This window comes from Panicum hallii, chromosome 5 (genome assembly GCF_002211085.1).
Source record: "Panicum hallii strain FIL2 chromosome 5, PHallii_v3.1, whole genome shotgun sequence".
In the NCBI taxonomy this organism is placed as follows: domain Eukaryota; kingdom Viridiplantae; phylum Streptophyta; class Magnoliopsida; order Poales; family Poaceae; genus Panicum; species Panicum hallii.
The window spans coordinates 6,023,786-6,145,523 of record NC_038046.1 but is presented as its reverse complement, the minus strand read 5'-3'; the positions used below and the strand labels follow the sequence as shown (position 1 = coordinate 6,145,523).

At 46.9% G+C, this 121,738-nt stretch overlaps 19 protein-coding genes and 1 pseudogene across 22 annotated transcripts; 14 read left to right on the top strand and 6 right to left on the bottom strand.

Annotated features, from left to right (window-relative positions):
• Positions 1-1,907: 1,907 nt before the first annotated feature.
• Positions 1,908-6,416, top strand: LOC112893414 (putative respiratory burst oxidase homolog protein H). The gene is made up of 14 exons (XM_025960725.1): positions 1,908-2,441; positions 2,992-3,154; positions 3,230-3,278; positions 3,377-3,490; positions 3,577-4,383; positions 4,483-4,578; positions 4,659-4,774; positions 4,860-4,962; positions 5,072-5,160; positions 5,263-5,413; positions 5,499-5,645; positions 5,740-5,868; positions 5,950-6,028; positions 6,111-6,416. Exons 1-14 carry the CDS (start codon positions 2,048-2,050, stop codon positions 6,218-6,220), a joined length of 2,547 nt encoding a protein of 848 aa, XP_025816510.1. The 5' UTR covers positions 1,908-2,047; the 3' UTR covers positions 6,221-6,416.
• On the bottom strand, positions 6,230-9,176 carry LOC112893415. Of its 2 annotated transcripts, none has more exons than XM_025960726.1 (2): positions 8,869-9,176; positions 6,230-7,354 (listed from the first exon to the last, which is right to left on the bottom strand). In XM_025960726.1, the coding sequence occupies exons 1-2, from the start codon at positions 9,160-9,162 to the stop codon at positions 6,428-6,430; spliced, it is 1,221 nt and encodes a 406-aa protein (XP_025816511.1). In that variant the 5' UTR covers positions 9,163-9,176; the 3' UTR covers positions 6,230-6,427. The 2 variants fall into 2 exon arrangements, with proteins under 2 accessions (XP_025816511.1, XP_025816512.1); XM_025960727.1 differs by having other exon boundaries at positions 6,230-7,351.
• An 8,146-nt stretch (positions 9,177-17,322) lies between these two features.
• LOC112894861 lies at positions 17,323-18,912 on the bottom strand. Its single transcript, XM_025962688.1, has 3 exons — positions 18,403-18,912; positions 18,130-18,303; positions 17,323-18,026 (listed from the first exon to the last, which is right to left on the bottom strand). Exons 1-3 carry the CDS (start codon positions 18,856-18,858, stop codon positions 17,604-17,606), a joined length of 1,053 nt encoding a protein of 350 aa, XP_025818473.1. The 5' UTR covers positions 18,859-18,912; the 3' UTR covers positions 17,323-17,603.
• A 4,140-nt stretch (positions 18,913-23,052) lies between these two features.
• Positions 23,053-25,958, bottom strand: LOC112891743 (protein NETWORKED 2A-like). Its single transcript, XM_025958686.1, has 2 exons — positions 25,826-25,958; positions 23,053-25,565 (listed from the first exon to the last, which is right to left on the bottom strand). Exons 1-2 carry the CDS (start codon positions 25,917-25,919, stop codon positions 23,053-23,055), a joined length of 2,607 nt encoding a protein of 868 aa, XP_025814471.1. The 5' UTR covers positions 25,920-25,958.
• Positions 25,959-27,761: 1,803 nt separating this feature from the next.
• On the top strand, positions 27,762-28,297 carry LOC112891554 (histone H4). The gene has a single exon (XM_025958445.1). It carries the CDS (start codon positions 27,850-27,852, stop codon positions 28,159-28,161), a length of 312 nt encoding a protein of 103 aa, XP_025814230.1. The 5' UTR covers positions 27,762-27,849; the 3' UTR covers positions 28,162-28,297.
• A 1,437-nt stretch (positions 28,298-29,734) lies between these two features.
• Positions 29,735-37,757, top strand: LOC112894298 (SAC3 family protein A-like). Of its 3 annotated transcripts, none has more exons than XM_025961955.1 (12): positions 29,735-29,940; positions 30,883-31,647; positions 32,600-33,082; positions 33,409-33,507; positions 34,016-34,119; positions 34,483-34,657; positions 34,791-35,141; positions 35,343-35,402; positions 36,393-36,523; positions 36,692-36,822; positions 36,942-37,168; positions 37,254-37,757. In XM_025961955.1, exons 3-12 carry the CDS (start codon positions 32,894-32,896, stop codon positions 37,350-37,352), a joined length of 1,566 nt encoding a protein of 521 aa, XP_025817740.1. In that variant the 5' UTR covers positions 29,735-29,940; positions 30,883-31,647; positions 32,600-32,893; the 3' UTR covers positions 37,353-37,757. The 3 variants fall into 3 exon arrangements, with proteins under 3 accessions (XP_025817740.1, XP_025817741.1, XP_025817743.1); XM_025961956.1 differs by lacking the exon at positions 29,735-29,940 and having other exon boundaries at positions 31,050-31,191; positions 31,285-31,647; XM_025961958.1 differs by lacking the exon at positions 29,735-29,940 and having other exon boundaries at positions 31,055-31,191; positions 31,275-31,647.
• Positions 37,758-39,520: 1,763 nt separating this feature from the next.
• On the top strand, positions 39,521-43,904 carry LOC112891735 (ABC transporter G family member 16-like). The gene is made up of 2 exons (XM_025958674.1): positions 39,521-39,574; positions 41,229-43,904. Exons 1-2 carry the CDS (start codon positions 39,521-39,523, stop codon positions 43,593-43,595), a joined length of 2,421 nt encoding a protein of 806 aa, XP_025814459.1. The 3' UTR covers positions 43,596-43,904.
• Positions 43,905-44,501: 597 nt separating this feature from the next.
• On the top strand, positions 44,502-54,492 carry LOC112891732 (annotated as a pseudogene).
• Positions 54,493-55,611: 1,119 nt separating this feature from the next.
• On the bottom strand, positions 55,612-57,342 carry LOC112891813 (protein GPR107-like). Its single transcript, XM_025958779.1, has one exon. It carries the CDS (start codon positions 57,198-57,200, stop codon positions 55,851-55,853), a length of 1,350 nt encoding a protein of 449 aa, XP_025814564.1. The 5' UTR covers positions 57,201-57,342; the 3' UTR covers positions 55,612-55,850.
• A 4,680-nt stretch (positions 57,343-62,022) lies between these two features.
• LOC112891814 (probable membrane-associated kinase regulator 4) lies at positions 62,023-64,516 on the top strand. The gene has a single exon (XM_025958781.1). The coding sequence runs from the start codon at positions 62,387-62,389 to the stop codon at positions 63,500-63,502; it is 1,116 nt and encodes a 371-aa protein (XP_025814566.1). The 5' UTR covers positions 62,023-62,386; the 3' UTR covers positions 63,503-64,516.
• A 1,604-nt stretch (positions 64,517-66,120) lies between these two features.
• LOC112891812 (ankyrin repeat-containing protein NPR4) lies at positions 66,121-69,966 on the bottom strand. The gene is made up of 4 exons (XM_025958778.1): positions 69,767-69,966; positions 69,268-69,666; positions 67,819-68,231; positions 66,121-67,155 (listed from the first exon to the last, which is right to left on the bottom strand). Exons 1-4 carry the CDS (start codon positions 69,786-69,788, stop codon positions 66,322-66,324), a joined length of 1,668 nt encoding a protein of 555 aa, XP_025814563.1. The 5' UTR covers positions 69,789-69,966; the 3' UTR covers positions 66,121-66,321.
• Positions 69,967-70,867: 901 nt separating this feature from the next.
• Positions 70,868-72,238, top strand: LOC112891731 (putative pectate lyase 21). Its single transcript, XM_025958671.1, has 4 exons — positions 70,868-71,016; positions 71,104-71,666; positions 71,796-71,864; positions 71,969-72,238. The coding sequence occupies exons 1-4, from the start codon at positions 70,878-70,880 to the stop codon at positions 72,236-72,238; spliced, it is 1,041 nt and encodes a 346-aa protein (XP_025814456.1). The 5' UTR covers positions 70,868-70,877.
• A 681-nt stretch (positions 72,239-72,919) lies between these two features.
• LOC112891729 (caffeoylshikimate esterase-like) lies at positions 72,920-74,982 on the top strand. Its single transcript, XM_025958670.1, has 9 exons — positions 72,920-72,943; positions 73,066-73,098; positions 73,183-73,276; positions 73,355-73,387; positions 73,492-73,638; positions 73,708-73,838; positions 73,979-74,116; positions 74,242-74,340; positions 74,420-74,982. The coding sequence occupies exons 1-9, from the start codon at positions 72,920-72,922 to the stop codon at positions 74,669-74,671; spliced, it is 951 nt and encodes a 316-aa protein (XP_025814455.1). The 3' UTR covers positions 74,672-74,982.
• A 1,255-nt stretch (positions 74,983-76,237) lies between these two features.
• LOC112891726 lies at positions 76,238-77,176 on the top strand. The gene is made up of 3 exons (XM_025958667.1): positions 76,238-76,345; positions 76,450-76,779; positions 76,850-77,176. Exons 1-3 carry the CDS (start codon positions 76,238-76,240, stop codon positions 77,174-77,176), a joined length of 765 nt encoding a protein of 254 aa, XP_025814452.1.
• Positions 77,177-80,081: 2,905 nt separating this feature from the next.
• Positions 80,082-82,281, top strand: LOC112895038 (caffeoylshikimate esterase-like). The gene is made up of 9 exons (XM_025962903.1): positions 80,082-80,120; positions 80,207-80,239; positions 80,345-80,438; positions 80,538-80,570; positions 80,656-80,802; positions 80,909-81,039; positions 81,368-81,505; positions 81,656-81,754; positions 81,893-82,281. Exons 1-9 carry the CDS (start codon positions 80,118-80,120, stop codon positions 82,142-82,144), a joined length of 930 nt encoding a protein of 309 aa, XP_025818688.1. The 5' UTR covers positions 80,082-80,117; the 3' UTR covers positions 82,145-82,281.
• Positions 82,282-83,341: 1,060 nt separating this feature from the next.
• On the top strand, positions 83,342-86,891 carry LOC112894441 (UDP-glucuronic acid decarboxylase 1-like). The gene is made up of 7 exons (XM_025962160.1): positions 83,342-83,971; positions 84,579-84,726; positions 84,830-84,909; positions 85,450-85,533; positions 85,618-85,692; positions 86,130-86,222; positions 86,298-86,891. The coding sequence occupies exons 1-7, from the start codon at positions 83,423-83,425 to the stop codon at positions 86,484-86,486; spliced, it is 1,218 nt and encodes a 405-aa protein (XP_025817945.1). The 5' UTR covers positions 83,342-83,422; the 3' UTR covers positions 86,487-86,891.
• A 1,230-nt stretch (positions 86,892-88,121) lies between these two features.
• LOC112895932 (ruvB-like protein 1) lies at positions 88,122-96,220 on the top strand. Its single transcript, XM_025963945.1, has 12 exons — positions 88,122-88,296; positions 88,428-88,616; positions 89,281-89,412; positions 89,538-89,687; positions 90,031-90,186; positions 94,464-94,598; positions 94,682-94,747; positions 94,924-95,030; positions 95,153-95,252; positions 95,335-95,426; positions 95,686-95,755; positions 95,850-96,220. Exons 1-12 carry the CDS (start codon positions 88,216-88,218, stop codon positions 95,937-95,939), a joined length of 1,368 nt encoding a protein of 455 aa, XP_025819730.1. The 5' UTR covers positions 88,122-88,215; the 3' UTR covers positions 95,940-96,220.
• A 2,727-nt stretch (positions 96,221-98,947) lies between these two features.
• On the top strand, positions 98,948-99,902 carry LOC112894683. Its single transcript, XM_025962466.1, has 3 exons — positions 98,948-99,189; positions 99,297-99,402; positions 99,560-99,902. Exons 1-3 carry the CDS (start codon positions 99,148-99,150, stop codon positions 99,700-99,702), a joined length of 291 nt encoding a protein of 96 aa, XP_025818251.1. The 5' UTR covers positions 98,948-99,147; the 3' UTR covers positions 99,703-99,902.
• Positions 99,903-102,980: 3,078 nt separating this feature from the next.
• Positions 102,981-107,701, bottom strand: LOC112891540 (metal tolerance protein 5). The gene is made up of 6 exons (XM_025958429.1): positions 107,217-107,701; positions 106,080-106,195; positions 105,685-105,930; positions 104,557-104,637; positions 104,206-104,439; positions 102,981-103,704 (listed from the first exon to the last, which is right to left on the bottom strand). Exons 1-6 carry the CDS (start codon positions 107,428-107,430, stop codon positions 103,354-103,356), a joined length of 1,242 nt encoding a protein of 413 aa, XP_025814214.1. The 5' UTR covers positions 107,431-107,701; the 3' UTR covers positions 102,981-103,353.
• A 3,249-nt stretch (positions 107,702-110,950) lies between these two features.
• On the top strand, positions 110,951-111,988 carry LOC112891707. The gene has a single exon (XM_025958639.1). It carries the CDS (start codon positions 110,951-110,953, stop codon positions 111,986-111,988), a length of 1,038 nt encoding a protein of 345 aa, XP_025814424.1.
• The last annotated feature ends 9,750 nt before the right edge of the window (positions 111,989-121,738 follow it).

The window sequence follows — 121,738 nt, the reverse complement described above, 5'->3', positions numbered from 1 at the left end:
ATCCATGTACTCTCTTGCAAGGCTTCTCTACATTTTTTTTCGCGAGTAGGCTTCTCTACAGTTAAGTATGTGAGATCTGAGGCTGCAGCTAAAGCAATGTGATCTCCATGCATTTGTGACGAAGATGTGTATATAATATTTTTTCCCCAGCATGCCCGGCGACAGATGCACGGGCCTTGCCACAATGGCCCAGCAGGATAAGCTCGTCTGGTCTCAAAGCTTAGCCATCGTGTGGCTCCAGCATCTGCTACGATGCATTGCACGCTTTCTTTTGTAGCTCCGAAAAGAGGAAGACAAGGAACAATTAAAGGTCCTACTCGAGGAGAAAAACCATTTTTGCAAGGTCTGCTCTTCATCGTCCGCGACAAGCATAAATTGGTATCAGTGTCTCCGTACGTGCGCGGTGGGTCTTGGCGCACGAGTTTTGTAGGGGCCTTGATGCTGCCAGCAGTGCTCTTTTGTCCTAATTAGTCAAGTACGTACAGATTATGATTACTACGCCACGCAGCATGTATACTCTCAGGATGGCAATCTGGCATTGTACGGGCACGGTGTTACTGCAACGTGGCCCCCACCATAAAACCATGCATCTCGTACTATTTCCATCGTGATTTGTAAAACATACAGCTGAGGGTTGAGGGTTCATCTTCACTATCAATATTCAATAACACCTAGTCTTAACAAAAAAAATTAAATAAATTTGACATCGATATGCCTAGCGTCTCTTCACCTCCCGATTGCCTGCGAGTAGGGACGACAACGCGCTCGGTTTTGCCATTCCAAATTCATGCCGCGAAAATTATTTAGATTTATTAAAAAATTCATACCATGACGGGTATAAAATTTTATCCAAATCTAAACCCATCGGGTTAACGGGTACCCACGGGTCACTCGAGGTCGTCCATGACCGAGAACATTTCTTTACGCATTTGTTGCACCTTGTCATAATTGAAACTTGTCAATGGTCAATACATGCATATTCTTCTCATTGTCAACTATGCTTCAATTTAAACAACTATAAGAGATAATACATTTATCTAAGCAACAAATCATAGTTTTCTTAAATATAGGATGAGCAATAAGTTTATAATTTATTGCATAAAAATACTAGAGGGAATAAAATTACATGTAACAAGTTTAGCACCTCAAGTGGCAATGGTATTAACAAATTTGTTACAAGTTCGCAGTAAAATGATGGTATTAAAATCAAGTATGTTATAAATTTATAATAAAATGATGGTATTAACATCAAATTTGTTACTAGTTCACACTAAAGTTTACACTAAAATGGTAGTATGCACTATGCTGCATCGGGTTTAAAAAAATTCATGGATTTACAGATTTGGGTACTATAGGAATAAACTCGTGCCCATAAATCCAACGGGTAAAATTTCTTACCCATTAATGAATTCACGTTCTAAAAAATGACCCAAACTTGTATCCAAAAACAAACTCATACCGGCAAAGCCTGAGACCACCACCAGGCACCAGGCCAGCCAGCACACACGACACGCACCAGCAGAGACACCTTTCCGCCCGGGCCCACGCCGTCAGCCACCGAGCAACGTGCACCGCCGTCCCCACCCCAAGAGAGCAGGCGCCACGTTTCTCTCCCCGCCTACCTAACGCGTCCCCTCCCATCTCTCTCCCCACGTTGCCCATCCGACGGCGCACGGACGCCCACGCGCGCACGAGCACGGCCTTTGCCCGTGCGAGAAGCAAAGAGAAACTCGCGCGAGACGGTGGCGCGGCACGCACGGCTCGCCGACCCGATATCTCGCGGGCGGTGGGGGCAGACACGCGGGCCGCCGATCCCGCATCCGACGGTCCGCGCGCCGTCGCCAGGTAGATCCCTGTGGCTGCGCGGCGCCTCAACGGCTATAACTGGGAGACGACGCGCATGTTACCCGCCATCTCTGTCCCCTTCCTCCTCTTCCTCCTCCACCCCACACCCTCACCCGCAGGTGGGCCCAGCTGCCGGCCTCCACCGTTAGGAGCGAGCCGGCCGGCGGCGGGCGGCATTGCGGTCGTCTGGTCGGGGCGCGTCATGGCGGGGTACGGGGATCGGCGGTCGCCGCCGTTTGAGGGCATCGCCGCCGACGGGGGCGGCAGGGCGCAGTCGCCGGGCGCGGGGGCGGGGAGGCTCCCGCCGCCGCCGGGCGGGTTCGCGCGCGGGCTCATGAAGCAGCCGTCGCGGCTGGCGTCCGGGGTGCGGCAGTTCGCGTCGCGGGTGTCGATGAAGGTGCCCGAGGGGGTGGCCGGGATGCGGCCGGGCCGGATGACGCGGATGCAGTCCAGCGCCCAGGTGGGGCTCCGCAGCCTCCGGTTCCTCGACAAGACCTCCGGCGGCAAGGAGGGGTGGAAGGCCGTCGAGCGCCGCTTCGACGAGATGACCAAGGGCAGCGGCCGACTCCAGAAGGAGAACTTCGGCAAGTGCATCGGTGAGTACCGTACTACCGATCGATCGAGTTGGCCGCTTTTTGTCGGTTGGGTTGGGCATGCGCTGGCTGAGTGGGTGGTCTGATCCAGAGTGGAAAAAAAAACTCCAAACGTTCAATCCCTGATAGAAACTACAAGCCAATGATATAACAGCGATGGATATGCATCGGAATCTTGTGTTTTACGAATTTGTTTTGTCTATTTACCGTTTTTGTGCTTGAAACAATTCTTTGATGATACCATGAACTGTATCTGTCTACCCCAAAGAGCTGGCAGAACAAGCCTACCTAACTGAGATCCATTTTCTCCCCAATAGTCTTCTTAAATTGACAAATTTTCTCCAAAATGGCCCTTGAACAGTAATCAACTTGAGCAAACGAGATCGTAGCACAGACACCACCATAATTCTACCCCATGCTTTGGTCATTGAGCATGTTGAAGTAGGTGATGCAATAGTACCAGTAAAATCGTTTCTGAGTATCAGTGTTCATCTCCACTGGTGCCCGTGACCGATGGATGATCCGTGGCTGACTGACTCTTCTCTTTCACAAGGCATGGGTGACTCCAAGGAGTTTGCCGGCGAGCTGTTCGTCGCGCTGGCGCGGCGGCGGAACCTGGAGCCAGAGGACGGCATCACCAAGGAGCAGCTCAAGGAGTTCTGGGAGGAGATGACCGATCAGAACTTCGACTCGCGGCTGCGCATTTTCTTTGACATGTAAAGGGCCACCGCCTCTCGTTCCCGTGACAATGAGGAATTTTCATATGCTGACGGAGCGAATCCCTGATACAGGTGCGACAAGAACGGCGATGGGATGCTCACGGAAGACGAAGTTAAAGAGGTGAACAAGAGGGATTTCAGTGAGCTGGATGATCAGACATTTGAAGATGAAATTTCAACGAAGTAATTTCGTTTTTTACATTTTTTTTCCTTCGGCAGGTTATTATACTCAGTGCGTCAGCGAACAAGCTGGCCAAGTTGAAGGGGCACGCGGCGACCTACGCGTCACTGATCATGGAGGAGCTCGACCCCGATGACCTTGGCTACATCGAGGTCGTGCCCGTACAGAAACATTGTTTGCTTTGCCACCAAGACGGATAAATGATCTGGTATGCTCATGGCGTCCTTCCGCAATGCAGATTTGGCAGCTGGAGACGCTGCTCCGTGGCATGGTGAGCGCGCAGGCGCCGGAGAAGCTGAAGCGAACAACGTCGAGCCTGGCGCGGACGATGATCCCATCACGGTACCGGAGCCCGCTGAAGCGGCACCTGTCCAAGACGGTGGACTTCATCCACGAGAACTGGAAGCGGATATGGCTCGTCACGCTGTGGCTGGTCGTCAACCTCGCCCTGTTCGTGTACAAGTTCGAGCAGTACAAGCGCCGCTCTGCGTTCCAGGTGATGGGCTACTGCGTCTGTGTAGCCAAGGGTGCTGCCGAGACCCTCAAGCTCAACATGGCGCTCATCCTGCTACCCGTCTGCCGGAACACATTGACGACGCTCAGGTCCACCGCGCTCAACCATGTCATACCCTTTGACGACAACATCAACTTCCACAAGATCATGGCGCTGTCGATTGCTATTGCCACGGCGATCCACACGCTCGCGCACGTCACCTGCGACTTCCCGAGGCTGATCAGCTGCCCGACGGATAAGTTCATGGCCACCTTGGGGTCGAACTTTCACTACAAGCAGCCAACGTACCCGGACCTGCTGCAGAGCATACCCGGGGTCACCGGCATCCTCATGATCATCATAATGTCCTTCTCCTTCACGCTGGCAACGCACTCCTTCAGGCGGAGCGTGGTGAAACTGCCGTCACCCCTGCACCACCTTGCCGGTTTCAATGCCTTCTGGTACGCCCACCACCTGCTGGTTCTCGCGTATATCCTGCTGGTGGTGCACTCCTACTTCATATTCCTCACCAGGGAGTGGTACAAGAAGACGGTAATCCTCACACACCTTCCTTCGACTCGTAACTCTTTTCTCCAGTGAATTCAATGTTGGGAGCAGTGAAATGACATTTCTTCTGAATTGATCATTCAGACATGGATGTACCTGATTGTTCCTGTCCTCTTCTATGCCTGTGAAAGAACTATCAGAAAAGTCCGTGAGAACAACTATCGCGTGAGCATTTTGAAGGTAAGCTACTGAATTAACATGATTTGGTTCATTCTGATTTCTGAATGAATTGGTTATTGAATCCTGTGATGTATATGCAGGCAGCAATTTATCCTGGAAATGTGCTCTCTATTCACATGAAGAAGCCACCTGGGTTCAAGTACAAGAGTGGGATGTACCTGTTTGTAAAATGCCCAGATGTCTCGCCTTTCGAATGGTATCATTTCATTAATTGTCACATACATGTCCAAGAAGTATTTATCTGAGGTTCTTGCTTACAGTTCTCTGTTTTTTCCTTGCAGGCACCCCTTCTCTATTACTTCTGCGCCAGGTGATGACTACTTGAGCGTACATATCCGTACGCTGGGTGACTGGACATCTGAACTTCGTAACCTTTTTGGAAAGGTCAGTTTGAGGAAACACAATTACAAGAGTAGAAAGACCATTATTTAAGAACTATAAAAGAATAACATGAACTATTGAAAATGAACAACTGAACTTGGTGTTCATACAGGCTTGCGAGGCACAAGTAACTTCCAAGAAGGCTACCCTAACAAGACTTGAAACTACAGTTGTGGCAGACGCCCAGATAGAGGACACCAGGTGCTTAGCTTCATATTTTTCAAATTCTAATTTCCATTGGTTTTGAGATGACATTGACATTTTTTTAACCTAACCTGCTCGGGATTTTTGTGTTTCCTTTAGGTTTCCGAGGGTCTATATAGATGGCCCTTATGGTGCACCAGCACAAAATTACAAAAAATATGATATTCTTTTGCTTATCGGTCTCGGAATTGGAGCAACTCCTTTCATCAGCATACTGAAGGATATGTTGAACAACTTAAAATCCAATGAAGTAATTTTCTCTTTTAATACAAGTTATTCCTTCTCATGCTAAAGTTCAAGGATAGATAATAACTGTATTGAGTCGATCGCCACAGGAGGTGGAGAGCATCCACGGCTCTGAGATAGGCAGCTTCAAGAACAATGGTCCAGGAAGAGCTTATTTCTACTGGGTTACTAGGGAGCAAGGATCATTCGAATGGTTCAAAGGAGTCATGAATGATGTTGCCGAAAGCGATCACAGCGTACTGTCTCACTCTCATTTCTCTGAAATGCAGCTTCCCGTACCATCCTTCTATCTGCAGAAACAGAAACTAAGAGAAAATCTGGCTACTGCAGAATGTTATAGAGATGCACAATTACCTAACCAGTGTCTATGAAGAAGGTGACGCAAGGTCAGCTCTGATTGCCATGGTGCAGTCACTTCAGCATGCAAAAAATGGCGTGGACATCGTTTCCGGCAGCAGGGTATTTTCGCCATCTTCTTGCTTTGTTCTATCAGCAAATGATTTTGCATATTGTTTTCTTTATCTGGTTCCTCTATTGCAGATTCGGACACATTTTGCAAGGCCAAACTGGAGAAAAGTATTCTCTGATTTGGCCAATGCCCACAAGAACTCTCGCATAGGTGAGCTACTTTAACGGTACATCTTGTGACAATATACTTCAACTTCTAAGTACAACAGCTAATGTATTTTTAAACCTTTCAGGTGTTTTCTACTGTGGATCTCCAACACTCACAAAACAACTCAAGGAACTTTCAAAAGAATTCAGCCAGACAACCACGACTAGGTTCCATTTCCACAAGGAAAACTTCTAAGACCATATATACCAGAAGAATTTCAAACAGATTGCAAACATTGTATAGGAAAGATTACAATAGCATTGGTATAGCAGATTTAGCTTTACAAGTTTTGTTGTACGCCGGGTTGTACAAAATATGGGTTGAAAGCTAGATGTAAGCATCATATATAGATTCTGAAATGCTCACAGATTTCTATATTCGAGAAGCGAAACTACTTGTTTCCTAGAATTTCTGGGTTCCTGATGGTGTGCCTTGAAAACGCAAATTTTCTCTTTTAAGTTTTTCCGCCCGAACTGTCATTGTATTGCGCTGAAGGGCGCTGTTCTGTCTCCTGGAAGATTCATGCGCATTGTCTTGCACTGGCACAAGAGCCAGAGAATCCGGAGTATTTTCTGCGCTCTGAGAATTTCCAGAAGCATTCCTGTTTTTCGGAGGCCTGCCTCTTTTTTTAGGTTGACTATTAGCAGATAAAGATCCATCTTTTCGAGGCCTACCCCTCTTTCTAGATTGATTACTAGCCTGCAAGCATGCTTGAGCATTTCCTCCTGCTGTAACAGTCACTAACTGACCACTCTTTGCATCATTACTTGATTGCTGGCCTTGGCCTTCTACTCCATCTATAACCATCTGATTGTTCATAACATCATTTCCATGGGATACTGTAATCATACTTGACGTTTTCTTCGTATTACCATCCATTGTAGCATAAACTTTCTTTGGTCTACCCACCTTAGGTCTGCTGTAGTCAGGAATTGATCCCTGAAGTTTGCATTTGTCAATAACAAGTGTTTTGAGTGGAACAGTTATGTCCAACGGCAGCAGGACCTCCTCAAGTTCACACCACTCAAGATCTTCCTGGTCTCCATCATCGTAGATGATATTGTACCAGTTACTTTCGCTGTCATACTTGACTACTTTCCCGACATAATATGTGTCTCCGAAAAGCTTCCTCACTTTCCTCCCTTCTAGCCATTCACCAAAACGAGGATCAACTTGAGATTTTGTATCATTTTTTACCTCAGGTTGAGAACCAGCAGTGTGATCAGGGGGCAAGTCTGGAACACCATTGATAATGATAGCAGGCTCTCTAGCAACTTTGATGACAGATTCAGCTTGTGACTCTTTGAAATCAGGCCCTTCCATGGTCTTCTATAAATAAAATATGAAAAAAAAAGTCAGAAAACAAGTTGATATATTGTGGCATTAAGCAAGAGTTCAATCAAGAGGTCACAGGGCAAGCAGCAATGAACCAAGGAGCTCACAGCTCACAGCTATTTATGCAGGATTAGCTGACTCGGGGATGTGGACACATAAAAGTATGCAAACACCCAACTAGTACTGTACTTCACACAGAGGACATATTATACCAACTGAGGGTTTCAACATGGCACTGGACACCTGTGACCCTCAAAACTAACAATAGTACCTTTTTTCTGTCAAGCCAACCATATAAGCATCATAGTAGGGATTGCAATCAGTAGGTCATGCTTGATGCTTGAACTGGTGATTTGCCAGTTGGGACTTCTGGTTTAGGAATCAACTTCGAATGGATCAAATGCCAATTTGAAAGATAACAATGATAATTACATCAGCTTTAATTTTGCTATTACAGTTTAAAAACGAAATTAAATTGAGATTATTCTTTACTCATTAGGCATCCGGCATTACAGACAAAAAGGTTACCAGGAGTGACATCACTATGGTTTTGTTTGGGGGAAGGGTGAAAGGGTGAAAACTAATGGGCACAGACTAACTGTTAGTACCTCTACCAACTTCTAAACCTACCCCTGCTACTCAGATAATCATTAGAATTCAGCTTTCTAAGTCTGCGCAAGACATGACTATCTTATATTTCAAATTGGATCAGACACAAACTAGGTTAGAAATTTCAGTGAAACTACTGAATGATCCCCACATTGAACGCACAGGTAGATGCTGGGTTGAATCTGCATCTCTCTGCATTTTCCAATGAAACAAAAAAAAATCATGGAAAGAATACAAAACAATGGACTAAATTGGACACAATATCTCCATTTCTTCACTGAATTTTGTCAATTATACACCTAAATATGACATGAATCTCAAGATGAAAATATTATTTATTAAGCTGCTAAAGGACAAGTACTACCAATAGGGCTCAGGAGTTGGAATACCGAAAAATGATACAAGTCCAACGGTTTCCCATGGTCCGAAGACAAGTACCACTGCAACCACCACCATTTGTCAATGGTGATACTCCAAAAGAAAAATAAGTTCAGAGGAAACTGGTTTAACAAATTGTTTCACTAGTAAGAGAACAGGTAGATGACAGGTTAGAGTTACAGGTCTTTTAATCGAAAAGAGTTTGAGCTTAGAGTGGCCACTGTGAATAGAACACTTCATCAGGGACTAAGTTCAGTTCAGATCTTCAGTTTAAAACAACTGTCCATTCAATTTCATATTGGAAACAGGGCGCCCTGCATTCTATGTTACACACCAGGGGCTGACCCAGCATAGGACATGGGTGTACACATGCAGTCATGTACACCCGATAATTCTTGCAAACGAAATCGAAGTTAGTAGGTAATATGCTGTAACTGGATTCAGATCCGAATACAAAGGTTTTGTTAGGGTTGGGGTGCTCCATCTCGCACAGCAGAAGGAAAGAGAAGTGGCGGGCATACCTGGAGGATGCGCTTGTCGCCGGCAAAGGGCTGGGCGAAGACAGGACAAATGGCGCCGCCGCTCGCCCAGTCGTCGCCGCCAGGGAAGGAAGAGCAAGGGAGGAGAGAGTACGAGAGAAGAGAAAGGATTAAGAAACAGAGGGAGGAGAAGAACCTGAGGCCCTGAGCGGGAGGGCTGTCAATGAGCCGAGCTCGAGCGAGCCTGCCGAACAGTGCGTTCTGAGGTGTGAAGTGGGGAGGATGCCGACCCGAGGTGGATCTGAGTCCGAGATGTTTAACTCTTGTGCAGATCATGATGCAAAAGATTTCTAATAGAAGTACTAATAATAGATAAGGAAACGTGCGTACAAGAATAATTTCAGTAGAAATTTTACAGATATTAAATATTATGCTACATCAACAAATTTGTTGATATGACAGAGTCATTACAAGGAGAGAATTTTACAGAATATGAGAGAAATTTCATCATATAATATTTATATGATTCGGTTACCAAGTTTATAAATTTTTAAATAGTGCAATGAAATTATACACTCAGATTGGTCTAAAAGATATTTTTAATTCGGTAAATAAATGAAAAGAGAAGCATATCTGTATATTTAGCTTTATTCCTTCTATTTTCTTTTGATAGTCCGATTTTCAAATTAAATTATTCTGTTTTGATAGATCCATTTGAGTTGACATCTTGAGAACGTGGATGGCCGTTCGATTTCCGTGTAGAGTAATTTTTCTTGATAAAAGACTGATGTATATATATGATAACATCGAAAATGAGGAGTCGTGATTAATAAGATGATAAACAAGATTTTTCTTCTTGATTATTGTACCAAGATACAGTAGAACTATAAAAAATAGATTGAGTATTATTTTGTACCTATTATAGCTTGTGCAATACAGTAGCTCACTAGCTAATGCATATCCGTGCGGATTTTACCCATCGCCATCTTTAGGGTGAACCGTGAATGCTCAGCAGGTCAGCAGGTGTAAATCAGTAGGTCATCAAACCACAATATTAGGATGAGCAGGCATGTTTGCTAGAATTATAACAAATTATTCCAGCTAAAAAATCTTATTCTACCTAAGTATTAGAAAACATACCCTGCAACACTTCAAATCATATAGTGGAGCAAAATATCATATTAATAGATATTTTATTTGCTACCTATGTAGCAACTAACATAAGCTATAAACAAAGTGTGGTCACGTTTATTTGATCTTGAGAAGCTATTGCCTAAAGAGTAATCAATGTATGTTTAAGTAATGATTTTTAGCTTATAAAATAATACCTGTTTCAAACTAGTCATAATGATTTTTACTTAAAATATGGATAAGTAAAAAAAATATTTCTAGAGACCATGTACACCCAATTTTTAAAGTCTAGATTCGCCACTGTTACGTACACATGAACGCCTTACGCCCAGACATTGCTCCCAAATCGCCTGCATTCTATGGTACATACATACGAAATTATGAATGCCTTACACCCGGACATTGTTCCCAAATCGTCGGGATTTTGTACTGCCGTTCGTGCCCCCAAACTAATAGAAAAAGTGAAAGATGGATTGGCTTATCGATCGCATCAACGGGAATCCACAAATAGTAGCTCACAGCAAACAAAAATTCACTCTTATTGATCCATCCAAGCAAGCTAGGGTTTTCTTACCGGCAAACGAAGAAATCAACCAAAGTCCAGCTCGGGTAGATCTCGACCCCACGTGGGTGCTGCAAACGGTAGGAGCCAAGGAGAAGGATGCCAGCAGGGGAAACAGTTGTGGTGATTGAAGGAGGTCCCTGAGGCAATCTATCCTCACTAGTCACTCCCCTTCTCCCTCCCCCTGAGGCCCCTGACCCTCTCTCTTGACGGCACCGAGCGAACACAGACACTCGTGGGTAAAGGGGAAGACGAAACAGGCAGCAGGTGTCAAGGCCTAAAGCGGAGCATTGTGGTGGGCTTGGCAACTGGGAAAGCACATGAAATAAACACTCGGCAACTGGGAAAGCCCATGTTCGAGGGAAAGAGAGAGAAGAACTAAGAACCTGAAAGGCCCAGCCTAAAATCTTGTTCAAGCTTTGCCGATGAAGAAGAGAAGAGCCCCAGCCCCTAAACATTATATTGGACTTGGTGCGGGCAACACTTTTTTTGAAAGACCGTGCAGGCAACATCTTCGAACTCAACTCTGATTGCCGCCGTGAAGGCCGTAAAAACACACAGGAGACGAAGCCTAAGCCAGCGACGTCGTTACCCGACCGGTGAGAAGTTCTAGAGCTGCAACCTACAGGTACGCGTGCATGGTGGTGATCGATCGACCACCCTGCTGGACTCGCATCAACCGCTCGCTAGTTTTTCTCATCCATCTACAGGCTCGTTAATTAACTTTAATTAGCAAGGAGCCAGGGAGAGAAAGCTGGATCTACTATTTAATCTGATCAATGCGTGCATCCATGCATGGTGATTGACTGATTGTGTTTATTTGCCAAGCTACAAGAGTGGATATAGGTGTCTCGCTCATGGTCCTGATTTCCTTGTTATTGAATGGCAGTTAGCTTGCATATTTTTAAATTTGCGCGCGTGATGCATGTAGAAAATCATTGTTTGCTTCCACACTAGCTTACTCTTTTGAATTCGCTTGTGCATGCTCACTTGGTCGCTTGTATGCAAGAGGAATGTCTATATTGTATAAGCTTCGTTATCATGCACTTGCTTCTTATTATATAGTATACTCCCATCCCCATAAAATTTAAGAAAAGTTCGACAAGGTTTATACATAAGAGTATAAACATTACATCAAAAAAACACTAAACTGTGAGAATATGTTTTCATAATTGATCTAATTGCGGCCATTCAATATCTTATTATTGTTCTTTTCCATAAATTTTAACAAATTTAGAATGGTTTGACTTTGGATAAATTTAACGTCTCTACATTTTAGGATAGAGGGAGTAAGCAGCTAGAGTAGGCATTTCAAATAACTTTTATGGTTTGCAATGGCCTGATCTATGGCCAATTCTGTTATGCAAGGTCTCGAGGGAAACATCGGCATGGGAAAAATGGCAAGAGGATTCCAGATTTGGAGGAAAAGGTTCAAACTTGGCCGCCGTGATAAGTTTGCCATAGACCACATGCAAGACATCTTGACATGATCAAGCCATCCCCACTGGCTTATGCGTTGGTCCTCCGTACGGATGCAGATCATCAAGGCGGAATACTACACCATTGACGGGATACGTGAGTGGGATGTCTACAAGCAACACCTACCCAGCATCACTCTTCTCTGCCATGAACACTGCACTCTGTAGATACAAAGGCGTGTCGTATCGAACACGGCTTGTACTACTTCAGACCTATGGCGGACTCGGTCTCATTCTGCATTTGTAGTCCTTTGAATGCTCCCCCTGGTCCTTCTCGAAGAAAAGCCCTCGAGAAGCGAAGGCTTCTGCTTGAGAAGAGGAAGGCCAATGCGGCTAATGTTGTGCTCAACAGGGCAACATATGTAGGTTGTGCGGTACTGATGACAACGAAGTCGATGATCCTGATGAGACTTTGCACAATGTGGTACTTTGCGTACCTCGTGTTTGTGTTGGTCTTATGTTGTCGGGTATTCTTGTGATGCCAATAAATGTTATGAGCAACAAAATGATGTGTTAACTTTTAACCGAGCATTTTGTTAACTTTTAACGGAGCATTGGATATTGATATTAAGGAAATTTATGTATGTATGGAGTAGAACAAGCCATTGTAATCAATTAGGGCCCTTTTGGATCTATGAAAATAGTCTGAATTGGAATCACTTTCTTGGGGAGGTAATATGGATATTTTTCCCTTGTTACAATGGTTGGAAGGTGGTACATTCCGGTACTATTTTGTTGATTATTGCTAGCCATTGATCTGATATGTGAATTAGAAAGATTCAATTTTCGAAGGGAATGTATTTTTGTAATATGAACAAATTAGAAAAAATCAATTATATACCGACTCCACCTATTGTGGTACTGATCCCACATATTTAGTACTTTTTTCTAGGTACTATCTTGGTGCCTCTTATATCTCAATCGTTGATTTTACCACGATGAACGATCCCTATTTGTTCCAGTCATAGTAAAATTTCTCTCATACCATATTCGAAGGCATTTGAAAGCTGGCTTGTGGAAGGCATTTGGAAGCTGGCTCGTGGTTTAAATGGATAAAGTTGTGGGTCTACAACCAGTCTAGTAAGGTTACCATGGTTTGAGTTATCAACTCGACAATAACGTCCATTAACTTTAGGAGTACACACATGCAAGTGCGTCTAGTGGGAAAGCACGAGCCTATTACATGAGACCTTGTGCGTCTCAAATTAATTTAATACCTCCATCCCAAAATATAATAACTTTTAGGCTTGATCAAATTCAACCATTTCCATCTTTGATCAATAATATCTTTAAAATTAATTACTTTTAAATAAAAAATGTTACATATTATGATAGCTGGTCCCATTATGAATAAATTAATGTTATTTTTATATTGTCAATCTTCATGATATTTTTACCATCTATAGTCAAAGTTTTAAAAGGTTTGACTTGGAAAAAAATCTAAAAATAGCTATATTCTAGAACAGAGGGATTATATCATACGTAGGAAATGTGTAGTTATGTATGAATGTGGTGTGTGATAAGTGTGGCCGTGAGGGTCTTCAATGTGCTCTATCAGTCTCTCTAAAAGACGTCTCAAAAAAAAATTTAGCACTAGATTGTATTGCACTTCAAAGCTTTGGTACTCTACCTGTGGTCCTGTGTTGGTACAAATATATGGTATTTTTTAATGCGTTACAACCACTATTCTTTGGTAACAATATCGAAAGGTTTATTGCATACAATTATTGCGATAAACCTTTTCACATGAAAGCATATATAGTAGCAACCGCAAACATTACTTGAAAATCACAACAAAATTCTTACTATTTCCACCTCTAAAATTGCTGTCAGGCATCCATTGTTCAAGGATGCTTAAGCTATTAGCTTGCAACTACTTACATCTCGTAAAGTACGGTAAGCGGCAAGGAACCACTGACTTAGTTTAAGCATCTTTGAACAATTTGCAGCATTTGGGGATTATTATAAGGACACTCTATAACATTTTTGAAGAGGATATTACGTAGCAGTTGGTCACGCAGCATCAGTAAATAATGTTCCGACATTGCTCTGATCCCATCCTTTTTACAATGACCTTCCCTCTTTCCATGGAATTCTGTAAAACTTTTTGACCTTATGCTTGTGTTCCGTGTCTTTAATCTCGATTCCGTCATTAGACTAATGTTACTTTCCCATTCAGGATCCCTTTGAGTGCGCAAAAAGATCACATCTTTTTGGTTTTGTTCTAACTCCCAAGTAAGAGGTTGCTAATTGGGTGAAGGGTTGTGGTGGGCTATTCCCCTATGTTTCTTACTAGGGTCAACAATAGCATCCAAGTGTGCACTTTCTGATGTTCATACCATGTGTTTCGCTTATGATTGATTTATCCACAAAAGCAAGGCCATCATTTGATTCTTGGGCCTTCACTTCTTGCATAAGTAATTTGTATAATATATATAGAGAGAGAGGGAATGCAACACCTCACATGATTCCCTTTTGCTTCTTCCTCCACTTGAGAAAGTGGTAGGATTGGTGCTCCTAATTCTAAATGTTTTATTGGTTAATTGTAAATTATTTTTTTGAATGCTACTCACCACTATAAAATTAGTACGCATTGCACTAACACAATTGCATGTCACATTCTGTCCCCAGTTCTCATCATCATGGAGCTATATACAGCTACTAGTCTACCTGAAAGATTAGCGCGTTATTAGGCAACATCAACTGTCGCGCGGCGTTGCCTGAAAAAGGCTCAGGTTAGCAGCTGCAGAAGGCGGCGTTTTACCTATATTCTTCAGTAGTAGATCAGTATATAGCATTTTCAGCAGCAGCATTTGCATGTCCATGAACTTTAGCATCAAAACAAGAATTCATGAACAAAGGCAGTACTGATTACAACGAAATCATAGCTGGTTAACAAAGATTATCTGCGCAAAGTACTCCGGTTACCGGCCGACAAAGAATCGGCAGCCACACTCCCCGCCTCTAGGGAGACGGAGGAAAGGAAGAGAGAGCTGAGATAGCCTCGGCCAAAGCTAGAAATTCCAAAGAGACAGCAGCGAGAAAGATGCAGTCCGCTGCTTGCTCTAAAATACTGACCAGAGTGGCCGAGTGGGGGGAATTAGTGCGCCCTTAATTATAGGGCTCTCTTCGTCCTAGCTAACGCTAATCCCTTTTCCCAATTCCTACCCTACGAAATGGAGCACTTGAAAAACATCTCCCCTTGGAAACTTACTCGTCGGCCAAAAGAAACTGCGTTTGAAGTGGCCTTCATGTGATTCAGAGTTTCAGAATGTCTCGTGCTAGAAAAAAGACCAGTAGGTTAATTATTATAGCAGTGGGGAGACAGTCGATCGACAGAGACCTCCTGCAAGTGCAAACTAAAGACGCATTAGTCACTGTCATGATGTAATTACCCAAGCAACTGATCACATGAACCCCAATGTCACACTTGCAAAAGTATGTTAAGCAATGACATGTGGTAGTTAAAGTTTGAATTGAGTTCCTGCAGGTTAATGCTATATCCCGTCATCACATGCGGTATATATGCGGATGCAGGTGAGTTTGCCTTGGACTTGTTTTACCTTTTTGACTGGCAGTAATTAACAAACAAATCGCCTGTCAAACTAACCTCTTACCTTTTACAGTCAGAAATTGACGGTTTTGTCATCATTGGAATGCAACAACTGGGAGAGGCAGGCAGCTAGCCTTCTGCTAGTTAAGAGCAGCAGCCGTTAACATAATCGGCCTCTTTAATCTGTCCGCTGCATCTTGCATAGTTGGATTAGCACCTCTCCCCTGGAAAGCGTGGAGAGGCTTCTCCATTGCTCTTCTGAATTCTAATCATGGAGACGCAGAAACAAACATAAACACTTGCTCCTTGGGGTTCTTATTCTCTCTTGACTCATCTTTACGGTATCCTGTCCTCGATCACTGTCCTGGATGGATGATCTTGATCGTGCCCGTTGCGATCGCCTAAAAGTTTATTTCCCCCCAATTCTTCTAACTCTAGCTTGGATAGTTGGATGGATGATTCCCAAGATCACGCCTGCGAAAATATACTCGAGATATCAGCAGGGATTGGAACTGAATTCTTTCTCTCCCGATGGGTTTGGGTGCCCGCCATTGTGGCCTTGTCCTCCCTGCCCGGATGTCCCTTTACATTTCCTTGTCGTGCTACATCTGGAGGCGCCATTGATCAAGGCTGCTTTATTCCCTGACGATAAATTTTTGCGATGCCTTTGGGTGGTCAAAAGTATTACTACTAGTAGAGATTAGTTGCATCTCTCATGCTCCCGCGGGGAATCGAATTTTGCCCTGCGGAGTAATATGGTTGTGATGCATAACTTTCAGCTTATCTTGACTGAAAAATGTGATGTACAATTTCCTTCTCGATCTTTTTCCACATATGATTCCCATTGCCTTCTAGGGACATAAGAAAGGACTAAAACGCAAGAATCAGGGGGTGTCATCCTCAAGCAAGCACAGGGCGTATTTCCGTACTGCCGACTGACTATCTATCTGTATTTCAACTGGCACGGCACATCGGATTGGATCGCTGGGAAGGTGAGTTCGCGAGTTTTTTTCAGATGGCAAGCACATCGTTGATAACCCAAATTATTGGCCCCACCCAACACATATTCAGAGTCGCCGATCGACACGACCCTTACCGAACAGCCCTCCCATCCCATCCCATCTCGCGGCGACTCCCGCTGAAGCCGAGCTGCCGATCACGTGTTCGCCGGCAGGCCAATGGGATCGGTCGAACATCCTCGAGACGGCCATTGATGAAGTGATCGATCGAACCCGACCCTCCGGAAAGCCGGACGAGATGGTTGCGCGTCACGGACGCCTCGCCCGGCGCTCGCGCTCACGCCGCCGCAACAGCGATCTCCACCCCCGCCCTCCCCCTTTGACCATCCGCCTCCGTCGACGCCACCTGCCATGCCATCGATCTCCCGCAACAGCGGGAGAAGTCGCAGCCCACACGGGTTTGGTTTTTGGGAGGGAGGTAGGCCGGCGAGCAATCACGCTGCCATGAGGACATGACTTGTCACGTCGTGTCACTGACGGTTCAGATGATGTGCTCCATAAACCACAGAGTGCTCGAAGTCTTAAACAAGTGTGGTGCAGATTGGGTGCGTGCGTGCGAGAAAGACAAGCAAGAACGAGCTGGTCACGGAAGCTACCTGCCTGCTTAGATCTTTGCACCTGCAGGGTGCAGGGAGCACTGAGAAGTAAGAACGAATTCAGGCTAAACCGAGCTGCTTTGTGGAAGCAACTCGAAAATCACGGAGCACGATCGAGCTGCTGTCAGTCTCACATGAGACGGGAAGTCTGTTTTGAACTTTTTTTTTTGGTTGCTTCATGATGTTTCCGGCTAAAAGTTACAAGGCAAATCAATCATGATTCATGCATACACTAGGGAAGGTCAACGACGCCACCCCGGCCGGCCCGACCTCTCACCCGCACCGCACTGCCGCTGCGCCCCTGATCGAGCCTCAGTGCTCGCGCGCGCGCCGGACCCCACCGGCCACCAGCGCCGCGCTCGTCCCGTCGCCCTGCCTGGCTGCCTGGCTAGTAGTGACAGGTGACCCTGGCCTGCTAGGTGCAGGCGCGCGGCCGGCCTAGGACGCCAGCTGGTGCACCGACAGCATGTCGCCGAGGGTCGCCCAGAGCTCGTCCTCCTCGTCGAAGCCGACCTGCCGCTGCAGCCGCTGCGCATCGTCGGCCGCGGCGGCGGCGGCGGCACCAGGCGCCCGCCACCACCACTCGCCATTGTCGCCGGCGCCGCTGAATGCCGAGACGGCGCCGTTGCTGCCGACGCCGTCCAGCAGCCTGTAGTGACTGCTGTCGTAGCAGCCGGCGCCGGCGCCGGCGCCGCCGCTGTAGGTGTTGTTGCCGTTGCTGAGTTCGTTGTGGCCGCAGCAGTACTCGTAGCTGATGTCCGACGCCTCGCGCTCGTCGGCCTCCGCCTCGGGCTCGCCGTTCCTCGCGAACCGGCCCTTCACCCGCGGCCGGCTGTCGGCCAGCGTCTTCCTGCACGCGTACTGATCAAGAAACCAGCGAGTGACCGGACGTTAGCTAACAGAAACGAGAAAAAAGAGTGCGAGAGAGCAAAGCATTTGCAGAGGAGATGCGATCGATTCTTACAGTGATCTTCTTGTTGAAGTTCCTCTGATGCCGTTTCACGCGGTAGCGCTCGATCCGCTCTTTCCTTTCCTCGGCGCTGTACCGCCCGACCTTCTGCGAGAACGGCCCGCCTCCCTCTTGGCCGCAGCCGTCGCCCGACGGCACCGGCCGTGGCGGCGACGACCCGTTCATCCCCTGTTTCATTGTCAGCGCAGCAGAGTTCATTTTCCGATTCCCATGCATGCAGCTCTGAATTGTTGCGTGCCATGGTTGTTTATATGCATGAGGCAGTACCTGGAGGTCGCCGGTGCTGAAGACGCGGCGGACGGGGCACGACGAGGTGAACTCGAAGAGGTCGCCGGAGGAAGAGGACGGGGAGGACGAGAGCGGCGGTAGCGGCAGCTGGTGCGGGGACGGGGAGGACGGCGACAAGAAGCCATTGCTGCCGCCGCCGAAGGACACGTCGGCGAGCTGGATGTGCATCGGGAGCGAGTGGGAGCTGATGCTCCTCTGGATGCTGTTGTAGTAGGACGAAGCAGGCAGCGACGAGGAGTAGCAGGACGACGGCGGCGACGAGAACGCGCCAACATTGCCGTCGAGGTACCCCGCCGCGGCGCCGCGGGGGATCTGGGCCGGGACGGTGACGGACAGCGCGGCGGGGAAGCTCGCCGCCGCGTGGTGGTGCATGAGGGCGTCGCTGTAGGAGGGCGCCGACGAGGAGGAGGCGGCGGCGGAGGAGTGACGGTACATGGCTTCGCTTTTGGACGTGAGAAAAAAAGGCTTGGGACTTTGCGCGGACTGTGGTTTGGGGGAGCTCTGACCTCTGAGAGGAGGGGGGGCGCTATAAGAAGTGGGAGGCTTGCCGTGTGCCCTGCTGGTAGTGCAGGGCGCTGTGCGCTGAAAGGTGGCGGCGGGGTCACCTCTAAATCTAAAAATCTTATCAGATTCTGTGGCAGCAGTATGATTGTACTGCTCCTGGGGATGTGTCTGAGCAGTCAGATCGATCTTCAACAGTAGTACATTGTATTGTACCATTTCAAGGTAGGAACTATGAAACATGATGGGTGTGCACCTACTAGCCAAACCAAACTTTGGCATGGCCAAATTTTGGTCAAAATGTAGGCGGCCGTGACTAACTTTGTCTACTAAAATAACTAGGGTGCTCAAAGAGAGTGGCAACCAAGCTAAATTTGGTTCAAATTTTGACACACAACCTAGTGGCTAAAAATTGATCAAATGTGCTAAAGTTTAGCTTGGCTAGCTAGCTTGGGCATACATACCTGGTCACAATTCACAAACCAAACACAACCCGTAGATGCATCCACTCTCTTGCGTATTCGATAAAAAAAACCCATAGATGCACGCAATATATATATATATATAGGGTGTAACTATGTGTGAGGCATCATCGAGTGATTTGAACCATCCGATCTCTTGTCATGAAACATTGCGCATATAGTAAAGCAGCCGAAAGATGCAGTACAACATATATCCATTTGTAGTAAGCCATGGCGAAGATGCCGAGCCGTCCACGTAGAATCCAAGGGCTAAGAACGAGGGGGCCGGGGATGGTTGGGCATTATATATATCACAACATTGTTCCAAAAGTGCGGCGAGCGACAGTTTTACCGGTGGTCAGACTTTGTAACTTTATTCTCATGTTTACTAAGAACTTCACATATCCATTGCATTTCGACCATTGTAAGCTTGTCTAGTAGAGTCTACTACACTGAAGAGCATCAAACGCACTCTTGTACTGCTGCATCATGAGGCATAGGGCAGCAGTTCCTAGACAAGTTGTTTTGTCCTTCTATATATGAATTGAAGGTGCTATTGGAAGCCGGATGCTTTGCCTTCAAAACAAAAGAGACATATTCTAGCCCTTTGATAAAAAAGAAGGTCATTCTCACATTAACAATTAGAATCACAGCTAGCGAATATGCTCCAACTAAGTATACGCCGATTAACAAAAGCAAGCAGCTTGATGCAGTGTCCCTTTCCATATAAAATGGGATCAATAGGGTACTGAGCCTCGGCTTACGGAAAGATATTTTTCATCTGCCGACCGTCGTCTGAAGTTAAGTTGACAGTAATTTTGTGTTTCCACTGCAGTTAATAATATGATTAAGATGGTCTTTGACAATAAGATTAGAGAACGCGACCTTAACAAGTCAACAACCTTCCGATGAGCTTACGGAGAAAAAGGAGGTCGTGTTGCCCAATCATATAGCGCCACTTGAGAAACTTTTGACAGCAGATGTCAAACAGAGAACTGTTATAGCCGTTGACTCGCACAGACCCTGTGTTGACTTCATTGTCGATATGCCAATCAGATACACTCACTGTGAATACAGGAGTGCGAACCCGAAATGCAGCATGCGACGAAAGGTGTAGAATGCTTACTGTAGTCGGACAAAGATATGCAGCTTGGACTCCATCCAACCTTCAATTTCGATTCGGCTAAGCTTAACACTGAAGCAGCTTGATCTTTGCCAGGCAGCCCTTATCATCATTCAGTACAGTAAGGTCCCGGTGGTACTGCAGAACAAAGGTTCATGTAGCCCCATAAGACATAGTGCCAGTGTTAGACGAACAAGAGATGCTTTCCTGAATTATTCCAGTACAGTTTGATATGAAAGATATGCGTCGTTGTCAAAGATCTTGTAGGTCTCAATGTTACACAGTTTGCATTGGACCAGCAAAAAAGGAGATACCTCACCACTTATCTCTTGAAGTAGAAGAAACACTGAGCATGCCTGTTAAGACAGAGAGGAAATAACTAGATTGTTTCCTCACGATGAGGCAAAACGTGCATGGGGCAGCAGTACGTATAGTGGGCTACCTTATACATTTTTTTTCCCATTCTCATAGTAAGCTCTCACTCTATGTGGCTGCTCGCGTAGAATACTTTTTTACTGGTTTAGATTAACTGCTGCATTTCCACCTGATTCAATGCTAATTATCTCTCTATAACATGCCCTCTCGTAAGCTCCAAGTTTTTCTACCGTTCATTGGATTTACTAATACATGAACTGTTACATGTTCAGATATGATTTAAAATGCATGCTCTAACCAAATACATCCTGCTATTAAAAAGGCTTAAGTTGGTAAGCACATTACTATCCATCAAGATTGGACATTTGAGATGCTTTCTCCAACAGCTCAACTTATTAGTTTGATAACTTTTATCCTTTTGGAATGGCATATTCAATTATTAATGCAAATGGAAATTCGCCAATGCAAATTCTGATGCAGAGTAGGCCTTACTTTGATATTTTCTTTCTTTCTTTCCCATTTTATTGGAAGGGTTACTGGAATATACATTTAAGGTGGCGAATGAGTACAATCGATGCACACACTTAAAACTTCTGGGTTATTTTATTAGTGAGACACTAGATGAACTATTATTTTCTGAAGATTACACAGAAGTCCGATGGCACTTAATCTTGTATCAAAAGTTTCTTCAAATGCATCACAAATGAATTGAACTTACCTTTCTTAAAAAAAAGAACTTACCAAACTCATCTGAGCCATGTTAATATTCCTTAAATGATAGAATCAGTCATCTCTTTGTTCCTTAATGGAACAGAAAAGCCTGCAAAATTGTTAAATAAGAAATAAAGTAATACAAGAAACACATAGTAGTGCTGTTATGTGGGGCCGCACATATGGGCGATATTTTTTTGGATTAAGGAAAAAGAGTTCCAGCCTCAGCTTTCAAAAGGATGAAAGCCTACAGCCACGAAGAGCGTATGAAGCGCAGAGATTGGCCGGCTGCCAAGTTATCTAGTTGTTTTGATTTGCTTCAAGATTAGTTGCTTCGGTTGTTAGAATGGGGATTTAGTGAGCATTTTGGACTCTAGATTGGTTTGCTAGTTTTTTTGGCTTGAAAACAGGGCACGTGAATCATCTGGCAGTATATAAGCCAGGGTTGTAATCAGGAACATCAAGTAATCTGTTTTCCCCAAAAGCTATCGTGCTCATGTTCCTCCTCAGCTCCGGGGCGGCGAGGCTCGACCTCCGTCGAGCGCCTACGCTATTCCTACTCCCTCATCCACCATAACAAGTGCCATTTCAGTTGCAGAAGAAACACAACTTATTTTACTGATGTTAACAGAAACAATCAGGGCACAAATCTAAGTTTGGACTAGAGGTCAACGAAACACGATGAAGCTTTCGCACACTTATGTCTAACACTGCTACTTCATGGATGCCCCTGCATGCAAAATGGCACTGTCACCTGAAAGCAAAATCAATGAGAACATGAAGCTTCTCCAAATCCTGCCTGGAAAGGTCATCAGATAAATGGATAATGATGATGTCACCATCAGGAATGAGGAATGACAGGAATATTATGTGTAGCTTCACTCTAACAGCCGTGAGTGTTGTTCTGAAAGAGTAACTAGATATTTGATTTGACTACATGCAGAGCCTGTGTATTCCATCCATGATAACTAATTACCTAAAAGAACCTGAAAATGGAGAAGGAAGCCACTGAGAGCAATATTTGATGGACAAGCCAGTACAATGCAGTAACAAGAGTACAAGACCAAACTTCCTCAAAGATGATGGTCAACTTGCAAATAGTTGCACCACTACTTTTTTCTAGTTGGTAGCAAATAACAAATCCATGTTAGATCTTAAAATATAAGTTTTCAACTGAACACATTTCAACACCATCTCACCCAAAAGTCACAATAATGGCATAAGTGAGTGTTGGCACTGATACATTCGCATGTCAGATTCCTCTAGTACTCTAGCAGTAAGGATGTACAGATTACACATAAATGACAGGTCAAAGTAAGGACAAAAAAAGTTGATTACATGATCCTCTACGGTCTTAAATCCTACAAAGACACGACATTCAATCGCAACTAGCATGTTTCCTGAAAAGAACACTCATATCAAACAAAAGGAAAAAAATAGCTGACAATCTAACCAGTCTTATCTAAAAAGCCCTGGCTTTGGCTTCATGTCATAAACCGGCTTCGGCATTGCAGGCATACATGAAAATAACGATGGTTTTTTCGGTTTAGAACCAAATAAGAAAGTTCGTAAAGGTACCCCAGCCTTCACTGACAGTGATCTGAAGTTCTGTTGTGCTCGGTTGCTTCTCCCAATGGATAGTTCGATATTGTCTTTGAGCTTCAAAAGAGCCCTCCCAATCTCCACTTGGAGGCCCCTTACATGGTCAATCCCGGCTTGTAGCTCTTTGGTGACCTTGTTATTTTCTTGCTTCATATTACTCACCTCACCTTGGAACTTTGCAGCTTGGAAAGGGGTAAAGTGAGCTTCATTGGTTTCATCCACCGTTGTGATCCTTGATATCTCCTCTTGTATGCTGCATAGCGAAGAGAATCTACTCTCTAGCTCCCCTTGTAACAGCACATTCTTTTCCAACCAAACTTGTAAATCAGTACTAAGGTCACGAAATGTCTTTTCAAGGGCAGTTGACTCTTGTTTTCTGGCAGACTGACTAGCAGAACCAGGGTCTATGCCCTCCTGAGCTTTTGGATCAGTAAGTCTATCCAGTTCAACTTTCGCTTTATCAAATGAACTTTGGAATTTCTGCATATATCGGTACGATGTACTGAACCTCAACCAGAAGTCCAAGCTTTCCTCCAATATTCTACTAATTTCGTCTCTGAATTTCTCTTCTAACGAAGAAAGAGGTGGTTCTTCATCTTGGCAATTTTTCATGTATTCTTCTAATGCACCAATCTCTTTGTCTTCAAGATTACGATCAATGTTTGCTTTGGATGTGTTTGCTTTGGGTGATTCTTCAGACTTCTCAGCACACTGAAGTGGAGAAGTGTTGAACTTGGTCTGTAATGAGCTTAACATTCGCCTAAGAGAGCGAATCTCATCATCTTTTGTTGCGTTGGCACTCTTTAACTCCTTCAGTTCTGTCATAGCCTCAAGATGATATTCTCGATTTTTCTTCTCAATTTCTGAAAGTTGTTTCTTTGTATCTTTGTAGTTCCGAAGGATGGATGCATAATCTTTTAGGAGGATTTTATCCTTTCCCTCCAGCCCATTCAAAACTAGTTGCTGCCACCCTAAGGTGCCATCTGCCTCTTCTTCGTGCGTCTCACTAGAGATATCAAATGAGTCCAACGAGTCTTCATCCATCGATTTACCTGCAGTTCCTGAATCAGCTTGTAATGGCTCAGAGAGTGTGTCAGGCTTATCTGTATCTTCTTGAGAAGCAACTCCTTTAGAATCTTCAGATGAATCAAGAATTTCTTCGCTTAGAGGAGTATCCAACTTCTCCACAAAATTACTAAGATTGTTGCATGCTTCATTCAATTGTTTGTGAATATTTTCATTTTCACTGTGCACAGACTTCTCAATCCTCTGAATTGTTTGCAATACCTCCTCGATTTGCTTCAACCTCTCAGACAACTTGCTGGAATCACCAACTAAAGCTTCCTTCTCTTCCTCCAAACTATTGACGCGCTTATGCAGCTCATCCGCCTCAGCTCTCATTCTATTGATTTGAGCATTATGCGACGAAGCTGCAATTTCTAGCTCAATCACCCTATCCACAAACTCATCGACCTTTCCTGCTAGATGCACAACAGATGCCTCTGAGCGCGACTCAAACTGCTGTTTGACCTTTTGGCTTATCTCTTGCAGCTCAAGCCTGCGGACTTGCGGAATGGTGTCATTATCCTCTGTAGATGGATGTGGAGAGCTGCTCACTACATATTGACGATCACTTAGTTCCTTTTGATTATCAGGGTGCCCACATTCACTCTTGAAAGTTTTTAGCATAGTTTTTGCGTCTATGACTCGTTCGGACTCTGTTCTTGCCTGTTGAGACGATCGCTTTTGCTGACCTCGCAAGTTAACCAGTGTGTCCTCACAAGAAATAAGGGCCCGTGCAGCCATCAAAGCTCGGGCTTCATTGTCTTCAATAACTGCACTGGTACTAAAAGTCTCTTGCAAGCTCCAGACCTCCTCTTGCATCTCTGATGCCCTTCTTTCAATATCCAAGTATTTATTCAGTGAAGATTCATAAGAGCTCTTGAAGAACTCTTTCTCCGTCTGCAACACCAAAATTTCCTTCTGTAGCCTCTCGATTGCTTCTTGTGCCTTCTCTTTGCTCATCTGAGAGCTAATCCTTCTGTGTGTCGGTGCCCTCTTTGGAGCTGGACTAGTACCTCTGTTGATATTGATCCCTGTGATGCCTTTCGGGAATCCATCACCATTGTCATTTTGTAGCGAGAGTTGGACTTGCTCTGGGAACGCGGTTGCTATGGTGTGGTTTGACTTGTGGAGCTCCCCTGATATCCGATCACATCGATCGGCGAGCGCCTGGTAAGATCTATATGTCTCCTCAACAAGGCTTACAAGCTCAGGTCTGTTCTTGAAGTAAAGCTCCGCTTTCCTTGCGAAAGTGTCAGCATCTATTTCTATGAGTTTGATCATGGCCTTCACCCTCGTTTCCATCTCTGCAAAGACAGTGCAAGACATGTTGAACAATTCTAAGAAAAAAAATGCCCATTGATATAGAAAATGCCACATCATTTCTGGACAGCGATTTCATGTTTAAAAATATAATACTGAGAAAATTGGCCGCATGAGCAAACAAAGCTGTAATTCTAGCGAAAGCATTGTTGCGCCAACAATTATGCCACAGATTGTAGGTCATGATTTGTGATATGTTCGTGTATTATGTGGAGGTTGAGCAATGTGCAGGCAAGATTACTACCTTGAAGATTGCTGTCGAGCCATTTGGACTGCGTGCTGCGGATGTGGCTCGCCCACCACCACGAGTAGGCGTTGCTCGCCGCGCGCCGCAGCATCGCGGTCTGCTACCTCCGTCGTCACCTCCTTATCCCGTCCTCCTCTTTCCTCTATTCGGCCTAACCTTCCTCTAGTACGGATGATACTACTGCTACCACTATTTGCGCTGCATGATCACGGGGTGGGTGTCGGGACGGGGCGGGGAGAGCCCCTGGGCGAGAAGAGGCAAGACGGTGGCCGTGGAGAAAGCCACGGCGAGATAGGGGGGTCGCGGGACAAGTGCGCTGCCGTGGGTTGGCTTCCTGCCGCGCGCGGGGGGGCGGGTGGTTCTAGGCGGGTCGTGAGGAGCGGGGGCGGTTACGCGTCATTCCAGGCGAAAATTTCCTTATTGTGACCTGAAGTAGCCGAGCAGACATGCAGGGCATGCAAAAAAAATATATCCACCCTGCCACAATCATTAGCACATGCAGCGCATGCATAATCCAATAATAGCGACATGTCAAAAAAATAAAAGGATAAAATCAGGTGATAATATTACTCCATACGTAAGAGAGGTTGAAAATTTAAAAAATCATAAATTCCAAACCGAGGGTCTAGATTAAATTTCGATTTTATTATAATATTTTCCACAACGAAATTTTCAAATCATACGTGGCTATATTTGGAGTATTTTTAAAATTTTTTTGATATAAGACAATTATCTTTGACTATTGCACATATGAAACAAATGATTGTTGTATGCGGATAAAAAGATTAAATATGACGAACGAAAAGACTATCTTTTAATATTTTGTCCACCCTATGATCGTAATGGGCACATGATGAAGCAAACATAAAGCCGTAAGTACGTAGTGTCGTGGAAGTTCAAAGATGGATCGAAATATACAATAAGTGAGAATACTTTGATAGCTGTTTATAACCATGTACATAGACGATAGGTCGATAATTTTTATTTCAATATTTGGCAGGATTTATTTTGGCTTCAGCTTCACCTGATTTAGATACTGTAGCGTGAAACTATTTTATAAGCCTACACTAAAATGAACTAGAAGCCGGTGAATTTTTTTTTTCGCTTCACCGGCTTTGGCTTCACTAGTGAAGCCGTTTTAGGTGAAACCCTCCCAAATGGCCCTTTAGTTGACTAAAACTTCAAAGGATATTCAGCTATTGATGAAATTGGATGTTTCTCTTGTAATGGTTAGATGTTTCGACACCGGAAAGAAAAATTTCATTTAACATTGATTAAAATTTGTCATGATACAATTTTTCGCTCTATACTTAATCATACATTATGTAAAATCCGCTTATAACTTACAAACAACGTTTCTAACACAATTTGCACCTAAACTGGTTTGAAAGGTAGACATCATACACTTTGTTTCAGGTTATGTTCAAAAGTACACATAAGACGGAGAAAAACACAAAACCATTGTTTCAAACAATATTTCTACAAAGAAATGTTTCCATTCCCAGATATTCGTCCAGACCTTTACAATTTTGCAACAATTTTTTAAGCCGGTATAAATATATTACATACAGAGCGCTTCACATGCAAGGATTTAACCAAACAACAACCCTAAAAATCGGCTTCGCAAGAAAATAATCCCGCCTAAAACATCGTCATCAGAACTAATCACGTTTTCACCCTCCCGCCAACCAGAGAGCAATTGCTGCATAATACCGCTAAAACTTTGAGCAAAACAAATTCAACTTGGGCGCCAAACCACGAATTCGACCCCGCCCCGCTCGCCAACTCACCAATCCGCGCCGCGATCCACGTCAGCGATCCGCGGCATCAACCCAATTTCCGATCCCACCCGTCCGTCTCCGGCCCATCGAACGGCGCAGCCTGCCTCCGCACCCCACCGCTCGCCCTTTAAGTATCGGATTCCCCTTCGTCTCACCGCACTCATCTCTCTCTCCCGGCCAAATCCCACCCCAAAATCCCCCAATTGCCCAACCTCTCCGAGTTCGAGCGAGCGAGCGACCATGTCTGGGCGCGGCAAGGGCGGCAAGGGGCTGGGCAAGGGCGGCGCGAAGCGTCACCGCAAGGTCCTCCGCGACAACATCCAGGGCATCACGAAGCCAGCGATCCGGAGGCTGGCGAGGAGGGGCGGCGTGAAGCGCATCTCCGGGCTCATCTACGAGGAGACCCGCGGCGTGCTCAAGATCTTCCTCGAGAACGTCATCCGCGACGCCGTCACCTACACGGAGCACGCCCGCCGCAAGACCGTCACCGCCATGGACGTCGTCTACGCGCTCAAGCGCCAGGGCCGCACCCTCTACGGATTCGGCGGCTGAGGGGCGCCGCCGCCGCCCGGTGGCCGTGCCAAAAGTCTTGGGTCGCGGTCAAGAAATCGTGGAGGAGGCGAGAGTGTTCTGGTCCATATGCTCTGTTTTCGTAGGCTTATCAGTAGTGCTAATTATTGTTGGTTGGCGGCTTGGATCATTCTAGAGCCGTGGTCAAGTAGTAGTATGTGAAGTTGTATTGCAAAGTTCACCTGCATTTGCTATCTGTTCTGAACTTCTGATATATGAATCCGGTGCCTTGCCGTGTTATGATGTGGATTCGCATCATACCTCATCTGTACGACGGGTTAATTCACTTGAAATCTTGAATTGCTTTTCGGGGTTTTGCTTGCTCGGCGTTCTCTAGATTCGGATTGTTACGATCGACTGTCTTTTGCCTATCTTGTTGCCTGCTGGGATCTCGCGAATGTTTCGCTTTCTGAAATTTGGCCATCTGGGTTGGTTGTGAATAACAAAACCAGCCATTTTTCTTCAGAACATTTGCCTCCTTTTCATCTGACTGTCCTGGTTGACACGAGTGGTTGAGCCGCGCTGTCATCAGTAGCAAAAGCAAACAGACCGTCAGTTCGTGCACCAGTTCCTTGATTCGAATCGAAGGATGCTCTCGGACTATGATATTTCAGACACATTGTATGATGGAAAAACGGATTACTAGGTCATTTGAATTTGGGAATTTGGCCAATATTTGTTGAAAAATAATTTGGCAAATTATGTACAACGGTCAAAGTTGGGCCCATTGACTACCCTGCTATTCACGAGCCCACTGCATAAACAGATGCGATCGAGCCCTTCTTCCTCCTCACGGCTCGCCGGGGCCCGGACCCACGCGTCAGTGACCAGAGAGCACGTCAGGTAAGTCTCGTCCCCGAGCGGCGAGCTGTCCTCTCCTGTACTTTCCCCAACGCCAAACGGAAATGAAATAAAAACCGCAACGCCCACGCCAAGCTACTGCATCCCGCCTCCGCCCCCTCCAAATTTCTTCACTTCTCAGACCGCCGCGCCACCGCGCCCTATCCAACCCAATCACGAGACAAGCAAATCGTCGTGCGTTCCTCGTGCCTTCTCCGGCGGGCGCCTCCGTCCGATCTGCCCCAGGTGCCCGTACTGGCGCCGATTGGGCGTCTCTCCTCTTCCGAGGGCTTTGCTAGGGTTCCAGCTCGACATCTGGAGCTCCAGGCCGCGGCCGCGCGGGGGGCGGATCCGACGACGAGCCGGCCGTGGTAATGTTTCCGCTGCCCCTGGCTCGCTACAGCATTTTGGTCATTCGCTGCTGTGCCCCGCTTTCTGGAGTTGTCTGTGATGAACTGATTGTTCGCCGCGGGTTTGGATCGCGTTTGGATCGCAATGTTGATTGATCTGACTGCAAGACCGAAACTCAAAAGGAATTGACGGGGGCCTGCACAAGCGGTGTAGTTGCTTCTGCTCGTTCGCTTGGCGGTAGGAGTTTTTTGCTGGGAAAATACGGCGCTAGTGCGCTACTGGTACTCGGCCCATTCTCATGTCTTAGCCCAGTAGGCCAGCCCATCCCAGAAGCTCTCGTTCGCACTTCGCAGCAACCCGAACGCGTGCGTACGCACGCGACCGTCTCCTCCGTTCCTCCGACACCTCTGTTCGCCGCCTCCTCTCAATTTCCTTCCCCATTGCGTCTCTAAACCAAATCTCCCGCCGCCGAGCGCCCGATGCTCCCGCCGAGGTCCTGTTAGCCACCTACAGTCAAGCATCGCTGGTAGTGCTAGGCTGTGGTGCTCCAGCCGCTCTTCATCTGACGAGGTACTTGGTGAGACATACAGCTTGTTGATTGGTGCTAGTCTGCTAGATGCATGGCATTATCTTCGTCTTTACTTGCTGTTTTTACAGTTTGCTAATATGATCTGCTCTTAGATAAGAATACCAAGGTTCTAGAGTAATCTCTAAACAAGAGAGGAGTAGAATTTGCCTTTAGAATTACTGACACTTGAATACAACTCAAATATTGCTTAGTTCGGCATTATCTAGCTAGACTGAATTTTTTTTTGTCCTTCGTCTATTTCACTTCTATATTTAGTGGTTGCGTGCTTGGATTGTAGTGTAATTTAACTGCAATCGCTATCCTGTCCTTAGTTAGCTTTTTGAGAATATTAGAGGGAGATGCCCATTTTCTATTAAGAATAAAGTTTACTGCAGGGTCCTAACTAACTATGCAACATCGCCTACGAGTCACTTCTACCATGGTTACATGCGCTTATGATTAATAATGATAACGACTGAAGGATTTCACTGGCTCCATTAAACATGTTTGCACAGCAACAATCTTATATCCTTGGTGTGTTCTGAGACCGTAAGTCAGTGTCAGATTGTATCTTATACTAACATTAGTTAGCTCTGTTACAATTTTTGAGGGCTGTTCACATATTATAATAGCAAATAAACAATTCTTCATGGCTGCATACAAATCTTTGTTGGCACATGCCTCCTGGTCCTTGTCTTCAAAGTATAAACTAGTCATAATGGTTGGTTATTACTTCTCATGGTCCTATGGTAAGCTACTATCAAGTAATGCCTTTGTGGTGACTTCCGTGCTTCCACCATAAAACTGGGCTTCATATTTTTTTACCTAATTGCTGTCTTGTTCCGCCAGAATCACTGTTTTCTATTGATGCTATTTTGTTTTGTTAATATAAAGTGACATCGATCTGACAATAGTTTCTCTGGTTGTTAATCCTAAATAAACAGGGCAGGAACTTGGAGCTGCTGGTCATCATTCTTGGTCTTCTTCGATTGGGACTTCCTTGAATTATTTGATGGATAGTATAAACCAAAATGCACTTTACTATGATCCCCAGAGGGATATATCAGTTTCAGGAGCTACTCAAAGCGTGACAAACTGCGAGCCTCATGTGGTTCAATCTGCTAATTCTTATGTGCCTTGCTCGACATCGGTTCAACATGACTACAATGCTGCCCAATATCCAAACTATTACTATAACTATCTACAAGCACAAAATGATTCCTCTGTTCAACAAGGAGTAGGTCAACATCCAGGTGCTGCTTACCAGTCTCTTAACTTCGTTTCAGAATTCAGGATCTTATGTTGGTCCTACAAGTAACATATATTATAATTCTAGTACTCATCAGACTGCACCAGGATCAACGAGCAACTATTATTATCATCAAAACAATGCCTGGGGTGATGGAAGCTCTGTGAATAATCATGCCCAATCATATCAGAGTTACACCCCAGATAGTAATGTAGCCCAGAGTTCTAGTTCACTACCCGCAAGCTCTGTCCACTATCAACATCAGTACAACCAATGGCCTTATTATTATGATCAGTCTGCACAGACTTCAGGTGGTCTTGCAGTTGCTGGTAGCACTGCTTCTGTTGCAAAGGCTGCTACCATTGGTCCTGATTATGTACATCCCAGCAACCAGCCACCTCCACCAGGCACTACTTCGTGGAGGAGTGGTTCTGGTAATACTGTTGCACCTCCTGCACAGGTAAAATGTATCGTGCCCCTTTGCTTTGCTTTTAATGCTTAGAGCAGTGCACAAGGGGTCAACTCAACTCTCAACTGTCCTTTTAGACAAAGGGCTGTCATCTGATCATGTGCTACCCCCAGTTTTCTTTTCTGTTGCATATACCTTGTTAGGCCCTGTTTGGGACACTGGAATGTAACCACAACCCCTTGGCTCATTTTCATTCAGTGGATTTTTCATATCACGGAATACATGCAATCTACAAATATTCCTGCCATAACTCATGCTGGTTTTGATTTGTTAAGTGATTATAGAATTATTATCAGTTTGCTGTTTCCTTTTTGCACGCAAAGGCTCCTGGAACTCCATGCAGCTTGTCCTGGGGGATTATTCTGTATGCTTAGCTTTATTTGACTGCATATGTGCAACCTAACTTAATTTTTGCCACACCAAGGCAATCGTCTATGGCATTCTGTCTGCCGCACATATAATATGGCTGTCTCAAATCAGTTTCTTCCTCATCTGGTCCTTCAAATTTCTTTGCTTGGTTGCCCTTTTCTGCAAGAAGAGAGTCTTGCATAAATCTTCTTTTGGCTTGCACTTCTAGCACATTTCTAGCTTCCCTAGAAGTTATTGTTCTGTAAAACTTTACTTAGGAGTTCTTCTTTGATGATTCTTCTGGCTCATTGAAAGATTGCATTTGTGCGATGGATACACCACTTTCTCTTGAGTCTGTTAGAAACTTCATCTTTGTCTTGGCCCATGGAACCATGGTATTTTGGATTCTAAAACATAAAAGTTCCGACCGACTGTAATTGGCTTAGTTGCATTTCATCGAATTTGCTTCTATGACTATGATAATTACTTCTTTTTTTTCAAATGAGACCGTATCTATGTTTGTTATTTATGCTATATCATGTTGGTCAAGGTTTCATTCTGGTTTTGCCAAATTCTAACCATCCAATTTTTCCAGGCGGCGGACATTCAAGGATATCAAAACCAGTATGGCCCCAAGGCCCAAGTCGCCCCAGTGCTTCAAAACCAGTATGTTAACAACATAGCAGGTATCCCAACGCTTCATAACCAGTATGCCAGCTCAGCATTCCAGCATAGCTCTGCAAATTGTAATCAGCTACCGCTAAGTAACCAAGCTGATCAACAAAAGGCTTTGCATTTACATGTTTCAAGCTCAAATGTTTCTTCAGTCAATCGTGTTTCTGAAAACTCTCAGGCGCCTTGTCAGGATTCTGGGACATCAAATGTTCACATGGTAAACAAAGTACAGATCCCAATAAATCCTCGAATAGCCCCAAGTCTTCCAATAGGAATGCCCAAAATGGATGAGTCAAATTTAGAAGCTAATTCATCACTGAAACCTGCTTATGTTTGTGTTTCAATGCCCAAGAATGATGTGAAGGCTGCACAAGAAGGTTCTGAAGCAGTAATGCAGGTGACGGTAGGTTCCATTTATTTCATTTTTTTTCGCTGATATGACCATACAGCTAAGGTTAATGGTAAGTTAATTTTGCTGTGCACAGATGGTGCTATATGATCATGCATCTAAGCTGAATCCTCCCTCATTAGACACAGAGACTCACTCTAAAAACCATTTATTACAAAATTGGAATGCTACTGGTGAAAACTCTTGAAATTTTGATATTAGAACTGTACAGTCCTGGCCCCTATAGATCTTCAAGGAATAAGTTATGTAATATGTCAATATGCATAACATGTACCTTTTTATTCATCAACCTATGTTGAACGGAATCTTTCCCTGTTCAGGGATCTTTCCCTGTTTCACTGCGTACTTATGTTGAACGGAATCTTGCCCATTGCAAGGATGATGCCCAAAGGACTGCCAGCCGAAGAATCTTAAAAGAGGTTAAGTAATTTCATTATATATTTTTTTCGCTTTAGTGTGCTTTCCATTTAGCTATATTGTTACTTCGGTTCAGTATGTTTGCTGTTAGCTATTTGCGTACAAACGATCTGGGTCTCTAACAGACTAATAGCACGAGTGCACCACTGATAGCAATTGATAGAGGCTGACAGGAAAAATGCCTCTGATGATAAAAAAACAGAAGTTTTGCAAACCAAAATCTATAAACATCTATTGGACTGGATATGCCAACGTATTATAAATGCGGCCATCGGTTCATGAGAAAAAACTAGATCATTTTTTTCATTTTGGTTAGCTGTGAGCAGGTGATTAACAATGTAAGTTTTCCTGTGCAACTATGGAATTTGTGCATAAGGGGCAAACGAGTGTCTTTACATTTCAACCCTGGAGTTAATTTAAATTATGTATCCCACTGTTTTCCATCCTATTCTATCAACTTTTATATGGAGTCTGTTAACTTACAACTCCTTTTAGTTTTGATAACTTCAGATAATCACAAAAGCAACTGCTGATGGGACCCTTCATACGAAGAACTGGGACATTGAACCACTATTAAATTTGCCAGAAATTACTGCAGGCGCCAATATGACTAGGTGTGCAGGTCTTTCTTCCATATTTTTTCTATTAGGTGCAACTAAATTCTGCTGTATGGTATAAGACTGTAGTAACCAGTAAATGATATGATTGTGTTATGCCCTCACTAGTAATATACTTTGGGGATGCTTAATGCAGATCAATATGTATAATCTGGATGTTTAAATTCCAAATCCCCAAATGCTTCTTTCTTAAGCAGATCGCAGGGATATTAGTTTATAATTACGTAAATGGTTAGAGCTTTTGTTTTGTTCAGTATGCATGGACTTAGCTTGCAGTGGTTTTAGGCAGAACCACAAGCTCTCCGAAACAGAGCATATTTCAATTAGCTAACCTTTATTTTCTTTTTGGTTCTTTGGCAGCACTGGGACGGATTTAAGTCCCTTTTCTTTTTCATCATCAAGGAGTCGTCCTAGTAGACGTACAAAAAGTAGGTGGGAGCCTGTTGCAGAGGAAAAGGTTACTAACAATGTGGAAGTTCCTAAAGAATCTGCAAAGAGTAATATCTGCAGTAGTTTGGAACCAACCAAAAGAACGGTAAACCTTTGGGCTGCTTCATATTACTTTCATGGTTTTATCCTATTATTTTTTGGAAATTACAGCTTTGAATGTAGCTATCTCCCTGTTCTTATTTTTATGCCCGAATTCTTTTCTGGGGAATAAATTGCAGAGTAACAGTTGGGATCTCAGGAAGTTTGTCCAATCCCGCCAAGTTCCTTTTAGTCAATGCAGTCAGAGTACTACTAAAAAGCAGCGAACTGGTGGTGGTGCAAGTCTAACTGAAAATGGAAATGCCTCAAGTGACAGTAGTAAGGAGCAGGATTTAATGAAATATTACTCCAGTTCAATCACACTAGCAAATTCACCTGAGGAAAAGAAACGACGGGAGCATAGATCTAAGCGTTTTGAACGGAGTCAAGATGTGCCATCAAAATCTGGAAGTTCTCTACCAGATAATGATGCCACAGCCAACATATATACTGGATTGTGGTGTTTAATAATGAGATGCTTATTATCTAGAGTATGGGTCTCCCTTACTATTTTCCTTGAAAAAAAATGATTCGTTGCATTGTTTATTTATCTATTCCGTTGTTTTTAGTATTTAGCCACAAAAAGAATATTAAGTTAATGTTGAATCATGTCCTCCATTTGACTTTTCTTGAGGACATAATTTGAGCCCTGTATATTTGTTTCCTTTATAACTTTTTACTTCTTGTTTCAGGTTTATGAAACCCATGCACGTTTAGCTATTCAATCTGGAGATTTACCTGAATATAGTCAGGTTTTGCCTTTCTTGTTCTGATTTATTTTATTGCTTGAATAAGTAAAAAGACCATGTGCCTTGTGCTATTCTACTATCTGAAGGGAAAGAAAATAAGGATGTTGACGATTAAGGTGATGCTTGTCTACTAATCTTGCTAGTAATCACCCATTATGTATAAAAACATAATGGTGGCATGGTGCATACACAAACAAAGTCTTTATGCTATATTGTGTAACATGCGGCATGCTTGGATCCCGTAGTTGGTGTGTAGTCGTGGTGAAATAGTCCTACACTGTAAGTTTAAAGTGCGACCTAGCATGTGTCATAAGGGGTGGGAGGTGGTTGGAGGACTGCTGAGGCAGTGTGTTAGGAACTTAGGAATCATGACTAGTGGGAGGGAGGCTGCCCACAAGGCCCACACAACTCACGAGGAATATGAGGTCTGCTCTTTTCTTTTGCGTCCTCATATCTGCGACTCAGTTAAGTGCTAAACTTTCAGTGTATTTAGGACCAAGGGTGTGTTACTCCTATTTCAACGTACGATTCTAAGTGAGAGAGAGAGGGAGGGGAGCGGATTGCTATTTCTTACTTAAATATACTGGAAATAAAAGAATAGTAAGATACTACTTATAAATGCTGGGGCGATAATATGCAATAAGTGCAAACTGGGAAAAACATCGATAAATTCAGAAGCACACATTATACTTTGTAACAAAATGGAAACATTACATGCCTTATCAAAGAGCCAGAGGGAATACCTGCTACTACAAGCAACTGTATACTAAGATACTAAGACGCTATTATTGATTTCTAATTCAAACTGATGAGCAGTGATTTTGGGTGGCAACTGGCCGTGTAAAGTTATCCCAGTCAAGACACCGTCGAATTCAAAGTTTGTATTTAAATTGTAACTGAAATCCTGGTTGTTTGACTTGTTGAGGTATCTCTTAACTGTGTCTAAATAAATAAGAAAATAACAGCTAACTACTTTCTTGACAACTCTTGCAGTGCCAGTCTCAGCTAAAGAGGTTTTATGCAGGAGGACTCAGAGGCTGTAACCTTGAATTCTCAGCTTACAACTTGCTATGTGTCATGCTGCACTCTAATAGCAAAAGAGATTTGCTTTCATCGATGGCAAGGTATCTCTCTTGCATAGTAAAATCATGAAGGTTGCAATAGCAGTGGCAGAGCCGTGTAACTCTTGTATCTGTTCCCTAAATCTTGGCTCTACCACTGCATAATAGGAGGATATATGATTTTGTTAATTTTATTGTTACCTGAGCCCTTGATGCATCTCTTGCTCTCAGCTTGCCAAAGGAAGCCAAGAAAGACGCTACTGTCAAGCATGCCCTTGAAGTTTCTGCTGTCTCGTCTGGCAACTATGTTCTGTTTTTCAAATTATACAAGGTGGCACCCAACTTAACCTCATGTCTTATGGGTAAAGATGATCTTTCTCAGGCGCATACATACATATCTGTTGTCCTCTTCAGACTTCAGCTGTCTCTCTTTCAATCACACATACATTAGTACGTATTCTGTTGTGCTCTTGGATTACAGACCTCTATGTGGAACGAATGCGCTTTGAGGCTATAAAATGCATGTCGAAATCATATCGCCCAACTGTACCAATCAGATACGCCGCACAGGTTTTAGGATTTGTGGGAATTGATGAAGTTTGTGAGACTAATGGAGCTGATGGACTGGAAGAATTCAAGAAATGGTTAAAAGCACATGGTGCTGTTCTTTCAGTAGATAATAATGGAGAAGTGCAGATAGACACAAAGGTAAACCTTGGACCAAGCTCGCACACTGTGTTTGTTACGTAGTAATTTTTGAAACAGCACAATGCTTTTGTACTACTTTTGACAGGTTTCTTCTACTTCTTTATACATGCCGGAACCTGAGAACGCTGTTTCTCATGGTGATGCATCTCTTGCTGTTGATGATTTTTTGGCACGAGTATCATAAGATATCCTGGTGAGCGCCACTCTGCCCCCTTCTTTTGCACTGGTCTTTGGAGGTGCTGCACAAATGCATGTCGCCAAGACCAGTAGAGTTACCTTTTGTTAGATGGAAAAAAAAAATTACTGTCACATGAAACAAGTAGGTGTCCAGGACAGAATACATGCAAGTAGGTGACTTTCTCGTAGTCTCACCTCACATTGTGCTCTGACACTGTTTTATGGCTGGCGATTCGTGTTAGTCTGCATCCATCTGAGTTCTATATGATCGTTTAATTGAGATCAATGGCATGCCCAGAGTTATGTTGGGTGGTATTGTGCCAGTCTGTTAATACTTTGCCATCCAGACCTCAAGTGTATATGTTGTTGAAAAATGTGTTCAAATCAGTTCAATGTATTATACATTTCCGTACACATCCCGATGATTCTAACATAAAATTGCTAAAACTAGAGCTTAGTCCATCAACTTTTTTGTGATTTACCATTGATTTGTTTGGCCAAGGACCCGGGCTGCAGCACGCCCAGCCCGGGACCTGGCTCCGCCCCTGTTCTAACATCTCTAATTCGTCACAGATTACAGAAAATAGTAAATAGGAACTTGAAAAGGATGATATTATTGTCCTCAAATTTGTTCATTTTCTCTGTAAAAGAAAACGAAGATCTGGGTTTCTTAATACTAGCTAGACTCAGTAAGGTCATCTGTGAAGCTTTTGGAGTTAGCTTGTAGTTCACCACCATAAATAGCGTCAGTAGTGAGTCCTCGTGGCTGCTAAGTGGCAGCTTTGTAGTACTACTTTATATTTATCATTTCTGAGATTGTTGATCGATTTTAGTTTACAAGATTATTATGGTAATTGGTAAATGGTCCATCTGTATTTATATGTATGCTGTTTTTTGGACAAGCTGCGGTAAAAATTTCAAGCTTAATACGAGCAGAAGTGAACAAAACCCGATAAATTTGGTGTAAAAGGTCTTTTCATTTTTGTTATATTCTCAGAGTTTCAGCAGGATGAAGTGTACAGAACGTTTTCGCGTCTTGCATATCGTGCCATGTCGAGAACGAGATACATTTATGCAATAGGGGGTGTTAGTTATCGCCCAGTTTCACTTGCTAAATTTTTTGTCTTGTTACTACATGCTAAGCATAGATGTCATGGAATTTTCAAGATACACACCACAACGGATGGTGATGTTTTTAAGAATTTGTTGCGATTCTTTCTAGTAACTTCCCTACATCGTGGGGGCTGGGGCCACGTGTCAGTGATCCAACTGACATCACAGGAACATTGTCCTTGGTTGATGAAAAGTGCCGAACATTATTCTCAGATGCACTGGCACAACGTTGATATGGATGGAAAGTGTCGAACATTATTTTCAGGTGGCATATCACAACGTTGATATGTATCGATGTGCCTACAATCTCTAATGTAAAGTTGAGGGCAAACCATGAGCTATGAAAATGCCATTTCAGCGTCTTTCCCTACCTTTTGATCCTACCACCAAAAGGTGCCAAAATTTACGGTCCCAAGTCTTCAAGCGGTCTAAAAAAGATAGTCGGAGAATACACCTCAGCTCCTTCCCTTCTTGTGGGCGAACTTCAGGCCCTTCTCGAGAAGATCGATATCTTATCGCCGATGGACGGCCCCCATTCCCGTTTGTTCCGTTGCGCTCAAACGTGACGGCGCTCCCTCTTCTTATCCAGATGGCATGTGTAATTGCTACCCAAACCCAAGTGCAGCGGCGCCGCGAATCGGCTCGTGCTGGCGCGAACGGCCACGCACTGCCGCGCTGGGCGCCTGCAATGATGCGGCAGGGTGCGGGTGATCCGTCCCCTGCGCGGCCAAGGCACGCCCGGCCGACCACAGGCGCCGGGGCGGGGCCTTGTGATTGGCCCGCGGCGTCTTGTCGGTACACGCGAGTTAACTTCCGCCGCCGCGCGGGGGGTTACCATGCCATTGTCAGCTCCGGGAAGCAGCGCCCTGCGGGCGGGGCGGCTGCCACACGCCCACACCACACCACACCACACCAGGTGGAGTGCCGAGACGGGGCGGGGCGGTAGGTGCGGGCGGGCGAATGAGCGGCGAGCGCGAGGGGCCGGCGCGTACGGCTAGCGCCGGGCGCGGGGCTGGTGGTCGCGGCCGTGGTTCCGCGCCGCGCGTGGCACTGGGCTCAGTGATGGCGTCGCGTTATGCCTCCGTTTCCAGGCTTCCAGCGGCTGCGGCGAGGCAGGTGGGGGCGCGAAAAGGCACCGCCACCCTGCGCCCGCGGCAACGCAGCAGCTGAGGGGGAAGGGGGGCAGCGGGAATTAAACCTGCCAGCGCGGCGCGGACCCTGTACGCTCTGCCTCTCCGGGGACGCGAGTACGCGATTGCTGTCGCGAGCCGACGTCGGCCGGGCCGCGTGAGAATTTATGGGCGTTCCGGCGTTCGTTGCGGCAGGAGAGGGCGAGATGTACCGCGGGGTTACCTGTTGCTTTCGGCTTTCCTATCCTGAAATGGGGGAAGACACGAAAAAAAAACGAATCCTTTTGTAGAGCGTTTTTATAGGCTTTACCGATTACCGTAACCTTGCTTCTTGCATACCCATATGGCCATATGGGTGTTGATTATTTTTTTTTGAAAGAATATGGGTGTTGAGTTTGCGTGGTGTTAGTGATGTATTGGCAACGAAGCCTACGCATTTATAGTGCCACCCCTGAGAAAGTTCATCTTGCGCGGTGGAGTAGAGAGCATCCACTTCACACCGTTGTCAAACAAAGCACCGAGATAGAAGTACGGGGGTAACTACTCAAATGGATGTACAATTTGGTCTAAGGGTGTGTTCGTTTCCGATTAGAGCCCTCTAAAAATTTTAGAGTGTTCCCTTACTCTAAACAATTGCAGTCTTATTAGAGGCCGAATTAGAGAGCTGTTCGGTGCCGGACCTAGATGTTTCGAGTTTTAGAGGGGTGAAACGAACACACCATAAGCATAGCCAAATTGCTTTACCATCACGGCACACGGCGCGGCCACCCCACCCTGCTGTCACGCTAGCTGTTTTTTTTACTAGCACCCTCTTCGGGAAATTTGCCCACCAACTCGTACCGTACATCCTCTGACCTCCGAACATCGAGTCACGGTCAACGGAGATCGAACCTAAAGTTCGATTCACTCCCTATCAGTTTTCCTATCAGCACGCTCTAGAACGTCGCCAGTGACCTCGGCTTACGCAGCATGTTACGCTGAACAAACCAAGAAGATCTGGACGAGCTAACCGTACTGCCTGCCAAGAATATAGTATAAAAAACACCACCGTACCGGGCATTTTTCCTCCGTGCTCGAAATAGCAACGTGTCGAGTACATGCACCTCACAGAAGCATAGAGCATGGCCAACTCGTAATCAAAGAGTACACGAGCCAAGTTGCCGTTTCCTTCCTAAACCCCTCGTTTTCTCATCACCCACCCGACCTAAACCGCACCGATACGACGTGGAATTCAGCTAACCCACCCTCCGAACTCCCTCCCCCCGTGCGCTGACCCCGCGCGCGCCCCCGGCGGCAGCAGCACACCACCTCGCGCGCGCGTTGGTCACCACCCCGCCTCCTACACCAGCAGCCCGGCACCACCCCCCGGCCGGCGGCCTCGTCGCTCGGTCGTCCGCCTCCCCTCGCGATCGCCTCCCCTCCCCACCACCTCTTCAGCCCGCGCGTCCGTACGCAGAGACCGCCTCGCGCCACCAGCCCTTTAAAACTTGAGCTCCACGCCTCGCCGGGTCGTAACCATCCCTCGGAGGAGCGCCACCGCCGCGCAGACCCCACACCCACCGGCTTCGCTCCTCGTCCTCTCCCTGAAAGCCACCACACTCCTAGCTCCTTACTTAAACTCGGCTTCGCTTTTGCGCCAGTGGGCAGAGAAAGTGCAGCACAGCCCAGCCAGCACGTACGATCGATCGAGGCTGCTGCTTGCATCGCATGCGATGGCGCACGCCGTGCACGACCGCCTCCCGTTCCTCGCCTCGCCCCCGCCGCCACCGCCGCCCGCGAGGGAGAGGGGCAGGAACCCGTCCCTCGCCGAGATGCTCCGCCTCGTCGGCGCCGCCACCGTCGACCCCGCGGCCGCCGCGGACGACGACGGCTCCGCGTCCGTGTTCTCGCTCCCGCTGCCGCTGCCGCTCCCCGCCACGCCCGGCCGTGACGCGGGGGCGGGAGGCAGCGGCGGTGGTGACGGCGAGTGCGCGCCCGTCGGGCGGAGCGTGCAGTTCCGCCTCGCATTCACCGGCCTGACCTACAGCATCCGCGCCAAGCAGCGCGGCGGGCGGCCCGGCATGCTGCCCCTGCAGCGCCGCTCCGACCGCGTCACCGCCGCGGCGCCCGACGCGCACGCGCCGCGCACGAGGGCGCTGCTGGACGGCATCTCCGGGGAGGCGAGGGAGGGCGAGATCCTGGCTGTCATGGGCGCCAGCGGCTCCGGCAAGTCCACGCTCATCGACGCGCTCGCCAACCGCATCTCCCGCGACGCGCTCAAGGGCGCCGTCACGCTCAACGGGGAGCCCCTCACGGGGAACATCCTCAAGTCCATCTCCGCGTACGTCATGCAGGACGACCTGCTGTTCCCCATGCTCACCGTCACCGAGACGCTCTCCTTCGCCGCAGAGTTCCGCCTCCCGCGGGTGCTGTCGCCGGCCAAGAAGCGCGCGCGCGTGCAGGCGCTCATCGACCAGCTCGGACTCCGCGCGGCGGCCAACACCATCATCGGCGACGAGGGCCACCGCGGGGTGTCTGGAGGCGAGCGCCGCAGGGTCTCCATCGGCACTGACATCATCCACGACCCGATCCTCCTCTTCCTCGACGAGCCGACGTCGGGGCTCGACTCCACCTCCGCGTTCATGGTGGTCAAGGTGCTGCGCCGCATCGCCGAGAGTGGCAGCATTGTCATCACGTCCATCCACCAGCCGAGCCAGCGCATCCTCGGCCTCCTCGACCGCCTCATCCTTCTCTCCGGCGGCCGCACGGTCTTCAGCGGGACACCTTCCGCCCTCCCGTCCTACTTCGCCGAGTTCGGCTTCCCGGTTCCCGACGACGAGAACCGCGCCGAGTTCGCGCTCGACCTGATCCGCGAGTTCGAGTCGTCGCCGACGGGGACGAAGCCGCTCGTCGACTTCCACCGCGCGTGGCAGCGCATGCACGCGCCGAGCCCCGGCTCGGCAGACGCTGATCAGTCATCGTTGGTGCCGACGATGTCGCTGAAGGAGGCCATCAGCGCGAGCATTTCGCGTGGGAAGCTGGTGTCGGGCTCGGACGTGGCCGGGGAGGCGGCGTCGGTGCACACGTACGCGAACCCGTTCTGGGTGGAGATGAAGGTGCTGACGAAGCGGTCGGCGATCAACACGCGGCGCATGCCGGAGCTGTTCCTCATCCGTCTCGGCGCCGTGGTGGTCACCGGCGCGATCCTCGCCACGGTCTTCTTCCGGCTGGACCAGTCCCCCAAGGGCGCGCAGGAGCGGCTGGGCTTCTTCGCCTTCGCCATGTCCACCATGTTCTACACCTGCGCCGACGCGCTGCCGGTGTTCCTCCAGGAGCGCTACGTCTTCCTCCGGGAGACGGCCTACGGCGCGTACCGGCGCGCCTCCTACGTGCTCTCCAACGCCATCGTCTCCTTCCCGCCGCTGGTGGTCCTCTCCCTCTCCTTCGCCTTCACCACCTTCTTCGCCGTGGGCCTCGCCGGCGGCGTGTCCGGGTTCGCCTTCTACACGCTGGCCATCCTGGCGTCGTTCTGGGCCGGGAGCGGGTTCGTGACGTTCCTCTCCGGCGTGATCCCGCACGTGATGATCGGGTACACCGTGGTGGTCGCCATCCTCGCCTACTTCCTGCTTTTCAGCGGCTTCTTCATCAACCGCGACCGGATCCCGGGCTACTGGGTCTGGTTCCACTACCTGTCGCTGGTGAAGTACCCGTTCGAGGGGGTTCTGCAGAACGAGTTCGGGCGCGGCGGCGAGTGCTTCGTGCGGGGCGCGCAGATCTTCGACAACTCCCCGCTGGCGGCGCTGCCGGATGCCGTGAAGGCCCGGGTGCTCGCGTCCATCAGCTCCGCGCTCGGGGTGGGGATCGGCGCCGACACGTGCGTCGTCACGGGCCGCGGCGTGCTGCAGCAGGCGGCGGTGACGCAGCTCGGCAAGTGGGAGTGCCTGCTCGTGACGGTGGCCTGGGGGTTCCTCTTCCGGCTCTTCTTCTACTTCAGCCTCGTGCTCGGCAGCAAGAACAAGCGGAGGTGATCGCGCCCGCCGCCATGGAATTCACGCGCGTATATGTACATTTCAAAGCAATCAATCGTCGAAGGTCGCCATGGAAGAAAGAAAGCAAGAGTGCAAAATGGAAGTGAAGGAAGAAGACATAGTCAAATAGGTGGTGATTGTTCATGATTTTTTTTCGCCTTCTTCTTTCTCGAATGATTTGTAGCTAAATAAGTGGTTTTATTACGGGTATACACATGCTTGGATCCACTGTCTTTTCGTTCATTTTTTTGTCCTTTTTTCTGTGTGCCAAAATCCCAATGATTAGAGAAGTTAACAACCATTTTGTAACCTTGTTCGTTTCGTCAATCTTCATTCTCATAAGAGCCAAACACATCGTGAACTCGGTTGCGTTCTTGACTTCTGGTTGTTCTCTAGCCCCTTATGACTTCTGGTTGTTCTCTAGCTCCCTTATTTATCAGATGAATTGTGCTTTGCAAGTACATTTATCGGTGGTGCAAAATAAAAAAAGAGAGAGAAGGAAGCAGCAGCTTCTTTCTTTCTCACATCAAGATGGCTGAGCCTCGGTAGCACCTTAGGTTAGTTCTGGGTTCAACTTCTCGTGAGAACGAATTTTCTAAAATTTAACGGTGCTGTGCTTTTAGCGGTAGGTGACGGTCCTGTCGACAGCAAGGCGCCTGTAGTGACTTTGTTAATCTTGAGAATTTGCCAGACCAGTTTTTGAAGATGCTCATAGGAATAGGATTTTGCTACGTGTGTTCATACAGGTGAGTGTGCGCGCGTTATGAGTGTCTGAGTTGTACCGTAATCTTAAACAAACCTTTGTCCAGACTTTGGAAAAAAAAACAACGCACAGCTTTGCGCATCATCTGCCTTTGGTGTTGGTCTTGTGACCCATCATTAAACATGGTGTTTTCTACTGCAGTCATGTGGTACATCATGGACATAGACGGAGTTGTAGATATGAACCCGTGTGATGAAGAGGTTGGTTACAGTTAGGTGCATGCATCGTATCATACCGGTACCGGAGGGTCTTAAACTAACCAGCTGTCGTCCATGCACGTCTCGTGTCCTCCGATTCGCTCTACTACTTACTTTCTGAAACCCTCTTTTGCTTCTGCAACGCGGCTCTCTTGTTCTAGTTCTAGAGGAGTTTGACACGGTCTGCTGTTCAGCATCATGCTGTATCAGCAGCAACTTGCATGCCGGAACTGGAACCCTGCAGAGGCAGGTTTGTTGGGCAAACGGATTCGCAACTGGAAAGCGAGCGGAGCGCATGCCCGGCGGCAGCACGGCGTGGACGGCCTGACCCGTGACGGCGGCGGACGCTGGCTTCAGCTGAGCGGCACCGCACCGAACCGGCGAGACCGGGAGGCCGACGCCGAGACGGCAAGACCCGCATCTGGAAACTGTTTCCTCTGCACCTGCCATTGGAAATTTCTCTTCGAGGCCGGGCATATACTAATATACGCGCGCATGCAGGCGGTTCTGTGCCCGGTCGTCGTGCCGTGCTGGTCAGCGATCGCTCAACGAACTCGCACCGGACCCGACCGTCCGTGAGCGCGACTGGACAGGCAGATATATGCTGAGGCTCTACGTACGTACGCACCCGGCCGTTGCGTGCTCTACTATATTCAGAGCTCAGCCGCCAACGTCTTGCGGGGTTTAACAAAGGAAAGGCGACAGGAAACAGATTGCATGGCTACTAGTTTCTATAAATTTGATCAGAGTTAGAAAATTTTGACTTATGAGTTAGGACAAAATGAAAAAAAATCGAGCATCAGACGATGATTTAATTTGAAATGCCTTGCGAATTCTGTTTTTTTTTCTACTCCTTTATTATATTAATGCTTGTTCTGCTGTACAACGCAGCTAGCTTGTTCTGGAGGAGTTTGACAGCGCTCAACATCGATCATATTGGAGGCTGTAGCAAGAACTTGCACTTTTAGTATCCAGTGAGGCAACCCCAACCCAAACTTACCAGAAGTAAACCTGACTCGGACAGGATTGCACTTCCACCGCGATGTTCATTCAGAGTGGAATATATGCCTGTTCCCATTGTGCAGTGAACGAACCATGTAGTGACGGCACGGTAAAAATGCTAGTGACCGCAGGTACATGTTCTTAGAGCCACTCCATCTAGTAGGTCTGAGCTCTGAAGCGAAGGAAGCCATGGCTGAATCTTTGCACAAGAATCGGCATCAGAAGTCGGAAGAGCTAATATGCGAGAGGTTGGCTGTTGGGCAAACGGATTTCTAGCAGAAGCTGACAGATCGAGCGCATACCCGGCGCCTGGCCATCCGCCGATCCGGGCAGCAGGATGGACCGCCTGATGGCCGAAGCTCATCAGATGAGCTGCGCACTGTACCAAATTATTCCTTTGGAAATTTATCCGAGATTCTGAGACCGGGCATATATAGCCTGACAAGTGATAAGCAAAGTATTCAGAGATTCAAAAGAAGAAGTACGCAGCGCATGCCTGGCCATCGTGTCCTGCAGGTCAGCGATCGCTTAGCCAACTCGCATTGCATCGGATCGCCTCGCCTGTGCCGTGCGGCGAGTGAGACTGAACAAAGCGTTGCCTCGCCCCAGTTCCAAATATGGCTCAGTTCAGGGTTAACCCGGGGGTTGAAATGCACTTGGAACTTGGGACCAAGGAACTTTCCCTCTTAGCACACGTCGTCCATGCGTCTAGTTCCAAATATGGCTCAGTTCAGGGTTAACCCGGGGGTTGAAATGCACTTGGCACTTGGGACCAAGGAACTTTCCCTCTTAGCACACGTTGTCCATGCGTCTAGTTTCAAATATGGCTCAGTTCTACTCGCACGTTGAGTAAAACACGCACTCGCACCAACCCCGCTTACGCTTTCGTCCTCGCTTCGCGTAAAAGAGTTAATCTGAGGGTTGAAATGCACTTGGCACTTGGGTTTATACGTTGGTGAGACTCACACTCAGCTAGCAAGGTGGGATAACTCCCCACACATGCTATGCCACTCACAGTTGGGCCACTGATAGGCTCAAATTCATCCTTGTTGGGCTGGAATGTCACACACGCGGCACCGCTCCGTGCCTATCTGCTCATGAATCACTACGACAACATACCCAAGTGTCCGCGTGGATCCATGTGAGAACCAAAAGGATCCCAGCAGCCATGCTCGGACCTCGTCGGTCACGGTCGGTGTCCGATGCCCGATGCCCGATCTGCCGTGCGCTGCGCGCTCCCGAGAGCAGCGCAGCGCGCCCATCGGCGTGCAGGAAAACGCAGATCACCCGGCCGGCCCGGGAGACCCGTGATCTCACCTGACCCCAGAACCAACTCTTCATGTACGGCATGCCGTTTCAGAGATGACCCAAACGAGCACACGGATAGGAGGAGTCTTATTTTGGCCGATCGCCGGCGCGACCCTTGCCGTGCCCGTGTCCGGCATTCCGGCCCGCCCGGTCACCCTGCCTCGCGGAGCAACTCGCGCTCGCGGCAACGGGTGCCGCGAGCCCGCGCGCTACTGCCTGATGGGCCTGGAGGACTGACTGCAGGACCGTGCGCTTGTTGGATTTTAGACTAAGTGGGCTTTGATCTCTAGCTATGTTTCAGATTTTTGGCCCGACACTACATTCAACTTTGGGCTATATCACTTTTCTCGTTTTATGTGAGCAGGATGCGCGGAACATTCTGGGTCCAAAATTCAAATGCTGGTGGTCTCTTTGTTTTCCACATTTTTTTCCCGTTTCCTTTTAAGCTAGTACGCCACATTTTTTTATATTTTTAGTACACTTTACATCAATGATCATCTAAATTCCCTCACTAAATCTACAGTTATACTTGCTTTCCTACAACAGTCGCAAATTTCTGCTACTTATACCCCACAAGTACATGTGTGTTCACTTCATCAATTTATATACTCAAAATCAAAGATCAAAAGAAAATTATTTTATTTCCAGGTTGCTAAGGAAGCATCTGATATGGTACTAGCAGACGACAATTTCAAAACAATTGTTTCCGCAGTTGGTGAAAGAAGATCTATCTACAACAACATGAAAGCATTCATAAGGTTTTCAGCATCATCTAGTCCTGGATCTAGTTAAAAGTTATACCGTGCAAGTTGCTATATCTTAACATATCATTATTTTTTTGTATGACTAAATCAAAACAACTAGAAAGGCGCGCGGCTTTGCCGCGCAGGACTCATATTTCATGTCATCGGATTGTAGTTCTACAGACTTTAATTCATTTACAAAGTAGTAATTATTGTAGTTGCACGAGTTGAAGTCGTGTCGAGAATGGACACCTTCTCGACCTCCCTGGCGAGATCGGGGAGCAGCATCTCGTCGAGGTTGTCGATGAACTTGTCGAGATCGCTGCATCGGTTTGCTGCAGTGGCCTCCGGCTTGATGGTCTTGGCTAGGTAGCTATTGAAACCACCTGAGCTGTTGGCGACGCAGATCTAAAAGCCGAAAATGAAAGTTGTGCCCTTGTCAACCACGATGCTGGTGAAGTCGAAAGATACCATCGAGTTCTCCGGTGGATGCTCGATGAACACCCCAACCTGGCGCGCTAGCTGTCGGTGTTTACCTACAAGCCCATTGAGGGATATCCCCGAGGTGGTAAATTATAGGTAGAGTGTCCCCGAGATCAGGAACTCGAAGGTGCAACAAATACAAGATTTAGACAGGTTCGGGCGGCCAAAAGCGTAATACCCTACATTCTATGCGGTGGTTTGTATTACCTTGGGTGTTGATGTGTTTCGAGGGGGTTCCTACCCGCCCTTATATAAGTCTGGGGGATAGGGTTATATGGGAATCCTAACCAAATACGAGTTTAGGAGTCCTACCCGAGTACTACTCGGTGGGTAGTTTCTTTCTTTTCCGACTAGTCCTACAACGGTACGAGTAGTTATAAATAATATAGGGCGTGGGCCATATCCCATCTCTTATCGTAGGATATATACGCCATGTGCGCAATCCTATGGACCTGATATTTTTTGTTATATTTAGTATTTTTGGTTATCATTTATTTTAAAAATTTGTTGTGTAGCAAAGTTTTAGGTTTTAAAATTTTGAGCAAATTTTTGTATTCAAAACTTTTTGATGTAAAGATGTTTCGGTGTCTGAATCGTAGGTAGAATGGATCTTACGTAAATAATTATGCGGATGAATTGTAAAAGCGCTTTGAATTTAAAATTGTAGTATATAATAAAGCTATAGATTTTAAACTTTTAAGCAACTTTTGTATTGAATATTTGTTAATTTGAAGACGTTTCGGTGTCCATATTATAGGTACAACGGATCGCATGCAAATATTTGTGCAAATGAATTGTGAAAGCGTTTTGAATTTTAAAATTTGCTCTATAATGAAGTTGTAGTTTTTAAATTTTTGATCAAATTCTATATTGAACAATTTTTTATTTCAACAGTTTTGATGTTTAAATTGTATGTATATTATTGCTCGTGTAGAAGTAATGAGAACAAGTTGTGGTATCATTTAATTAAAATCTGAGGATTTTCTAAAACAAATCTTGAGAGAGGACCAGAACGGCGGGTTGATTTTATAGAAATATAAGGTTTTCTTTACAAATTTTTCTAGACTGTGGGCTGTTTCACAAAATTAACTGAGAGAGGAGGTCCGACTGCGGGTTAATTTATCTAACGTCTAAAGGAGTTTTTTTAAAATAACCGGAACTCTTCGTGATCTACGCCATCCGTCCGGCTGATCCGACAGTCTGGAACAACCCGCGATGTGACCACATTCCTAAGCGCTCTTTTGGTGCATGAATCGTATATACAGATTGCTCGTGTACATATAAAGTAGCATGTAGATTGTGCACTTACTATCAGGAACTGTTGTTGCAGATACATGATCTCCTCAAACATCGGTGAGGTGGCCTCCATATTCCTGCCTTGGGTATTCCAGAAGGGCTCATTCCTGTCCAACTTCTATGGGTAAACGAATTATTTTAAAAAAGGATTTTTAAAAAATTTAAAATTTGAAAAAGGGGTACCAGCTAGGAATAATTCGGAAAATTGGTGCCTCCTGCCCGTTGATCGGGCGGGAGGCGTGGGGCAGGGGACATCCCGCCCATCCATCGGGCGGGATGTTCCAAAAATATTTCCAGGCCCCTCCTAAGGGCCTCTTCGTGAATAAGAAATTTTCTTATTCGCGAAGAGGTCCCTGAGGCAGGCATCCCGCCCGGCCAGGGGGCGGGTTGTTCCTTGCTTATTTTTTTTTATTTTTTGTTGGAATTTATGATTTACAAACTATTTGAAATTCAGACTTTTTTCTAATACAATATTTATTCGCCATACTCTTTTGTACACATATAAAATTTTAATTCAATTTTACGAAGAAGATTGTTGTATGTAAAACTCGTATGAAGATGGTTGAACGATAACGTTTTGCAACGTAGAATCCAAATATTACGATAGTACGATACATCAACCAATTAAAAAGAAAATAGTATAATACAAAAACAGTTTAAATATGAAAAGTCCACCGAATGAGGAGTATCTACCCCACCTGTTCCGGACCTCGCACTCTCTTGGTCCTCCCCCCCTAGTCCTAGCCCGTCGGCATATGTGGTCCTCCGAGTACGTAAATGCATCTGGAGCACGGTGAGGACGAGGCGGAGGAGGTGCAGGCGTGAAAGGGTCATCCTGGGATGGTGCACCTGAAACGTCGTACGTCTGGGAGGGACCAATGATGTCAGGCTCAGCGCCGCCGCCCACCAACTCCGACCAAGTGGCGGAGCCGCCCTCCCAGTCGTCACGGTCCGCCACACCGAATGGACCACTGTATGCAGGAGCTCCCGTCGACCATGCATGCTGAGCATAGCCCTGAGAGTATGGTGCAGCTAGCATCGAATCCGACGGAAGAGACGTTCCTGGAGCATAGGCGCCAAACGTCTGAGGCTCCATTCTTGCAGGAGGAGGTCCCATTGCCGTCGAGTGCATGACTATTAAAACAAACGAAATTAGTCGTGTAAATCAAAGGTGATCGAAATGGCAATTATAAATGACTTACAGCTTGAACTAGCGGCAGTACCGCTGGACGCTGCGTGCGGTGCTGCAGATGTCGACGGGCCAGTTGTGTACACGTGGGTGGACGCATGAGATGAACTGGAGGCCCCCACGTCGTCTCTGCCGCGACACGTAAGTGCACGTAACGCTCGCGTCAAGTTGTCTTGAATCTTACGCAAGCTGTCTTTGTACTGTGCCTCCGGCACACGTACTCCACGTTCAAGCAACGTGATCTGAGATGAAGCTTCAACCTCCGCGTAGTTGATCAGATCGATCTGCATACGTAATGGGAAGCAGAGTAATATTGTTATCGATCTTTTGTAAAAAAAGATTTAATAATTGAAGTTGCGAAAGACGTACCGCCACGCTGCGCCTGATCACGGTATGAGGGATACGTGTCCGAGATGGTCAGCTGGTGCTGATGCTCCACGTCATCAATACGTGAAAGAGTGACGTACGGACGCGTGCGAGGGAGGTACCAGCGGAGGTATGCGCGGTATGACGCCTCCGTGTGTGGCTGCGGCTCGTCCCACACATCGTCACGTGCGTCAAGCCACCCTTCTACGTACTCTTGCAGCTTGACGACCCAGTTGACCTCGTTGGCATGATATCCCCTGCGCGAATATCTGTTGCAAATATTTGAAAGACAACATTACTTTATGATAACAATTACATAATTAATACAAAATGAGTTATCACAAACTTACTCGTATACGTTGCGCGGCGCGGCCTGGAACGCTCGAGATAGGAGAGGGAAGTGCTGTCGTCGGCCAAACTGCCTCATCACTCGCTCGATGCAGTACGGCTCGACGAGAATATCGAACACTAGGTTCGCCTTTGTGAGCCAGTACTCCTCGTCACGCGTGCAGAGGGAAGATAACCCGTGCGGCACACGTGTCTGGATAGCCGCAGCGGTGTACGGGGTCCAGATGACATCCTGTGGCCGCATCCGATCAAATTCGGACATTAACTGCGGGTATGCTTTTTGGACCTGCCGATGTGCCCAGCTCATCTGCAAAATTACGAAACTGCATCGGTACTTTGCATATACAGAAATGTACAACAGTAAATTAAAGAGCTTACCCATCGATCGGTCCAAAGCGAACCCATCGTGGGGCTATCCTCGTCCCACATCCCATACATCTCGGGCGGATAAGGCTCCTCGCTAAATAGGGGGCATGCTATGGCGAATCGCTCGTATGACCATAGGTGCAGCAGAAGTGGGCAGCCTGTGATGACTGTGGTCCTCTCCGTCTTCAAACAGGCCTGGCAAAGGCCTCGGTACGTGGCAGCAAGCACTGCCGATCCCCAGCTCCACCCAGGTACCTAGCCCGGCTCGGCATCCACAATCGCGCGCGCGTATTGCATGAGCACCTTGTCCATATAATTACCGGTAGAGTTGCAGAAAAGAGTCCAGCCGAACAACCACAACAGATATGTCTCCAGGCATCGTGACACCTCGTACGGCCCAGCCAGAGGGTGCAGATCTTGAGCCTGAAATATATTTGTTCAGCTCTTAGAGGTAGTCACATATGATTCAATTAAATTAATTAAAAAATAATTGGACGTACCCTAAATTGTATTACCCAACTCTTGGCGGGGCCGGGCAAATCAGGTATGTTCACAACAAGTGGCGGGTTCGCTAGAGCAAACCACTCCTGAAGCTCCGCCCTCCAGAAAGGTGGCACAGCAACCGAGCCAACAGCTTCACCCGCAATGGGAAGCCCGAGCAGGTACGACACATCCTGCAACGTGGGGGCCATCTCCCCGCACGGCAAGTGGAACGTGTGCGTCTCCGGACGCCACCTGTCCGCCAACACCGCAAGTAGAGAGCGGTCCAGCTGCATCCACTTCTTGGCGCCACCGTCTTGGCTGTCGCCGGCCTGAAGCATACGTGCGAGTGGCAGCAAACCAGCCTCACGTAACCTGTATATTTTGCATTGTTGTTACAATTGTCGTACAAGCTATACATTAGTTCCGTAAAAAAAATAAGGTATCACCTGTCAAGCCAGCGGCCATCCAGGTGCAACAACTTTTTTGCTACACGAGGGCACAACTCGTGAAGCTCCTGCCCCTCCACCGCTGCCAGGTACGATCTGTGCCGTTCGTCGGTGTTCACGTCAAGGAGCTCCGGTGTCTCCGCCATATCTACATGAAAAATATATTCGTACAAACAATTGAAAATACTAAAAACTATTCGAAATATAACTACCATAACAAATATTTCTAAAAACTATTGAATTACTAAAAACTATTCAAAATATAACTACCCTAACAAATATTCCTAAAAACTATTGAAAATACAAAAAACTATTCAAAATATAACAACCGTAACAAATATTCCTAAAAACTATTGAATTACTAAAAACTATTAATATAACTACCCTAACAAATATTCCTAAAAACTATTGAAAATACTAAAAACTATTCAAAATATAACTACGCTAAGAAATATTCCTAAAAACTATTGAAACTATTTAAAATATATCTACAAACTATTCAAACTATAACTACCCTAAGAAATATATCTACAAACTATTCAAAATACTAAGAACTATTTAAAATAGAACTACCCTAACAAATATTTCTAAAAGCTATTGAAAATACTGAAAACTATTCTACGTATAACTACGCTGACAAATATTCGTAAAAATAATTGATAATTATACGACTATAACGAGAATATACCTCCAAACCGACGTATCGACAGGGCTTCGCCGCTTCCTCTCCTCTCTTCCTCTCCTCCCTTTCTTTTTTTATTGATTTTTGCTAAATATTATAAGAATTAGGGGTGGGTGGGGGGCTTAAATAGTGTGGGCGGGATGCCTCTCAGGGAAACCTCCCGCCCGTTGGGAGGGTAGGATGCCGCGTCAAGGCCTCTTCGCGAATAAGAAAAGTTTTCTTTCGCGAAGAGGCCCCTCCCCGGGGGCCTGTTCGCTTTTTTTTTACCCCCCGCCCGTTGGATGGGCGGGATGTGGCCTCCCGCCTGTTGATCGGGCGGGAGGCACCCATTTTTCAAATTCTTCCAAACGGGCACCTTTTTCGAATTTAATTTTTTTTAACCCTTTTTTTTAAAAAACTCATGGGTAAACCTTGTCACTGATGGGCTGATGGCCCACCAGCCACTGCACTGGGGTTCAACCCACCAGATAAGGATATCATGAAGAAACCTCCACGCCGGAGCGAGGATTCACTGATCAGTGCTTGGGTCCTGTTCCGCTACATATCGTATGCTCTTCTACTACCACCTGAAACCTGTAGGGGCAGTAGTAGAAATCTAAGAAGGCTGAATTATTGCTAGAACTTGTAGCGAGGATTCACATTAACCTGAATTCTTGTCTGATGAGTAGGTCATTGGGCTCTATGTTGGTGTGGCAACAGTTGGTGCATTTGTCGTCTGGTACACACACGGATCTTTCCTGGGGATAAATCTGGGCGCTGACGGCCATACTCTTGTGACCTACAGCCAGCTCTCAAACTCGGGGCAGTGCTCCTCCTGGGAGGGCTTCAAGGCAGAACCGTTCATCGCAGGGGATCCGGGATCGTGCGTTCTCCTTTGACGCCAATCCCTGTGACTACTTCACCGAGGGAAAGGCGAAGGCCACGAAGATCTCCCTCTCCGTCCTGGTCGCCATCGAGGTCCGAAGATGCAAGCCTACTGACCATGCCTCCTTGGGTAAACCCATGGCTCCTCCTGGCCATGGCAGTCTCGTTCGATCTGCACTTCTTGATCCTATATGTACCGTTCTTCGCGTCAGCGTTCGGTATCGTGCCCCTGAGCTTCAACGAGTGGCTGCTGGTCTTGGTCGTGGCGTTTCCGGTGATCATCATCGATGAGGTCCTCAAACTCGCGCGGCGGTGCATGCTTCGCCTCAGTAGACCATCCATGAAGCTCAAGACCGACTGAAACCCCCCCTGAACTCTGAATATGTAAAGGTAGACATACAAATGTGATGAGAGTATGACAGGAAAGCTAAAGCACAACAATCTGTGTACATATCGGTCTACCGTGTGCAGAAGTAATTACCACAAGTGGCTTCCAAGCAGTCCTAATAGCTGAGATGTCTTTTTTCACCATTATTTGTACCATATGTTCATATGACACCCTGGAGATGGAAAATATTTCATAGGTCCGATGACCATATTTAGCCGACCGACCCAGTAGCAGGGGTGGAGGGTCAGCGTAGGCTGCCTCCTGATGGAGGACACCGGCGCCTGTTGGCTCGGTGGCGAAACAAACAGTCGGACAGGGTGGCGTCCGGCAGGCGGCTGCTCTGACGGGCGGGAGGGAGGGGGCAACGGCTGCTCTAGTGCTCTGGCGCACGGCGGGCTCTGAGGGATCGGCTGGATGGAAGTGGATGCAGGAGGCTGGAAGTATCTACCCTGTCAGTCTGCTGTCTGCTGCTCAACATTTGTCCTCTCATATGTTGTTCAGATTGAGGTATCAAGAGTATCAGAAAGACTCTTTCAGAAAGCCCGGCTAAGAATGGAAACCCACAACCACACACTATCAATTAGTCATATAGAAAATATCAAGATAAACATTACCTGAAAGCCAACAGCCCAAACTATAGCAGAACCTGATGATCACCCAATAGCTTTATTCAGAACCAATTCGGAGAAGGAACCCAAGCAAAGGAGCAGGACAGCTCACGCTTGGACTACTGCTTCAGGGCCAGATGGATTAAGCAAATTACAGCACGCATCAACAAGTATGCTGACTTGCTGACAAGATGCTTCTACGGGCCTATTTTCACTTGCCAGTGACGGTGATTCCGACCTGTAGGTGCTCATTTGGTACCCAATCACGCATAAGAATCTCAGCAGCCGGATAGTGATGCTGATGCAGGAACAAGCACGCAGCTCTGAAAAACTACATCCCCTTGCACGTCTTAAACCCAACCACCACCCAGCTATGACATGGCTTTACAGGTCACAGCACCAAGATGCTTATCAACACCATCCACAAAGCAATCCATCCGCAGTCAAAATAGAGCATGGAAAGAGCAAGAGCGGAAACCGAGACTAGGCAAAATGACAACAGTAATTGAATTCCCCCTTACTTTGCAACACCAGAAATCTAGTTATCAAAAGTCTCGTCGGCAGCTTCCGATTCTAAGGAAGGAGTGAAACAAGATTTACCACAATACATAGACATATATTAGCTAAACCCTGAATCTGTATAGTATGATCAACATGACATCGAGGAGAAATCGAATGGGAGATGGCTGTATTCCCATGTCATTGGGCGTTCCCCGTGGTCTTCTAGAGCTCAAACTCCTCCTCGCGGAGCGCCATCTCTGCAGCTTCCTCCTCATCGTCATCGAGGGCAAAGTACTGGTTCCTCTCAGCTGGCCTGAACATGTAGAACATGAACATGTAGAATGCCATGGTGGCCACCTCCTCAGCCGCAACACTCACCCATCTGTACTTGTAGTTGGTGATTGTCTTGAGGGCATACACAATGATCCTAGTGAAGTACAAGTATCCAATCACGACGACATAGAACTGGCGGAAGAGCGTGAGCTTGGCAAGGGTTCTGGCCGCCTTGCCGTCTGTCTTGGATGACTCCCGCAGAGAGCGCATCGACCACACAACTGGGAAGAGCACAGCGCAGCAGCAGGCAACATCAACAAACAGGAAGATCTGGTTCCATGTCACCCATCCCTGCAAGAATGGCCCTGTCTCGCCAACCACAGCAGCAGCAATGTTAGCTGCGACCTGCAACGGGATCACCACCATGAGCACTTTCTTCTCCTTGTCCTGCAGGAATGGCTTCAGGAACGACCACCCCGTCCCGATCAGCGCAATCACAGCGAACAAGATCACACCCTTCACGAGCTGGAACATGTAGAACATGATGTCCCAGCCGTGCGGTGTCCCAGCTGTGCGGATGTAGTGCTGGTCCTCGGCCGCCGAGATGCAGTAGAGCATACGCGCGACGAGAAGGCCGGTCATTAGGTGGTGGATGCGGTGCGCGGAGAGGCGGTTGCGGTAGAGGGTGATGTAGAGCCAGCCGGCCAGGAAGGCGACGTAGCAGACGGCGAAGAAGGCGTAGATCGCCGGGACTGAGGCCATGCCGACGGAGAGGTAGTCCTTGGTGCCGTCCAGGTTGGTGTTGTACATGTCGGTGCGGACCTCCATGGTGACTTTGGTCTCCGGCGCGCAGCTGGCGAAGAAGAGGCTATACTCATCGGGGTGGGTGATGGGGAAGGTCTTATTGTAGTGGCCGGAGGCGTCGAGTCTGTCGAAGGTGAAGAGCGGTATGACGTAGGGGCTGGAGAGGACGCAGTTGGGGGAGGACTCCGGGTTGGGGTTCAGATCCGTGGGCGGCGGCTGCTCGTAGATGGCCTCGAAGAGCGCCTCGTCGGAGAGGAGGAAGAAGCCGAGCTGCGAGGGGTCTGGCTTGGCGAGCGTGGAGGAGGCCCTGGCGCCGGTGACGGAGACGGACACCATGCCGTGGGGGCCGAAGCCGAACTTCTCGAAGAGGATGGAGCCGCGGGGGTCGTCCTTGAAGAACTCCTGCTTGATCTCCGCCGCCGCCGGACTGATGAGGACACCGCTGACGGCGAGGAGGATGAGGGCCGCGCGGGCGGCGGTGGCGGCGCGGGCCATCGCGGCGAGATCTGGGTGGGGCGAGCGCGGTGAGGTGGGTGGGGCGAGCGCGGAGCGGAGTTGCGCGTGGCCGGACGGGCGGGCCGAGGGGTGGAGACTTTTCTCTTTTCTGGTGGGCTTTGGGCGAGGGGCCCATTGCGGCGTCGGATCCGCTTCCAGATTAGTGACGCCCGTGTGGCGGGAGACTTTGACCGGGGGCAGGGGCACGCACGCTTAGCAGGGAAGCAACGGCGGGGCGTGTCGTGCCGGTCGCCGGTCGGAGCGTCCGATCGTGATCGCACGGCGTAGGTACGGCCTCGAAGCACGCCGCCGGCCAATGGGATGCCGGCGAGCACGTCTGTGCGAGTGCGATTCGCAGCTGCTACGAAGCTTGGCAGCAATCTAGAAGGACAAATAGGTTGACGAAGAGACGACGGCCTGCCGGGTCAAGCAAGTTGCCCGACGGGACGGAGACGCCGAGACCGAGAGGTTTGTACAGTGCGTGTCTGCTTCAGGCCAGGGCCTCCAAACGCGGCGGCGACCGAAGATCGACGAGCTAACTGGAGTAGACCCGAAGAAAGTTGGGAGGTTGGGACGTGAAGCACTTGTATATGTACTGATAGCGACAAGAGATTCATCCATTCTACAGCTCGTTCCGCCGGTCAGTAGGCAAATTCTGATCGAACTGTGGAGCTGAAATGCTTTTTTTAGATATAAATAAAAAAAGTTTCCTCAGCAGCTCCATTTACGCGCGTAATCTACTGGAGTAACACCTGCCGCCAATCCGATCCGTTGGGGCCGTTCCGTGCGGATGAGGCTGGTGCCCATCTCGGCTTTGGATTCACGCGTTTGTTGCGGGGAACCGACGCGCGCTCCGGTCCTGGACGTGGGATCGCTGCTAGGCTGGTCGAGGGCGCGCGCCGGCGCCGTAACCACCACACCGGCCGTCCGCTTCGGCACCTCCGTCGATTGGGTGCCCTGTGGTGCGCTGATGAAAACGATGGCGGCGCATAGCGCGCGGCACGGGGGAGATCAGGAAACGAGTTGGAGGAGGCGCCAGGGTCGGTCGGTGAGGCGGAGGCGCCGAGGCGGCACCATCGGCAAGGGTCGGTGAGGCGTCGGTGCTCCCATTCCCGCCGACTCCCGAGTCCGGCATCATCGACTCCGCAGCGCCGACGAATCGTCTGCCGAGCCCGCAACGCGTGCGTGCAGCGTGAGGGAATAGGAAGCACGAGATGGGCCATGGACCTTTGCTTTTTCTTGCTTGTGAGATTGAGAAGCGCGCAGCTGAGTGGCCCGGCCCGGAGGTCTATTTTAGGTGGGCCTGAGGATAGATCGAGCGACCTGTCCCCGTTCTCCGGCCGGCCCCTTCCAACTTTCCAAGCGAAAACTCCTCGAACCACCTGCTTGTGATCTAGTATACTTAGTTTTTTTTTTGCTACAAAGTTACTTGTATTTCAGATATCAAAGATGGTTGGAGAGAGGTGTTTATATTTTGCATTTGTCCAATAACTCAATATGGTGTCCCTTTAGTTCTGGTCGGGGAGAAAAATGTGAAATCTGCTAAGGAAGCGGGCCTAGATTTCATATATTCATTCATACATTTAAGTTGAGTGATTCTAAGCTGAATTGTTGCCTCTCCTTTTCCATGTAGTCGCTTGGTAACAATGCTTTCGTCCTACATGTGAACTGCACAAGCTTCGCACCCCATGTTTTGGTGCTGCTTACATGAATAATGCAATGTTTGCAGTATTGTGATGTCCTGGGCAAGTCTAGGTATTTTCACTTCATGGAGGTCCATCCTCCGAGACTCCGAGTGCATTGATCCAGGACCCAATTACGCATGTCTCGGCGCTCCCTCGAATCAACGTCCCTCTCTGGCTGCACTTGCATTGTAATGGAAGCCAGTTACCGGTTTGATGTCTACCGCGATCTTCTCTGGCTGTCAGGTAGAAGTCTCTGCTGCACTCTGGTATCAAAGTTGGCTGCAGAGTGTATTGTATTTGGTCAATCTGCAGTGAGAACGTCTCCTGGCAGCATGCTGTTCTTCCTGGAGGAGGCTTTCAGATCTCAGCCATCAATTTTTAGAAGAAGAAAAAAAAGCAAGCCCCACAGTCAAAGCTGATAGTTGCATGTAGCCAACCCAGGAAAAATGTATCTCAGCTGCCCTTCCGCGTTTTGTTCATCAATGTTCGGTGCTCTAACCCTACGCGCTGCCGGGAAATGCCCAGCAGGAAATCGACTCTGGTCAGATGACGTGGTTAGATTTTGCCCCATGATATCGTGAAGTTTATTTTTAGGGTAAACCGAGAGCTCCATTCATTCGTTATAGGCAATATTACAATCTTTAGCTACCAGACATGATATCGTGAAGTTCGAGTTACTGCAAAAGAAACGGTGAAAAAACATTGTTGGGAATAGTGAGGTTCTCTCGACCGTCTTGTGAAATCAGACCATCTCTTTAGTGCAAGATTTCATGCATTGAACACTGTCCATCGATGATTTGGATTTGTAGTTCTAAGAATCTGATATTGTCAAATGATCGCTGTCGGTGAACCTAATCTTTCTGTTGTTCTTAGTAGGAACTAGAACATGAATGAATGTCTCTGCTAGTTCTGAAGAAAAGTCCGAGCTGAGCTACCAGAACCAAATAGAATCGAAGGCACAAAAGGCTCTCCCTGCAACTCGCCAAGTGGTCCGTCTCTCTGGCGCATGCGCTGCGTCAGTATGCGACGCACATCCTTTCGCGGAAGCAGGAGTGACGCGTTCAGTGCAAAACAGGACAGGTAGCATGGTGTTGGTGCGTGTACCATACTGTACAAACATCCATAAAACAAAGTCTCCACGGCTGCAACTTTCCAATAAAATAAGCGCTTTTGCCCCTTGAAGAGAGGCATTTGTTCCATCCGTCTAAAATAAGTTATCTTCCAGAGCAACTAGTTCAGTCACATCGCAGAATATGTCTGCTGTACAAAGCAATCTTGCGGGGTTCTGACACGTTCTCCATCAACAGAGTTTCCGTCCATAAGCAACACGGAGTAATCATGATCAGCAGAACCTGGAGAAATAAGCAGCAGTCAAAACTCATCACAAACTTTCCGTCCGTAGGTTACTAGAGAGACCCCAGAATTGCTGCGAGAGCAGAAGCTTTGTGCTTCGGTTCCAAGTTTGGAGAAGCGGCAAAGAACACCTCGAGCTCTGAGAGCTTTCAGGGACCGGGCCCTCCTTTCCAATTTCTGCATGGCGCAAAAAGAATTGGACTCCCACCATGAAGTGTCCGGCAGCTGTGGTCTGGAACGGGAAAGAAAATTCAGCACATACAGGTAAAGCACCCTGCAGCTTGTTAAGCTGCTGTGCGAGACAAGATAAAAACCCCTCTACCCTAAGTTAATCGTTTAGGCTTTACACTGTCGCCTATCACGCGCAATGAATCTTCAGGTACAATCATGTCAATGCAGCATGTCACTGAGCTAGTGAGAGAGAGGTGGTTATGAATTGAGAAGTTTGGCAGGCGCGGTGCACTATTTCTACAATATCTCCGAGGTGCTAGAAGGTTTGCAATGGTAAAGCGTGACTCTTTTTCCAGGTTTGGTCTCTATAAAAAGAAAAATCTTTTTCAAGTTCCAACCACCAGAAACCATCTAATTAGTGTCTGCAAAAGAATTTGTTTACCTTTAGGCCTGCAATTCAGCGGACTAACTCTTCGGGGTTGAAAACTGGGTACGGCGAAATTTCGTTAAGTAGTGTGTTAGGCACTTGATCCACACCTAACCTAGCTAGCTGACATCCCTTTCTAATTAGCTCTCACCTGAAAAAGAATACAGACCTATAAGTTGTCAATGTGTTAGGTTAGATAATAAAATCACAGGTTAAGGCTGGGTTGATGCTATTCTTAAGATATCTTTAAGCAAATTGTGGAACATTGCTTAGTGCTCTAGCTGGTGGCAAGGGATATAAAGAAGGCTCAGAAGCATATCATAAAGTCAGTCTCACGAATTTGCATGTAAAGATGTATCTTACCAAGAAAACAAGAAATGTGCAGAAACTCAGGTATTTTCTTTCCCCAGCAGGTTTCTGAGAGATCTGCTCGAAAAAAGAAATGAGTCAGCGAGGAAAAAAATTTGAGCAGATTTTATTAAATAAAATGGTGCAGATGAAAAAAACCAAGCTAGAAACCTCAAACAAGTCCACCTAATAAACAGCACAAATTTAGACAGACTTTATAATGCACAAAGGCCTCGATCGGAGCTAATGCACACGCAATGTCAATAATTACACCAAACTCCAACGAGACAAAGTTGACAATGGATCCAGGAATGGAACGGCAGAGCATGCTCAGGTTGGACAGGTAACTTAAACAAGGGACCTAATCTGTTGCTACTGATGTCACCCTCACACTTCCAAAGGTTGACATAAAGATGAATAAACAAATGGCACCTTGCTCCATGTTTTGAGGGCATGCGTTCTTCCTTTTAGATTTAAAATAAAACACTTATACATGACTAGGTCAATCATCAAACTATTCTACTTTTCAGATGAAAATTGAACCATGGAAAACTTTATTTCTTTATAAACAAGAAGGCCTTTCAAATTTCAAGTTCAATCCAAGCTACCATCATGCAACCCAAACATTTTAAAAACAACTTTCAACACTTGCTTGAAAGAATATGAAGCTTCCAAGTGTATCTGTCCAGTTTACAGGCAGACCAAGTGGCGTGCAGGCCCCACATATCAGTAGACATTTTGTAAATAATTTATTGGTAAAAGTGATCACCTCGTAAGCCTAGATCTTAATGGTTGCCTTGTAACCCTACACATCCAAACAAAACAAGTAGCTTCAGTCATGGAAAGAGGAGAAGCATGCCAAGGAAGGAACAGGTAAAATAACCTAATCACGTAAAAGCATTGCAGCCACATATAGATCAATAATAGAGAAAACAGTTACTCCACACCAGAATACTTCATTACATATAGCCGCGACAGAAAGAGGATTAGATGCAGACAAAAGGCGGATCATAGGGGCACAGGTAGCGGGTCCCTTGTAAGAAGTATAAGCCAATTTATAAATGTCTATAGCTACAGGAATTCTGCTTTAAAGCATGCCAAAACCTCTTCCACTTCCTTCCTAAACGCAACCACCACCTCTGCCAAGACCAACCCAAACCACAAAACACGACTCACCAAACTCATAAGGTGAGGCAAGAACAATGGCAAAACATAGCCCCCAAAGCCATGACCAACCACTCCAAGAAGAGGACTACATAGATATGGATTTGAGCTCACCAGCAGCAGATGCGGCCACCACCAAGGCAAGCTTGTTCTGCTACAGCGCCGCTATGGCAACCTCCCCACAACACTCGCGAGAGTTTGAATTCCACATGCCAGCAGCTCCACTTGACCAGTGGGAGCCCGTGGCATCCCCAGCAGATGAGCTCTTCTACAAGGGCAAGCTGCTACCGCTCCATCTTCCACCACGCATTCAGATGGTTGAGAAGCTCCTAGAGAGTGCGGCTGAAAAGGGCTTACTCTCAGCGAGCACTGCCCCAGCAACACCATACCAGTCATGCAATGCATCAGCAGCAAATTCATGTTATGCCAGTGGTGAGCTCAATGCGGAGTACTACTTCCACGAGTGCATATCCGCTGGTAGTGATGCTGCTGAGGAGGCAGCAGCCTGTGAGAAGAAGCCATGGTCCAAGAAGCTCAAGTTCATCAGGCATCTTAACCTTGGTCTCAAGCTCAAGGCGTCAAAAGCTTACTTGAAGACAATATTTGCCACTAAAGGAGGGAATCCAGATGACAATGGTGTACCTAGAGCAGACGAGCTGTCAAATTCACAGTCCAAGACCTGGAGGAAGAACCCAATTAGCCATATCAGAAGCAACAGGTACATAGCCTCACCCGTCAGCAATAGAACCACACTAGGTAGCAAGCTTAAAGAGGATGAGTGCGGCCATAGAAGATCCTTCTCCAGCGTCATTATCCGATATTCGTCATCAAACAAGCCACCCTCAGTTTCATCATCATCATGCTCTTCATCAAATTCATCCTCCTTCTCCATCCCAAGCTCAAATGACTCCGGTGTAGGACCGGTGCTGAGGAGGAGCAGCAGTGCAAGTTCAGAGATGGACAATCCAATTCAGGGTGCAATAGCATACTGCAAGAAGTCACAACAGCTGGCCTCAGTAAGGAAGAGTGCAAGTGACGCAGGTTTCCGGTTCATGTCATCATCAGCATCAAAAATAGCAGCAGAATCTGAAGACACGGAGGGTATATTTGATGTTGGCCGAAATATCAATGTAAATTCAATGTTTCCCCAATAATTCTGTACTCTTTTCATCTTGATCTTTCTGCAGATATGAAATATGTTTAATATTGTGACCTTCAAAAAATCGATGTAACCATTTTCTGTTTAAGGACAAACAGTTTTAATATGCAACAAATATTGAAAAATTCCCTCTCTTTTTTAAAACAAACTAGAGTATAGCATTTGATATGTCTCTCATGTACCATAGAAAAAATTCACCAACAAACTAAACATAACATACATAATATTTTCTCTAATCAGTGTCTTTAGCCACATTCATGTGTTGTGACCAAAATGAAAGGTAATATAAACAAAATCACAAGTCAGAGACATAAATAACCTAGCACAGCGAACTGTTTTTTGGTTGGTGGCATTTTGTGATGGTCATACATATCCACATGTGTAAACGAGTTTCTGATTCAACCCTACCTAATTACTGTTCCTTGAACACATCACAAAATGTTCTTGGAAATATCTTTGAGGAGGCGCCCCTTGCTCATTTAGTGGTCGCTGCTAGGTGATCAGGTTGTTTGTTTCAGGTCGGGTCATATTGTGTTCTGAGTGACACGGGCGTTTGTTCTTGTGTTCTAGTCTAGTTTGAGTGTGTTGTACTCTTGTGTTTCTTCTTAATGCAATGTTACAGCAGGGACCTTATTTAGGAAGCACACAAGGCATTCGTGCCCAACACTTAATAAGAAGTTAAAACATGAAAGCCTGAAAGTTAAATCCCTTTCTTGCTGTGAAAAACAAAAAAAGTACATGTCAGAAACTTTAATTGCTTATAGGTATATGTTGCTCATCTCTAAAGCTATGAATCATCTGACAATAAGCATCAATTGGGTAGCTAACAAAAAAAAAGGAGGGGGGGGGGGGGGGCGCAATTTTCAGCCTTTCTTTTCCTTGCACTGGTTATCACTTAAGATCTTCAACGTTCCATCACAAGGTAGCTAGATCAATCTCTAGTATAAATCTAACAGTCCCAGCTGTCTATCTCCTGAAATAACTCTGGCTGTCCAGTGACTTTAGTTTAACTGGAAAACATAGTTCAGTTTGTTCACTCACCTTTGGGGATCAGGAAAGCTGCAAAGCAATGGACAAGATCAACTCCATTTCCATCATGCTGAATTTCCAACTCAGTAGTTTACCTCATTTAAGCACCTAGCGATGCTGAAACTACAGCAACAGATCAGACATAATATATCAGCACAGGCATCAAGCAATTGCATTAGAGAACACTGCTTGTCAGAATCTATCCTATATGGAAACAAAAGAAACCAAACAAGGGAGCATCACATTCCTTAGCTTCAGAGCAGAACATATACTTAAGAAATGGCCAAGTAAAGACAGGAATCCTTAAACTAAGAGAGCATGCTGACAAAAGGCAGGGCAAGATTAAACCAAAAGGTAAGCAGAGTTATCCACTACATTGATGATGTTGAGCAGTGTTAGGACTGACAGCAACATAATATGGCCTACTTTACACCTCCCTGCCTCTTAAGCACCAGTAGTTAGCCAATGTTTGCTTTATTTTTTTAGATAAATCTTATGTTGTTTTGCATGACATAAGTTTCCTCTTTTTGCCTTTCTAGTCCTGCAAAAAGAAAAAAATAGTCTGATTGCATTGCAGTGCCAACTAGTGCCACTGACTTTGATTTTTTTAGGGAAATGCAAACTCTCTGATTAGTTAGAAAAGTAACTTGTGACGGGCCGAAGTAATCTTCTATCCAGTGATTGGTACCTGCACCAAAGTCTACCAGAACATGTGCATCCCAGTGACCATTCCAGATTCGACAAGGTGTATATCATAAACAGTATCATTATGGATACAGTACACATAGAACTGCACATGCTCTTGCTGGCAAAGTGAGTATTCATTACACTTCAATGTTACATAAACTAGTGGTGGAAATTTCATATGTTCAACATAAGACTGAACATCAGGAATACAGAAAGCAGAGTAACAAAACCAAAATTACATCCCGAGTGAACTAGTGATCCTTAACATTAATTGGTTTCCAGCCATGATCAACCAAAAACTCTTGAAAATATGCACTTAATTTAGCCCAATAAGTTTTGCTACATCATCCAGTTGCAGTATACAAAAAATACTATTGAAAGAAAAAATAGCATAAATCAAAATTACATCCAGAGTATACTAGTAATCCTTAACATCAATTGGTTTCCAGCAATGATAAAAAAAACTCTAACTTGAAAAATAAACATTTAGTTTAGCCCAATAAGCATTTAATTTAACATCCTACAGTTGCAGTACACAAGAGATCACTATTGAAAGACGAAATAGCATGTTAAGAACAGCCTAAGTGCTTAAAAGGAACCAAAACTCTGTCAAGACCTGAAGTCGCATTACCATATTAAAGGAACAAGCTCAGAACTAGAAATGAAGTACAGGAGTACCTGGATAATGCTTGAGACTTTGCAGCAACATAACAAATTACGTATAAGTGCACACATTGAATGAACAAGACGATCTGTCATGCAATCTGGAAAGGGGGAGTTGCACATAACTTAAAGCACTTTAGGGATTAAGTAGCTGGAATCAACCCATCACTTGTGCTTTAAAATATGAGTAATCCTCAGAAGGATAAAGCATAGAAGCACATCTCAGAAAGAAAATAAAATTTGTAACTCACATGTCCAATAGATTGAACACATTCGGTGCCATCAAATTCTTCAACTGCAGGAGACTTGCACAATGGGCAAGTCCTGTGTGGAATTTTTGTTACAGAAGGAATTGTAAAAAAAAAATGTAAGCTATTGTATCTGTTAGTGAGTACATACTCGAATCTGGAGATAGAGTCCAGACACCCTTTCTTTTTACAAGGCATAGACTGGGTTAAGTTCAGTATCTGAGAGCTCAGTATTGTCATACAAGGAGCTTGAGCCACTTCTTCTTGACATCTTCTCCTTTTTTCTAACCTTCCTCATACGCTTTGATTTCACTACATAGTATGTCATTGTACCAAGTACGCCAGCCATTGTGACACCACCTATCAAAGATACCAGTATTGCTGCCCACTGGAAGTGGCGGCCTAGTACAATATAGCAGGAGGCAATGAAAGAAATTGTAGTGCAAACTGATGCTATCCACATAAGTTTGTTGATCACCTCAACAACCCTTCGCTCAGACTTGGTTTCTCCCCTGACAACTGTTATTTGAACTACAACTACCGCCAATGATGTAAACAGAGCTATGGCATTGAAGATGAAGAAAATCTTAAAGGAGGTAGCCTGAACAACAACTGCAAGGCCATCGTTGTTATTTCCACCAGGTACAGTGAATATAGCTGCAAAAGCAACTGTTGCAAACAGCACCGCAACAACAGTTACAGAATTCGTGGCATTGTTGATGCCTTCTCTGTGCAACTTTCTGAGTTCTTTAGCAATGCCATGAACATTTTTGTTTGTTTTTCTTGTTTGCTCCAGTTGTGTGTGGACATCTTTCTTTATCTCTGTCACTGTCTTCCGCAGCTCATCTCGAGGCTGATTCAGCTCCCTAGATCTGAGAGCACCATGTTGTGATAAAATATCCTTAATTTCACAAGACTCTTCACATACTGGCAACCCTTCAGCTATATCATATGCAGTCTTGTGGTCTCTGGTCAGTGCATTGACATGAGTATCTGGTAGCCGCAAAAGAACACTAACTATCTGTAGAAGATAGGAAACAGAGAAAATATTAAGTCCAACAGAAGTTGAATAATCATAGTTAAGTTAGGCACAAGTAATTGTTCATCCTATCAAACAGTCATATGTATGTTAAGGTAAAATAAGGTTGTTTTTGAAATATTTCCATAACATGATTAACAAAATAGTGAGACTAAGAAAGTATTTGCATAATTTCGTGCTAGACAATCTGATGTTACTTTAGTGAAGACTAAGAAAGTATTTGCACATTTCGTGCTAGACAATCTGATCAGTCTGAAGAATAAGAAAGTAACGCAGTGACTTTTTAGGTCACAGAAGGATGTCATTGGCAATCAGACTCGATATATTTCAAATTTCAAAGCCAGTTTTCCCAAGAGAGAAGTAAACCCTAAGTCCCAAGTTGAAAGTTGATGTTTAACAGTGAGGTATAAGGAGCACAACAAGTTATTTTGTTTTCTTGATATGCATTAAACTTATGAGCTGGCCTAATCTGAGTCGCTATTTTATTCATGGAATTTCTTTAAAACTGGAAGCAGAATGCCGATGCATAGAAGTGTCTAACAAGAAACGAGAGAAAGCCATGATCATCGAGAGGAACTGTAAGCAGCTATCAACAAATATATGCACAATGCAGGTTTAACATTAATTTAAAAAGATTGTAAATACCTCTGCTCGTTTTTTTCTTGTTGCGACATGCAAAGCCGTGTTCCCATTTTTATCTGGCAGCATTACAATTGCTGGATCAGCATCCACTAGGGCTCTAAGAACATCACAGCTTGTTCCCTTTACGGCCATATGAAGAGCAGTTTGACCTTTCTTGTCATTTCTTCTTGCTAACTGAGGATCTTTCTCAAGTAGTGCTTTGACAATTCCAATATGTCCCTGTCGAGCAGCAAAATGTAGGGCATTTTTTCCATTATCTCTGGCCATTTCCACCAATCCAAAGTCATCTTGTTCCAGCAACAGTTCAACAACTTCAATATGGCCCCTCATAGCTGCTGATATAAGTGGAGTAGTATTTCCAGGACCAAATGTCTTGGCAAGCATCCTATCATGAAGTAAAATTTCCTGCACAACAGCTGAAAAAAAAGTGTTCCTATTCGTTAGGACAATTTGCTCACTGCTAAATGTTCATAGAACGAGCAACTGCCGTAAAGATATTTTGTAGAGTAAGTCGATGCATATGGACTATATAATCCTAAATTTTCCTGGATGTGAGAGAAAAGGTTATATTAGCTTCACGAATACCATGTACAAAATTAGCATGAACGGATTATCACAAACTATCCAGAATCTGCTGAACACATCAAAGGGCCACACTTTGATTTGGCTCTGTCCCCATGCCACTAGAAACAGTTCCTACCATACTAAAAGTCTCATTTCCAGGTCGCTGACACATAAAACTTAGCACATCAAACTATTCTATAGTAATCTGTATTCAAAAGTGCACCACATTTTGCATAGTGGTTGCTGTCTGAATTCTAAAGTACGAGGGTCTTTGAAGAGAAACAGTTTGTACATCTCTCGCAAGTGCACACATATTGAGGCACTGAGCTCATAGGTTAACAAGGGGGGCTAGTTTCTGATAGCTATTCGTTACAGACAATGGATAAATGCACAAATAATCATTGCAGAATTCTGTACAAATAGAGAATATATGATTGTTACGGATATGTTCTCTATTTTGTATCATAGTTTGTTGCCTAGTAAGTTAAAAAAAACATAAAATATCATATTCTCACCAGTACTGTGTGTTATGTGCATAACGCTACTATAAAAGTTACCAAATCGGCATACACAGTATGCATCTACTCCTATTTGGTTCAAACTGAGAAGAGTCTATTTTGTTCAAACTGAGAAGAGTCTATTTTTCTTGTCAACGGATTTGTCAATTGTAGCACAAGTTATCCAAAACCTATTACTGATAGGAAACCTCCGAGTGCTCAAATTTAATTATCCATAAAATTCTGGCAATAGCCATGGTGCTAAAGTGCCACTAACCCATACCCAGGAAACCACCAGACAAGCAACAGGGAGCTCGATGCTCCAAATTGCACTAAACGGATACACGAATTGTAACAGAGCGCTCTAAAGGATAGCAGCTCAGTAGCTCACCATGACGGCCTTCCCTCGCCGCGACGTGCAGCGCGTCGTAGCCCGACCTATTCTTTGTCGTTAGCCCCTCGGCGTCGAGGTGCCGGAGCAGCTCCACCACCACCTCGAGGTGCCCCCTCTCCGCCGCGGCGACGAGCGGCGTCTCCCCAGCCTCGTTCGGCTCCGCGGCCACCGCGCGCCGCGCCTCCTCGAGCTCCTCCGGCCCCTCCGCCGTGGCCACGGCCGCCGCGGCCTCGCGCAGCGCGCGCCGCAGCGCCGCGGCGTCCCCGCCCCGCGCCGCCACGTGGAGGTCGGTGTCGTTGTGCCGCCCCGTCACCTGCCGCACGTAGCGCCCCCGCTTCCCGCTCCCGGAGACAGACATCACCTTCGCCGGGCGAGCACCGGACGCCCCACCATCCTCTGCACAAGACGCACCAAAAAAATCAATCACCGCATGCCACGCCAGAGGCTAAGCATCGAACAGTTGACAGACCACCACTCCGTCGCCCGCCGGACTTACCCTCGTGGATCTCGAGCGACATTGCGAGAGGCGGAATTGGGTCCCCGTGGTGGCGTGAAGGGGTTTCCAAGGTAGGGTTTGGGCGGGGGGCGCGCTTTAAGAGGAGTGAGCGGCCGCGACCCGCGAGGCGCCGGCGGCGTCGTCAAGGAGGAAGGCGGGAGGAAGGAGGCGTGGGGGAGGACAAGGACGAGATGGTAACGTCCCCCTTGGCATTTTGGGGAGCCTTTCCCTTTTGCCGTGGAGGTTTTGGTGGGGTTCGGCCGGGGGCGGGAGCAGATGGGGAAGGGAGGACCAGTGGGGCCCTCCGGTCAGCGACCACGGGAGCGGCACGAGGTGGGGGGTGCGAAGCAGCGCGGTGGCTTCCGGGAATGCGCTTTCGCTCGGAACGTCGACGTCACGAGTCTCCGAGGAGAGGATGAGTCCAAGACGAAGAGTGTGAGACTGCCGACGTGGAGGGGACTACTGGAGTAGCTTGTCACGTTCCCACTCGCAACGGGAGTTTATGGGCTCGAGGCACGTTCCGTTTTGTTTTCTCGGATGGCGACCATCCTGCCGTCCTTAACGACAGTTAATTGGCGATAGTCAATTAACAGTGCGTTAGAGTCACGGAGACACTGATCGATGGATGGCTGTACCCGGTGACCAGTCTGTCATGGATCCTCTGTCCACCGAGACGCTGACCGGCAGATCGTGAAGTTACATACAGTAGGTAACACTAAACAGTACAGATCTGATCAGTGATACCAGAACAAGATACAAGCCTTAAAATATTATTTGAGCAACGGCAGCCGTCCTGATGGATCTTACGACATTGAATAAGCTTGCACGCGCGAAAAAAATAACTGATTGTTTTTTTATTAAAAAGTAATACTACTAACAGACTATAATTAACTTCAGGTGGAATAAATGGCTTCTCGGGCCGGCCCGAAACGCCTGCGCGACGCAAATCGGAACGGCCCAAGCAATTAAAGTCCAAACCAGCAAGCAGCAACCGTTTCGCCCCGCGCGCCTTCAACAGATACCGCGCCCGCGCGTGGCTGTTCGTGCCTCGTCCATTGCCATCGCCATGGCGCCTCCTCCCTGCGACGGACAGCTCGGGAGCGAGCCGACGATGGAGGACGCGAGGTCCCTTCTCCCGTACGCCACCGTGGACTCCTCGCTGCGCGCCCTGGCCGGGCAGGCCGAGGGCTTCGGCCGGCACGCCATCGGCGGCCTCCACGGCGACGTCTACCACGTCACCACCCTCGAAGGTAATCCCCATCGCTCATCCATCGTGTAGATAGAAGTAGAGCTACAGAGTGAGTCGCCACAGCACATTGCCAAAACGGACTCTGCAGACGACGGGCCGGGCTCGCTCCGGGAGGGATGCCGGAGGCCCGAGCCGCTGTGGATCGTCTTCGACGTGTCCGGCAGCATCCGCCTCTCCTCGGGCGTGCGCGTGTCGTCCTACAAGACCGTCGACGGGCGCGGGCGGCGCGTGAGGCTCGCCGGCCGGGGCCTGGAGCTCCGGGAGTGCGAGCACGTGATCGTGTGCGGGCTGGAGATCGCGGGCGGCCGCGGGCACGACGCCGACGCGCTGCAGATCAAGCCCCGGTCCCGGCACGTCTGGGTCGACCGCTGCACCCTGCGCGACTTCGCCGACGGCCTCGTCGACGTCACCAACGGCAGCACGGACGTGACAGTCTCGCGGTGCCACCTCGCGGCGCACGACAAGGCCGTGCTCGTCGGGGGCAGCAGCGCCCACGTCGAGGACCGCGGCATCCGGGTCACCATCCACCACTGCTTCTTCGACGGCACGCGGCAGAGGCACCCGCGCGTCAGGTTCGGCAGGGTGCACCTCTACAACAACTACACCAGGGGATGGGGCATCTACGCTGTCTGCGCCAGCGTCGAATCACAGGTTAACATGATGAGCATTTTGGGGAAAAAATTCATTTTTTTTGCAGCGTTGTTCCCCCCCAAAAAAACACTTTTTTCTGTAAATTTGTCTCTCATTAACGTACACCACTACCATCTCGAGCTGCCACAGATTATCTCCCAGTGCAACATTTACGAGGCGGGGGAGAAGAAGAATGTCTTCAGGTACATGGAAGAACAGGTAATTTTACTTTATTCCTTCAGTTATTCAGTACCCCTTGAATGGTTGATCACTTTACCTTAAAGGCTTCAACTGAACAAGGTCTGAACTGATGATGGATGCAGGCATTAGACAAAGATCAAATCTCGAGCGGGCGCATCCGGTCCGAAGGCGACCTGTTCCTGAATGATGCACAGCAGTGCGCCGCCGATGCTGCAGGAGATGAGCTGTGGGACTTCGAGGTCCAGGACTTCTACCAGTCGTGTTCGGTTCAGCCCACGTCAATGGCGCTCAAGGTGCTCCTGCAGTGCTGCACCGGCTGGCAGCCGATTCCGTTGCCACCAGATGTCTCCTCCACAGAAGGTGCTGCTGACCTTGCTGATCCTACGGCCTGAAACGCGAACCGCGGCAATACTCTTCTTCAATAAAAATAAACTATACTAATAGCATATTCACAATACCATAGTACCCCTTGTAATAACAACTCTGATAAATATGATGAATACTGTGTTTCGAAAAAATAAATAAAGATGATCAATACTTGAATGAAAACGCAGGAGACGTGCCACGGTTATCTGAATTTCTGAATCTTGAGTGCGTTGCATTTCTTTGTTCACCAAATCAGTGGATCGAGTTTTCTTCCCTTTGGAAGTTTGGAACAAGATCATCATGAAGAAAACTGTTTTTTTTAGATAAGGGGAAACCGGCCTCTGCTACCACACCGTGATAGCTTGCAGCCATATCACGAAGAAAACTGTGAATCAGTAGTGCTACTTGATTTCGACCAGTTGAGTTAGTCCGTTCGCAGAGATTTTGAGTGCACGTGGTTTTCCAAGCTGCCGAGGTTTGTTTTGGCCATTTGCAGTTTTAAACACAAACCAGTGCTTTCAACAGCACACTGGTATACAAAAAGGTGTCTTCCCACTGGCTTGCTTCAGATTAAATAATCTGTTAAGCAAAAGGATTTAGAGTTGAGAACCCTCAGTATTCCTTAGTCCTTAAGATTCATTTTGTTGTGCTGGTTACTGATTTCTGTGTTCAAGGAACAGTATATATGCGATGTACAGGCACCCGACATGTCAAGTTCACTAGCTGTAAAGGCATTTTGAAGGCAGCCAATTAGTCATGGTATGTTCAGGAGCAACCCACCCTAATGAGTTCATATTAGTTTACCTCTTATGATCCAAGTTGAATTGTTGACCCCGACTTCCCATTTCTGCAGGATCATCACAGTGAGGATATTAAGTATGAAGAGGTTGGTTCCTTTTATCCGGTGCACGGACTGTGGTCGCCTTATCATCCGATCACTTATATTTTCTGAGACCTTCACTTTCTGCAGGAATTTGTCGTGAACTCCAGGGGCAACAAGCTGTTCACTTGCAGATGGACACCGCAGAATTTTCAGCCTAAAGCTTTGATCTTCATCTGTCATGGTACTACCCGTGTCTGTACAAGCAGTTCCCATCACAAAATCAGACACACTACTACCATTTTTTATTTCTTTTCTGCAGGAATTGCAGCAGAGTGCAGCATATCAATGAGAGGTACCACTATCATCCTCTAGTTTTGTTGATTTGGCTGGAGTTTTTGAACAGCAGATGTGGATGAAATATAGTAGGAAATAACAAGCTGCACAAAAAACATTCAGATGCCGCAGCTCGGTTGGTTCGGGCTGGATATGGCGTTTATGGTATAGATCATGAGGGCCATGGCAGATCATCTGGACGGAGGTGCTACATACCAAATTTCAGCGATATCGTCACAGACTGCTCCGATAATTTCATGAGTATTTGCGGTATGAATTGAATGGCATTATTTCACTGACTAGACGCACATTCTGAACCATGATGGTAGCTGAATTCAGGGAAGCCAGAGAACAGGGAAAAGAAAAGGTTCCTTTACGGCACCTCTATGGGCGGAAGCGTGGCACTTCTCATCCATAGGAAGTCGCCAGACTACTGGGATGGTGCCATCTTGCTTGCTCCTATGTGCAAGGTTTGGGCATAGCAAGATGAAATGCTTGCTTTCAGCTTCCCTCTCAAGCATGTGGTATTGGACTTGTTATGTGCCTGTGGGAGCATTTTTATTTCTGTGGTTAATCTCACAGTTCCTGTTTTCTGATCCAATGATGTCAGGTCTCTGATGACATGAAGCCTCATCCAATAGTCGTCAGTGCTTTGACAATGATTTGTGCTGTTGCGCCTAGTTGGAGGATCATACCCACACCTGACATCATTGACAAAGTCTGCAAAGATCCAGAGATGAGAAAAGAGGTTAAAATACTATACTAGCACAAAGTAGAAAGTGAGGATAACATGTAATCGTGTACTACCCAGCGACTACATAATTACAGTTGAGTTCGAATTTAGTACCTTTTCTTTTGGATATCTATGTACAGGTTCGTTCCAATCCATATATATACAGAGGAAAGCTCCCCTTGAAAACTTGTCATGAACTCCTGATGGTCAGCCTAGATATTGAGAAGAACTTGAATCAGGCAATTCCCTTTTGCTCTCATCCTGGTTGGGGAACTATTCTACTGTTTGAAAGCATGGTAAAGGATTTCAGTTCTTCAGGTGACGATGCCATTCCTGGTCCTGCACGGTGGAGATGACATCGTGACGGATCCCTCCGTCAGCAAGCTGCTGTTCGAGAAAGCATCAAGCAGGGACAAAACCTTCAAGCTCTACTCTGGGATGTGGCATGCGCTAGCAGCTGAATTCCCTGACGACGTTGAGCGCGTGTACTCTGATATTATCACTTGGCTAGACGAAAGGGCAAATTGTGCAGTTAGTATTTCAGAAATGAGTAGCACATCAAGTGTCTAAGAGATGCTAAATATATATATATATAGTAACAGATATGTCTTGTGGGATTCACCTATCACTTTGTACCAAATTATGCAACGTTTAAGGATGGTGTGTGTTGTGCAGTTCAGCATTGTTGGATCTCTATCAATTCAAATACACAGAAATCGAATTAATCATCCAAGGAAAACTACTACTTATCTTTGCGAAATTTTTTCTGTTAAGGCAAGTCTGTACGCATTAATACGTTCATGATGAACATCCAACACCACAAATCCACAATGACCAAACTCCACTTGCTTGGAAGCATAAATCCTGAGCGAGCCTGAAGAAATCTGATCTGTCTGCAGGTTGAAGGTTCACCAGAATAAACATTCAGCAGATTCATCCACGAGGGAAGTCTGGCTAAAGCACAAGTACCTTGAGCATTAGCTGTCGGTGATCTCCTCGAAGGTCTCGCCGGCGCGGCGGCACGACCTTGCGGCGCTCGCTTGTCGTCGTCGCGGGCCTTGTAGTACCCGTTCCTCACCCCCCCCCCCCCCCCCCCCCCCGAGAAGCAAGGCGCCGGCGGCGGAGCCGTTGCGCCGATTGAGGACTGTGTCCAGGTCACCCACAAATCCTCCGTGGCCGGCATGCGCTGCTGCGAAGGGGAGTGCGCGGACCGTGGAGGAACTAATTTGACAACTCGTAGGGTTTTTCTGAAAATTATTGGATCCAGTTCAAGGGGGTTTATTGTAAATATCTAAGGGATTAATTTGCAAAAAGCTCCTCGCCGGCCACCGATGCCCGACGTGGATGGCGAGCCGCCGGAGTTTCTCCGACCAGCTCTACACGATTCTTCTCCGGAGATATCCGGAGCTCGGAATCCTCTTGAGTTTTTAGTCACCTGAGTTTTTTCCCAAGCAAAGGGGACAACCGCCGCCAAGAGGAGAAGAAGCAGGCGCCGACTAATACGATTCCGCCATGGGCGTCGTCACCGGCGCTCAAGCTAAGCGGAAGAGATCGAACGAATTTGAAGGAAGCGCTAACCGGATCAACCATGAACAGGTACTCTGCAGCATCATGTCTGTCGTCCCCACCAAGAACGGCGCCCGCGCAAATATCCCCTCCCTAAGTGAGACTGTCTCCAGTAGAGGCCGCATCTCGCCTCGAAGTGCATTTTACACGGGCTAATGTTACTATTCAAGGCCCAGCAGGCTCTGCAACACGTGATGCAAAAGGGGCGCTGCCTAGAAGCGTCCCGTATATCTCCGTATTCTCTCTCCATCCCGCATCCTCGATTCCAACCGTCGCGCGATCTCTCTCTCGTGTTTCCTTCCGCAGAGCCGGCGGTGAGGTAGGGCAAAGCGCCGCCGCCGCACTGCCTCCAAGGGTCGCGCGGCATCAGGCAGCGCATCTTCTTCCCTTCCAGCGCCTCTTCGTGTTCCAAGGTACCTTCAAGATCCTGACCGCTGCCAATTCAATTCGTTCTAGGTTGCTTTATGCAGGAACATTGTTGTTCTATGGATGCTGAGTTGTCGCAACTAATAACGCCTGAAATTGTATTGTTTTTCCTTTGTTTATGCATATATCACTTGCAGCCAAGCTATGGAGAACGTGTGGCAGCAACAATCGGATGATATCCAGTACACCGCATGTATTGATCTTACTGAAGGCTATGCTACACCAGAGCATCACGTCCCTGCCTTTGTGGAGGTACTAAACTTTGTTCTTGCTCGTATATCTAGTTTATTATAGTACATTAAGTCAGATGTTTGTAATATTGTTGGCTCTATGCATTGCATATGCAGAATACCTAGGAACAGTATACCCGGGCAACACAATCTCAGCGCCAGAAGAAGGGGGTGCCAAAGCGCTCCAAGAACTTCTCACCAATCGAAGATGAGACGCTGTGCTCCGCTTACCTTAACGTCAGCAAGGATCCGATTATCGGAATCAACCAGTCCATAACATCTTACTGGAATAGAATCACAGACTATTACAATGAGAATAGGAAGACTCCAAGTGAAAGGATCAAGAACTCACTACAACATAGGTGGTCTGGTATTCAAAAGGATACAGTACGATTCTGTGGTTTCTATGCTGAGATAGAAAGGAAGAGGGAGAGTGGAAAGAGTGAGGATGATAAGGTAAATTTAAACCTTTTCTCTTTTGCCCTATGTAATGGTTGGTATTATATATCTTCCACCTTGTTTGCAGGTTAAGGATGCTCTACAGATGTATCAGGGTCTTGTTAAAAGTGCGTTCAAGTTCATCCATTGCTGGCTCATTCTACGCTACGAGCATAAATGGCAGGCACATTTGATAGCCATGTCCACACCAAAAGATAAAGAGCGCAGCGAAACATTGCAGGCTACTAAAGTCCAAGCAGTGGAGGCAACGAAGGACAAGACTCTCCCTCCAAAGATTTCCAGGCCAATTGGAAGGGACAAGGCGAAGAGGATGAAGCCCAGCAACACGGCCTCAAATTCCACGGCCTTTCTACAAGTTCTACAGAACATGCGGAACCGATCGGCAAGCCTATGAGGAACGAGTGGAGCAAGCAACCAATGCCATTGAGGGAGCCACGATCTGAGCGAAAGCTAGCTATCCAAGAACAGCAACTACGTCTTCAGGAGAGGTCGGTTACACTCCAGAAAGAAAGGGAGGAGAACCTTGTCATGAGTCTGAATTTGGACAAGATGACTTCATGGACAAAGGATTTCTATTTAATGAAGCAGAAGGAGATGGAAGAGCATGCTTCCTATTGCATGTATGGAGCTGTTATTTATGAACCTATTTCATGTATGGACCTGTTGCATGTTCTTTGATTTGCTCATGTATGGACCTATTTCATGTACGGAGCTGCTGCATGTTCTTTGATTTACTCATGTATGGACCTGTTTTATGTATGCAGCTGCTGCATGTTCTTTGATTTACGTATGTATGGAGCTGTTTCATGTATGGAGTTGTTTCATGTATGGAGCTGATGCATGTTGTTCTTATAAACTAGGTTACAAACATGCTCAATGAGGTGGATACATACTAGCTTCTGAAACACATCACGAAATACGGAACACAAACTTAGTTCTTAAACATGCTTACAAACTTAGTTCTTACAAACATGCTTACAAACTTAGTTCTTACAAACATGGGACACAAAATACTGGTGGATACATATTAGCTTCTGAAACACATCACGAAATACTTGAACCTAGACGGTTCCACACATGCTCAACGAGGTCTAATTTGAGCTGCTCGTTGGCTGGCTTGCTCTGGATTTGCAAGTGGCGCTGGATCAATTGTTGGACATCAGGCACATTTCAGTTTGGATCTAGTTTTGGCTGTATGGCATTCTCATAATCCTCAATTCCCAACTGCTCCATGTCTCGCTCATAAGAAATACCCATGTTGTGTAAAATGATTACACAATCGATGATGTATTTTAAATCTATTTGATTCCAAAGTCTGGCTGGACCTTTGATTATTGCATACTGTGCTTGGAGCACACCAAATGCCCGCTCCACGTCCTTGCGATACTCCTGTTGCTTTTCTGTGAAGAGAATCTGCTTGTTGTTCTGAGAGCTAGGGATGACACTTATAAGGGTTGCCCAAAGAAGGTAGATACCGTCTGCTAGATAGTAACCCATATTGTAGTCCCTACTATTAACATTGAAATGCACTTCTGGTGTAGTACCCCTAGATATGTTGTCGAACACATGTGATCGGTGAAGCATGTTTATGTCGTTGCACGACCCGGGCATGCCAAAGAATGCGTGCCAAATCCAAAGGTCAGCACTTGCAACTGCTTCAAGAATTATGGTGGGTTTCTTGTGGTGTCCTCAGTACTGACCGTGTAAAGCTGTAGGGTACTTCTCCCACTCCCAGTGCATGCAATCTATACTTCCAAGCATCCTAGGAAAACCTCGCTCTTTTGCTATGTGGAGGAGCCTAGCAATGTCCTCTGCATTAGGTTGTCTCAGGTAGATGTGTCCATATTTTTCAACAATGGTCCGAGTGAACTTGCTCACAGTTTCTAGGATTGTGCTCTCACCCATACGAATGTACTCATCTGAACGGTCAGCAGAGCCTCCATATGCTAGCATCAATAGCTGTTACCTTCCGAATTGTGGAGAGACCTGGAAGGCCGGCGGCGTTGGATGTCCTCTGGAAGTATGGGTTACTCTCTGCGACACCATGACAAATATCAATGAACATTGCTTTGGGCATTCGGAACCTGCACAAAGCATGAAGTGTCCATAAATCTCCTTGACATCAATGAGTTTTCTAAACATGCAATGGATGTAGGAACACAAACCGGCGACGGAACACGTCGTCACCATAGACTAGCTCATTAGCAAAATAATCAGCATACAACATACGATACCCACTGAACCTATCGCGGGGCACTGTCCGACGGCCGACCACCGATCCACCCCATCGTGGCTCCTCTTCTTCTTCGATCTTGGCAAGTTGAGCAATGGTGACTGCCATGGCTAGGTCGTCGTCTGTGTACCTAGCCATCAACTCACGACGACGCTTCCTCCAAGCCATACCTAAAAATTCTAGGAGCGAATAATGGTTAAATCAACAGCTCATCAATGTACCACAGTCGGAGGTTGCGGGAGTCGATGACGGAGCACCTCACGGCTTGGTGAACTTGGCCTCAGATCGCCACTCGAAGGAAGCAGAAGAGGTGGGGCCTGGGAGCGATCGTTTCTGTCGCCGATGGAAGGAAGACGAAGAGGCGGCGCCTAGGAGCAATGGTTTCTACGTGGGCAACAAAAGAACAAGGACAGCCCAACAAAGGCGCGAAGCAACGACCTCAGCGGGCCCAGCAAGCACGATGCGCAGCCTGTTCCGCGTGCTGCTGGAGATTGGCCAATTTGAAGTGTAAAAAATGGGTGGGCCTGGCCCCTAATATACACTACGGAGGGGCCTTCTCCTGGGGACAGTCCGAGGCCGGCCGGCGTCTCCCGCGTATCCGCTCCGGCGAGCACCAGGCTCCACACACTGTTTTCTGGTACGACTTCCGACCATGTCAAAAGTCTAAGAGATGTTTTCCAGTATCCAATATACTTGTTTGAAATCACCTTTTCTAATTCACACTCGACGATGTTGAAGATCAGAAACATGCGACACCTGTTCATGTCTATCATTTCTCAGTGCACATGTCAAATTTATCTTCTACTGAATGGGAAGCTTCCCCTATCACTTCCACACATCTCAGTTTGATCGGTTCCTATATAATATAAGACATTCGCTAGAAAACTTTTCCTGCAAAGGCGCATGAGGAGAAAATTATATGTTTCCTTACTGCTGAAGACTGATTTTTCTCTGACATTTGAAGACCATTCCTCGTTGTAATGTGTTGCTAACGAATTGTCTTCAGGCAGGGCCACTATATATATGGTGCAACACCTCTTGTGCTCTTCTGCTCAGTGATCGCTTGGACATAGTCATACGGCGTTCAGAAAATAAAAATCCAATGGTATATTCAGAAACAATCTGCCTTGTTTCTTCAGGTTTCTTTGTCTCGTTAGACTCTTAGTAATCGGTTTTATGTTTTTTCTGCAGGCTCAGTACAGAGACAATATCAAGTATGAAGAGGTTAGTTGCACAATAATTCTGTTGGCATGTTCATTTTGTTACCTTGATGCTTTCTTCTGATTCCATCAGTGTCTTTGCTAATACACTGCTGCACGCTTTGTACAGGGCTTCGTTGTGAATTCACGAGGAAACAGACTCTTCACCTGCAGGTGGATGCCGAAGGCATTGGAGCCCAGAGCTCTGATCTTTATCTGCCATGGTACCAACATCTTCTCCTTACAATCCTTCATTTTGTCTCTTGCTTGTGCCTTGATGAAAACTAAAAAAGCAACTTCTTTTCTTGGCTCAAATTTGCCAGGATACGGAGCTGAGTGTAGCATATCGATGGGAGGTAGAATCCTTAGTATCATAATTTATTCTGTTCATCAGAGAAAACCATCAACTACTAGCATGATAATCTGAAACTTAAAATACAGACACCGCTGCTCGATTAGTACACTCTGGATTTGCTGTTTACGGAATCGACCATGAGGGCCATGGTAAATCTTCAGGACCAAAAGGCTACATATCGAACTTCAGCGATGTCGTCAAGGACTGTTCTGACCATTTCAAGAGTGTCTGCGGTGAGGAGGAAGCTGTGAATCCCCGTTGTTATGTATCTAAATTATACTGCAGCATAGGACCTTCATAAATATTGTTTTTAACTTGCATAAGCATTTGCATTTTCAGAGAAGCAGGAGAACAGGTCAAAGAAGAGGTTCCTCTACGGCTTCTCCATGGGAGGGACCGTGGTGCTTCAGCTCCATAGGAAGGATCCTCTCTACTGGGACGGTGCCGTGTTGCTTGCTCCTATGTGCAAGGTCCTTATCCCGATTGAATTCTACAACAGAAAGAGCACGCCTCTATCTGCACCTCATGCTACCATTTAATTTCTTCGTGTCAATACAAGAGTCCCTCCTCTTAACGAAACACGTGCTCAGGCACGTTCTCAAAAGTCAATACAAGAGTCAAATGGTCTCAAGCCTCGTACCTAGATTTTTCTTTCCTCGATCGACTATAGATCGACTGTTTGTCTTGGTGTTTCTTTCTGTGTGATTGTTCCTGAGTGTGAGTAGACCCACGTGTATTTCTGAATGTTCTTATCAGAATGGTTGCTTTTGCTTACACTTTATTGTCTCATGATATCAGATCTTTGACAGCATGCGTCCCCACCCGATCGTCGTCAGTGCACTGAAGATGATCAGCGCCGTTGTGCCTAGCTGGAGAGTCATCCCTGCCACGGACATGATTGACAAAGTCTGCAAAGATCCCCAGTTCAAGAAAGAGGTAACAATGAAGAACTCCTTTTGTCATCCAGTAGGAAGAAGAAAGAAAATGAGCCGACTCAGAAAAGCTCGTTGCAATGGCAAGCATACTATTGTTGGTTGTCGCAGACGTATTCAGTGCCACTCGATCCGTGTCTGAATTCTTGTGCAGATCCGTTCCAACCCGTACATGTACAAGGGAAACCTCGCGCTGCAGACAGGCCGTGAGCTCCTCACGGTCAGCCTCGACATCGAGAAGAGCCTGCATGAGGTGAGGTGCTTTCGCCACTGTTAGACACCACATGCGGCGTTGAGAAAACCTGGACTCCTCCGTTGACCATGCTATATATTTCTGCCACTTTAACCATCCAACATCTTATCTCACAATGTGATTGTTGCCCCCTGTCAGGTGTCGTTGCCGTTCTTGGTCGTGCACGGCACCGACGACGTCGTAGCGGATCCCCTTGGGAGCAAGCTGCTGCATGAGAGGGCGTCGAGCAGGGACAAGACCCTGAAGCTGTACCCCGGGATGTGGCACGTGCTCATGGGTGAAGGGCCGGAGGACGTCGAGCGCGTCTTCGGCGACGTGATCTCGTGGCTCGAGGATAGAGTCGGCGGCACCGTCCCGGACAGCACGACGAAGCGTCATGAGATATGGTAGAAGAGAGGTTGTAGATAAGTTCATGCATGTATTCAAAGGAAGTTATGCTAAACATTGTGTCCTCACCCCTCCGGATTCCATTGATGAGGGAGGAGATTTTACACTATGGTCGAGTAGCGACCAAGCATGCTGTTATAGTCGAGTGTTGGGATGAGCTTAAAATACTTTGGTTATCCATGGAGGCTTTTCACCTCGCAGCTTGCATTGGGCGGACTATCAGACCACTGCCACTAGTGGGAGGCACGATAGATCACGGTGACTTTGGTTTTCCATGGAGGCTGCATGATGTGCGTGCGCCAACCGACATCTCCAGGGTTGTTGTTGGGTCAAGAAAAAGGCAGAGCGGCAGTTCCATGATTTGCTTCGGCCTGACGGAAAGACTTTCGCGAGGCCGGGACAGCGACGTGTCGCCGTCGATCGTCTCGCTCTCGCATCACACTGTGCAGCCCCCTGCTTAGCTCTTGTAATCCAGCAGGTTTTCAGATCCAAATCTCGAGCGGCGCAACGTCCGAGCAGTACGTACGCGCTGGATGCCGAAATGCGAATTGAATAATGCAGCAGCCGGGCCGTGCATGGGTCAGATCTGAAACCTCTGAACACTTCCAAGTCAAGCGTCCAACGACTCCCGTCCTAGTGCACGCAGGTCTCTGAAGTGCAGAGGGATGTTTTGCGTTTCGCACCTTGCGTCGTCTCGTTTAAGCAGAAGATGACTCGATTCTTTCGATAGTGACGCTAGAACACACATGGGGGATTCACACCTGACAAAACACCAGGATTCGGACCATAGTCATTAGCCATGAATAGTGTCATGATAATCTCGTCGGCGGCCAACTTTGTGCTAGTTTTTATCTAGCAGTACACAAACATCTACCATAGCATTTGTGGTATACGTGTGTGCATCTAATTTGTGTAACAACAGTGTAGTCATTAGCCATCAGACACGTGCGTCCCACGCTGCAAGAACCTTAATGATGTACAAGGGGAATGTCGCTAGGAATTCTGGAGTAGATAGACTGCAGTCTACAGGTTGCAACAGTTGATTTTCAAAATACAGGTTGCAAATTTTTTATGAGGAGGTTGCAATAGTTAGCTAGGCAAATGGAGCTAATTTGGATAATTGGCCAACCAAAAAGCAAATTACTGGAGGGCCAATTTGCAACGATCACACTGTTTGGCTGGCTCGTTTCTTCGTCTTCCCATGCCTACCTCCTCCTAACCCAGAGCACCGAGTCACCAACCACGCGCCCGCCACCGCCTCCGCCTGGCCGCTCTCCCGCCATGATGAAGCAGCTCCACAAGTCATCCCCCACCCACGCGCCGTCGCCGGCGCACGCTCCGGCGCCGAAGGCCGCCAAGCCTGCGCGCCCCGGCCCGCGCTCCTGGATCGGGTACCTCCTCCGCGAGCAGCGCCTCCTCTTCGTCCTCCTCGGCGCGCTCATCGCCTCCACCTTCTTCCTCCTCCGCCCCTACCTCTCGCTCTCCGCATCCTCCCACCTCCCCGACGCCCGCCCTCTCTTCTCCTTCGCCCGCTCCGGCGTCCCCGCCGGGTTCCGCCCGCCGCCGCGCCGGGTCGTCGTCACCGGCGGGGCCGGGTTCGTCGGCAGCCACCTCGTGGATCGGCTGCTGGAGCAGGGCGACAGCGTGATCGTTGTCGACAATTTCTTCACGGGCAGGAAGGAGAACGTCGCGCACCACCTCCGGAACCCGAGGTTCGAGCTGCTCCGCCACGATGTTGTCGAGCCAATCCTCCTCGAGGTCGACCGGATCTACCACCTCGCGTGCCCCGCGTCGCCAGTGCACTACAAGTACAACCCGATCAAGACGATCATATCCTTCATTCCCGGATCTGCATCTTCTTTGATTTTGCTTACATTGAAAGCGACTTGATCTGATCGCCATGTTCTCTTTTTGTTGGTGGGTGGGTGGATGGTAAATATGCCCGAAACAATTCGGATACAATAGAGGATCTGGGGAGTGGGAAGACAGACAAAGTGTTGTTAGCTCCTGTCAAGCATAAAACAGTTTGGTCAAATTCGGCTTTCTGTGTTTTAGTAGTTTTACTGTCAAATCTAGATTTGCTTAAGGCGCACAAAAAGATCCACGGGGTATAATAAAATACCAATTTAGATAACATTGACTGGGCATAGTTAAAGATCAATTTGGATAACATCATCTTCTTGCTCTTGTTTAACTGAATATTGTTGTAATATTGAGCTAGGAATTGGGGCACTGCAGTTTAGTAATTTCAAATTAAATCTAAAGGAAGTCCTGCTGTAGACGAGTAGATCCTTGATATTGTTTTCTCCGTGTGTGGCTTTGGGAGTCACTTTTGTATACGAGGGGTGGCCATCACCATTTATTTATCCGTTCATTATTTGTACAAGTGTTCTGTATGTCAATAATTTCGAAAATGAGCTTCTTAACAATTAAGTACAAGACAAATGTCATGGGTACCTTGAATATGTTGGGTCTGGCAAAGCGAATTGGTGCAAGGTTCTTGTTGACTAGCACAAGTGAAGTTTATGGTGATCCACTTGAGCATCCACAGAAGGAGACTTACTGGGGGAATGTTAATCCTATAGGTACACAGTGACATGCTCACCCAGTTATTGCCTTCTAAGCCTCTTTATTCTGTTCAAAGCATCAGATAGCACCTCCTGAAAAATTAACCCTTGTCATTCTCAGGTGTTAGGAGCTGTTATGATGAGGGGAAGAGAACAGCAGAAACTTTAACCATGGACTATCACCGTGGTGGTGGCGTTGAGGTAATCTAGTCTGTGTAGTCGAATCTTGTATCTTGTGATTTGACAAGAAATTTCTTGTATAGGATTTGAAGCCTTTCACTTTTTTGTTTTACATTTACTTGACCAAAATTTCTTGTATAGGCTTTGAAGCCTTTCAGTTTTTTGTTTTACATTTACTTGATCGGCAAAATAAATAAACTCAGTGAAACACAATCTAAACTTCATATCATAAATGATCAATTCTGCTTTAGGATTTCTTGATTATTGAAACAATCTGGAAAGATGTGGTTCTATTATGGACAAATATTTCAGGAAAGCCTAGAAGGTTGTAAATGTTCTTATTTCCCAATTGGCATTGTGGATTTATTTCATTAACAGTTACTCTAGGGCTGATATATATTTATTATTTGCATTAACATGCTGTACGCGCAATCTTGTTTTGATCAATCTGAAGATGAATATAAAACAAAACGGTACAGCTCTGTATTTGTTATCAGTGGAGCTTTGTGTCTTGCTCATTATCACTTGTTGAATATCTTTCACTAACTGAAATATACACAGGTGCGTATTGCTCGCATTTTCAATACATATGGTCCTCGTATGTGCCTTGATGATGGCCGTGTGGTCAGCAATTTTGTTGCACAGGTCTGTTTGTCACGTGTTGTGGGTTTTATTTTCCATAGCTATGGGTTATTGCACATTTAAACATCACTATGGTTCTACCTGCAGGCACTACGTAGACAACCAATGACAGTTTATGGTGATGGGAAACAAACTCGAAGTTTCCAATATGTTTCTGATCTGGTAAGCATAAATAGTCTTATTGTGCTATGTGCGTGGTCTGTGATTGTTAGATGTAATTCTTCTGTGCTGTTGTTCCCTATCGCAAGTGATCTGGGCAACACTTTCTTGTGCAGTTCTATATCCTAAGAAACAAAACAAAATTAAGTGTTATCCACAGAACTTTCTTATGCTTCCTCCAGACTTTTCACTGTCCAGCCTCATGGTAATGGTTACCAGCACATATTAGCCGTTATATTGTTGCCACTTCTTTTTTTCCAATTTGGAGAGTGAATTTCCTGTGGCTTCGATCTTATCTTGCGCTTTGCTTATATTTATAAATAAAGTCAGGCAGGTGGGGGATCCCCCCCCCCCCCCCCCGCCCGTCAGACCCATGGATCCACATACTTTTGCATGCCTATTATTAAGTTTTTCATATTTTTTCCCATATATCTTTTTAGGTCGCTGGACTTATGGCTCTCATGGAGAGTGATCATATCGGTCCATTTAACTTGGGAAACCCAGGAGAGTTTACCATGTTGGAGCTAGCACAGGTATGTAACAGATGGTTTCAAATATTGTTTTTTATCTTGAAATGGTACAAAGCTGACCATCATGCCTTTTTCCAGGTTGTGAAGGAAACAATTGATCCAATGGCAACCATTGAGTTCAAACCCAATACGGCTGATGATCCCCATATGAGAAAGCCAGATATCACCAAGGCCAAGCAGCTGCTACATTGGGAGCCAAAGGTTTCTCTCAAGGAAGGCCTTCCGTTAATGGTGACAGACTTCCGTCAAAGGATCTCGGATGAGTAACCGAAGAAATGTTGTGATATTGGTGACGCATTTGATTCTGAATGATGCTGCGAGAAGCTCTTCACCAACTGTAGCCGTGCAGTACAATTTACTGTATACATGGTAGATTCTGTAGAATCACGTAGGCCCCATTTGAACTATGGGGATCCAGTAGTTTTTCTACGGGAATGGCACTTTTCCCTGTGAAATAGCTGCAAAGTTCATGTGAAATTCATATTAATTTTATTTGTGCATTGGCGAGAGTACAGAAATAGTTGATTATTTTTTGTGCATGTGTGGAAGCATTCCAGATGTTGTCAACTGGTGGGTGAGAGGTAGGATATAATGCTGTATTTCATGAGGTTTTGTAGCATGACATTATGGATGCTTCATTATGTGAAAAATGTAATTGAATGCGTTTTACCAGCTCCGTTATATACGCAACTGTCAACCTACAAATTCCACTTTTATTATTGAACAAGTTAACAAACCATGTATACCATGTATCTGAATGGTTTTCGGATACAAATTGCTCATCTAAGTTCATTCTCCAACAACTAGAAACCAAATTCATGTTTCTTCAAATTCTGACTGTAACCTCCTATTTGAGATGCACACTGAAAGCGAGCTTCCTGCTCGAGCTGACATTACCACCCTTTTCAGGTACACCTGCCGCTCTGACAACGGCGAAACCAGCGGCGCCGCTGTACCGCCCCGTCCCTCCGACCACCGCGATGTGAGACTCCTCCTGGTCGTCGCGACGGACGCCGAAGAACCTGAGGCTGTCTTCCGCGCCGTCGCCGGCAAACGAGGCCCTCACGGCCACCATGTGGCTGCTGTTGTCTGCCAAGCTAGTGACGAGGACGCCCTGCAGCCTCCCTTCCAAAGGCAGCCCGAACTCCTTCCTGCCGCGGAGCTCCTCGTCGACGATGGTCACCGTGCCTGCCCGGAGCGCGCCTGGCCGCGTCAGGGCGCGCAGCCAGCTGCCGTGGTGGCTGATCGGGCCCTCACTGGTGAAGACAGCGTGCCGTGAGGAAGCAGCTGTGGCCTTGGGCGTTGCGTGGCCGGCGGTGTACAGTGTGATCATCTGGCCGGAGCTGTGGGACGGGGGCGGGGGGATGTGACGTTCCGCCCGGCCGGCGGTCGCCGTGCTTGTCACGGCCAGTAGGAATGCGAGAGCAGTGCAGGCTTCCTTGAAGACGCGAGTACAGGATCGCGCGTGCATCTTGGCTCGGTCATGCGAGTGTTTTGTGTTTGATCGGTGCGTGCCTGCAAAGACTTGGTTTAGGTGATCTAGAGGGCAAATGGTTGGATAAGTAAGAACAAAGTGAGTTGGTTTGAGCCAAACCACTCCATTAGGACTGTTGGAGTAGCAGAAACAACTCTGAGAACTGCTGCTGTGTGCTGTCTGGGTCTCTCTCTCTCTCTCTTTTTTTTTTGAAAAGCGTGCTGTCTGGGTCGTGGAAATTCGCTTCCACCTGCAGGCTAGCAGCTAGCCGACCTAGCCTCAGAGTATACGCCTTTAAGGATGGTTTACGTATTTTAGGAAGAAGCGAATGCTCCGGAAGTCTGGAGTCTGGGCGCGACTGCGCACTTTTATTTCGGGCCCAGTGGGCAGTGGGCCGTCATGCCCTCTTCAAGTCACGTCCTGCATTCACTTCCCCCCTGCTTCCCCTCCGCTCCCAAATTTGTTGCGGCGGGAGAGAGAGACACCGCGCGTAGAAACCGGCGGCGGCGGGCGGTAGCGGCGATGAGGATCGAGGAGGTGCAGTCGACGTCGAAGAAGCAGCGCATCGCCACCCACACCCACATCAAGGGCCTCGGCCTCGACGTAGCTGCCCCCATCCCTCCCGCTTCTCCGTTCCCCCTTTCCCGCGAGGGGAGGGGTTTTTCTAGGGTTTTAGCTTCTGTGTGTCCCTGTAGATCCTCAAGGCTTGGTTTGTGTTTGTTCTGTGGGAGCAGGCCAATGGGGCGGCGATTGCCATGGCGTCGGGGTTCGTGGGGCAGGTGGAGGCGCGGGAGGCGTGCGGCCTGATAGTCGACATGATACGCCAGAAGAAGATGGCCGGCCGCGCGCTGCTCCTTGCGGGCCCGCCCGCCACGGGAAAGACGGCGCTCGCGCTCGGCGTCTCCCAGGAGCTCGGCAGCAAGGTGCGTGGCTTCAATTGCTCCGCCTCCTCGCACGAATCAGCTATTCGTTTTGGTGGTATAGCTAGGGTTTTATTCCTTTCCGCTGTCCTTCCTTGTGGGTGATAATGTTCAATCTCGTACCACGGAATTATGCTTTGTGAGAATTTACATATAGTTTGCTGTATTGACATGTGGAGTACCAGTTTTATAGCTAAATTGGAGTAACCACCTTAAGTCTTTATTAGAGGGTGGTGGTTGTGGGAATGAAGACATGCTCTGATAATAATACGCTACCTTCATCAAGTTTTCTGTATTTGTTTGTGAATTAGCCTGTTTGATGAACCTCTTGATGTTGAATTGCTTATCAGACTTCGCAAAATAGTCTCTGGCAAATTTCTTTATTTCTGTTTGTGAATTAGCCTGTTTGGTGAAACCACCTCTAGATGTGGAATTTCTTATCAGACTTCTCAAAAAGTTTGTCTACGAAGTTCATACCAAGTTCATGCTTTTTAGCAGACAATGTTTATTGGAGCCATGTGGTTAGATTTCATGTTCTACTAATTGAATTGGTGCTTTAGAGAAACATCTTACCCAATAAAATTCTATTGATTTTGTTTTTTTAATGCTAATTTGTGTTGATCTCATCCAGTGATTCGCTCCCTTGTCTTGCTATTCTGCAATGCAGGTCCCTTTCTGTCCTATGGTAGGATCGGAAGTGTACTCCTCAGAGGTCAAGAAAACTGAGGTGCTGATGGAAAATTTTCGCAGAGCTATAGGCTTGCGTATAAAGGAAAACAAAGAGGTTTATGAAGGAGAGGTAAGTAATAAGTTTGAATACCATGTTATGCTTAAATTAGTGTTTCCCTTGATGTACCAACAGATTTTATAATAACTTCGATAATGGATGCTTTCATGGATTGATCATTGTTGCTCTGCTCCTAGGTTACTGAACTTTCCCCAGAAGAGGCTGAGAGTACAACAGGTGGATACGCAAAAAGCATTAGCCATGTAATCATAGGTCTAAAGACTGTTAAAGGGACTAAGCAACTGAAGTTAGATCCTTCAATTTATGATGCTTTAATCAAAGAAAAGGTAACTTCCTGCTTCGCTACCACTTCCCTTCTGCTACACCTTTGGATTACATTTTGACTCTTCATAATATTGGGTTGGTATAATTGCTTTTTTTTTTTTGCTCAAATGAAGTATCAGCACACATGTTTAACCTTTGGTTGAATCTTATTGAGAATTTACTCATTGGAAAATTCTATGCTAAGCCACTGTTTGATGTCCTGATGGAAACTGGTCCTTCTGGAGTTATGTAGCTCTGTTGACATTGAAAAATGATAGCCGTATATTTGCTTTCTGGGCTGCTATGTCTATTCTCCTATCAGCATTTGTTGCTTTAGGCTACTGATTGGTTCCAAATGGAATGCAGGTGGCAGTGGGTGATGTTATATACATTGAAGCAAATAGTGGTGCAGTGAAAAGAGTTGGTAGATGCGATTCTTTTGCTACAGAATATGATCTTGAAGCTGAGGAGTATGTTCCAATCCCGAAAGGTGAAGTCCATAAGAAAAAGGAAATAGTACAGGTATTGTTCAGATGCTATTTTTAACTTTAATTTTCATTTGCTTTTGAAAGTGAACTTCTCACAATTTCAAAATTGAATATTCATAACTGGAACCAGCGGTGGATCTGCAGGGGGCACGCTGTAGCACCCCCCTCAGCCCATGTATGTCCCATGTAAAATTATTGTTTTTGTTCCTAGGCGGCTAGGTTCATCTATAACACCACCTTCCTGCTGATTCTGGATCCGCTACTGATTGAAACACTATATTGCAGACACTGTTGTTGTCTCCACTTTCCAAAATGCAAATTTGGACCACTGGTTTCTATTGATGTAGACTGATTTCTATTATCAATATGTTGGTTAAAAGCTATTAGAACATATTGCAAATTGTTATATCGTGGATGGCAATTTTATCTGCAAATTTTTTCTAATTGTTTTCCTTCAATCTTTACTACAACAACAACAACAACAACTTAGCCTTTTGTCCTAAACAAGTTGGGGTAGGCTAGAGATGAAACCCACGGAAAACAAGAATAAGAAACATAAAAAGGGCACAAGCCAAAGGAAGAGTTAGGGGTTAAACAAAAAGTAACAAATGTCACGGTTCAGGTACGTTAATTGCTAATCTCCAAGCGCTCTTATCCATAGCTAATTCCTTAGCGATATTTCACTCCTTAAGGTCTCTCTTAACCGTCTCGTCCCAAGTTAGTCTAGGTCTACCTCTACCTCTCTTTACATTATCGCCCCGCTTTAAAACTCCACTACGCACCGGCGCCTCGGGAGGCCTCCGTTGTACGTGTCCAAACCATCTCAACCGATGTTGAATCAACTTCTCCTCGATAGGTGCCACCCCGACCCTATCTCGAATCTCTTCATTCCGGACTCTATCCTTTCTTGTATGCCCGCAAACCCAACGCAGCATACGCATCTCTGCTACACTCAGTTGCTGGATATGTCGCCTTTTTGTAGGCCAACATTCAGCACCGTATAGCATCGCCGGGCGAATCGCCGTCCTATAGAACTTACCTTTTAGCCTCTGTGGCACCTTCTTGTCACAGAGGATGCCAGAAGCCTGCCGCCACTTCAACCAACCGGCTGAAATTCTATGTCTAACATCTTCATCAATGTCTCCATCTTTCTGAAGCATTGATCCTAGATACCGGAAAGTATCCTTCTTGGCCACCACTTGACCTTCGAGGCTAACGTCCCCATCCTCATGCCTAGTCGGGCTAAAGTCGCACATCATATACTCGGTCTTGGTCCTACTCAGTCTGAATCCCCTCGACTCTAATATGTGTCTCCACAGCTCTAACTTCATATTAACCCCTGCCCTACTCTCGTCAACTAGCACCACATCATCAGCAAAGAGCATACACCAAGGGATATCACCCTGTATGTCCCTTGTGACCTCATCCATCACCAAAGCAAATAGATAAGGGCTCAATGCTGACCCCTGATGTAGTCCTATTTTAATTGGAAAGTCACTGGTATCACCATCACATGTTCGGACACAAGTCATCGCATCCTTGTACATATCCTTGATGAGGGTAATATACTTAGTTGGGACTTTGTGTTTTTCCAAGGCCCACCACATCACGTCTCTCGGTACTTTGTCATACGCCTTCTCTAGGTCAATAAAGACCATGTGTAAGTCCTTCTTCTCCTCTCTATATCTCTCCATCAACTGTCGTACTAAGAAAATCGCCTCCATGGTCGACCTCCCAGGCATGAACCCAAACTGGTTTTGGGTCACCCTTGTCAATCTTCTTAGTCGATGCTCGATAACCCTCTCCCAAAGCTTCATCGTATGGCTCATCAGCTTAATCCCCCGGTAGTTAGTACAACTTTGAACATCTCCCTTGTTCTTGAAGATCGGTACTAAAATACTTCTCCTCCATTCCTCCGGCATCTTGTTTGACCGGAAAATTAGGTTAAAAAGCTTAGTTAACCATACTACCGCCCTCTCGCCCAGGCATCTCCACACCTCAATGGGGATGCCATCGGGACCCATCGCTTTACCTCCCTTCATCCTCTTCAAAGCCTCCCCGATCTCTGTCTCCTGAATCCTCCTCACAAAGCGTCTGTTGGTATCATCAAATGAGTCGTCCAACACGAAAGTAGGACCCTCATTTTCCCCATTAAACAACTTGTCGAAGTATTCTCGCCATCTGTCCTTGATCTCCTCATCCTTCACCAGAAGTCGATCTGTCTCATCCTTGATGCATTTGATTTGGTTTATGTCTCTTGTCTTCCTCTCGCGGGTCCTAGCTATCCTATAAATGTCCTTCTCTCCTTCCTTCGTACCTAGCCGTTGATAAAGGTCATCAAAAGCCTGACCTTTCGCTACACTTACAGCTCGCTTTGCAGACCTCTTCGCTAATCTATAGCCCTCGATGTTGGTTGCGCTCTTGTCGAGGTGAAGGCGTTTGAAACACTCCTTCTTCTCCTTAATAGCCCTTTGCACCTCGTCATTCCACCACCAAGTCTCTTTCACTTCCTGCTTGCCTCCCCTACTCACACCAAACACTTCTGAAGCCACCTTCCGAACACATGTCGCCATCTTTAGCCACATATCATCTACATCTGCCCCTTCTTCCCAAGTCCCCTCGCCTAGCACCCTCTCCTTAAACGTTTGTGCCTCTTCCCCTCTAAGCTTCCACCACTTCGTTCTCGCAATCTTGGCACGTTTGTCCCGGTGGGTACGTACCCGAAAACGAAAATCCGCCACCACAAGCTTGTGTTGGGGGACAACACACTCCCCAGGTATCACCTTACAATCTAAGCAGGCGCGTCTATCCTCTCTCCGAGCAAGGATAAAATCGATTTGGCTCGAGTATTGTCCACTATGGAAGGTCACTAGATGGGACTCCCTCTTTCTAAAGAGGGTATTTGCTAACAGCAGTTCATAGGCCAACGCAAAATTCAAAACATCCTCTCCCCCCTCGTTCCTACTACCATACCCGAAACCCCTGTGTACTCGCTCATATCCTACATTAGTCGCACCCACATGGCCATTGAGGTCTCCTCCTATGAAGAGCTTCTCACTGATAGGCACGGTACTAACCATGCTATCAAGATCTTCTCAGAATTGACTCTTGGAGCTCTCACTCAGACCTACCTGAGGGGCATAGGCACTGATCACATTCAGGACCAAATCTCCAATGACCAACCGCACTAGGATAATCCGGTCGCTTTGCCTCCTAACATCTACAACCCCATCCTTAAGGCTCTTATCGATCAAGATGCCTACACCATTCCTACCCGAAGTTGTCCCCGTGTACCAAAGCTTGAAGCCAGAACCCTCCACCTCCTTCGCCTTCTGGCCCTTCCATTTAGTCTCCTGCACGCATAGAATATTTACACGTCTCCTAATTGCTACATCGACTAGTTCTCTTAACTTACCTGTTAGAGACCCTACGTTCCAACTACCTAGACGAATTCTAGTTGGCTCGGCTAGCTTCCTTACCCTTCGCACCCGTCGAGGGAAATGCGAAGACCCTTGCTCAATTTTCACTACACCCGGGCGCAGATGTAGCGCGCCACAGAGGCTGCGACGACCCGACCCTTGCTCACTTATCATCGTACCCGGATCACGATACGACGCGCCCCTGAGGGGATGACGACCCGGCCCTTGCTCATTTAACACCACACCCGGGTTCCGATGTAGCGCGTCGCTAAGAGGGTTACGCCCCAGCGAATTTCTTATGGGTTTCATTTCCATTAGAGTGGCTGATTTTTACGCTGGTTCGCCAAACCTAACACAACCCTCCACATTTTCTCATCGCGGGCTTGGGACCGGCAACGGCAGTGTTTTTCCTTCAATCTTTATGCTACCTTATTCATCTTTTCTTTTAATTGGAGATGCATTCATGGTCGACAAATCAGCCAGTTAGGAGATAGATTTGTTTGGACAATCATATAAGATGGGCAAACCAGATTGCCACAGCAACAAATATGGTCCAATAATAAATATTGTTTCTTGGTAAAATGATATATGTATAAATAATTAAATATAGTTTCAAACAAAGATTAATTGCTATTTGAGCTCATGCATGCATCTGCCCAAGTCCTTTCAACAAGAACCTCCTTGATCCATTAGCTCTGTTCTATCATTGCAACTACTACTACCTAACAAAGTTACAGGTGAATTCAATTGGAAGATTACCCAGTCTTTTATTATCTCTGGGAGGATGGTATTTTTTAATGCAATAGCCGATAACAATCAATGTTCCTATTTGCTTCCTGTATTCTTATGCTCTTGTTCTGAAAAGATAATAACCTTCTCATCATTTATGCAGGATGTCACACTTCATGACCTGGATGCTGCAAATGCTCAGCCACAAGGAGGCCAAGATATTTTATCACTTATGGGCCAAATGATGAAGCAGCGAAAGACTGAAATCACCGACAAGCTACGCCAAGAAATTAATAAGGTTTTCTTTTTTTAACTGACAACTTTGGACTATTTAGGCAATCATATAAGAATCTACGCCTGATTTTTATTCTATGGTGACAGGTGGTAAACAGATATATCGACGAAGGAATTGCAGAGCTTGTGCCTGGTGTTTTGTTCATTGATGAGGTATTATCCTATTTTATTGAAAATCCCCTGTTCTCACATGTTAGAAAAAATTTTAGTTGGAATAGCTTTTCTTTTTATTGCTAAAGATATTTATTATTGTGGAGCACTGCCACATTTGTTGAACTCAATCATGTTTTCTGTTTATTCAAAACTAATTAATAATAACATTTTTTCAGGTCCACATGTTGGACATTGAATGCTTTTCTTATCTGAATCGTGCACTGGAGAGCCCATTATCACCGATTGTGATACTTGCTACAAATAGGGGAATATGTAATGTAAGGTAAGCAATTTTCTTTGCCACTTCAATTACCCTGCACCTAACTGCAGTACCAGCATACACCCACACTTGTCTAGTTAATTGCATTTTACATGTTTAATGAATCTTGTAATGTTTTTACCCAGAGGTACTGATATGACAAGTCCACATGGTATACCAGTTGACCTTCTAGATAGGCTGGTGATTATTCGAACAGAAACATATGGCCCTACTGAGATGATCCAGGTTCTTACTTATTCTGGTCTAATTTCTATCAGATTTTCCTGTCTAGAATTTGCTTTTAATGTTTGTTTATTGCCTGTTACAGATACTAGCTATCCGAGCACAAGTGGAAGAGATTGATATTGATGAAGAGAGTCTTGCTTATTTAGGAGAGATCGGACAACAGACTTCTTTGAGGTATGGTCTTTGGGTTTCTTCATAGGTGTTATTGCTTCGTATCATATTATGGGGTGTTCCCAATGCACATTCACATTCATAGAGGAACTAACTGATTTCAAATATAAATTCAATTCGCTTTTTAGTCTCCAGAAATTAGGTGTATGCTTTGCATCACAAAAATAAGAATTCATGTCACTAGTTCATTGTCGCAATCCCCCCACCCCCATCACTCATAAGGTAATAAATGACGGTAATAATATCTTCAATTCCTCCGCAGACATGCTATTCAGCTGCTATCACCTGCCAGTGTGGTTGCAAAGACTAATGGAAGAGAGAAGATCTGCAAGGTATATCTACCGAATTTTCACTAAAATGTTCTCTGTTCCTCAGCTGCTTCTTGTGCTTGCAAGCTTATATCTCTGAACCTGTGATCTTTATCAGGCTGATCTTGAGGAAGTTAGCGGACTCTATTTGGACGCCAAATCGTCTGCTCGTCTTCTCCAGGAGCAACAAGAAAGATACATCACTTAGATTTCCCATGTTGTAGAAGTCCCCGAGAAAAACGTAGTTGTCGACTCTAGTCATGTACACTGCATCGGTCTGGTTCACAGGTGCAGAGTCTTCGAGAGCACATTTGAGGGGTGATTTTTGTACTGGCTGCTTTGGACTTTGTAGTCTCCAGCGAAGACTCGATTCCGGCATATTGTTTGTTCACATACTGTTGGCAGATTAGATTGGTGCAAGAATTATCGTGTATTTTTACCCTTGCTAATCAATGCCCGATTCCGTGTGCTCACGAGTACAGTTTACCATCATTGGTCACGAAAAAACTCCTTTTGAATTTTGACCATGGAGAAGATCTCTAGAAGGCAACTGTAATGTATTTATTTGAAATACCTACACCTATGAAAGAATAACAAATATTTCAATATATTATGTTTCAAGGTAAACCTATAGGCATGGAAGTACAGTTGTCTAGTGTCTCATGTAAAAGAGAGTAAGAAGGACGTGTCGGTCTGTTGAAAATATTGACTGCATTTTGTTGCAAGAATCATTCTATCTTACGCTGAATTATTTTTTTTGCCTATTTTCAAATAGCTGATAAATTTTTTTTTGGAAATAGCTGATATTGTTCCACATACTATTTGATTCCATTTGCCCATCGTTTTCCTGATTTCCTGCGGCAACGCGAAGCATCTGTCTGGAGCCCGAGCGCCACCTGTCTGTCGATGATGTTGCGACAGGCGAAGCATCGATCACCAAGGGTCCTCTGGTACAAGCAACGCCTTCCGGTGTCGCTGTATTCTACCGGGGCGTTTTTCCCGTCTCATGATGGCACTGAATTGTCCATCTCATCATCTTTCAGACAGCGAAGTGTTGCCCTGGACCGGATCGGAGCTCATTCGGCTCCTCTGATCTCCCCCCGGAATCGAGCCTAGCGAGGAGCAACGCCTTGTCACCTTCACCCATGCTACTAGCTAGCACGGGTGAAATGCAGCACATGTACAACGCGGCGCGGCACTAGTGTTTACGGCACCGCCGGCCATTGCGTCCCCGACGTACGGTAGCGTTTACCGCATCACCGAGGAGAGAGCGCACGGCATCGCCGCTCGCTCGCTCGCTTCCGTGCACGCCGCGCGTCGTCGATCGGCAGCCGATCGCGGCGACAACAACGTTGAGGGGAGGGCCGGCGCCCCCGGCGGGGGTGCGGAAATGACGCACGCGCTGACACCAATTCGCCTGCAACGCGACACCCCCGCCCGGGCCGGCCCGCGTCCCAGCCGCACGCCACTTCTGGCTGCCAGGTAACATCGTCAGCTCCTGCATGACTCTTGCTTCGATTCGTCCCCAGCAGGCCACCGGCGCGGGCGCCAGGGTTTCAAACAGCTCCTAATACCAGTGCCAGGTGCATTGCACCTAGCTTGCAGCTCCCGGATCGCTCTCGCCAAAGTCTCGCGACGGCTTGTCCACCCCGAGCCTGATCGACGTACGCGTCGAGAGCTACGTCGAGAGCTCATGTGTGATCGGGATTGCACGATGCGGGGGGCTCTCGCGCTGCGGGATCGGATTGGGCGCGCGAAATATCTCCACAGTAGGTGACAAGTCCCTTTGCCCTTTAGCCTCTGTTTTCTTCCTCGCTTCGCTCCCAATTTTATGTGGCGCGCGTAGCGTAGGAGCATGGGATGGCGCGCCGCTTGGCCGCTTGCAGCTTTTGTGTCGCGGGTCGCATGATTGCGCTGCGCCCAACCCCGGCGAGAAAGAGGCCGGGCGGGCTCGCTTGTCCGGTTGTCGCGCTCGGCTTCTCCGGCCGCGCGCCACGGTGGCGGCGGCGGCGGCGGCGGCGCACCGGCGGGGGTGTGAAAGGAATCCGGCGGACCGGGATGCCTTATTCGGTCGTACAGTGCGGGTACACTGTGCCCGGCGTGGCCGCGCGCGCCCCAATTATTTGTACGGCCGCAATTTGGGCGGCCAACGGGGGGACGCCGCGTGGCCGGCGATCTCGGGCGAAAGCGAAAGCAGCAAGACCCGGCCCGGCCGCGCCGCGCGCTCCCATATTCCGGGAGCGGCCAAAGTTGCCGTCCGCGCTCCGCCCGGACTGCCGGAGCCCCGCGACGTACGCGACCAACAGTGGCGAGCACTGTTGCAGACTTTGTGATCTGTAAAGAAGCATAAAATGATCCGATAATGTTAGTATCATAATATAAATTCGTAATGCTGTGCTAACTTTGCTAGTAGCCTTGGTCCTACCAGTTACCATCACTCTGCCTTGAGAGAAAACTGCAGGATTATTTGCTTACCTAGAAGTATCCACTTTTTATAGGCTTTACATCAATAGTTTCTTGCGCACAATGTTGTTGGGTCGCCTAGGAATCTTTCTCACTGCATATTTAGGTAGGGACAACGCCAGAGAATAATATTGGAAAGGGATGAGATTTCCAGATATTCTCCAGCCCTATTCATGCATGATAAAAGTTAGCTTTTCGCACTCCAAAGCTCTTACCAGTACTCCGCACTAGCAGACGATCTGTGTGAAATGAAGAAAAAATCATATTGAAATTAGAGGCATGTTTCGAACCTCAGTAACTTTTTTTTTGACAATCAACCCCGGTAAAATTGAAAGTAGAGATTCACTGATGCTGCAGGAAACGGTAGTACTATCCTAGGAATTAGGAAGCTTTTCTGGCATTCCAAATCTATACAGATCGAACTTGAACTCCTTTTTTTAAAAAAACTTTTTGAACAGAGTCTCCTTTTTTTTTATCGCAAACGCTCAAATTTACTCGTCGCCTAGTGCCACCAGCCTCCGCTCCACCGATCCGACGGCCGCGAAGTGGGCGCCCCCCGCGATCGCCTGAAAGGAACGGCGGAGGATGGCAACAACGTTTCACCACAAACGAAAAGGGTAAGGCGGGGCGGTGTGGGCCCGCAAGAATCCCCTCCATCACCTCCCGGCGAATGGGGGGGCGGCACCCACGTGAGCGACTCGCCCCCACACCCTGACATGCGCCGATCGCCCGCGCCCCCTATTTCTACCTCCCCGCCGGCGCTGCCCGTCGCGCTCTCCACCCCGCTCGTCCACTCACCGTCGTTGCTTTCGCCGAACGATCCCGCAGGCTGGGAAGCGCCGGGGACGCTGCCGCGGCTTCTGTTGTGATCGGAAGCTAGCGCCGCTCAGATCTCCGGCCGGCGGCCGTATAGACAGGCAGGGGCGGCGGCGGTCGTCGTCTCGGCGGCGGCCATGGACAACGGCTCCTCGTCGCCGGCTTCGTACATCAGACTGGTATGCAAGTGCGAGCGCACTATGATCTGCTGCTGCCGTGCATTGAGATATAACACGGCATGCATGGTGATGCAAGGTTTTGCTTAAGATGTCACACATCTCTGCAGGTGCAGCATCTGATCGAGAAGTGCATCTGCTACAACATGAACAAGGAGGAGTGCATGGAGACGCTGGAGAAGCACGCCAAAATCATGCCCGTCATCACATCCACCGGTACGCTAGCCGCATGCTCTTCTAATTCCTCCTCTACATCTTCCACTCGGCTAGCTGCCTGATACTTTGATTCCTACTCCGATGCACACGTACGTATTTCCATTGCGTTCTTGCAGTCGATTTCTTACCGCTGCCGATTTCTTCTTTTCGTTGGCAGTGTGGAAGGAGCTGGAGAAGGAGAACAGGGAGTTCTTCGAGACGTACAAGAAGGATCGAGGAGAAGATTCCACGCGGAAGAATCCTCCTGACGGTGGGTCTGCTTCTCCTTCCAAGAGCTCAGCCGACGACGACGACCAGTAGGACGACCCGCTCTCATGTGTTACCGTCGATGCATGCATGGTACCATACATATATATTGAGAGAGAGCTCTATGCATGGAGTAGCTAGCTAGCAGTAATCTGGTTTATATATCACTGTCAGCATCACCAGTACTGTAATTATGTGTGCTTGTGTATATTGGGTAGTAGATTTAATTACAGCCCTGCATCAGTTCACTCGGACTCGATCAGGACGTACGGCCGGAGCTCCTCGACCTACAGGCACTGCCGTACGGCGGTGTACTAGCAAAGCGTTGTGTTGCATGCGTGTGGGCCCTGCCGCCCTGCACACGTGGCGGGCCAAAGTTCACCCAGCGAGGACGGACCGGATGGCGAGTTCCTAGGCGTTTGTGCCGAGGACTACTAGCAGGTTACTGTCTGAAAAAAGACGTCGATCTTGTCGCGTGGCCGGAGGTCGCTCCACCTACCGCCGTGGCGATCAAGCTATAGCACGCGAGATTTCTCCGCTCCCTTTTGGTTTAGCGCCGGGCGCGCGGCCGGTCGAGGTGGACGTCTACGGCGGCCGCGCGCCGTGGAGACGGATGGCAGGTTCCCAGGCGTGCGCGTGCCGTCTCTCTTTTTTCGGTCGGTAGCAGCTGGCTGGCAGCTGCTGCAGTAGCGCACGCCGTACCTACACAACCCCGGTTGTCCAAGGATTCGCTCCTGTTGACACGTGCGTGCGTGTGCACCTGTGACCGGCGCCGGTGCGAGCTCGCTCGACGCAACGTCCACACGAATTGATCAGGCAGCTGGCTGCTGGCTTCGGGAGTTTGGAATGAAGAAGTCGCCGTTGTCGATCGGCCTCGGCGGCCGGTCGGCCTCTCCGGCCGGCGACGGCGACGGGGACGGGGCCGGGGGGGGGGGGGGGTGTAGGTACTGGACGAGTGCGTAGTTGTATTTAGGCAACGTGGAGTATATACATGAGGAGCTTTCGTACAGGGGCGGCGGTCGGCAGCGGCTAGCTGGGGGCAAGCGACGGGTCCGGGAGCTGGCGCTGACGTGCTCGCATCGTTGGTTGCTGCTGGCCACCGGCCGCGCTGTGGCTGTGGTCTTCCTCCGCTGATCGCGCCTGCCCCAGTGCGTACGGCTGTACGCATACATCGCTGTCCTTCCTTTTGGGCTGCCACCGGGAGCTCCACGCACGGTTTTCTCATGCTGCAATCACAGATCATGCTGTTCTATCTGCATCCAGCAGCAATGTGGTGTCATGTATTGTTCCCCGGCCGGCCCTGGCATCGAACAGAAAGGAGAGAATTGGTAGCGACCTTTCGTAGTGAAGCAAGTGCCCTGTGTTTCCTACACCCAGGGATGATGCTACGATGCTAGCCAGGTGTGTACAAACAATTCTGCTCGTGTGAAAAGAGGAAAGTTTATCAGGTGTGCTGGGCCGCCAACTCCGCGGAATGGGTCAGTGGGTTGGCCGGATTTCCATCTCCGTCTTGCGGTGTTGGTCACGCATGTCGTTGTTGCGAGCGGCGGCAGACTATCATCAACTGCTGTGCAGCTCAACCCGGTCGAGGAGCGAGCGAGAGGGGGAAAAGGAACCTTTTTTTTATTAGGGGGAAAAGGAACCTGTGCAGCACATAGTTGGAGCATAGCCCAACAGCACTACTACCAGTCGTGGCCGCTCTGTCAGTTACCGGCCCGATCTGCCAAGGCTTAGTGCCATGTTACAGGCCTAGCCCAAACAAAATCAGGTGTCTATCCTATATGCTAGGTTCCAAGTTTTGGAGCAATCCTAAGAATCACATCTCACCTGTTTCTGAAGAGAGACTGGGCCAGCTAACCTGTTACTGAGAATCACAAATCAAGTAAAACTTAAGAAACCTTCCACGAGAACGTATGCTGATGAAGCATTTGGCATCACGATTCGTTGCAGAAGCTGAATCTCTTCGAGATGAAACTTGATGCATTAGCTGAAGATGCCGTGCTTTGATCTTTTCATATAAAAAAATCTTCAATGTCAAGGACAACAGCAACCTGTAAACATTTTTCCACTGAGGGAGAAGCATGAAGCCAAGTATTAAAGTAATTGCACGACTGAACAAATGCAGTTAAACAAAAAAAAAGAGGTGTTCTTAAAATTGTAGCTAAGTTTCCAATTTCGATCAAACGTAGTTGAAGTCCATGGCAGGCGACAATTACCTCATCTTGGACTAGTGAGTGAGTTGGTGTACCCATGGTCGACGATGCAGCATTCTGCCACCCGGGCAAGGGAGCATGGGAGAGAGGGGAGCCTGCTGCTGCTGCTGTCCATGGCCCAACCGACGAGGTCGCAGGAGAGATAGGGAGGTTGAGGCTTGACAGAGGCAAGGCCCAAGCTCAGATTCGTGAAGGGGGCCGACGGGGAAGAGGCGGCGCTAACGTATCAACTGGAACTGTCGCAGCGGCGCGACCGGTGCAGGCAGCCGCCGCCTGTAGAGAGCCGTGAGGGAGGAGCGGCAGGGGCGATCTATCAGAGGCGGCGGCGTGAGGGTGGGGAGCTAGCTGGTAGACGGAGGTCGGCGTCGGCGTGAGCACCAGAAGAGGCGAGACGATGGGGGCGCCACGGCGAGATCGAGGCGGGATTGCGGGCGACGGGCGGCAGCAGAGGTGGACAGAACTTTCGCAATTTACCCCCTGAATATATGCAAATAAACCCTTAATTTGGTCGCGATCCGAATATATCCATATAACCCCCTAATTTGATCGAGATTATTAATCGAGATCCGAATATATGCAAATGCCTCCCTATGTTTTTGCAAATAACCCCCTGTTTGCTCCCCCGGTCGAGGAACGACGCCAGCGGAGGACCGGCGACAAGGACGCGCTAAGACGAACAGCGGCGGCGGTAACGGACTAACGACGGCCGGCCCGAAGAAGCAGTACTCGACGCCGGTGAGAGGGATGGAGCTCCAGGCGCTCAATCGCCCGCCGGCAGGGTGATTGAGCGTGAGAGAGGCTGGGAGAGTGGCGCTCAATCCCGGTAGCGGTGGAGGCGCGTCGGGAGAGACGAACACAATGTGAAGCTGTTCCTGGCCGTCATGTAAGGCCTAGTCGTAATCCGCTTAATTTGGGTGCGAAAAGGGGGAATTATGGGTCTGGTCACGGGATACAAGCGGCAGATTTCGAATTTCTAGGAACAGGTTGGCTAGTCGCAAAGCTCCATACGAAGTCTCCTGACAATTGCAGCGTTGCCTATGTTAGTTTAGCGAGTCCACGATCCACGCTCGTGGTATCATCATCACTACTATGAAATTTTCAAGCAGGGCAACTCGCAGAAACACTGATTGGATGACCCTAGGCATTGATTAATGTGATGCTGTATGCATGGTCTTCCAAGAAATACACAGCTCAGGCAACCAGATAACACAGCAAAAGAGCTGAAGACCGGTACAAAACAGGTCCTCATCACTGATCACTGGCGTTAGATTCTTGCACCAAGAATGATACTGCAATCTACCAGGGCATCGCCGCTGCAGGCACTCCAGAATGCACAGTTCCCATCGCATGTACCCCAATGGTTTCCAACGACGGCTGACGAGACGAGCACCAGGTCCCTGAAACTTCCTCCCTGCGGCTACTCGTAAATGGTTTCAGCAACGAGCCCCATGAGTCCTTCCACCTCCTGCGCCTGATCGACACTTGCAGCAGGCTACTTCTCGTGGGACAGCGCGTGCTCGGGCCGGTGGGTGAACTCGTAGTCGAGGTGCACGAAGGCGCGCTCGATCTCCGGCAGCCGCTCCAGCTTCTCCTGCAGGGCCTCGCCGATGTCATGCGCCTCCCGCAGCGGCATGTCCGACGGCAGCACGATGTCCACCTCCACGAAGTAGTGGGAGCCGAACGTGTAGGCGCGCACCGTGTCGATATGCCGCACGGCCTTGTGGTGGTTCCAGCACAGGTACGTCAGCTTCTGGAGGTACTCCGGTGAGGCCGACTGCCCCACCAGGGAGTGCACGTTCTCCAGCACCGTCATCGACCATGTTCTGATTGTGTAGATTGCAAGCTGCAAAGGAAGAGGCATGCTGTCAGTATCTGAAATTTGCATTCATGTATAAACGGGCTACTGTGAGTAATGCTCACGTATCACAAATGGGTATGGAATGCTTGTAAGTTCCAAGTGCAATCGCTGCCTATGCCTATGCAGTATTCCCATTGAAGAGTTACAGTAAGTCATTGCTTATCCTTCTATGTCATGTAACGAGCGATAAGTCAATCTTCTCTTATATTTTTCCATCAAAAGCTAAGCATTCTATTTTTGAAGAAGATTGCCAGTTTGCCACTCTACCAGTCAAAATGATTTCAGACCCTAAGGTAGACCGTGGAACCTACCAATTGGGAACTGAAGCCAGTCAGTGGCTCAGTGTCACCCAAACAAGGTTCAGATATCATCACTAGGTGCAGATGATAATTAACTTTTTTTAGACCAAACTAATAATAATCACTAGGTGCTACTCATATTGCGTATGGATCAATGAGAATAAGATGAAGCATCTCTTGTACTTACAATTATTGCACCAACTGGATCAATCCAGCCTTCAATATAATTCGCAAGTAGTGCAGCAACCAGACCGATTACATTGGTGATGACATCAAAAAAGTGATCCTGTGCATATGCCTTGACAATTTCGTTGGTGAATGAGCGGCAATATATCACCAGGGCAAGTTTCACTAATGTCACCGAGAGCATGATGTCCACAACCCACTTTTCCTGCTCGCTTGTTAAGCTGAATTCATCTTGCTGGAGAATGAGTTCAGAGATAATTACCAAGGGCAAACAATAATATGATCTACAGAAGTAGAGTGATAATAAGGCAACAAAAAGCAACGAAAGTAAACATATGCCAGAGAGACTTACATCAGACACCAGTGAGCGCATTGATTCTAGAATGATCTGGAGGCCAAGAGTTGCCATAACAGAAGCAAAAACAAGTATTCCCTGAACAAAACATTTTAATAAATCTTTTAGTAGTGAAAAAGAACTATACAATTCATGATTGCATATATCACAAGAAATTCAGATGTTTGAAATTAAATTAAATAGATAGGAGGACTAAAAAGTTTTTAATTCAGCATTGGACTAATACCCAGAGATGTCTTAGAAGCAAGGAACATGATTTCAAACTATTATACTTCATAAATCACGAGCTGTGTCATATTTTGCTTCTTCCCTTTATATGTGCTTTTTAGAAGAGCATTTTTTTAGCATTCAATATTTCCTTCATGAGTTAATTTCTGCTTGTGCTTTCAATTTTCATTAGGCAAAATAGCCGTTTTAGGCCCTCAACTTTAAGCCGAGGGTCAAGTTCATCCCTCAATTTTTAGATTGGCCAATATAGTCTCTCAACTTTCGTTTTTGGGTCAAACTCATCCTTATGCTGATATTATACTCCATAATAATATGAGATTTATGCAAAAAGTCTTCTTTGCCCTTAGCTCCTTCCCCTTCTAAATTCATTTAAGAGCTAAACATCACAAGTGTTTAATTTGGAACATAGAATTTTATTTACCCATGCATCGTATTATATTGCGGACGCATATAGAGTAAAATTAAAGCTACTTATTGCATAACTACGTAGCACCATATAAAATATTGCGGAAAGTTGAGCGAGCAGTGACACAAACAGTGGAAATTGAGGAGAGGAAAAAGAAACTAAGGGTAAAAAGGACTTTTTGATTTATCTCATGTAATTATGGAGTATAATATCAGCACAAGGATGAGTTTGACCTCAAAACAAAAGTTGAGGGACTATATTGGCCAATTTGAAAGTTGAGGGACGAACTTGACCCTCGGGATAAAGTTGAGGGACCAAAACGCCTATTTTGCCTTTTCATTATAAGTAACTGAAATACATGTACAGCATACTGAACATTGAGATGGTTGGATAATTGTGTTCTCAAATGTTCAATGGAATCCAATACAGAACTATATAAAGAACAAATGAGCCAACAAAATTTTGGAAGTACAGGTTGTAACAAAACTCACCAGTGGCTGCATGCGCTTTTTACCAATTGGGTATCTGTAGGGGTTTGGAGTTTGCATTGAAAAGGCAGTAAACCACAAGATAAACCCTGACAGTAAGTCTAGAAGAGAATCCAATGTTGAAGCAATAATAGCAAGTGAGCCACTGCGTACTGAAGCATACACTTTTGCAGCAAAAAGGACCATGTTTGCAATGTTAGACAGCCGTATTGCTAATGTCTCACTCCTAGCAACCTTTTCACGCTCTTCCTGTGGGTAAATAAATTGGTCATCAATGACAAAAATGAGGTCTCGCTTAAAAAATGTGGATGCAAATGCAACAAAAAAAAAATTGTATCATTTCACTTCCAAGTAAGCAGTCCTCCCCGATGTCACAAAAGAAAGCTTATAGAACAGACCTTGGACATTCCAGGAAGGAAACCACGGTCTGTAAGCGTATCCATCTCATTGAAACCCTCCAGCATCTCTACTTGTTGTTGGTAGTACTCAGCAACAACATCCTCAGGACCTTGAGCTGTTGACAGAACGAAAAATGTTTAATAAAAAGAAACTTGCTTTTGCTCAAAACCAAATAGGAAAATATGTGAAAGGTTCATCATTGCAAGTCAGTCAAAACAGCCAAAAAATAATATGGTCAGCAAAATGAAGGTATTATTGGACTATGCACATGTAGCTCCGTTGTTGTTAAACTGACACATCAAAAAATAATTCGTAGTTGCGCTTTCATTCTATATAGCGATTGGGACTAGACAGAACTAACAACACAGCTAAGCAAAAACAACAGTACACTCATGTAGGAAAATGGAGAATCCTAAATGAACTGAGATGAGAATATCACTTGTCATTCAACTCCACTAGCTAAAAGAGTAATTCAAAAAAGCAGAAAAACTACAGATGTCTGGGGAAAACAAAACTCGAGAAACATACAAGCCGGCATCTCACGTGCCATCCGAATGTCCTTTACTCTTGTAACCTGATTTGTCAGTTGCCACTTAACACATACCACCCACCAACCAAAAAAATTCTATTTTCTCCCAGGACTTCTGCATGTGCAGTCCAAGAAATGAGCAACTCACGTGATGCAGACTACCCTTCCCCATATGAGCCCTGAAAAGTGTATACCCAATAGGCAAGAGTAGCATTTACAGAAAGCTAGAATTATACTTAACGGAAGCGTACATTTGTTTTGGGTTCCCAAAGTGGCCTAATAGCAAATCGGTAAGAAATAGGCCGCATCTAGGCCAACACTACCTTAATATCCTAATTCGATCAACAGCTCCGGACTAAAAAAGAAGCTAGCTAGTCCGCCCTACCGTCAAGGCGTCAACTTAGCTCTTACAGCAAACCAAAAAGAAAATTGCAACTTTTCTATTCAGAAGTCGTGGAAAGCAACTATTACATCGAATGAAACAAACCAAGTTGGTGAAAAAAAAAGGGACGCGTAAGACCAGATCGATCAAACACAAAATCAACACAGAAAGAAAAAATCGTCATGGAAGCAAAGCAATACAAATGAGAGAGGCAGAGAGGAGGACCTAGGACGCCGAGGCAGTGATGGAGCGCGCCGGCCGGCGGCCTGTCCTGCTGGTGCGCCTCCGGCGGGCGGAACCCCTCGAAGTTGAGCCGCCACGACTCCCCCGCCGCGGCGGGCGAGCCGCCGCCGCCGTTGCCAGCCTCCACGGCCGAGAGCAGGAGGAGCTCCTCCCCCTCTCCTCCGTCCGCCCCCGCCCCCGCCGCCGCCGCAGCCATTCCCGAACCCTAGGAGCCGGCGAGCTTGGCGCGCCGCGCTTCGAGCCGCACGTCGCACTCTCCCTTGTCAGTTGGCACGGCGGCGCACGAGGTGCCGCAACTGGACTGCCTGACCAGTTGGTTGGTAGTTGCCAAGCAAGACGGCCAACCAAAAGCACTAGCCGAGCCCCGCACCCGCGTGCCCCGTCCTGTGAATCTGCGGTAAAGAGGCAGGCGAAGGCGAAGGCGGGGCGGGCGACGAAGTTGGGTCCCTCGATCACGCCGCGCTGGCTGCGCCGAGCCTATGAGCCCGGAGAGGCGGCCGCCGTCGCAGACCGGTCTCTGACAGGGGGCGGGTCTAGTGTACTCGGTGTAGGGGGGTGCCGGGGCTGGTGGGCCAGGATTCTACCGGTGCACAGCAGCACAGGTGGAGGAGGGGGTTATGATTTGAGAGGACTCGGATCTCGCAGTTGCGTGCGCGCCAGAGGACACGAAACAGCGGCATATGTTTTCTTCAGGAAATGGTCCGTAGTTTGAAAGGCATGCTTCGGCATCAGGAAACTGAAAAGGCGTGTCCTCGTGCTAAACGTTGCAAATAAAAATAAATATATGATTTGGTACATCAGGTTCGCTCACCAAATTCGGTATCAGTGAATGAGCCAGCAGCCAAGTGCGGCGTATTTTGCACAAAGCCAACTGGAGAAGAACCTCACCAAGATTTGGAGACCAAATCCCTCTGAAACTACGGTAAGGCAAAACTTCTTTTCTTCAGCGCCGATTTGCTTCAAATCAAACCAAGGCACTAACCGTACAGTTGATTGACTGTTTTGTTCAAGCCGGTACAAAACGTTTCTGCCGAGAAGACAGGAGCGCACGCGCATGATTAGAGGTTTCTGGTCGTGCCATTTTCCTGATGGAAGACGTACGGCGTGGCCACAATGGTCCGCTGCGTCGAGATCGCCATAGCTTTCGCGGGGCAAAGCCGAGCCGCCCGCGTGCTCATCCGCCGAGCGCGCCGCCCCGTGTTTCTCCACACGTCCGCCACGGAAGGAACCGTGTGGCGCCGGACCTCCGCGACGTCGAGGCCACCGGAATACGGCGGCCGAAAGCGCTGGCACGAGCGACACGGCTGCGGAGCGCCGAGCGCGACGCGCCCCTATCGCCGTGCGCACGCGGCCGTTTGCTCTGTTACGATATATGATCAGTTGATCATTAGGAGTAACATAATCACAGACGTTGATTACGGCGGTTACCTAATCAATGGTCATGATCATCTTTGAACAGACATCTCCTCCACCCCTCCACCCCTTCATACATGTATAAATAACAGTGATCAATGAATAAAGGGTGACTTTTGCCTCACAATTACTACTGTAATTTAGTTCTAAACACGTTATCAGCACTGTTCTCCACGGAGCCACAGGAAACAGAGCGAGTTACATCTGTAAGTTACAATGTACAGAGAACTCTCCGTTCTTCTTCTCACATTCATCATTCACTTCTTGAACGACGGCCATCCTCGCCGGCGTCGCCGGCGTGGTGTTGCAAACCCCGGCCGCCGCATGCCACGCGCTCGTCCTGCCCGTCGTCGCCGCCTTGCCCATGGACCCCGAAGGGAGAATGCTCGCGTCACCCTTGATCCCGAGCGCATCAGGCAGACCGGCGGTGACCCGGGCGCGGGCCCTAGCAGTGGTGCTCCGGCGTCTTCTCCACAGGCGGTGGCGGACCTGGGCCCTAGCAGTGGTGCTCCAGCGTCTTCTCCACAGGCGGTGGCGGACCTGGGCCCTCCATCACCTGCGCCGGCGCCACAGCACCGGCCTCCGCCGACCCGTGGGGATGGATGGCCTTACCCGCCTTCCCCGTCGCCTGAGCGGGTGGCCGAGCGGTTGCGGGCTTCGGAGACGCCGCAACCGCTCCGCCCACTCCGCCACTGTCCCCTCCATGGATGGGGGCCGTGCCCGGCCCGGACCGCGGTGGAACCGCCGCCACCCGCTACTGGATCGGGCGCCCTCACCGCCGGAGAAGCGGCACTGCAGCCAAACCCGACACGCCCCTTTGACGAAGCCGGGCCCTCGGGCACATCTTCACCGCCGCCATTGCTCAGCCCGAGCGGCAACCGGGTGATCCGCCGTCTTGCGCATCACCTCTCGCCCCGCCCGCGGCCGCCGGGATCTTGGGCTTCGACGGCACACATGCCCGAAGGAGAAGGTGACCGCGAGCACTCGCGTTCACCCCGTCGTCGCCGCCTCTGAGTCACCCGGGCGGCGCGGATCAAGGCGGCGCGCGGCGGCGCAGTGCACCGCCCACGGGCGGCACGGCCCCCGGCGGCGCAACCCCGCGTGGCGCGACGGCGCAGCGCGCTGCCCCCGGGCGGCCAGGCGGTGCTGTCCCCGGGCGGTGCAGCCCCGGGCGGCGCCTACCCCGGCAGAGCGGCGGCGCGTGCACCGGCGGCACGCGGCGGCGCGCGGCGGCGCGTCCCCCCACAGGAGCGGCGGCTGGTGGAGGCCGGGCTGGGCGGTTAGGGTTTGGAACCCTAACCGCTCGGTCTCTTTTACGGCGGTTTTCACCGCGCCAGGCCGGGCCGCGCTGGCCGCGCGCGCCTGCGGGCCGCGCTGGCCGCGCTGGCCGCGCGCGCCTGCGGGCCGCGCTGGCCGCGCCAGGCCGCGCCAGGCCGGGCCACGCTGGCCGCGCGCGCGCCTGCGGGCCGCGCTGGCCGCGCCAGGCCGCGCCAGGCCGGGCCGCGCTGGCCGCGCGCGCCTGCTGGCTGCGCCAGGCCGCCCCAGGCCGGTCCGCGCTGGCCGCGCGCGCCTGCGGGCCACGCTGGCCGCGCTGGCCGCACCAGGCCGCGCTGGCCGCGCCTGCGGGCCGCGCTGGGTCGCCGCCCGTACGCTGGGCCGCCCGCTCGCTGGGCTGCTTTCCGCACGCTGGGCTGCCTAGATGGACTTAGTTTCAAATGTTATTTAACTTTTTCTAATTTCCAGCAATTAGAGTTGATGATCTTTAGTGATTTAAATGTTAATTTTAACCCTCAGCTTATGACTTTTCAAGTAGCATATTGTGTTAGGAATTTTCCAAGGTTTTATAACTTGGAAAATATGTCAATGAATATTTTCTTCAATATTCCATATATTGACATTTGTTTTATTTGCATTCCTTCCAATGCATATTCAAAAATTTAATTCATCTTAATTAAATCCAAGTGATTTAATACGAGCAAGAATATAAATTTATTTAGTCCTTACACAATTGATGCCACATTATTCATAGAATTAAGTTACCATGTGTTCTTAATTTTTTCTGAATACTATATAAGCTGCATCACTAACCTTGCCATGACGATTTTTTGACCTCTTGCATTATTTGCAATTGAGATCTTATATTATCGTTATTTTATGCAAAATGGCATTTTATTCACCTCAATTGGGTTATTTCTTATAACTCAATACGTGCAAGCATACAATATATTATGCCATTACACATACTACAACACACCCATGATGATTTCCTAAACAGAAAATCTCTGGTTGCTTGTGTAGGATTAATGGCTAAAGAGTTTGAAGAACTCGCTCTCGATGGACATAACTATCCTACTTGGGCACTGGATATCAAGATCAGCCTTGCCTCAAAGAACATTCTGAGTGCATTGCTACCTCCTGCAGAGAGGACTGAGCCACTGCATGATGCATACAAGTACAACGCATTGTACATTCTTAGGCATCACCTCCATCCTGATCTGAAAGCAGAATACGTGATGGAAGAAGAGCCAAATGTACTATGGTTATCCCTTAAAAACAGGTACGAGCAACAGAAGGCTGTAATCTTACCTGAGGCGAATCATGACTGGACTCATATTCGTCTCCAGGACTACAAGTCCATAGGTGATTACAACCATGCTATTCATAAAATCTGTGCTCGTTTGCGTTTTTGTGGCAAGGAACCTTCAGATGCGGATAAGATTGAAAAGACACTCCAAACTATGCTCCCATCTGATAGGGTCTTGCAACATCAATACCGTGCTCGCAATTATCAGACTTACTCTGAACTCATACATGATCTACTTCAGGCAGAAAAGCACGATGAGCTTACGATGAAAAATCATAAGCAACGTCGAGTTGGGGCTGCCCCTATGCCTGAAATACATCATGCTATGAAAGATGAGAAGAAAGGGAATGGTTTCAAAAACCATTCCAAATTTTCTGATAATTCAAAGAAGCGCAAACGCAACAAACGTAAGGGTAAGAAAAACACAAAGGCTCCGAGGAAAGACACTACTACTTCCAAGGATGAGAAGTGCAAGAAGTGTGGATGCTACAACCATCCCACCAACAAGTGTCGCACTCCTCGCCACTTAGTGGCTCTGTACCAGCAAGCTTTCAAAGGCAAGGCTGCAGAAGGACAGGCATACGAAGCTCACTTCGCCACTCCATCCAACTTGAAGGCTGATATTGGAAGTCCAAGCATGAGTCAAAAGGAACCATGCACTTCCAACCTTCCACTCCTGACCTACACTGAACCTATGGACATAGACAATGTCATCGTCGACTATAGTTTGGATGACGCCTTTGGAGACCTCAACTAGGATCCATAAGAAATCAGCACTCTATTGTCTCTGTGTGTGTATGGGACATATGTATTGTAATAAGTCTCGAGACATCGACTATAAGTGTGTGTACACTTCATACTCTATCATATTATTATGTATGTAATTCTATGTATAATTAATTGAGTTCTTATTATTCTTTGATTATCTAGATTTGCGGGAGTCAATCCGATGGAGGAAGAATTGTGCCTAGTAGATAGTTGTACCACTAACTCTATTCTTAGGGAAACAAAATATTTCCAAACTCTCACTAAGAGAGCAGGAAATGTTTTGACAATCGCTGGACGCGATGCAACAATAGTTGGTTCTGGACGAGCCACTATTACGCTCCCTATGGGTACACAAGTTACAATTGAGGATGCTTTATTATATCCTGATTCAACTCGTACCTTATTGAGTTTCCGAGATATTCGGAAATGTGGTTTACATATTTCTACACACACAGAAAATAATGAGGAATTTCTTCTCATTACCAAACCTTCTGAATATGGCTCTAACATTATGGAAAGAATACTTTCGCTTCCGTCTGGATTGTACTACACATACATAAAACCTGTACCTCATGTTACGTACAAAGTGATTTTTCAGAATGTTGACGCATTCAAGATTTGGCATGCACGCCTTGGCCATCCTGGAATAGGAATGTTGCGGAAAATCACAGGTAATTGCATTGGTCATGATTTAAAGTCTACTAAATTTCCTAAACCTTCTGAGTTTATATGTACATCTTGTGCAACGGGAAAGCTAATCTTAAAACCATCTCCGCTTAAGATTCATGCTGAGCCACTTAAGTTTCTTGAACGCATTCAAGGCGACATTTGTGGCCCCATACAACCATTGTCTGGACCGTTCAGATATTTCATGGTTTTGATTGACGCATCTACACGATGGTCACACGTGTGTCTCTTATCCACACGCAACCATGCCTTCGCTAAAATCATGACGCAAGTCATTCGATTGAAAGCATCTTATCCTGAACATCAAATCCAGAAGATCCGCCTGGATAATGCGGCTGAATTTGCTTCTCGAGCATTCAATGATTATTGTATGGCCCAAGGAATACACGTTGAACATTCAGTACCTTATGTACATACTCAAAATGGTTTAGCTGAATCTCTTATTAAGAGAATTAAACTTATTGCAAGACCTTTACTTCATGAATGCAATTTACCTACTTCTTGTTGGGGTCACGCAGTTTTACATGCTGCTGATCTCATTCAACTTCGCCCAACTGCATATCATAGCACTTCACCGTTGCACCTAGTGCGAGGAAACCCCCCAAGTATTTCCCATCTTCGGAAATTTGGATGTGCGGTATATACCCCTGTTTCACCGCCTCAACGAACAGCTATGGGACCCCATAGGAAATTGGGTATCTATGTGGGATACCAATCCCCATCGATAATCAAATACCTAGAGCCCCTAACCGGTGATTTATTCACAGCCCGGTTCGCTGATTGCATCTTTAATGAAGATCATTTCCCGGCATTAGGGGGAGAATTTAAGTATCCTAATGAATGCCAGGAAATCAATTGGGATGACAACTCCATCCTATACTCAGACCCTCGTACTCAGGAAACTGAACTTCAAGTTCAGAAAATTATAGAATTGCAACACTTTGCTAACAATCTGCCTGATGCGTTTACTGACTATAATGGTGTCACAAAATCCTTGAATCCTGCTGTCAATGCGCCCAGCCGAGTGGAGGTACCTCGAAAAACCATTCAACCCCCTTCTCAACCGATTAGGGGGAGGGTTGCTAAGCGGGATAATGCTTCTAATAAACGACAAAGGAAAGGGAGGAACACACGATCCTCTAAATCAGTAAACGAAAGTCAACTATCGGTTGATGGACACCGAGTGGATACAGTACATCCACAAACCAGCACTATAGTGCACAATTCAGATGTTGCTGGCACATCGGAACACCCTGAACCCATTCTTCCTATGAATCAAGAAGAATTACACGGGGTACAAGAAATTTCCATTAATTATACTAGTTCTGGAGAACTGTATGATCGTAAGAATACGGTCGTCAACGCATGTTTCTCATCGATCATAGCCAATAACCTTCTATCTGATCCAGATCCTAAATCCATGGTAGAGTGTCAACAACGCTCGGACTGGAACAGATGGAAGGAAGCAATTAACTCCGAATTATCCTCACTAGCGAAAAGACAGGTATTCACCTCAGTGATACCTATACCTCATAAAGTTCATCCTGTTGGATTCAAATGGGTTTTCACTCGGAAACGAAATGAAAATAATGAGGTTGTGAGGTATAAAGCGAGATTAGTTGCGCAAGGGTTCACTCAAAGGCCTGGCATTGATTACAATGAGACATACTCTCCCGTTATGAATGGAATAACTTTCCGATATTTAATATCATTGGCAGTACAAAAACATCTATTTTTGCAATTGATGGACGTCGTGACCGCATATCTTTATGGGTCACTAGATTCGGACATCTATATGAAAGTTCCTGATGGAATATTTGTACCGAATAATGGCAAAAATCGTAACTTGTTTTGTGTTAAACTTAACAAATCTCTCTACGGCTTAAAACAGTCTGGGAGAATGTGGTACAATCGACTTAAAGAATTCCTTATGGATAAGGGTTATTCTAACAGTGATGATTGCCCATGTATATTCATTAGAAAATCTTCTACAGGCTTCTGTATTATATCAGTTTATGTAGATGATTTAAATATCATTGGTCATAAACGTGATATTGATGAAGCATGTAATCTTCTAAAAACAGAATTTGAAATGAAGGATTTGGGTAAAACCAAATTTTGCTTGGGTTTGCAACTTGAGCACCTTCAAACGGGAATTCTCATTCACCAATCTGCATATGTCCAGAAAGTATTGAGTAAATTCAATATGGTGAATGCATATCCATCCAAAACTCCGATGATCGTTCGGTCCCTTGAGAGGGATAAAGATCCTTTCCGACCACGTGAAGATGGAGAAGAGGTTTTAGGTCCTGAATACCCATACCTTAGTGCAATTGGAGCACTTATGTATCTAGCAAACAATACCAGACCCGATATTGCATTTGCAGTAAATCTACTTGCTAGACACAGTGCTGCCCCTACTAAACGTCATTGGAATGGGATTAAGAATATTCTCCGATATCTTCAAGGCACGGCAGATCTTGGTCTATTTTACGAAAGAAATCAGGATCATAGCCTCGTGGGATATACAGATGCAGGATATCTTTCAGATCCTCATAATGCAAGATCACAAACAGGATACGTTTTTCTACACGGTGGAACTGCTATGTCATGGAAGTCTTCTAAACAGACTCTAGTAGCAACGTCCACAAATCACTCGGAGATCATTGCACTATATGAAGCCTCACGTGAATGCGTATGGCTAAGAAGGGTGATTAATCATATACAATCATCTTGTGGAATTCAACCTATTGAGTTACCCACCATTATCTACGAAGATAATGCAGCTTGTGTTGCACAGATGCAACAAGGTTATATCAAGAGTGATGCTACGAAGCATATCTCTCCTAAGCTATTTTATCCCCACCAACTCCAACAAAGTGGTGAGATAAATGTCATGCAAGCTAAGTCTTGTGATAACCTCGCAGACTTATTCACTAAGTCGCTACCTTATTCTACATTTAACAAATGTGTTAAGGGCATTGGTATGCGCCGACTTAGAGATTTGCTTGCATCAGGGGGAGCATCTCTTTGATTTAACTATTCTTACACATCACATTGTACTCTTTTCCTATATATGAGTTTTGCTACATAAGTTTTCTCATATTAGGTTTTTAATGAGGCAATGTCAACACAAGTAAATGTCTATCTCTTGTTTTTCCTTTCAGAGATTTTCAATAGAGATACCAAGGATGTATACTGTTCTTTTCTCCAAATTTTTTTCCACTGGGTTTTTTCTGGAGTTTTACGCAGTATATATGTATATATATTGTAAGCCTTTATTTCACAGGATCTCTAAAGATTATACATGGTGGACAACTGCTCAAGGGGGAGTGTTACGATATATGATCAGTTGATCATTAGGAGTAACATAATCACAGACGTTGATTACGGCGGTTACCTAATCAATGGTCATGATCATCTTTGAACAGACATCTCCTCCACCCCTCCACCCCTTCATACATGTATAAATAACAGTGATCAATGAATAAAGGGTGACTTTTGCCTCACAATTACTACTGTAATTTAGTTCTAAACATGCTCGTCTCGGGCACCCGGCGGCGGGGCCGCACGGTAAAGCCGCCGTTGAGCGTGGATAAGATGGACAGCTGCCACGGTGTAGCGCCCGGAATTATCCTGCGTTAGCTTGCGCGCCTGACAGCAGGAGGCGGTGATGGGATTTGGAAGTATCATCGGATCAGATGGGTGCTGGACCACTTGGCGATGCGAATAACGTGAATTGCGTGGATATTCCCTTAGATTGTGGAAAAGGTAGAGTAGCACACCAGAAGAAAAATAGGACAAAGGAGTTTGGGCGTTGATCAGTGATCATGGAGGATCCCGGGTTGGTGAGGGGTACAAGCATCGGGTCAATGGAACGAGAGGAAACATGGGACGGTGTGTGTAAGTCAAACAAAATTTCGTAATGCTCGACTGATTTTTGACTGCTGCACTGAGAGTCAGTCCTCAGGACGCAACCCCCCTATATACCGTCTCCAGCAGCTTACCACATCAGCAGGACATCATCACCTGCAACCCCTACCCAAAGGTGAGTTGGAAGAGCTCCAGTAGCGTCGTGGTAGCAACTTACAGATTTGTTAATCCAAACTCTTGACCGAAATATAATTCCTTGACCGAGCGAATTGCAGACGTCATCCTTGTGCAATCATAGCGTGATCAAAGCAGATACGGTGGTTCAGTCAACCACAAGTCACACCAGCAGAATATACATAGTACTAGTTCCACAGGCACCTGTCCTGCGGAGATACGCATCCACACCCGGCAGTCCTGTTGCAAACTTGGCAATCCTGTAGCTGTGCTCCGAACCAAGCTCGGGGCGACGTCAGATAGCCCGGCAAATGATTACCTGAATCACGTGCTCTAACGGTCTAAACTCCAACCCCCAGAGGTCAGCCTGAGTCACCGTTGCCGTACAGAAGAGACGCCTGTCTCTGATGTTAACACGTAACAGTTTTATCAGCGTAGAGTCACGCCGCTGGTGTTGTGGGGGGGGGGGGGGGGGGGGGGGGGGGGTGGAGACGAGAAAACTGCCAATAATAAAATACTCCTACTAAATAGCACGATTCCTGAATTCATGTGCCCGTGGTATATATACCAGGTGTTTGTGCCGTCCTATTCAACACAAAACATACTCTTGCTTAACAATGTGAAGGTTTTTTTTAAAAAAAAACTTTACATGTCAAGCTACATGAAAGCTTTTCAATTCATCAGGTGAGTGGTAGCAAGAGAACAATGGAAATTGCCCTATCATTGCTCCAGTACAAAAAAAATAAAAATAAAGTCTAAATAAATACCCAGGGAATATCAAAAATTTCATTTCAATACATTTCATACTACCAAAGTTCATAGAAAACCTTGGTGGGTGTAAGATGCTATCCATAAAAGTAAGGAACTGAACTGTTTGTTAGAAGCAATTCAGCAGATAATATTTTGTTAAAAATGAGATTTTGAAAAGAAAAAAGCATAAAAATGTCATATGACCAATATCACATGTAAACGGCTGATTTCATGCTCAAGCTGTTAGTGGACTCTCAATAACATGTAAATAGATGGACTGAAACCACACAGGATACGGCGTAAAGAAATACAAATACCCCCACATCCCCAAACTGCTGTGGAAAAGTTGAAAGTATCAGCTGCTAGTAAGTATTCTCAAACCAGGTTAGAGCCTAAAAGTTATCTAGGTTGAGCTCCAGCATCGAGATCTAGTCTTATGCCGACAATTTGTCAGCTTTTTTTGTAATGTCCAGGTAGTTAGACAACTAGATACTAAGTTTGGGTGTATTATATGTAAGTATGTTATAATGTATATAAGTTGTAGAAAACATTAGGAGTATAATTGTAATTTAGGAATTGTGTGATTATTTGAATATAAGTGTGTAAAAGTACTCTTAAGTGGGGAACCTAAATCATTATACAGAAGAACAGTGCAAAAGTCAAATAAAACCTAAGAGAAATAGACTTTGAAAGAAACTAAGGACCTATGTGTAATTAACACAATTATAAGGGACTTACATGTGAAATGGTAAAAAGATAAAAATAAAACTTAGTTTTACCTAAGGACTAAAGTGTAAAAAGAGCTAGTCATGATTACTGCAGAAAAACTTACAAAGAGACCCCAAACATTAGAGCATCTTGTTTAAATTGTAAAACAAAGTTTATAATTTGAGTCGTGTTCAAAAGTTCAAAATAAAACCGTACCCTTTGAGATTTTAAACTCGAGTTCTAAAGCATTCTTGTAGTATTTGAAATTCTCTACAACTTTACTTTAGACAGTTTCCTCATTAGGATTTTGTAGCCGTGGGAAATTTTAGTTTACAGAGGAGTCCCCGAATTTTTTTAGAAATTACAAACTAGTCCTTCTGACTCCAGCCTGCCTCGTCTTCCTCTGCTCCGCCCTGCCACCGCCGCTCACCGCCGGCGCAGACCTCCCGAGCTCCACCTCCAGCTGCTACGCCGTCCACGCGTCATTTCCCTCGATTCCAGTCTCTTTCCTCTCCCTTCCTGGCCTCCCGCGCGCGCGCCACGACACCCCGAGCCATCTCCGGCCGCCACCTCCTCGCCGTCGTGAACAGCTCACTGCAGCGCCTTAACCTCCTTCCTCTCGCGCGCAGCAGCACCACTTCAACACCTACGTGCCGTTCTGCTACTCCCCGCGCCCATTTCCCAGCATCTGAGCCGCATTTCCTCGCCGTCGTCTTCCTCCGCTCCGGCCGCGCACGGCACGCTCGTGGGCAGCCCTCACCAGCTCACCCCCGCCCCAATCAACACCTGCACAAGCTTCCCCGTGACTTGCTCGTGCTCGACGACCCACTGTTCTTCCCCAATTTCCACTGAAGCTTTGTTCCCGACGAAGCGCCGCCGCCGCCACTTTCGGTCTCACCGTGGACAGCCCGCTCGGAGCCTCTCCAAGCCACCACGATACCCTAGCCAGCACCACATCATCGTCCTGAAGCTGTTCGACCCATTCATTGGCTCTCTAGTCCACCACAGTGCCTCCCCGACGCTCGCCGGCGTTCTTCCTCGCCGCCGCCGCATCGGTCTCCGTCGATTACCCTTGATCCAGTGTCCATTCGTCCGATTGATTGTGTCTACATGTTCACAGTGACTCACTGGCTCTCGTGCGTAGGACCTTGGCCAACGTTCACCGCCAGAACATCGTCGTCGCCGTCGACCCCTCCGCCGCCGCCTCGGGTCCCCGTCGAACTCGACCATTCCGGCCATCCCCGTCCACGACAAGTAGTGCAACTAGACCACAGTAAGACCTTGAGCCTTTCCCTGCCCTTGGACCTCACCGCCGGTGATCACCGTCGCCGGAACACGACCGCCCCTGCTTTGCTCTGTTCGGGTTCACGGTCAAGTACCTCGGGATAGAAGGAAAAGAAACCCAGGGGGTTAAGTGCATAGCCTAAGACTCAGTTGAATAGTAACCAGGGACCTCCTTATGTAAATATTGCTGCCAACTTAGAATTGCTATATCTTTTTGAGGAAAAATCATAAAATTGTAAACTAAATTTTGTTGGGATCTTTAGATAAAGATCTACAACTTTACTTAAAGGGTCAACTTCAGTTTCTGAATGTTGGATGATCTAATTTAAATATCAAATTTAGTTGCTTATAGGCTTAAGAAATGCATAGTAATTCATAGAAAAATGATAAAATAGTGAAACCAATTCTGTTAATTTTCTTTTAACATGTAGAATTGAAGAAAAATAATTATCTTTGCACTTTAGTATTATTTCCTTAATGTACAAATTTTATTAGAAATAATGTGTAGTTTCTTTTATATAATTACTAATTATACTTGTAAATGTTCAAAAATCATGAAAAGTATATGAGGGTTCTGTTTTGTAATATTATAACATGTTATTAAGTTTTTAATTAAGAATTAGGTGTTAAATAATTTGGATATAATATAATTGATCCATAATGTAATAATAATACAAAGATCATGTGAATAATTAGTATAGTCAATGAATAAAGTTTTTAAGAACCACCCCACCTGTTGTTCCATGCCACTAGTTAGGTAATTAGTATAGCTAACCCTGTTGTTTAATGGGTTTAGATAAAACATATAGCGCCCGATAAATGACTGCCCAGTACAGGGTAATTAAGTTGATTATCGAAATATAATATCCTATACATTGAATTGCAACTTTATCGTGAATTGAAATACAAATGTATGCATCCATTAAATTTCATCTTGCATATCATGTAGACTCGACCACTCTCGCTGACGGGGATTATCAACTGATTCCGGAACAAGAAGAAATTTATTCTGAAGACCCCGGGAATATCGTCGCGAATTTCTCTGAAGCCCCGAACCAAGGTTCGGAAGAAAATAATTTGACTAACCCCAACCCTACCAGCGAAGGCAAGCCCCGGACATAACCCTATTTTATTACACTGCAACCTATACTATTTACATATATATCTTTATGCATTACGTTCTTAGGAGTTGTTTGGAAACCTTAGTTGTATATCTCCAGGAACCGATGTATTGAACACTAGAAATTGAGTCCGAATAGCTGCTCTGCTTATAGAACCGGTAGAAGTCGAGTGATTTCCTGTCACTCGCGCGATATAGGAATTGTGGTGTTTACATTTCTGTTATCACTATAAGGATGACGGACGGGAGTTTTATGAGGTATCATGGTCAAGATGATACCCCGTCTGTTTTGATGAATTTGATAAGGTCGCAGTGTGTGGTAGCGGTGGTTAAGCGTTTGAAAGTACTAGCCACATGCCGTGAAATATGGTAAGCGGTAAGCCTAATAACCGATCGGCCCGAGGAGTGGACATACCCCCCACCACATGTATTTGCTTCTTTTGGTTACTTTGTTCGACGTGTAGGCATACGTGTTGCTGGGCAAGCAGGAGTACGGGTTTTGTAGTCGCGCTACAGACGTACGTCCTGCACTTTGGAGTGCGTATGACCTGCAGTCGCTTGTGGTGGATCTGATCCACGAGTCGGAATGAAAGGTAAACGGTTGCTTCGGAACGACCCTGTGATGTTCCAAGCGTGTGTGTTAGGTTTACCTTGCAAAGGTTGAATCTCGATTCGGAATCGTCCGCCTCTCACGATGAATGAGACTGCTTATTCTCTTTACCACATAGAGTAACAAGAGTAATTATGTGATTATCTAAGATGATGTTTGAGTAAAGATTTTACCATGTTTGACTAGTTATAGGTGCTTACTTAGAATGGTTAATCAACTAGAATCTGAAAGTTAAAAGTTGAAAATAAGGATCTACTCTTTGTTGCTTTTCAGCTGAAAACCCTACCCAAAGCTAAAAGCCATCATGAGTCTAGTTATGGGCTAAGGTATACCCAATTCCGGGTAAGTCTTGCTGAGTATTAGTATACTCAGCCTTGCTTTTGTTGATTTAATCCAGGTAATCTCCCTGATGAGCCAGCTTTCATTACACCGTGGCCCTACCCCTTGCCTGATTGGGATCCGTCCCCGGCTAACACAGATTCCGCCGAGTGATATCATGCCAGGGCTAGCATGATATCTGTAATAAACAACGT

What these genes read in the sequence shown, in the direction of transcription:
- LOC112893414 (XM_025960725.1), top strand. Translation starts at nt 2,048, where the DNA reads ATGGCGGGGTACGGGGATCGGCGGTCGCCGCCGTTTGAGGGCATCGCC. An exon ending in GAACTTCGGCAAGTGCATCG is followed by an intron (nt 2,442 to 2,991) that starts GTGAGTACCGTA and finishes CTCTTTCACAAG; the next exon opens with GCATGGGTGACTCCAAGGAG. An exon ending in ACATCGTTTCCGGCAGCAGG is followed by an intron (nt 5,869 to 5,949) that starts GTATTTTCGCCA and finishes CCTCTATTGCAG; the next exon opens with ATTCGGACACATTTTGCAAG.
- LOC112893415 (XM_025960726.1), bottom strand. Translation starts at nt 9,162, where the DNA reads ATGATCTGCACAAGAGTTAAACATCTCGGACTCAGATCCACCTCGGGT. An exon ending in GCGACAAGCGCATCCTCCAG is followed by an intron (nt 7,355 to 8,868) that starts GTATGCCCGCCA and finishes TTTTATTTATAG; the next exon opens with AAGACCATGGAAGGGCCTGA.
- LOC112894861 (XM_025962688.1), bottom strand. Translation starts at nt 18,858, where the DNA reads ATGTACCGTCACTCCTCCGCCGCCGCCTCCTCCTCGTCGGCGCCCTCC. An exon ending in TCAGCACCGGCGACCTCCAG is followed by an intron (nt 18,304 to 18,402) that starts GTACTGCCTCAT and finishes ACAATGAAACAG; the next exon opens with GGGATGAACGGGTCGTCGCC. An exon ending in ACTTCAACAAGAAGATCACT is followed by an intron (nt 18,027 to 18,129) that starts GTAAGAATCGAT and finishes TTTCTTGATCAG; the next exon opens with TACGCGTGCAGGAAGACGCT.
- LOC112891743 (XM_025958686.1), bottom strand. Translation starts at nt 25,919, where the DNA reads ATGCTGCGGCGCGCGGCGAGCAACGCCTACTCGTGGTGGTGGGCGAGC. An exon ending in GCTCGACAGCAATCTTCAAG is followed by an intron (nt 25,566 to 25,825) that starts GTAGTAATCTTG and finishes CTGTCTTTGCAG; the next exon opens with AGATGGAAACGAGGGTGAAG.
- LOC112891554 (XM_025958445.1), top strand. Translation starts at nt 27,850, where the DNA reads ATGTCTGGGCGCGGCAAGGGCGGCAAGGGGCTGGGCAAGGGCGGCGCG.
- LOC112894298 (XM_025961955.1), top strand. Translation starts at nt 32,894, where the DNA reads ATGGTAAACAAAGTACAGATCCCAATAAATCCTCGAATAGCCCCAAGT. An exon ending in GCAGGCGCCAATATGACTAG is followed by an intron (nt 34,120 to 34,482) that starts GTGTGCAGGTCT and finishes GTTCTTTGGCAG; the next exon opens with CACTGGGACGGATTTAAGTC. An exon ending in TGGAACCAACCAAAAGAACG is followed by an intron (nt 34,658 to 34,790) that starts GTAAACCTTTGG and finishes AATAAATTGCAG; the next exon opens with AGTAACAGTTGGGATCTCAG.
- LOC112891735 (XM_025958674.1), top strand. Translation starts at nt 39,521, where the DNA reads ATGGCGTCGCGTTATGCCTCCGTTTCCAGGCTTCCAGCGGCTGCGGCG. An exon ending in CAGCGGCTGCGGCGAGGCAG is followed by an intron (nt 39,575 to 41,228) that starts GTGGGGGCGCGA and finishes CTTTTGCGCCAG; the next exon opens with TGGGCAGAGAAAGTGCAGCA.
- LOC112891813 (XM_025958779.1), bottom strand. Translation starts at nt 57,200, where the DNA reads ATGGCCCGCGCCGCCACCGCCGCCCGCGCGGCCCTCATCCTCCTCGCC.
- LOC112891814 (XM_025958781.1), top strand. Translation starts at nt 62,387, where the DNA reads ATGGCAAAACATAGCCCCCAAAGCCATGACCAACCACTCCAAGAAGAG.
- LOC112891812 (XM_025958778.1), bottom strand. Translation starts at nt 69,788, where the DNA reads ATGTCGCTCGAGATCCACGAGG. An exon ending in GTCGCTCGAGATCCACGAGG is followed by an intron (nt 69,667 to 69,766) that starts GTAAGTCCGGCG and finishes CGTCTTGTGCAG; the next exon opens with AGGATGGTGGGGCGTCCGGT. An exon ending in CAAGAAAAAAACGAGCAGAG is followed by an intron (nt 67,156 to 67,818) that starts GTATTTACAATC and finishes TATCTTCTACAG; the next exon opens with ATAGTTAGTGTTCTTTTGCG.
- LOC112891731 (XM_025958671.1), top strand. Translation starts at nt 70,878, where the DNA reads ATGGAGGACGCGAGGTCCCTTCTCCCGTACGCCACCGTGGACTCCTCG. An exon ending in CCACGTCACCACCCTCGAAG is followed by an intron (nt 71,017 to 71,103) that starts GTAATCCCCATC and finishes CGGACTCTGCAG; the next exon opens with ACGACGGGCCGGGCTCGCTC. An exon ending in GCGCCAGCGTCGAATCACAG is followed by an intron (nt 71,667 to 71,795) that starts GTTAACATGATG and finishes GAGCTGCCACAG; the next exon opens with ATTATCTCCCAGTGCAACAT.
- LOC112891729 (XM_025958670.1), top strand. Translation starts at nt 72,920, where the DNA reads ATGTCAAGTTCACTAGCTGTAAAG. An exon ending in TTTGATCTTCATCTGTCATG is followed by an intron (nt 73,277 to 73,354) that starts GTACTACCCGTG and finishes TCTTTTCTGCAG; the next exon opens with GAATTGCAGCAGAGTGCAGC. An exon ending in TGCTTGCTCCTATGTGCAAG is followed by an intron (nt 73,839 to 73,978) that starts GTTTGGGCATAG and finishes CAATGATGTCAG; the next exon opens with GTCTCTGATGACATGAAGCC.
- LOC112891726 (XM_025958667.1), top strand. Translation starts at nt 76,238, where the DNA reads ATGGAGAACGTGTGGCAGCAACAATCGGATGATATCCAGTACACCGCA. An exon ending in ACGTCCCTGCCTTTGTGGAG is followed by an intron (nt 76,346 to 76,449) that starts GTACTAAACTTT and finishes CAGAATACCTAG; the next exon opens with GAACAGTATACCCGGGCAAC. An exon ending in GAAAGAGTGAGGATGATAAG is followed by an intron (nt 76,780 to 76,849) that starts GTAAATTTAAAC and finishes CCTTGTTTGCAG; the next exon opens with GTTAAGGATGCTCTACAGAT.
- LOC112895038 (XM_025962903.1), top strand. An exon ending in TCTGATCTTTATCTGCCATG is followed by an intron (nt 80,439 to 80,537) that starts GTACCAACATCT and finishes CAAATTTGCCAG; the next exon opens with GATACGGAGCTGAGTGTAGC. An exon ending in CCATTTCAAGAGTGTCTGCG is followed by an intron (nt 80,803 to 80,908) that starts GTGAGGAGGAAG and finishes TTGCATTTTCAG; the next exon opens with AGAAGCAGGAGAACAGGTCA.
- LOC112894441 (XM_025962160.1), top strand. Translation starts at nt 83,423, where the DNA reads ATGATGAAGCAGCTCCACAAGTCATCCCCCACCCACGCGCCGTCGCCG. An exon ending in ACCGTGGTGGTGGCGTTGAG is followed by an intron (nt 84,910 to 85,449) that starts GTAATCTAGTCT and finishes AAATATACACAG; the next exon opens with GTGCGTATTGCTCGCATTTT. An exon ending in TCAGCAATTTTGTTGCACAG is followed by an intron (nt 85,534 to 85,617) that starts GTCTGTTTGTCA and finishes TTCTACCTGCAG; the next exon opens with GCACTACGTAGACAACCAAT.
- LOC112895932 (XM_025963945.1), top strand. Translation starts at nt 88,216, where the DNA reads ATGAGGATCGAGGAGGTGCAGTCGACGTCGAAGAAGCAGCGCATCGCC. An exon ending in GCCCTACTGAGATGATCCAG is followed by an intron (nt 95,253 to 95,334) that starts GTTCTTACTTAT and finishes TGCCTGTTACAG; the next exon opens with ATACTAGCTATCCGAGCACA. An exon ending in GGACAACAGACTTCTTTGAG is followed by an intron (nt 95,427 to 95,685) that starts GTATGGTCTTTG and finishes ATTCCTCCGCAG; the next exon opens with ACATGCTATTCAGCTGCTAT.
- LOC112894683 (XM_025962466.1), top strand. Translation starts at nt 99,148, where the DNA reads ATGGACAACGGCTCCTCGTCGCCGGCTTCGTACATCAGACTG. An exon ending in CGGCTTCGTACATCAGACTG is followed by an intron (nt 99,190 to 99,296) that starts GTATGCAAGTGC and finishes ACATCTCTGCAG; the next exon opens with GTGCAGCATCTGATCGAGAA. An exon ending in GCCCGTCATCACATCCACCG is followed by an intron (nt 99,403 to 99,559) that starts GTACGCTAGCCG and finishes TTTCGTTGGCAG; the next exon opens with TGTGGAAGGAGCTGGAGAAG.
- LOC112891540 (XM_025958429.1), bottom strand. Translation starts at nt 107,430, where the DNA reads ATGGCTGCGGCGGCGGCGGGGGCGGGGGCGGACGGAGGAGAGGGGGAG. An exon ending in TCACTGCCTCGGCGTCCTAG is followed by an intron (nt 106,196 to 107,216) that starts GTCCTCCTCTCT and finishes TTCTGTCAACAG; the next exon opens with CTCAAGGTCCTGAGGATGTT. An exon ending in TGCGCTCACTGGTGTCTGAT is followed by an intron (nt 104,440 to 104,556) that starts GTAAGTCTCTCT and finishes CTCATTCTCCAG; the next exon opens with CAAGATGAATTCAGCTTAAC.
- LOC112891707 (XM_025958639.1), top strand. Translation starts at nt 110,951, where the DNA reads ATGGCTAAAGAGTTTGAAGAACTCGCTCTCGATGGACATAACTATCCT.